General features: G+C 39.6%; 3 protein-coding genes across 9 annotated transcripts in view; all 3 read right to left on the bottom strand.

Annotated features, from left to right (window-relative positions):
- Nucleotides 1-4,662: 4,662 nt before the first annotated feature.
- Nucleotides 4,663-10,388, bottom strand: LOC146515050 (carboxypeptidase A2-like). The gene is made up of 11 exons (XM_085164707.1): nucleotides 10,254-10,388; nucleotides 9,417-9,498; nucleotides 8,820-8,954; nucleotides 8,614-8,712; nucleotides 8,421-8,522; nucleotides 8,066-8,167; nucleotides 7,611-7,721; nucleotides 7,336-7,426; nucleotides 6,768-6,967; nucleotides 5,248-5,332; nucleotides 4,663-4,967 (listed from the first exon to the last, which is right to left on the bottom strand). The coding sequence occupies exons 1-11, from the start codon at nucleotides 10,316-10,318 to the stop codon at nucleotides 4,780-4,782; spliced, it is 1,260 nt and encodes a 419-aa protein (XP_085020833.1). The 5' UTR covers nucleotides 10,319-10,388; the 3' UTR covers nucleotides 4,663-4,779.
- Nucleotides 10,389-35,875: 25,487 nt separating this feature from the next.
- LOC146515049 (copine-8-like) lies at nucleotides 35,876-109,420 on the bottom strand. The gene is made up of 20 exons (XM_085164706.1): nucleotides 109,094-109,420; nucleotides 95,601-95,641; nucleotides 90,138-90,184; nucleotides 89,358-89,461; nucleotides 77,701-77,740; nucleotides 67,509-67,585; nucleotides 62,745-62,808; nucleotides 61,372-61,475; nucleotides 60,614-60,718; nucleotides 58,716-58,757; nucleotides 57,805-57,880; nucleotides 54,863-54,919; nucleotides 53,262-53,323; nucleotides 52,929-52,975; nucleotides 49,520-49,701; nucleotides 43,863-43,990; nucleotides 39,997-40,099; nucleotides 38,806-38,863; nucleotides 37,996-38,069; nucleotides 35,876-37,484 (listed from the first exon to the last, which is right to left on the bottom strand). Exons 1-20 carry the CDS (start codon nucleotides 109,174-109,176, stop codon nucleotides 37,272-37,274), a joined length of 1,707 nt encoding a protein of 568 aa, XP_085020832.1. The 5' UTR covers nucleotides 109,177-109,420; the 3' UTR covers nucleotides 35,876-37,271.
- A 9,182-nt stretch (nucleotides 109,421-118,602) lies between these two features.
- The window catches only part of kif21a (kinesin family member 21A), a 72,270-nt gene continuing 71,958 nt past the window's right edge, over nucleotides 118,603-118,914 (bottom strand). For all 7 annotated transcript variants that reach the window (XM_085164698.1, XM_085164699.1, XM_085164700.1 and 4 more), the window contains one exon: nucleotides 118,603-118,914. This exon is cut by the window's right edge and continues 2,382 nt beyond it. The gene's annotated coding sequence lies outside the window, so the exon portion shown is untranslated.

Genomic DNA, 118,914 nt, shown 5'->3' with positions numbered 1-118,914 from the left:
CTCAGATGTTTTCAGACATTTCACTAGCTCTGCTAACAGTCAGCTGACAGAGTGCACCGAGCTCACAGCCCCGGTGTTCCAGCTTAACTGTTTATTTTGTGTGTATTTGTTTGGTTTGGAGGGGTGGGGGCTACGTTAACCGGTTTGTTTAGATATTCCACTCTCTGTGTTCCACATGTTGCATTTGCAGATTCTCATTTTCACCGAACGATCGTCTCTTTCCGCCTGGTCTTGTGTCTCTGTGCTTTTGTAACATAAAGAACGAGCTGACGTGTTTCTCACGACACCAGCGATCAGCTCAACAGGCCCTCAGTTTACCTGCATGCATCCTCCTCATCCTCACCTGTCAGCGGTTGTTTAACACCTGCTGCTAATTCAAGAAACACGTCCACGTTACCTGGTGACCACAGTTTAACTGGGCAGCCGATGCACAATATAACGCAATGTCAGCACATTTTTCTGCACAAGATAAGTATATATAGTTTTTCCCGAGCGCAGAGCTGCTCGAGCTTATTTCCCAACAGAGCACTTTATAGGCGAACCCACTTTATCAGCGGCTGATGTCCAATCACCGGCACAGCTTTGAAACCTCACCTGAGTTTTAGCTCTCAGTGTTAAATGCTGGACTTAATTCACTCAGTTTTTGTCTGTCGGGTCACGTTTACTTCGCTGTTTTATTTACAACTGAGCAAATCGGTTTGGCTGAGGTTAAAGTTACGTTTCAGAACTGCACAGTTTTTCAGACGTTTAATGGTTCACTGGCACATGTGTTCGACTAAACCATTCGCTTTTCTTTATCTGGTGTGTTTTGGATTTAACAGTGAATCTTGAGAGTAAACTGACTTATAAAATGTTTTAAAGAAAGAGAAGAGAAGGCGCATTTCCACCGAGAGGAGCAGAGTTTGCAACAGCGTGTTCATCATGAAGACTGCAACCTGGACAGAAATATTATATCATCTGTTTTTTAATAGTTACTTATAGCAACTGTATTCTAAGCACCAGCTGTCTGTTAGAATATTTAGAGTTTACTTAAATAAAAATAAATGAGGTTAACATATAATTTGATTTTTTTCTCTTTTTTTTCTTTTTCGGTCATGTTATGTTTAACTGTCAAAGGCTTGTTACAAACTATGAAACACATCGTGCAGACTTCTGGATGTTTTGTTCTTTATGCTGTAGATTTTCACGTCTCTGGAATAGTTGGCAGTAATAAGGATGATTTTCTGTAAAATCATATTGATATGACCCGTGACATATTCGTAGATGACCGTTAGATTAGTCAGCTGGGAAACTCTGGGTTAACTCAGAGAGCTGAAGATATCGTGGATATGCTGACCTCGCTCTGTGGTGTACAGGTCCGTTTACCCTCATGATTAATATTCACAATAAAAATATTAGCCGAACATCATGATGTCTGTATGTGTTTCATAGTGTCGAACAACCTTTGTACAGTTAAAGCCAGCAGTTACTACATGGCGGAAACACCAACGTTATTTCTTTTATGCGTTTATACGCAGGTCACACTGATGACTGAACAAAAACCCAAAGACCAGCTGTTAATCGAATTTATTTGCTCTCTCCTCCTTAAACATGTTTTTAATGTTAGTTATAATTCAGAATTGGCGACTGAAACACATAGGACACATAAGAACATCAGGAAATAAAACCCCGATAAATATAACCTCAGTAAAATAAGTCAGTGTCAGCGGGGATTATTACAGCTGTGTACCGGGGCCTGCGCTTTGTCGGTGGTAATAGCTCGATTGCTTGCAGGCGAACAGGTCTATCCCACGCTTTGCCGTGAGACTGGGCAGACATCTCCGAAATCATCGAAGCACTTTTGCAAAGAGGCTCTATCTTGACAAACCGACCAGACACATGAAGATTAAACCACTACATTCTCGGCTAAAAAAATATTAAAACGGTATTTGATGACACACAAACAGGGTTTTTCAAAGTTCAGTTCTGTTAGTTTCCACATGCTGGTTGTTGTGTGCTAAAAACAATGGCCACCAGGCCAAAGCAATGGTTTTGACTCGATCAGCGTTAGCCCCGCCCCCTGAGTTTGATGGGTGAGGTTGACAGATAAAATTATTTCATGGTGAGACCTGAAGGAGTAAACTGTGCAATAATTAATTAAAATGTGAAATAAAGAAATAATTAATTAAATGTGTCAATAATTAATTAAAATGTGAAATAAAGAAATAATTAATTAAATGTGTCAATAATTAATTAAATGTGTCAATAATTAATTAAATATGTCAATAATTAATTAAATGTGCCAATAATTAATTAATTACACGTGTCATAAATATTTATGTAATTAATTATTTCTGATTTTAATTAATTATTGCCACATTTAATTAATTATTTAATGGTGTATTTAATTAATTCATTATGGCAGTCCTGGCGTTCCATATTATACAGCTAATATATATATTGTTTAGTATTAAGCTTTGCTTGTTCCATATTCAGTTTTTCAGCAAAACTTGTTTGAGTCCATAAGAAAAAATTCATTCTTAAATCTGGAGGAAGATTTTTTTTTTAATAAATATTAACATTAGCCCGCGACCTTGTTCCAGTTTTGAAATTTTGGCCCACTGTGTATTTGAGTTTGACACCCCTGCCATAAGGCTTCAATTTATCATTTATTGTGGTCCATGTGCCAAACAGCTAAAGATTAATTTTATAATCTGTCAGTTGTTTCTTGCTGTACCAAAAATCCCATTTGAATAGCACAAAGGTGTAACCAGAGATGTCCTTGCATCTGTTCATACTGTAGTCGTTTTTGATACACAAAAGCCATCACCTCATTCAAATTAGTGGGTTATTTTCTTATGAATAGACTGTATGTTTATAACAGTGTGATGATTTTTAGCTAAAATCACAAGGGTTTCTTTGTTGCTAAATCCAGTTGAAAAGCATAATCTAGTTAAGTCATCTAATGTTGGTACAGTGTAGAGCAAACCCAGTGTGCAAAGAGATTAGGTTTTCCTGACCAGAAAAACGGTATTTTTGGAATTATTCCTGACAAATTTACAATTCTTATTATAAATTTGTCACTTTTTTCTCTGAATTCTATACCCTCACGCACTGTCCCTTGTTTTTAAGGCCTACCTTCAGTGGCCTTAATTTAACCACCACTTAATCTCCATGAATGTGTATTATGAAGAAACCAATTCACTTGCTCAGTAGTTTGCTAGTGAGTGATATAAAACTTTGTGGGAAAGGTTTGGCCTCAGCTTGGTATGGAGGCCATTTGTTCCATAAAGATATCGTAAATATATGCGTGCTATAAAGCTGCTGAAACAACAGCTAGGTGTAGTGTCTAAATCATATTTAACTTCATTTAAGCCCACAAGGCTCATTAATTTAAGAAAAACAGCTCAGTGTAACATCTGCAGCTTAATAAATCAAAGCAGTGAGCAGACCTGATTTGCATCCATTCTGGTTTTGTCATGATCCTGAGTCGTGACCCAGTGTTTTGAGTTTATTGTTATTATTTTCTGGTTTATTCTGATTTTGTATTAATTCTTTAGGTTTGGTTCTCGTGTCTTATTATCCCCACCTGTGTCTTCCCTCTGTGCTCTGTTCGTGACCCCGAGTTTTGTGTTGTAAAACAGTCTGTGAGTTTCCTGTTTTACTTTGTAGGTCTGTGTCTCGTCTTGTGCATTAGGTTCAGCTGTGCTCCCCTCCTGTGTGTCATTCCCTCATTACCTTGTGTGTATTTATAGTGTGTGTCTGCCTGTGTTCCTGGTCATGTCGTTTGTGTTTCTCCGTGTAAGTCAGTGTTACTCCGCATCTCTCTGCCCAGCCTTCTTCGTGTCATCTCTGTGTATTCCCCGCTAAATTGTAAAAATATCCTCAAAATTCAATCAGTCAGTTCAATAATTGCCAACAAACAAGAGTAAAAAGGAGGATAATCTGTCTGATTTATTCTGCAGGAGATGTTGTTAAAAGTCTGATCTATAGCTCCAGCTGATGACAGGACCTGAAGGATCTGCTGCTAATGTTTTAGTACCAGATACCTTTAGTCCATTGTAAGGAACCTATATAGGCTTGTATCTCATTTTATATGGGTTCTTTAAATAAATATACTAAACTTAATGAAATATTCATTAAATGTAACTTATATTTCGAGTCATGAACAAAGAGCATTCTTTAAATATATGTCCAAGAGTCTATACTGAACAGTGGTTCCTCTAAAGGCTTTTCAAGGATTCTTGATGGATATTCTGATTTCTGATTGTTTTAAGCCATCTTTTCCACAACTACCCTCAGATTTGCTATGGAAGCCTGTTCAAAAAAGGTCTTACGATGATCTGAGTTACTAAATCGTTTAGTTAAATAGGAGCAAATCACAGTAGTGGCATAATATCTAAAATAAAATAGCTCAAATTTTATTCTGTGAAACTGAAATGGATTAAAAAAAATACTATCTTAGCATTTTGTGTAAAAAATGTCAATGTTAAAGACTGAGTGAATGCTTAATTTCTCTACTTTTGCTAAACCCAGCCAGTAAATCAAAGTATGGTCAGATATAAATAACTGATCGTAACTGCCTCATTTCCCCTCACACAATTAATCTTTGCACTCCCAAATTATTCTTGTGTAAAACTATTTCACTCAAAAGAAGGACTACAAGGTCTGCTGAAAGACAGATAAAACGGGTATGTTGGGTTTTTATTGGTCTCACAATGATAAAGTCGAGGAAGCTTTAAATTCAAAGCTGAGTCAGCCAATTTTTAAGTTTCTCCTCTATCTGTGGTTATACAGTCCTCAATAAGGATGATCACGGACATACTCCATGATATGCTTCAAGGCCAGCCATGTCTCTGAGGCAGTGGGGATGATCTGATCAGCTGGCAGGATAAAACCGTAGCGGCCAGTGTCCCTCAGCTCGAAGGCAAAGGAGTATTTGATTCCCGAATTGTAGGACCAGTCAATGCTACCCCCGCTGGCTTGATCTGAGCACGAAAAAATATAAAAGATGTATTACTAGCAAGACTACAAGAACTCTTATTAATACAGCTAGTCATAGCAATAGCTATATCACTTTTAGTTTTGATTTGGGTTGTTTATTAAGCTATAAAACATAAAATGGAAATTAAAAAAACAGAGGCACAATAAATAAATAAATAAAAAAATAAAATGATTGCAGCTCCTCGTTTCATTTATCCATCTGTAACTTTAGTATTGAAGTCACTGTGTACTGGTCTGGTTAAATGAGAGGAAAGATTTACTTACAGATGATATTGCAGATGCTTCCAACCTTGTAGGCGGTGCCATAGAGAGACGTCAGTTTCTGTGCTGCTGCTCTGCCAACAGAATGCTGCAGAGAAGCAAAGCGAACAGCACTGTAGCGAAGAAGCCGTATCAACTCCTCTCCCTTTATTGGCATTGCCCTTAAAGCCAACTTTTCTCACTTGGTTGCTGCTTGCAAACAGAAGGACTGAAGAGCTGCTCACAGCCAGAGCTGTGTACCTAACACCATAGTGAACTAAACGTGGAGGTGAAAACGTCTCACTTGCCCATCAGCTAATTTTATTTTTTTGAGACTTTGGAAACTTTGACCATGCTCCATTGTAACAGTTTTTGAAACAATCAGAGAAACAGATGATGGGATTTGGAGGGAGAAAATCACCTAATGTCCAATTACAAGAACACAGGCCACAAATCACTACTGATGTAGGGGTGGCTGTGGCTCACAAGGTAAAGCAAGCCATCTACTATTTGGAAGGTTTTTGGTTTGATCCCCGACTACTCCACCCTGCATGCCGAATGTGGGCCGTGGGTAAGATACTAACCCAAGTTGCTATCTGATGCTTCCATTGGAGTGTCAAAGTTTGTATAGAAAATACTTGATTGATCAGGTAGAGTAGAAAAATGTTGTGTAACAAACAGTCCATTTACAGAGAATACACATGATAGTGTAAAATCAGGGGACTTTATCATCAGTCGTAAGTGACTCTCCTGTTTATGCTTCAAAGTCATGTTACAGTAACGAGCTAATCTCTCAATTTTTTTTCAGTGACACACACACACACTTTTCCACAAGTGTGTAGTCAGCAGGTCAGCATGGCTATAACACTATGACCTAAGTGCTTACAAAGACTGATCATAGTATGATTACATGTTTGAGCATGTGCTTGTCACGAGCGATCACGCATATGCTGAATATAGCAGGAAAGGAACACAATGACAGATCTCCTCCAAGCTTTTAAATAAAAAAAACATCAAGCTCAAAGCGAAACATTCTGGGGAATCAGGGTTTTACAGTTCATGGCAGCTTGATTAATATAGCCCCAAACCACAAATTTGTGTCACGGGGGTTTAGTCATGTATGAATAACTGCAGGATTATGGGTCCATTAGGCATTTTTCTCAGACTTCATTTGCAGTGCTGTATGAATATGAAGCAGAGTATTGCTGAAAAAGAGCGTACCTGGCTGAGTTAAGGCAGACAATTTGTCATGTTTAGTAGTGATGAGTTTATAATTCACCTACCCCAAAGCTAATTATTCACATTCACAGCTATAAAACTTTAATTAGGTGGAAAATTGCAATCCCCAGCTGAATGATATCAACAGTCAAAAAGCAGCCTACAGGAAGACCTCAGATCAGGTTATCAGACCAGAATCCTTTGTCTTTTTGACAATACGCATAATTCACAGATGACTTACCTCTTGCACGTATAAGATTACTCTTGAAAACATTGTTTAAGCAATGGCAAACATTTCGAGCTTGCTCTGTTTTCTGCTTTCTTACCAGCTTGGCCTGATGGTTTGCGCTGCTACAGACATAGCCATAGGGGTACATGAGCAGCTGGGAGTAGGAGTGGACAGAAATGAAGGCCTTGAAGTTGCCGTGGCTCCGGATCAGGTTCACCACGTTCTTCACCTCGATCTCAGAGTTAGCCGAGGGGCCGTGGTAGGAATCGGAGCAGGGGTAGCTACTGGCACCGGGGCCTGGACATATCGCAGAGAGATCATCATAGAGCAAACGCTCACAAATGACAGACATATGTCAGACGTTTTTTGTAACATCTCATTAAAATGTAAGAGGGCTTAAGGAATTTCACTGACATGTTACAAGCAAACATTTGTCAGTGAGTCATTAGGTATTCCAGAGCAATCCGGTTCATTCAACTACAACAATTCTAAAGTCTAAAGTGACTACAAATCTAAATCCTTAACACATGTACCAGCGGTTAACAGTAGTAGTAGTAAATGATGCTATTCAGATTCTTTTTGGTAACAAGTAAAAAGAATGTGATTATTTACCCGGCAGGTAATTGACAAAATCATGAGATGCATTCAGTTTTTATAATACTGACCACCAAAGCCTGCGTCCCAGTTCCTGTTTGGATCGGCTCCACGGCACGCATAGCCAGGGTTCACAGAGCGGGTCTTGCGCCACATCCGATCCTATGTTTCACAAAACGTCATTCGGTGTGAATCATCATTTCTTTTTTTCTCTCAGATGATATTGATGGAAAACAAATGCAGTTCTACTTGTTTCTGCATGACTAGCATCTTGCTCTTCTTTCGAGTACCTACTCTATATATGCGACACATAAATAACATTATCTGAGGACTGCCAGTGACGTACATTGGTGTGGGAGAAAACATAGCCATCAGGGTTGGCAACGATCAGCATGTAAATATCCATGGTGTTCAGGAGGGAAGTGAGGGAGGCGTCGGTACCGTAATCCGTAGCAATCTAAGCAAGGATGAAAGGTTTGGTAGAAACGTAGAAAAAAAAGACACGCTTTCACATATTACATATTTAAGATGAAGCTTTATAAACAAGGTAAACAAGGTCTGCGAGAACAGAGAAGAAGGAACTGATTAAAATAAGAAAATGATAGGAAGGAAAGTGGGGCCCTGTGCACTCAGACAATAACACGTGCTTTTTTAATATAAACATCCAGTAATATACAGTAAAGGAAAAAACTTAATAAGTACAGAAAATAAATTTGGTTCAAAAGCACAAAGTTCTAGCAAAAAATAAGTAAATTATGATCATTTAAATTCAGTTTACTCAGTTTAATTGACATCTTGTACCTTGTTGGCGGTCCACACTCCAGTAGCCTGAGTAACCCATTCTCTGGCGTGGATACCAGTGTCAATCCAGATAGCAGGACGATTGTAACCACCAGTGCTGAACTAAACACAACCACAGATTCAGACATGCTTTTACATTTTGCTTCTAAAGGTGCAGTCAATCATGATTAACACATGTAGATGTATGCACAAAATAAAGCGTGTCCTCTCTTTACCCCACTGTGTGAGTGACTTGATATTTGATACCTGATTATTTTAATTAGACAGTTAATCTTAGCTATATTTGTCCACATTTTTATAGAGCTCAAAAGTGCAGTGCTGCTGCATTCTGTGAGGCATAACCAGAGTATCTTACCTTGAGCACATACATGGGCCTGTTCTCATAGGACACCCCAATATGCTGCTTGGTGATCAGGTTAGGGTAATCGGCCACCAGAGTGTCCATCCAGCTGTAAATCTGCATAGAGGCAGTTCTGACATTAAAACACACATAGGTACACACAAAGTTGACTGGATCCAGTCATTTTTTTTTCTCTAGAGCAGCATACTGTATTGAGATCATGATAGGCTCCAAAGTTTAAGCTCCTGGTGCTGCGTTCCTTCATCTGGTTCTCCTCCATCTCATCTTTCTCTTTGTCAAGAAGTTCCTGCAGGTGACAGGCAGGAGATTAAAAATTTACTCTCTGTGCCATTTAGTCTCCCAGTGGAAATCAACTCTATGTTAATACACAACTGTGTTTTGAGGATGACAGACCTGGACATTTTCAATCATGACGGTGAAGGGAATGTTGTGGAAAGTAAGGTGCTCCTTCACAGGGATCAGACTGAAGCGGGGCACTCGGATGTCCACAGGGAGCTCAGTGGAGACTGGGTCAAGCCAGAAGTCCACCTGTAAACAGATGCGCAATGAGATATCACACATGGGAATGAAGAAACATGCTGCGGGGAAGTCCTGTAAATGTTGCATCTAGCATATTCCATAATAAACTAAATAATTTAGAAGAATTCAACTTAAATTTTTTCTCCAGACAGAGTGTGGTTCTGTAAGATCTATCATCTGTAGTTGCTTCAATCTTAAAGGAACAACAAAATATCTTATTTAATTAATAAATAAGGGCAAGGTTAATGTCTGGGAATTTAATGCATTAAAAAGTGAAGTCCAAAATGACTGCAGGGTCAGAGACAAGCACCTAACTTTCTGTGTTAACCTTCGACCCAGCTGAACTTGATTTGCCTTTTGCGCTGCTAGAAAATTGATGAGAAATCACTTGGCACAAGCTGCTGAGAAAACACGAACATCAATTTCTGTGTTGTTTACCAAAGCTGTGCGTGTGTGTTTGCGTGTGCATACCTCCCACTCCTGCACCGTCTCCAACGCCTGCAGGAGATGGATCTGTTCCTCTGACTTCACATTGACCCGGATAACCTGATCTCTGCACATCATTATGTTAAGTTTGTAGTTAAAACTTTTAAATGTTGAAATGTGAGCTCAGCAGAAGAGAAGAACTTTATTTATTGGTTACTGATATAACAAGCAATTACTCGTGCAGCACAGGTACAGACTGTCACTATATTCCTTAATGAGACTGTAGCAGAGACTTAAGCTTCCTCTTAGCATAAGCTGTGGATTGTGCTATCATTTGAATAACAGTTACAGATACAAGAACAGTGCAAGACTGCATAGCTGAAAATCTCCTCCACATAATCTACCAATTAATAACCTGGATTTAGAGGGATATCTGGTTTTAAAAAGGTTTGCAGTTTGTTTTTTGAGAGGATAAAAGACATGACACAAAAGTTTAATGTAAATAGGTATTGGTTTCTTTGTTAGCAATTCTGCTATAACCTGCAGAGTTAATGAACAGAAAAATACTTGACATTTGCAGCCAAACGGAGGATTCCTCTCTTGTACTGGTTCTTTTATTTAGAAGAAGGTACAGTTCAAAAAATGCTTTCACCTTAACCACAATTAATGGTTATTCAGATTCTTGTTGTCAAACTGTGCACTGTTGTTAACGCTGTGCAAAAGGTTAATAAGAAGTTCCTGCCAAAGCAAAAGGGGACCGAACCCTAAAATGTTATTCTGTGATTCTATTTTAGTCACTTTAAACTCATAGTAGGAGTACTAAAGAATGACCACATGAATTATTAATAAGTAAATCATGTTAAGTGTGCACTTTAAACTTACCCAGTGAAGCCCTTCTCAGCTTTGGCCGCAGCCACAAGCACCAGCAGCAACCAGAGGCCTTTCATCTCACCTGTATAGTTCTGGACTGTTCAGAGGAAGCAAGTGAAGCACCTGCTCCTCTGCTCTCCTAATATCCTGTGGATGCAGGTGGGCTGTTCTCATGCGTGTGAGTTAGGTCACTCTACTGATAATGACACAGCTCTACTGGAAAAACAACTATTTTGAGCAAAGAACATGCTGAGTAAGCACTGATCAGTCTTTTCAGTTCTCAGGAGCAGATAGTGGAAATTTCCACGGATACAGTATGTTAGTGGCTTTGGTGATTTAGTCTGTTCTCATTATACACTCTAGTCATCGTATGCAGAGTGTCACTTGGAAAGCAGCCCACAGATTAAGGCACATTAACTGTCATTATCTGAATATCACTGTTCTGTATCATAGAGGTTAGTCATGAATAATAAGCCTTTATACACACAGACTGACTGATTGAAAAATGGTTCAGATTGTGTGACAGACGATGTCTTTCTGTTTTTTTGGCCTAAAACGACGTATGCATGTTGCTAATTGCTGTTAGCAGGTTAGATGTTAAAGTTTCAGTCAAAAAGTAATCCTTCATTGTTACACTGTACTTTTATTTCTTGTAGGATTTTGAAAGGTAAATACACCAAAAACAGATCCAAACTAATTTTAGTGATTTGCCATATTTACCAGTTTATTGTAATGGATATTTCTTTATTTTATGTATTGATCAAAGTAATATTACTTTGTCACTTAGTTATATATACATATAGAATAGCATCACAACTGAAGTTATGCTTATCACACTTCCACAGCAAGGCCATTGTGAGTAGGCCAGAGACATGTGTGCAGAGGGGCTGGATTGACAGCGTGGGGCCCTCCTGCTCTTCTCTGGAAGCAGGGAGGCAAGGGCTAAGTTGCCTCCCAGTCGTATTTCTCTTTTGGAAGGGAAGGTTTCACAGACGTGAAGATGTAAACACCTGATCCATGTTTACTTTTGGTCCCAAAGGCAGGACCCATAGAGCTCAACACAGCCAAGCTTTCTTTGGCTTAACTGGCTTAAAAAACCCTGAAACTCCAGTTATCACAATTTTTATCAACTTTTCTGTTTCCTTTCTTCTTTAGGTTCTTTGTCGGCTCACAAGAAAATGGGTGTCTCGTGACTCTTCTTCCACATGAAGTGATCCCTGTGAGTGCCCACATGATCAGAAGATGGGAAGATTTTTTAGTGATAAAAAATAAAAAATGATAAAAAAAATATAACAGTAAAATCAAACACTGCAAATAAGACAAGATACCTTTTTACACCAGAAAACCGAAACCAGTCATACCTTTAAAGCCGGTCGGAGCAGGCATTTTTTAAAATCCCTGTAGAACCGCAACCACGTAAGCTAGCGCAATAATTTTTTTTGCATATGAAACCGTTGTACTTACATTTTATGCCATCAGCTTGTCCTAAGTCACGGTTTATATTCCAGAAACAGGCTTTGCCGATCTGATCAGAAGTGACGTAATTTTTGCGGAAACTGCAGGGTTTTTTGTTTTTGTTTTTTGTTGGGTTTTTTTTAACCTTCAGGGCCTTATGATCCTGTACTGGTGTTTGACTTTACGCTTTTCTATATCGTTTCTGGGATGCTTAGAACTCAAATTGCACTGCTGGAAATAGTTTATTTTGATGCACATGCTGGGTTTTTTGTTGCAAATTTGCATTATAATTATTTTCGGTTTTACTGCAGGATATAAAAATTGGTGTATCTCAAAAATAAAACTATGAAGACACTGAAAATAAATTTCCTGTAGTGGGAAACTATTTTGTGCAACTTTTTTGCACTTACAGTTTTGAGGGACAAACCTCTTAAATTTATCTAACTAGAAATATATGTAAAAAACAAAAACAAAAAAACCCCGAAAACTTTTCAATTCTTTTGTAGTTTATTGCACTTTTTTTATTTTTATTTTTTTTTTGGCAATTTACGTAGTTACTATGGACTTAATGCATACATATTATTAAAATTTGGGATATAACGGTTGTATGATGTATAGCAACTTGAAATGCTCCCAAAAATGTCACTTGTCACTACAGCATGTAAAAATATAAAGTAAGCTCTGAAAGAAGACACCAAAAAAAAAAAATCTAAAATTCAAAAGACACATACTAAACACAGAGACTAGAAACTTGCACTAAACACTATGCAGGGGGACGCTGGGAAAGGGACGAAGTTAATACACTTGTAAACTTTTTTTCACCAAAAAAACTGAAATGAGTCATATTAAACACAATTTATATTGTGTGGAAAGTTCTGTACAGACAGGCTTTTTTTGCATCAGCTGGTTTAACAAAACGACAGATTAAGTAATAAATACTTGCATATGCACAAACTAACCAGCAGATGGCAGTGTATTGCTAGAATAACACAACAAAGTAAACTACCATTTATGCCTAGGGTGAGTGATGTCAGATTACTGAGGATGGAATTACCTTCAGTCTTAAATTATTCATCTCCAGCTGAGGAACTTTTTGTTTTTGTTGTTTTCACCAGTCCTCGTTTGACTTATAGTATAGTTTATAATGTGCATTAAATGAAAGGGCAGAGTTGTAATACAGCATAAAAAAAACAGCAACAAAACTGGTATCCACCTTTTAAATGTGAATACTTTGCAAATATAATTGTATTCGATTTTGTTTGATTTTTAAAAAATCATTGTAGTAATTGGTAGATTGGTAAATAAACAAATTATGAAAAAATACATTAGTTGCAGACTTGAAACATCCACATCATTAAATGTAACCAGCTGAGGTTACTGAAATGTATCAAATTAAACATCTCCAAAGTACTCATGGTACACCTGAAATATAGGTCAGCTAATTAATTTTCAAACATTGTTTACGTGCCATCCACTGACCTATTTCAATGGCCATCTTACTCTGGTAATATTTAATAACCAACTCCTCTTTTAAGAAATCAGGCTGCGATATTGTTCCTGAGCATCTCTCCCAGCATTTCTCAAGTGGGATAAACACAATCATATTTTATTACTGTTCGCAGAGGATTTGGGGTTTGGCATTAACTTATTCATGCTGATATCCGCAGCATTGATATCAGGCTGTGCATCACACAGCCTCCCTACTCACTTCAGCTGCTGTGACATCCCGCCAAACCCTCCGTGACTCTCAGAATTAATAAAAAGAGGTTTTAACATGTCACTTCCCTTCCATTTCACTCCCAAACAATCCCACGAGACAACGTGAGAGGAGGGGATTTAATAGGTGTGGGAATTGAGCTGGGACTTTCCATCTTTCTTGCCGTGGAAATTATTTATTGCTATTCCTGCCATGTGTGTCTAAAACTTTAAGGGGCTCTACATGCAAATGTGGGTGTAGTTTGCTTCCCCATCTTTTTGTCCGCTGTCATTTGCTGCTAAAAGATATATGAACAAGGCAACTCCCAGCCAGCTTGCTCTACATGAGCTCTTTTGCTGGGCTATAAATAGATCCATTGACATTGCATCCCATGGGTAAGCAGCCTCTCAGCATTTCTGAGGTTCACCGGTAAATTGATCATTATTTATTTACTGTATTGCTCATTTGTACATCTCATTTATGAGCAGATGTCACAGAACATTTTCAAATGGTAATGAGTCTTTTTGATGTCTATTGTCGATGTTTACCATTTACAAAAAATACAGCATGAGAAACAATATCACAATACTAAGAAATTTATAATCAGACTAATCCAATGTCAGTGGGTTTTTTGTTTTTGTTTTAGATAGTCTTGAAAACTAGGGTGCAAAAGGACTACATACACTCACCAGCTGCATCATTAGGTAACCCTGTTCAACTACTTGTTAGCATAAATCTATCTCTAAACAGCCAATCAAATGGCAGCAACTCAATGTATGCTGGCATGTAGATACAGTCAAGCTGATAGGCTAACGCTGAAACCGAGCATCAGAATGGAAAAGAAAGGTGATTTAAGTAACATGTTTTTTATCCAGTCTGAGTATTTAAGAAACTGCTGATCTGGTGTGATCTGATTTCCCACACAACCATCTCTATGGTTTACAGTTTATTTTTTGTTAAAAATTCCTTTTTCATATCAGAGGTCACAGGACAAGAGCCAAATGGCTTCAAGTTGATAGGAATAGAAATTCAAGTAATCACTTGTTACAACCAAGTTATGGTCGGTCAACCAAGATGATTGTGAAAGGAGTCCGATACAATGAGTCAGTGAAACTCACTTCAGACGCTTTGTAATTTAAAGATGTGAGAATGTAACCAAACTGCTGATCAGAGGGAAAATGTGATTTATAGGATGCTCAAGCCTAACATTAGCTGGCATAATGTTAGCTTATAAATCAGCTGTTTTTGTGACTTAGCGGGTTGTCAGCTGTCTGATGACAAGAGGGTCACATGTCTAACCTGCTGATGTAACAGTGTTTATGTGGTATTATTCCACTTGCCACAAATGTCAGTGTAATGGGGAAACAGCGCCCCCCCTCTCGGTGTGGCTGGTTAGGTGAGGCTGGCTGCAATAATCGCTGCCAGTCCAGTGTTGCCAACTTAGCGACTTTGTCGCTATATTTAGCGAGTTTTCAGACCCCCTAGCGACTTTTTTTCTAAAAAAAGTCGCTAAAAAAGACGTGAAAGACATTACAAAAAACAATAATTACTAAAAGAAATTTAATTTGTAGTTCTAAATAAATTATAAATGCATTTAGGACGTTTTTTGCTCACTTTATGTCTCGTCCACGATGTTATTTCTCTCTCCAGCAGCATAGGTTACAATTATATTAGCATGACCAATTATGCAAATTAGGTGATGACGTCATTTAGCGACTTCTAGCGACTTTTAGGACAACCAATAGCGATTTTCCTTACTGAGGAGTTGGCAACACTGTGCCAGTCTGCCGTAGCCATACGAGAGGTGAGTTGTATTGTTCCGCACACGATATAGCTAAGTAGTACAGACACATAAAACATGTTTGATTAGTTGATGGGCACCGAGTGTAATAAGTGCTTAGTGGACACATGTCCAACACCAGTTTTATGTACTTTTCATTTGTTTATTACTGTGTAAAACTGTATGCTAAAGCGGAATGCTAATGGGATGTTCTGCCATAGTGTGCTGTGCGGATATTGTATATTAAAAATTGTAATATTGCTGCAATAATCGCGGCCAGTCTGCCGTAGCCATACGAGAGTGTGCTGTGCGGAGCGGTGTGTGGCGAGCCATTTGCACTGATACAACACAGTTGTTTCCATTCAGGAAATAAAGTGGCAGCGAGCGATCAGAGACTCCTTGTCTTTTTAAAAAACAACACAACGCAGAATCGAGGAGTCTGTTTGGGCCGAACTGTTGCAGCGGGATGAAGCAGAAACCGGTTACACTGGTGCCGTGACCCAAGCTCCTGCAATCCTGCGACCGCAACGGGGCCGCCTACTTCCTGGAAGGTGGAAAAGTCGCGGGAGACTGGCTTTTCTTAGTCCCGCCATTTTCTGCGTTCTTTAGAGACATCGGGGTGGGGCTCTGTTTTTTTTTTTTTTTGGAGATAAAAAAAAAAAAGAAAGAAAAAAAAAAAGGGAGAGACACATTGCTGAGCCATGGCAGATTTTCCCAGTTTTGGCAGGGGAAGGGGGGCAGTTGGTTTTACCCCTCTGCATTCATTTGGCAGAGGCAGATCAAGGTTGCTGACAGCCCCAGTTTCATCCACACCTAAGCCTGTCCTTGCTGAGTTAAATGAAAACCCTATTGATGTGAACTGTGATGATCTACAAAATACTAGATCAGAAACCAGTCCCACAAAAGAGAATCTTTATGCAGAGATTGCAACGCAAATTGGGTTTTCTATTGGGGAAAGCATTGCCTCTTGTCTTGAATCTCGGTTGGGCTCTGGAGTAGGAAACAGTGTTTTTGGGTCTGCCAATAATGTGTTATCAGAACCCTCACTATTGAATGTGATTGTAAAGTCTGATGTTAAAGAACCTGTGTGTTTTAGAGGGGATGGCTGTGATACATGCAGTGTTCAGGAATGGGAGGAAATGATGATGACTTTTTTTAAGAAAAGAGGGGTACCAGTTGCTGAACAAGCTGATGATGTGCTAAGTAAACTGCTGGGGAGGGCACGAGAAATAGTCAAGGTGGGCATACGTAGTAAGCCATCTGTGTGTCTTGAGAGGGGCCCAGAGCCCATTTTTGAGATCTTAAAGCAGCACTTCAGTGACACTGCATGTTCAAGCATGCCTTTAGCTGACTTTTATGCAACACTACCCAACTCAGGTGAAACACCGTTTGATTACTGGCTCAGGTTGAACAGAACCATGGAGGTGACAGAAGACTGTCTGAAGAGACAAAATAAGTCCTTTGCATATCTGACAAAAGAGCTGACTGCTATGTTTATCCGTCACTGCCCAGACTCAGAACTGTCTCTTATTTTCAAGTGCAAGCCCCTGCAGCAGTGGACGGTTGCTGATGTGCACGAGAAATTGCTGGAGCATGGCAAGGACCGGAAGTGCACCCCTCAGTTTAGTGCAGTCAGTGCCTTGAGTTTTCAGCAACAGGAGGTGAGTCCTAATGTGCAGCAGGCGACAGGCAACATTAAGTGTATTGCACCATCACCAACCTCTACCCCAGTATCACTTACTGACCTTCATGCAAAACCACCTACTGATCGTCTTGTTCATGTGATAGCCCTGTTAGAGAAAGTCCTGGAGGGGCAGCCTCGACAAGCAAAACTGCCTGCTAAGGATGATGTAAGGGTCCCCTGGAACCAAACACACAAAATTGTGCCTTGCATGATTTGTGGTGACACTGAACACTCTACGTATCACCACTGTAGAGCCCATCAGCTGTGTTTCATCTGCCATGCTGGCGACCACACACGGGCTCAATGCCCCAGGGCCGTGTCTGTCAGAGTCAGGGGGCCTGAATCAACCACCCAGCAGCTGGGAAACTAGATGGCCTACATGTGGAGGGGGCAAGTGTTAGGCCTGAAATCGCCCCCAAAGAGGATGATTTTGATGATTTAGAATCTGTATTACACACTGTTTGTGAGGAGCGCCAGCTAGGCCGGAGACCCATTCTTCAGAACACACACAGACTAAAACAGCATGATGAGCTGTTCTATGAAAATGTGACCCTGGGGGGCAAAGTGTCTGTTAAAGCCATGCTTGACAGTGGCTCTATGGCCTGCACCCTCAGCACCAATATGATGCCGAACTATTACATCATGCAGTGCTGCAGACCCCCACCTTGCAACCCACGGATGTCGTCCTGATTGGCTGTGGTGGTTCGAGGACCGTTCCATCAGGTGTGTGTGACATTACGGTGGAGATGTATGGCTGTAAAGTTGTTGTGCCAATGTTGGTGATTGCAGGGCAGAGTGAGGACCTCATTTTGGGCAGCAACCTAATGAGGTATCTGGGTAATCGCCTGAGGAAAGAGGGACATTTAGGAGAGGAATGCAGCAAGACCCTGAGTGCTGAAGAACAGCCTAATAAAAATCTGCTGAGTTCAATGTCAGGAGTGGTGGCCCCAGGGCATGTTGGTGATAAGATCGGAACTGTCAAGCTAAAAAGAGCAGTAACATTAGAGCCCTTGACAGAACACCTTGTTTGGGGCAGGCTGCAGCTAATGAATAATGGGAAAGTGGGCAGTGCTGTAGTTGTAGAGCCCACCGGGTCAAGGTCTGGACCGAGGTCAGTTATGGTTGGGAGAACTGTAGCGCATCTAAACAGTGATGGGTGGCTTCCTGTGAAAGTGCTGAACCCCTTTGACAAGCCGATAACACTGAAACGGAACATGAAGTTGGCTGACGTGTCCCCCTGTGCAGCAGTAGAGAACTTCAGCCCCACTGGCTCCTACTTGCAACAAAACATGCAACAGTCTACTGGCTCAGCTTGGTGCCATGATGAGCAGAGTCTAGTCACTGATGTTTCCACTCTGCCAGATGATCCACCCTCACAGGAGGTGACAAGTGGTTGTAGCCCCTTACATGCAGTGCTGCAAAATCTGGGGCTGTCTGATATCGACATTGACTCATGTGCAGTTTCGCTGGCTGGCAAAGAAAAACTGGTTGGCCTTATAGCCCAGTTTGAGTCTATCTTCTCGAGAGACAAGCTGGATTGTGGCAGGGCTAACGGCTGCCTACATCGAATTCGAGTTGTGGACGACAAGCCATTCCGGTTGCCATGCCAACGTGTGCCGCCAACTCATTATGAAAAACTAAGACAGGCTCTGAATGACATGGAGGAACGGGAGATAATTCGGAAGTCTTGCAGTGAGTTTGCATCACCCCTGGTCTTAGTTTGGAAGAAGTCCGGTGAGTTGAGAATCTGTAACGACTTTCGCTGGCTTAATGCTAGAACTGTCAAAGATGCTCACCCACTCCCGCATCCGGCTGACGCACTGGCTGCTTTGGGAGGGAACGGATTGTTCTCCACAATGGACTTGACTTCGGGTTATTATAATGTGGAGGTGCATGAGGAGGACCGTAAGTACACGGCATTTACGTCTCCATTTGGGTTGTACGAATATAATCATATGCCACAAGGACTGTGCAACAGTCCGGCCACCTTCATGAGGATGATGCTAGGCATTTTTGGGGATCAGAACTTCCTCAGTGTGCTGTGTTATCTTGACGATGTTCTGGTTTTTGCCCCCACAGAAGAATTGGCACTGGAGCGCTTGCATATGGTGTTCCAGAGACTCCAGGTTCACAACCTTAAGTTGGCTCCAAAGAAGTGCCATTTTCTGAGACAGTCTGCGAAATTCCTGGGGCACATTGTAAATGCTGATGGGATACAGTCAGACCCTGACAAAATAGCATCCATTACATCCCTTGCAGAGGCAGACCTTATGGAAGAGGGTTCGAGTGTCCCATCCCAACAGAAGGTCCGCTCATTTTTGGGGATGGTAATGTTCTACCAACAATTTATTGAGAACTGCTCATCCATCGCAAAACCTCTGTTTCGGCTGACATCTGGGGATAAAGGCCCTCGTGGTTCACGGCAAAAGCACCAGTTGGTGCGTACAAAGCTGTGTGAGGAGGACTGGACGGATAAATGCAGGGCAGCTTTCAATGAGCTGAAGCAGGCATTGTTGGATCGAGTGCTCCTGGCCCATCCTAATTTTGAGGAGCCCTTTTTGCTCTCTGTTGATGCCTCCAGCAGTGGCCTTGGTGCCGTGTTGTCGCAAGTTTCTGCTGGGGCTTCTACATCAAGACCAATCGCCTTTGCCAGTAAGACACTCAATCATGCACAGTCCAAGTACCCAGCGCATAGGCTGGAGTTCTTTGCATTGAAGTGGGCGGTGTGCGACAAGTTCCATCACTGGTTGAGGGGTCATCAGTTTACCGTATGGACGGATAATAACCCTCTCACTTACATACTTTCTAAGCCAAGACTGGATGCATGTGAGCAGAGGTGGATCGCAAAGCTAGCGCCTTTCCAGTTTGACATAAAGTACATTCCTGGTCCTAAAAATGTGGTTGCTGACGCGCTAAGCAGGGAGCCCTTCGTGCACCCCAGGGCCTCACACCGGTTGATAAGGGTTCCATATAAGGAACTGCTGGCAGAAGCAGAGGCAGTTGCCACTGGTGGGGTTCAGGAGTCCTTCAGATGGACTGTTCACTCAGCTGATAAGGCCTCAAGCAATGACCAGCCTGTTGTTTCGCAGTGCACGGCTGTTGCACAGACAGGAATGCTGACATCTTCTGAGGTGGGAGCTGTCTTCCAGGCCCATAGTGAACATGAGTCCAGGGTGTGGCCACATGCTCTCCTTCTGCCCCAATGCTCGCAGACTGTGCTTATGCCAAACCAGTCTGACTCTGAACCCTTCTCGCATGATGACCTATTGGGACACCAGCGGCGTGATGATGTGCTGTGCAGAGTGATCTCCTATGTGGAAAGGGGACAGAGACCCTCAAGGAGGGAGCGGGCAAGTGAACCGGTTGATACGAAGAGACTTCTAAGGGCTTGGGACAAGTTAACTGTGAGAGATGGTGTGCTGTATCGAGTCTGAAGCCGGTCACCAGGGACAACAAAGAACACTTTATCTGGCCAGGCATAGATTCTACTGGCCTGGTATGGCCAAACATGTGTCAGAGTATGTACGGTGCTGCAGAAGGTGTGTTGTTAGCAAGTCGCCTGAGCCAGAGGCGAGAGCACCTTTGGAGAACATCAGAACATCAGAGCCCCTTGAACTGGTCTGCATAGATTTTTGGTCTGCGGAGGATTCGGCGAACAAATCAGTGGATGTGCTTGTGGTCACAGACCACTTTACTAAGATGTCTCAGGCCTTTCTATGCCCCAATCAGTCTGCTAAGGCGGTAGCACACCAACTCTGGCATAACTACTTCTGCATCTACGGCTTCCCAAAACGCCTTCACTCGGATCAGGGAGCTAATTTTGAGAGTGTGCTTATTGCCGAGATGATGGAGATGAGCTTTCTGAGTCTGGCTCGCTGATGGTTGGATGCGACGGAGAAGCTGTCTGCAACTCATCGGTGGGCACGGCTGAATACAGAACGAGAGCTTGGGTGTCTGACTTGCCGTCTGCAGTGTCCAGCGACTCGCTGATGACAGAGGTTACTCAACCAGAAGGCAGCATTGTGGATCAAGAGCTTGCCTGTACCAATGTTCCCCCTGTTGACACTGAGGAGCAGGTAGATGCCACCTCTGGTGGTCAACATTCTGACCTGCTTATGTCTGTGGCCCCAGTTGCAGCCTCCTCTGTTTTGGAGTTGGCAGCCATTACTGACGGTGATGAGGACAATGAAGCTGCTATTGAGGGTCATGTCTCAGCCACAGTTGTTCCACCCAACGCAGACCCGACTGATGTTAGCGGGAAGGTGGGGACCCGTGCTAGATCGAGAGTGGGACAGTTACTTAAGCCTGTTTCCAGGTTGATTGAAATGATGCATCAGAGACCTGTTAAAGTTTAAATATTGTTGATAACTGCAAGTTGATTCTATTGTTGTTGAAATGGGACTTTGATCTTTAGAATTGGAACTGATTATTTGTCGTTGATTTTTCTGTGTCAGAGTGGTGTACAGTTATGATGTGATGAAATATGTAACTGGCATATTTTATTCTTTTTTTGGAAGGGGTCCGGCCAACTTCTTCCTCTACTTCCTTTGGGGATAGTCCTCTGACTGAATTTTCTTTGTGACTGTATGACCTGGTATTGCTGAACAGATTTATCACAAGTTGATAGCTGTGGATTAGCTATTGGATTTTTTTTTATCTTGTTCTTTTTTTTTTGAGGATTATTGGGTTTTTGTCCTCTGTTTATGTTATGGTGACTGTGGTGTACCTGTTTTTTTTTAAGGGTGTTTTTTGTTTGTGGTGTTTGTTTATTTGAGTGTGCAAGTGGAATTCAGCAGGGGGGAATGTAACAGTGTTTATGTGGTATTATTCCACTTGCCACAAATGTCAGTGTAATGGGGAAACAGCGCCCCCCCTCTCGGTGTGGCTGGTTAGGTGAGGCTGGCTGCAATAATCGCTGCCAGTCTGCCGTAGCCATACGAGAGGTGAGTTGTATTGTTCCGCACACGATATAGCTAAGTAGTACAGATGGGATGTTCTGCCATAGTGTGCTGTGCGGAGCGGTGTGTGGCGAGCCATTTGCACTGATACAACACCGTTGTTTCCATTCAGGTACATCATTTGTTGTTGCTGTTATTTTATTGTATATTAAAAATTGTAATATTGCTGCAATAATCGCGGCCAGTCTGCCGTAGCCATACGAGAGTGTGCTGTGCGGAGCGGTGTGTGGCGAGCCATTTGCACTGATACAACACTGTTGTTTCCATTCAGGAAATAAAGTGGCAACGAGCGATCAGAGACTCCTTGTCTTTTTAAAAAACAACACAACGCAGAGTCGAGGAGTCTGTTTGGGCCGAACTGTTGCAGTGGGATGAAGCAGAAACCGGTTACACTGACAGTAATTAATTAAGATAATATCAGGAATCAGCGAGCACATTTATGAATGTTTTTGCATGCATGAGCCATGACTTCAGCTCAGGAGATGGGGCTCGAGGTGAGGAGGAAGAGGATGACGTGTTATGCCATTTGTGTTTTCTCTTTCCTTTCCATTTTGGTTTCTTTGGTGAAGGGGAGCCTTTTCAGATGATAAAGCCGAGATAAATCCATCCAATCCAAATGTGATCCATCATATCTTCCCTCTGAAGGTGCAGACACAAATTAAAACTTGCCTAGAAGTTCTCTCCTCCTCCACCTTCGGCGTACTACATGTGTGGTCGGTTTCTAGCTGCATCTTGGCAGCTGTAGTCAAGACAACGGGACAACGTGGTGGCTTACGTAGACCAGCAAGTGTGTCTATGCATTATTATTATTATTAGATCATTCCAAGCTTATGAGAATGCAGCTGTTAATTGGAAGATGTAATTACACACTAAATCCATAATTATGAGTACAGTATTCTTTTTTCTATTAAATAACCTGAAAGTAAAACTGACCGTACCTTTAAATCTTGTGTTTGCAGTGCCAGTGTCGGTCTGTGTTTTCTAATCTTGGTCAGTTTTTGTAGTTCTTCTGAGTGCTCTTTGTTGTGACTTCCTCTTTTACATTAGCACATAGTTTTCTTTTGTGTCTCAGTAAATCGGACTTCTTGTTTTCTCAGTGTCTACAATATTTACACCTGTTCCCAACTATTGCAATGTATTTAGCCTTGTGTTTGCCACTCTATTCAACCTGTAGTGTATCCTGTTGCCTTTCCGGAGTTTCTCCTCATGTCTCTCTCCTCTTTGCTTTTGCATTGCCCTTCTGGTTATTATTGTCTTTCAGTTCTAGTAGATTTTTTGGACTTTTATTGGTGGATCTCTTTTCACACCACCTTCATTAGATCATTAAAGACACCTGTATTCTTTTTACTTTCCTCATCTTACCCTAAAGCAAAATTAGTTGGCAGTTGGCAGTGAAAAAGGTTAATAGCACAAGGAATATTAAGTGACACTTTAAAGTCCCATCTACTTCTCTACTTACTTTGATACTGAGGCAGAGCCAGTCAACATTTATTAAGCTGGAACCATTATTTATATTTATCTGGCACAGAAACTGATATTTATTTATTTTTTCTTTTTGTTTATTTTGTTCTTTCTCTGAATAGCAAACTGTTGTAGGGAAGTCATGTTTTGTGTATGAGTGTGTATGTGGGAACAACAACACTAGAGAAATGGATCCAAAAAGTTCTGGAAACATAATAATGGATGTAACTCCAGTTCAAATTAGCTTCACAGTGGTCTGTCCCCTGCTCGCAAAGATAATCACACAAAAAAAGGAAAAAAAAATCGATCATTTTTCCATCAAGAGTTCTTGTCCTAGATCTACACATTATTTTTCTGTTCAAGAATTAATGAAGGATGCATTAAGGTGCACTCAATCATCAAGGTGCTGCTGATGTGAAAACATCCATTAATGTACTAAATATAATCAAACCTCCAAAACAGAGACACAGCTTCTTTGTTGACAGGAATTTCCATTCACATCGACTTTGTTTTTAAAAAAATGCATTCAGGCGTTTACACTGATCTGCATAAAGATTTTATAAGCTCTGAAACCGAGCCATATCTCTAGAAAATCATCTATGGCACTGTCACATTTATATTCTGCATTTTTGCCAATTGAGTCTTGATGGAGCTGTACATCTGTGAGACATCACAGATGCAAAGTCTGGCTCTGCTAGCTTGTTCTCACTAAATGATGACGAACTGTGAAAGTTAACTGTCCCAAGGCACATATTTTAATGCTGAAAATCAGCATTCCCCCCCCCCCCCCCCCCCCTTAAATGTTGTTACTTCTGCATACTCAAGGCGACATATCTCCCCGAAGACAAACTCATTACCTATCCCTCCCTGTCAAGCGTCTGAGCTCATAGCGAGCTGACAAACTGTCCTTTGGGCTGCTTAACTCTGTCAAGATTCCAGCACATATTAGGCTTGTTTTTCTTTTTGTTGTTTTTTTCATTGCTTCACTGCTGCCCAGAAATCCCCGAGGTACATCCTGCATCAAAACCATTTAAAATCTATCTATTGGACTTAGATTCCTCAGTCTGGATTGGATGATGGGGGACTTCACTCTGTGTCAGACTCCGCATCATTGCATCATGCCTTGAGATTGGTTCATTACATAATAGACTAAGAAAAGACCACATTATCCCAGGAAGGCCTCAGCATGTGTAAAAATAGATTGGTAGGCACAAAACAATCTGGCAATTTTTAGCAACAAACCGCCTCCTCCCCGCCTTCCCCCCTCCCTCCCAACCTCCATCCAGGTCTAAGAATAGCAGCAGACATGTTTCATATCCATACTTGCCAGCACGCTTTTACCCTTGTACTTTCTGAGTCGAGTGGACAGACGCTGCATTCTGCAGGGTTGGTGTATGTTTGTGCGCTGGCTGCAGGGTTTTCTGGGTGTGTCATCAAAATTTTACACACACTTCCTTATTCCATTACTCATCACCACCTATTTCAGCACGCAGGCATCTCGCAGTTGATAAGCTTAAAAAGGGGGAACGAGGGAAATAAAAGTGGCGAAAACGGCAGCTCAGAGACACTTGTAGCTCCGCATATTGGATCAAGTCATATTAGGCTCATGCTGAGCTTGTTCAAGGCAGCTTTAGAGTCTCAGCACTCATCGCAATCAGTCCCCATAGTGAGAAAGGCCCGGAAATGTGATTCCCTTAGAGGTGCCTATAAAAAAGTTATTTTTAGTGGGACAGAGAGAAATGGGGATTCCAGTGAAACTGTGAAAACTATCTTTGGGGAAATGATTCCTTAATTTGGGTTATAATGTTGTGAGATATTGTACTATTTAATTAGATCAGTCAAATAAGTATCCTCTAAAACACTTTACAGCTTACTCAGACTATCAGTCTTGCCATTCTTATTGAAGGAGCGATCTGACGTTTGGGAAATATGCTTATTCCTGTTCCTGCTGAGGGGAAGATTGGGAAGATCAACATCCCTCTTATCCCACCCAGCAAAAACACAATGAAAGAGTGCTGAAGATGGCAGCGCCAGAGGTCTGAACAACATTTAGATTTAGTTAAAGAAGATAAAAAATCATCTTCTCAGGGGAGGCTAACTACTGCTCCATCATGCAGCCCTAGCATAATATGAGACCAACAAGTTCTGACTGTCACAACAGCTCTGCAGAGCAACTCAACATTTAGAACATGAGAGATAACCCCATAAGAAACAGAGTTTACATGCAGCACTGTGGCTGTGTAACCATAACCACTCCACAGCAAAGATTCTGTCAATTAAGTGTAAAAAAAACCCCGCAAACCAAACAAAAACAAAATAGAGACATGCTTGAATTTATTTGAAGCAAAGGATTTCCCATTTTGCTAGAAGAAAGATTGGAGAGAAGAGACTTTGCTGGGGGAGTTTTAATTAAGGATCCATAGGTGTATCCTTTGGCATTTTTCCATCCTGCAAGTACAAGAGGTGTGGCACACAGGTGCAATATACAAACCATATCCATGGTGAGCGTAGGACTCTTTTTATTCATGCTGTTTCAGTTATTTAAGATTTAAACTTTCAGTTTGTTGGTATGTGATTTTAAAAAAAATCTATCCAATTGTACCACATTGAGAAGTGAATTAAAAGTAAATATAATGTGTCATGTCACCATTACGCTGAAATTGTGGCAAACAGTGGTATTTTGGCTATTTAAAAAACAAAAAACCAACATATTTGTGCCAATTGTGTTACAGGCTGACATTGCTTTAAATCATGGCTGGAAGGCAAAGGTGTCTCATTTCATTTAACGTGCGTTCCCTCGAATTCTCTCTCTCCTTGTGTAACTTTCTTGCCACCTTGTCTGCTTGTGTCTCCAGTGGGTAAGGAGTCAAGGGAAGGATGTGCAATTTGGGAAATGTGAAAGGCGGGACGGGGTTATTTTAAGTCGAAGATGGGAAAAATATAAATGCATGGGGTAGCTGCTGGGCAAAGAAGAACAGAAAAACAGCTCGCACATGGCAGAACTCCAGTTCTACAGATTTACTTGTTGTAGTGTTGTTTTGTGATGGGCCACTTTCTTGTCTACCCATAGTAGGTTCGGTTTGGGCTTACTGTATGTAGGCATCTAATGAACTTTGCTTTTTTTAAAAACCAAATTTAACCAATTTTAGCCTTGATAAAATTGGCAAAATTTGTACCATTTACATATCTTTTAGGCCCTCGATAAAGAATAATCTTCAGTGGGTGAAGATGAATTAGTGAATGATTAGAATAATGCTGGATTCCAGTCTTTGTAAAAACTTAAAAAGACTTCATTTCAAGGGATGTCTTTTTATACAACAATAAATGTCTGCAGCCATCTGTAAAACATGGTGGAGGCTCTGTTGTGGTTTGGGGCTGCATTTCAGCCAGTGTTGTTGGGAATCTTGTTATAAAAGCTGAAACGTACTGTCAGAATTAGTCTACAGCAACACCAACTGGAAAGCATCTGATTGACAACAGCAGAGAATTGAACAAAAGCTAACAACATTCAGTGGAAGAATTTGGAATGTCCCTCAAAAGGCCTGGGGGACTATTCCTGAAGACTACTTAGACAAATGACGAGAAAGTTTGCCTAAGACAGTTCAGGCTGTACTGAAAAATAAAAGGTGATCACACCAAACACTGACTATTCAATTTACTGAGTTAAATCATCCCCATCATACCACAGAAACTGTAGTATCATGCCTGCAAGGGATGTCCAAATCAGCCTATTTTAAACTTACAAATCTTTAATCTTGAAAGTCAACTTGTATTCCTAACCTACATTCCTTTCTCCTTATATTTAATAATACGTATTATTATTACATTTTGGTTATTTACAACAAAGTGAGGTAACTGATTACAAACCAACTGAAAGTTGACCATGAGGAACAAATTAAATTCTCAACTCTAAAACAAGTTTTCATATATTTAAGCTGAACTACTATATGGCTCCAGCTGCTCACTGTGTTGATTTCTTATTTTCTCTGGTACTACCTACAGAGTCTGCAAACATTAAGTGAACTATGTTTGGGTCATACAATAAATATTGGTATGTTATACAACTCTTTGTGCTTTTTCTTGTTGTGAAGATAGCTGAGACTTATTTAAGGTTCTGCTGACCTTCCAGTTTCATTAATAACTGCTTTATAAGGTATAGATGAGGTGACACCAAACCCTGAACGAACAACTAGTAAACGCCCGAATTAACCACAAATGAAAAAAGTCAAACCTCTATTAACCTCTAATACTTAGACTTTCTAAAAGAGACCATTAACAGTCATTAACAGTTCCTAAATAACTTCACCTAAAGACTTCATATAAGACTTTAGAAACAGTTATTCCATTGTCCATTAATCCACTTATATCCATGTTTATAAATGACATACCAAGGAGGACTAATGCTTTATAAACAATACCTTACTAATCCTTAATATTGTTTAGTATAAGGCATTAGCTTACATTTTTTTTTATCATTCGCAGAAAATTCTAATGCCTATAATGATGATAAAACTGAATCCTTTATGGATATCAAAGGTGATATGTGCAAACATGACTAATATCAAGTCTTATCGAATGTACTGTGATTCTAACATTCCTACCAGTAAATTTTACAGAGTTCCAGCCACTGCATTTCATTTCCTCTGGTTGTTATGTTTCTTCTATTTTACATTATTAAGTTAAGTTAAGAAATGGATGGTTAGATATTAACCATTATTTTGTGTGAGAGCATCTGAAAACACCAATTAAAGCTTCTGATTATAGCCTCAAGTGGGAGGCGACCATAATAATATAATATCTCATCATGAAGTTAAAAGTAATATGCAGATAAACACAGAGAACAGATAGCGGCGGCGACTCATTAAAATCTTGGAAAGAACAGAAACAAGGAGGAGAGAAAAGTCTACTAGCTGTAATTAGCACAATGACACTTGTTACAAAGCAGCCCCCGCTCTGAGCATGTCCGATCACTTCCAAGCAGCATCAAGCGATTGTTTTGTTGCTGCTCTGAAAAGCAGCAGGAAAACAATTCCTATCCATCAAGGCTGGCGGTCTGCAACCACTGGACATTTTCAGTGGATCTGTCATGAGGCATTTGAGTGAGAGCATGTAAAAACTGGACTAGATAATAAAGCAGAAAGCCTCAGACTTAGAAGAGAAACACTGCACTGTATATTTAAGACAGGAACCTACTGCACTCTCACACAAAACACTGTCTCTGCATTTCTTGCTGGATGACCAACTCAGCAAACCACTGATTAAGTACTGTAGCACACAAAATAAAACAATATTCGCTGCACATTGTGCACATTGTGGAACATTAATTTAGAGGTCCGAATTCCTTCATTATGAACAGAAAGTTCCATAATGTGTTGGTATTTCAGCTATTTCTTTAAAAAAAAAAGCCATGTCATTTCTTTGGTCTCTTGACTTCCACGTGGTACAAAATAACAAATTAGAGAGTCCATAAAATGGAATAGCGAAACAAAGGTCATTGTCACAAAAATAAGAGGACATTGATGAATCGTTATGCTGTAAATTCCATATGGGCCACCAAGAGAAGAAAAATTCCTCAGTATCTGATGGCAGCAGTGTCTGACTGCTACCATGAGAAAACATCATTAATCCCTTTCAAAATCCTTCAGATCCAGGGTGAACAGGAAAATTCATGGGAGTCCAAATATAGTCACGTCTTATTGGTTTGCTCAGATTGTCTGGTATTACTTTAAAACTGAAATCAATTTCTCTTCTTTGTCCCTCCCCTAGATATAATTATATACACTATATTGTCAAAAGTGCTTCCTAGTCTGCCTTCACACACATATGAAATTGAGAGGCATCACATAGGGTTGAATATGATGTTGGCCCAACTTTGCTATAACAGTTGTAACTCTGGGAAGGCTTTCCACAAGGTTTAGGAGAGTATTAATGGGATTCCCCCCCCTCCCCCCTCCCCATAAATACACTGATTTTACTCATTTTTCCAGAAGCACATTTCTGAGTTCAGACACTGTTGGATGAGAAGGCCTGGCTCCAAGTCTCCACTCTAATTTCTATTGGGTTGCAGTTTGGACTCTGTGCAGGCCAGTCCAGTTCGTCCACACCAAACGTGCTTGATTTGTGCACTAGTGTGCCATTGTGTTAGAACAGGAAGGAGCCATCCCCAAACTGTTCCCACAAAGTTGGGATAATGAAGGTGTCCAAAATGTAGCATTAAAAGTCTTTCACTGGAACTAAGAGGCCAAGCTAAACCCCTGAAAGACACCCCCACATCCCCTTAACTCTCACTGCACCAAACACTTTACACTTGACATGATGCAGTCAGACAAGTACCATTCTCCTGGAAACCACCAAAACCAGTTTCATCCATTGGATTGTCAGATGAAGAAGCGTGATTCGTCACTCCAGAGAAGATATCTCCACTGTCCAGTGGCAGCATGCTTTATACCATTGCATCCAGCATTTTGCATTGTGCTCATTATGCAGAAGCTCTCTGCACACTGTTCTTGAGTTAATCTGAAGACCTCATGAAGTTTTGAAATCTGTAGCAACTGACGAAAGTTGAAGGAAATTGGCAACTTCTGCACACGATGTGCCTGACTACCCTGACTACACTCTGTCATATGTCTGCTATTCAAATGTTTTACATACTAACATACTTACATACTAACTAGTTGAGATTATTTAAAACACCCTGCTGCAAGCTGCTAATTATAACTTATTACAACCCCAGTTTGGTATTATTCTTGTGTGAGGTGACATCAGCTGTTTCGGTGAATGCTTTAAAAGGACATTTCATGAACTTAACTTCAGGTTTACTAACATAATTATTTGACTATGTCAACCATTTTCTATGCTTAACCAAACATTTTTCATTCAAGTCCAGGGCTCATTTAAATTACAAGTTTTAGTAAGGATTAGGCTGATACCACACATAGGGTACAAAGTAATCAACTACTGTATTTGTTGCACATTGTTTGTTTCCTGGTGCTTAAGGCTTAATATTATCTTATATTACAAAATAATACCACCCTTATCTTTCCGACAGCTGGCTTCCGTCATAGTTTTTACTGTAACAAGGATGCAACGGCTACACTCATTTCTTCTCGATATTCAGGCAAAACGTTGCATTTCTGAGCCACATTTTTTGGACTCCTTGGAAGCATTTCAGCCTGTTACCCTGCTTCTATTCCAGCGTGCTGGCTCTTTTGATTTTATTGGCAACACTGACAAGGACAGGTGTCCAATAACAGAGTGGGTTCAGTAGCTTCAGTTTTGTGTTTTACAGCAGTGTAAGTGGTGTAGGGCTTACTTTTTAGGTACATTATGTAGCATGTTTAGGAAATGTTTGTGAAACAGTTTGTGAAAACTTAGTTATGTAGGCATCCCAGGCTCAATCAACATTAATACGAATGCTAGCTTTTTGTTTTTCTGCAAAAATATTTTTTCTACACTTTATTTTGACAAAATGGCATTATTCAATTCATTGGAAAAATGAACCAGTTGGAGAAAGATGCTAATGCTATGCCAATTAACCTTATGGATCTTTAATTTGATCAACGCCGGCTTCCTGAGAACTTTTGAGGAATTCTAAATTGGATTTTCAATCCAATTTTATTTTATTTCATGCATATAGCCCCACTTCACAACTGTTTGATTGAGTGACTTTATATTGCAAGGTAAAGAGCTTACATTAAAGAGAAAATCTCAGTTAGCAGCACTTTGTGAAAGTGGTAAAGAACTCCCTAAGAAGACACTTCTCCCTGAACCAGCCTGAGCCTATAGCAGCATAAGCAAGCAATGGTTCAGGGTCACCTGATCCTGTACTAATTATTAATGATTAAACAATCAAAAAGGAACGTTTTAACATGGGTTACTGGTTTCCCAAACTGGGAAGTGGTTCCACAGGAGAGGCTCCCATAGACTCTAAAACATGTAATGGGGTCTGATTATCCAAAGCTCTGTACATGAGAAGATGGGTTCTGAGCACACAAACAACAAACAAACAAAGAACAAGCTTAGATAGGGATATTTATTTAAAGACGTCAGTTGTTACAGAAACAGTCATTTTAATCAGTAAGTTGTTTGTGGCCTCTATGTTTCCTGTTAGAACAGTAAAACCTGTGCTGTCTTGTAACATCACTAAGCTCGAGAACTGGTTTAAAATAATTATATATCAATGGACAAAGCATATTTGATTGGCCTTGTGTGCCACTACAAGCATCATGCAAAATTGTGAATCACCCTTCCGAGGGCTGATGAAATAAAATGGGGCAGATGAACAGTTTCAGTATTATCTCACAGTAAATAAACATGGCTGCATGATGCCACACAGCACTATCTCCAGCCCAATGATTCTGTCCTCTCAGCGAGACAAACCATTTTTTTGTTTTTCGTCTAGTGTTGTTTTTTTCTGTTTGGATCATACACCCTGTTATTCACATCACTTCAACCACTGACTCTGAGTGAACAATGCCGAGACGAGTCTGACAGAGAAGTGGCCATGCATCAATGTACTGACAGATAAAACTAAAAGAAAGAGAAGAAAAGAAAAGTAATCAGAGAAGAAGAAGGAAACATCTGAAGGCATTGCACATTTCCAAGACTAATCAATTGACATTTTTAAGGCAAAAATGTTCTCTTAAATATTCTGAAGTAACGCACAAAGATGTCACAGTACAATTTTTCCTTTAACCTCACAGGTGCATGTCCGATAGAAAAAAAAAAAGTTGATCACAAGCATTCAGTTAAACCACTTTATCAAGATAATTTACAGCAAACAGAGTTCGTGTTATTTGTGCAGATCACATGGGCGTTCATGTGGCCTGGCATGCTGACATGCTGCTGCTTTAGCAGAGTGACGTGGATGCGAAGATGAGCAGTGGGAGGCAGCGAGGTGTAAGCCTACTTCATTAAAGCTGGTTTGTTTACCAGCAGTGATTTTTTTTCTGTCCTACACAATAAATGCTTTTGATTGTTACTCCTACACTGACACAGCCTCACAGAATCAGTCTTCTTCTTGAGGGCAAACCTATGTATTCCAAAGAAACGATCTACATAATCTCACATGGAATAGTGTTAAAATCATTTAGTTGTAGAATGTGATATTTTAATCTTGAGGACTTATCGGGGTTAATGGAATTTCTTGAGTTTAAGACACTGTTGAATGCTCACCTACTTACAATGCATAAAACATTTTTGTCAACAAAAAACAAAAGGAAAATTCAACTAACCACACTCTGTAGTTGGCAGGTTTGACAACTTTAGAGTTTCTTCCCATATTGAAGCAAGGGTGAGAGCTGCACTGTAATCTGTAACTACTGCTATTTCAGATTTCTATACATCCTGTCACACCCATTGACTAAGTTTATTTTAAATGGTACCTATTATACTTTTACAAAGGTGGAAATAATACGTAGATGTGCAAATAACCCGTATGAGCTCAGCTCTTATCCATAACATAACCAACTATGCAGCTCTGGCTTTGAAAAGGTTCTGCCCGACTGTTGTTCAAAACTTGTTTTTGTGAGGTGCAGCCAGTTAGTAGAAAAATGTGTTAAAGGCATAGTTAAGTGTGCTAAAAAAAAAGTTTCTTTCTGACGGAGGATAAACAAGGTTTTTAGCTGTGACTTCGAAGCTGCTTTCACACAAAGAAAAATCCTACTTTAATAGAGTCCAAGATTAAAATATGGACTTAATAAAACAGGTTCCCCTCTAACTGAAACTATACAAACTATATAAACTTTATATATTTATGGCCCTTTTATAAGATTGTGTAATGAAAGAGAGGTCAAGTTACATTTACTTTTCACTAAAATCAGAGGCTGATTGTTAGGGACAAACAAACAAAAGCACTACACCTCCCATAGTTATCATTGTATATTGTGCTGTACGAGACCAGAAAGCTCAATGGGCGCACAGAGTACAAGGGTCAGAGCATAGCAAATGGTAATAACTATAAACAGATATCTACATATGAATATGCTGAATTAACAGGCAAGAGATGAGGCATTTGGTCATTTTTCTCCCATTTGTTTAATTAGTGAAAATGTCAACCATGCTTCCCATGCTAACACTTTTAGTAGGAACCTGAGCCATTTTTAAATGATCTCTAGCTCTGCCAGTTGGGCATTTCTGAGGATTTCTGCACTGATAGTAAAAGAAAATAAATTGGTAAAATTATTCTCTATCATGTGCAGATTTTTTAATAAGATCCAGATTTAGATTTTTTAAGAGTTGCCTGCAAATTCTTGAAAAATAAAACATAACACAAGCTGCATTTCAAAACAGAAACAAGAAGAAGAAGGAAGAGAAGAAAACCCTTAATCTTTATACAACCCTCACTGTTATGTAAGTGTCATGCATGTTTCATACACAAATACATGTACTGGATGTACAGTATATACGAGAGAGTGGGCGTGAGATGAAGCTCACATCTTGTCTTGATAAATAAATAAAAAGGCCATGCCTTGTGTTTCAGGAAGAGAGTCACAAAGTGCCAGCAGTTTGCTGCAAGTCAACTCTCCAGAAAACGTACGCACAATATATACAGATTATACTGTATATTTACATGTACTTATAAAAAGACTGTTCCTGCCTGATCTGGTCTTATCTGGTTCAGGCTGACGTTGCTCCAGTCTTGAAACTAGTGCTACATTTTGCAATTCAACATCCCGACTGTTGTCCGGGGTCCCCGCCATCCCGTCACCTCTCCCCTCCACGTGGAGGGACCCTATTCAGTCAAACCGAATAAGCGTTTTTATCCTGGGATGAGATGCTACACTTAACAGTATTTCAGATTTGGCAGAAAAACGTTGCTACGGAGTGGATTTGATCATTAGCTTTTAAATGTTTTGCACACATTAAACACGCATCACTATCTAACAGTTTGCTTATAAAAAATACAGGCCTGTCATTCATAATTTAAATATGAATAACCTACGTATAAACATTGATAAGGCCTGTTAGTCATGATTTAAATATGATTACAGGCCTCGGTATAAAATGTCATACTTAAATGAGCAGAAAGAAGCAGCATTACACATACATTATACTGACCAATACACAAAAAGGCAGAAATTTTGTACAGTGTATAAACGTCTAAGAAACTGAATTTACAAGCAGTTCATAACATATTATATAACAGACATATTCATTAAGCATCACCAGCCAAGAAGTATATCGTTATTTTGAGGTGTGAGTTTAGAAAAAAGTGTTGTAAACCTTCTTTTATATTTATTTCTTGACTAAATATGGACCTACCACACACACAAACTCTACACTACACATCTCAAAAGTATAAAGAAAAAAATGCTTTTCTTTGGACATTTACATGGATTAAAAGGGACCTCTGGACAAGGTGGTTGATGCTTGTCTAACAGGACATGGTTTGTGCTTTGCTTTCTTATACCCATTAACGGGAAGGCCGAAACGTATCTGAAAGTGACAGTGCAATAACCTGAAAACTAAGCTTGATTCATATAGGCTTTAGCAGTTCTGTAGCTTACTTCTTTAGAAAGGAGAGCAGCTGTGGTTAGCTTGGATTCACAGCAGTTGCAACAGATTGCAACAGTTACCTACTTGTTTGTCCCCCCGTGACCGTGACAACGACAAGTGGAAGAGAATTGCTGAACAGATGGATGGACCTACTATTAGGTAGAACATTTTTTAAAAGTCAGAATCAAACAATGCAAACAAGTGCAGTTACTATTGAGAGATATGGTAAATGGCCTCTATTTGTATAGCGCTTTACTTGGTCCTAAGGAACCCAAAGAGCTTTACACTATACACAATCATCCACCCATTCACACACACATTCACACACTGGTGATGGCAAGCAGCCACAGCCGCCCTGGGGCTGACGGACACTGGCGCCACCGGGCCCTCTGACCACCACCAGTAGGCAACGGGTGAAGTATCTTGCCCAAGGACACAACGACCGAGACTGTCCGAGCCGGGGCTCGAACCGGCAACCTTCCGATTACAAGATGAATTACAAGACGAACGCCCAACTCTTGAGCCACGATCGCCCCGACTTGCTGTATCTAAGCCAATGGTATAGTTGGATTTTTTACGTAAATCAGACATTATTATTAATATTATTATTATTGCAATATACAACAGCCAATTGCTTTTTGGGCATTTATTTACCAATAGAGACAAATTCTATATCCTTTTTTCTTTTTTTTCCGATGAAGGTAACCTAAGACTGATGAGAGGTGGAATATATTTTAGTGTGACGTATCAAAGACACTATTTCACAGCACAGAGGGGTACAAAATGTGTAAACCTGGTAAGGGGGTCACTTTCTTGTAGTGTCAATGTCTTTCTATGCAGCTAAGGTGGCTACAGCTAATATGGAGTCCAGCAAGCCAAAGAAGCAAATTAAATTCCTTCCAATTTTAAGCTAACTTTTATTAGATGCCATGCTGACTGTTCTTGCTAACAATAAGTATAACAAAGAAGCAAATTTATGTAACTTATTAGCAGCCATGTTGAAAAAGAGAGAGTGTTAATTTAAACCACTGCTGTGAATCTAAGCGAAGAGCAGCTGCTGTCACCTTTAAAGCCTTCAGGATGCGAGTATTTGATGATGAAACATGGGTTTTCTGTGGAGTCTGAATTTAAGGAGATATATGGTACAGAAACTTTAGGACTTTTAGTTACAATACTGATGCACAAACATGGACTCAAACACTATTGTTACAGTCATTACTTTGATCCATGCAGACAGTTGTTAAAAGAAAAGCAATCTGCACTTTTACCTGTTTTCAAATCCAATTTCATATTGAAAGTGTGTTGCTACCACAAAGGTGTGAGCCATCTAATCTGATAGCAACCAAAATGCTATACTTCTCAACTTACAGTTTGGCAAACATTATGTATACGTGGTGAGAAAGGTAAAACTGTGTAACGGACCACAGACTTGCCAAATATCACTTACAACACTTGCTGTTTTTTTAACAATATTTTTTGGCAATACTGAACAATGTGAGAGGTAGAGAAATGTAAACCAAAAACCAAAACCAGAAATGCTTCTGAAGTACAGTGTTGTTTCATGAAAATAACAAGACTCTGAAATGTAACAACACAGTCAGGTTCGGTAGTGAAATGTGTGTTTTTGACTTCTGGGCTTGGAGAAATCCACGTTTCCATAACCCATTGTGCCAGTAATGTTTTCTGACAAAAAAGTAAGGCTGGTTCAAGTCCCTGTTGCATTTGACTTGACCAGACTCCCAAGGAGCACAGCTTCCTTTCGAGTCAAGGCAGGTGGATGGAGCAGGTGGATGGAGCAGATGATAGGAGCGTGGAACGATTTCCGGTGGGTTTGTTCATGATGGAACATGGCAGTGGTGGTGGGGCAGTGTGTGGTAGGGACAAAGCCCTGAGTGCAGGACAACAGTGCATGCTTTATTTTTCATAAACTGGCACATGCTCTATTTCTATTTAAAAAAGAAATTAATTATATATATATATATATATATATATATATATATATATATATATATATATAGCACTGGGGCCTAAACATTTTTGTACAAAGTCAGAATCTCCTGTTTCTGTAGCTGAAAAATAGGACTCTGAAAGGTATTCACGTTTATTTGTATAAATTTCCTCCTGGAAAATAAAAGATCCACTCCACTCCTCAGTTTTGTAAACATTTATATATAAAGTGACATGACTTAGACAGAGGAAGTGGAAATGGGAACAGCTTGGATTCAGTCTGTCGAGTTTCTTTCCTGTTTACTCTTCCTGGTGCAGCTCGTTGATTTCAGACCACCACCACTGCCCTTCACAATCCACACCTTTTTGTCCAGTTTTCTAAACAGAAGAAGCACTCAGGGCTGTCTTCATCACATTTCACAGCCAAATATTCCCAAAAGTGCAACATGCGAGATGCGGGCAAAGTTTGCCATGTGCTTAGGAGCTTCCAGTGAAGAGTGAAGCGTAAAGAGAGGACAGTAGACCCGGCTGGCCAATACTGGTGTGGAAGCCATTAAATTCGGCTTACCCTTCTTGTGAGAAGGGGGTTGATAGCTGGTGGTGGACAGGGAGTGTAAGGAGGTGGCAAGGGACCAGGTTTGATCCCCCGGGTTCTCATGTAGGACAGGAACTGGTCGGGAATTTCAGCCAGCACTTCTTTAGCCAGACGGGCCATGCTGAGGATGTGATTTCCTCGTCGGTCAATGTAGTCTCTGAAAGGAACAAACTGAGAGGGGAAGCGAGAGGAAAGGACACAAGGAAAGGAGAGAACAGGAAATAAGGAAATCAGATATAAGTAATATAAAGAGAAATAAGAGGTGGGGAGTACAGAATAGGAAACATGGACATTGAGAATAAGAGAATAGTAAAGAAAATGACAAAGATGAAAAGTAAAGATAAGACAAATGAAGACAAAGAGGAGAGGAGAGGAAACAAAGAAAAGGTGAATATAGGAAATGAGATGTGGACAAAAAACAGAAAACGCTTATGCAAAATTATGAAAAAGAAAGCAAAAGAGAGGAAAACAGAGAGAAGAATATTGCACGTAGAGGAAGAAATAAGGGTCGAGACAGCGGAGAGAAGACAGAAAAACCAGCAGACTCAGAACAAGAGCACAGAAGAAGGTCAAGCACAATGACCCTTTCCCATTAATCATAAATCCCACATTTCTCTCAACACTTTCTGTTGAGTGAACAGCCTCCCAGCCAGTCAGCCGTGTCTTCGGGAGTATTCTGTACCTGAACAATGTCCCTCTCCGCGTATCGTCCTTGGGATGAGATCCTCTCTTCGTCCCCATCCAGCTCAATCATTTCTGCGGAGGGAAGCACATCAGTAACACCCCGTCAGGAGGCTTGAACAGCCACGTCAACATTGCGGTGAGCAAACATGACACACGGTTTTTGTGTTTCAACCTGCCAACGTCATTAGCATGCCACAGGCTTACACTTAGAGTGTTGATAGTCTCAAATGGGAAGGAGTACACAGAATTTGCACGGCTGAGCGTGAAGCCACGGGGCCGTGAGTTACACGTAGCTGCGCACATAAGAGGAACGTGCCCGAATACATGTAAGCACAGCCAGCAATGAGCACCACATGGACATAAAGCGAATGCGCACTCTGACTTCATGTGCGTGCTAATCCCGTTGACTTTGCAGGCTCATTGCTCCCTGTGAGTGAGCTTGTTTTTCCTTTTCTTTTTTTAAACAGAGGACTGCTCTGTGAATTGTAAACACCAGGGAGAAAACACAGCAGAGTGATGTGGCCCTTGCACATTTAAAATAAAGAAGAAGAAGAATAATGGAAAAAAAGGAGTGCTGCTGGACTGAAAAGTGAGAATTTATCAAATCCCCTTTACCTCGGCTTCTGTGAAGGAGGAGAGGAAGAATTAAGGGGAGGGTAAGCGGAGGAGTGAAGAAAAGAAAAGCTGCACGAGGAAGGGCTAAACCATGTGGGAGACAAGATAGGAAGCAGAACGAGGGGTGAGGGCAAAAGATTACTGCACGCAACACACACGTATTTGTACGCGGACACACATTCAGCCTGCTTACCATCGAATTCCGCTGGTCCAACCCCAACTATTATAATAGACATGGGCAGAGACGAGGCCTGTAAAGGGTGGAAAGTGACAGAATAACCACATCAAAGGCGGCGAAGAAGCAGCGTTCATTCTTTTCACCATTTGCTATCTTAAACCGTGCAGGCTGCCAGTGAAATAGGCCTGCAAATTACCAACTATACATTAACTGTTACACTCCAAGGAAAGGAAGCTCTATAGAAAAAATTAAATACCATTGTTAAGGCAGACGGGGCCTTACGTCCTTACTCTGCAGCCGGTTTTATAAAGCCCCTCGCCTGGCGAGATCTGCGGTTTCTAATTTCATGCATCTACAACCTAAATCTCTCGAAGCTTGACAGCTTAATAATGACTCCCATTTACATCTTCCTCTGCCCTGAGCTCCAGCTGAACTCCCGGCCTGCATAGCAATATTGTTTATTAAATCTTAGTTGAGTGGGACAGCAAAGTACAGTTGGATTGATGAAGGATGAATGAAGCTTTTTCAGTGTTTCATAACTTCCCGTGTTATTAGATGGATGCCCAAATTGCTTGAGATATGAAGGGCATGGATCCTCCACGGGCTAGTAAATAATTACTCTCAAATCTCACTTTACAATAACATTACATCACACGGGGGGCAAAGTGGAAAAAGAAGCAGGAGAGCGGATGCGCGTTGAGTCCGTGCAAAGCATTAAGCCCAAGCAGCTGAGGCTCCACATATATGAGCTCGCCCAAAATCGTTACACACATTAACTCTGATCACTCTAATTAGAAAGCAGAGTTATTAGAGCTGAACATAGCAGCGTTGGGGAGGGGGGGAGGGGGTGTAAGGGACGTGGTGGTGACCAGACTGACCCTCTCTTCCATTACTTCCCTCATTAGTAAAGATGAGAGACAAAGAGAGAGGGAAGAGGCAAAGATAGCAGCTGCACTGCTTTTCACCCTCTCGCTTTCATATTAGATGTTTGTTAGTTTATTAGGCCTCTATTGGAGTTTTAATCATACCTTCAGGGCTCCTTGCGAGTTCTACAGTAAATTAACTGAACGATTATAAGCACACATTTCACGGACTGCTACAGTAGATCACGTTTAGTAACCCACTGTGCGCTTACCAGTTTAAATAAGTTGAAAAACATTTTAAAATATACATAGACCAAAGGTTAAATGTGAAGTGCTACTGTACATTTACTATGGACTCCTTGGTCTGCGCCATGTCTGTGATCACGCCATCAGAGATGATGAGCAGGATGAAGTACTGTGAGCCGTCTGTCACTGCCGAGGCATACCTGGTGCGCAAAGAGATGATGTGTCAGAGGTCAGGCGATCAAAAAAATGACAAAAAACTGCCCCAAAAAGCAACTTCTGGGTGGAAAAATGAAGTGAAAGTCAAAGCGCCACAAACTGCAGTTCCTATAATTTCCACATGAGGTCGTCTCCAAAAGCGCCTCTGTTAAAGTCACCAAGTTGAAACCATGATGTTCGAATCGTGTCACCCTTTATAACAACTGCATGTAACTGCATTTACTTTTTAGTACCATATGAATCCTAGTAGGCCTGAAAGTTCGGGGCATGGCCATTTTAACAGGTATGCCAACACAGAGTCTAGTTAATACTATCCCAGCCTCACCTCTGTTAATTGTAGCCACTAAACTGGAGTCTCATAAATGGCTTGCTATGTTGTTGTAGTAGTTTACGGACACTGCTTCTTACATAACCAAGCTGACTAGCATAAGCTAATAACATAGCATTTCACCATGGTTAATGGTAAATGGCCTGTATTTGTATAGCGCTTTTCTAGTCCCTAAGGACCCCAAAGCGCTTTACACATCCAGTCATTCACCCATTCACACACACATTCACACACTGGTGATGGCAAGCTACATTGTAGCCACAGCCACCCTGGGGCGCACTGACAGAGGCGAGGCTGCCGGACACTGGCATCCTAACTGGAACTGCAAGATGAAAAAATGCACTTCCATCATTAACAAACTTTATTTCTTTATTTTTAATGCTGTTGGTATTTCATTAGCATTTTTTTCATCTGAAGCTGATTAAAGTTTTAATATGTACTGCACTTACCAGTTTATGTGTCAGAGGGAGCAAGTTTATGGAAGATCCAATTTTATGAGAGCACAATATTAACTTGTTGAAGCAGCCCTTTAAAATCCCCATGTCTCAAGCCCGACATATTGCCCTCAGCAATCACCTTATTAGATAAAATCTCATATTAGGTTATTACCCCTCAGAGATCAATAAAATTATAATCTTATTTTATGGAAGACAACTGGACCAATTACAGCTGCGTGTAGTTGCCAGGCCCAAAAAATTAAGTAAAACGTGAAATAGGCATATTTGAAGGGCATGGCTACACTAATTAGTTTGAGGTTTGGGGGTATTTAACACACAAAGCGCACAAAAACTGGTTTTCATTCAAGTATTTCACACCTATTCTCAATGAAAGCCAGATTTTTTTCCAACTTTTTTTGTAATCACAACATTTCTAAATATTACATTTCAATGAAAAGTATTTATTAAACTTTTATTAACACATTCACAAACAATGATAATATATATTAAAGAATACACATTTATATCTGTATTTAATTACATACTAAGAAGGAGTAATGCTTTATAAATGATTAAGTAAACACTAATGCCTTACTAATGCTTATTAGTATGTGATTATTATAGCGTATAACATGTTACTTAAAGCATTAAAAGTTAATATAGAAACCCAATTAATATACAAAGATAAATACTTTGAAATATAGTTTCATGCAGAACATGTTTATTACGTTGACTTCATAACAGTTAAAAAATACTGTTGAATATGATGGATTCAGCCAATGCCTGCAGAGGTTTTTGTTATATGAACCAAAACCTTTGAAGTGATGTGCCACGGCATTTTGAGACCATATATTAAACAACACTCTTAGGTGAAAACAGTCAAGCAAATAGTGATTTGACGTGACTTGATGCCACTGTTTCTAAGCGCCATCTTCCTGGATTTCAGTCAGATGCTCCACACAAGTGAGCAGCGAACAATGCATCTATTCTCAGGCTGAGTGGGCGGACGACGCTCGCAGAGATGGGATTTGAAAGCCGATGATGAAAGGGGGGGAGAGTGCTTGTTACAGTCAATCTTGAGGATCATGAGACAAGATCTGGCAATAGGGGATGTCAGGTGGGAGTTGGAAGACACAGAACTAGGAAACAGCACATAACTTTCTATCGGTGATTTTTTGTGTGAATTGAGTAAATGCAGCTGACAGCTTCTCTCAGTATCTGCTAAAGGTATTACTTGTTTTAAATATTTGAAACCTTTAGAAGAGCATATTTGCTGATCCAGTGAAAAGTCAACTTGGTATGTCTCACGCTGATCTGGTTTCAAACTCTTTAACACTGAAGCACTGGAGCATAGGGAATTTTCTATTTATGGCTCTTGGGATGGCCAGAAAGGGATTTATTCTTTTGTATATCTGTGAAGCGGTAGGAGGTGTGACATTTACTGTTATTCACAGCAGTGGCGCCAGCAATCATAATCCTGTATGCACTGAGCTTATAAATGTTATTTTAAAACTATGTTCAAAAGAACAGTTTAAGAACTTTAAGTCTAATCTTTGGATTCAGTAAATGATTCAATCGATGGCTTTTTGGAAAAAGAAAGGAAACTACTCTATACGATAATTATAGTTGTACATTAAAAGATTTATCGGGTGATTAAAATTTGAAAAAAAAATTAAATTCAAGCTTTTTCTGTAAATTTCAATCATTCTGAATACTAATCAAAAATTTATATGCTCAAATATTTGGCTTTATATGACTTTACAGTAAGAGCGTGAATGTTTTTCTTCATTTTTTGTATCTTTACCAAATTACAGATCCTGATTCATTTTGATGGTGGCAATGGCCAATAACATATTCAGGCTTTTATCTTTGATAGTCTGACGCAGATTTCAATGTACAAAAGAATAGCCGTAAAGAGGGTTGATGAACCATTTTTCAAAAAGATATATCCAGAAAAGTATTAGAACCTAAAATGTTTACAGCACTCATTATATATGTTTTAACAACTGAGTAGCAGTAGTAGTAGTGGTATGCCCGTGTTTATTTCCGAATGATGGAATGAGCTGACCATCATGAAATTAGAAGTGATGCTGAGCCTTGTATAGACTTTTGACAACATGGAGATGCAGAATGAACTTCGAACTTGATTTCAATTTGTGGCGGAGGTGTGGTCCCGGGCGCGGCTGCAGGGGAGGAGTGGTGCGGTAAGCTCAACGGGGCGGTGCTGGAGACGCAAGTGAGAACAGCTGATGGCGTTTTGGACTGATGATGGTTTCCTTCCCTTTTATAGTGAGACGGGAGAGGAGCGGAGGGGAGCTGGAAATCAGCTGAGACCGACAGCTGTCAGACTGTGGTCGGTCATAACACAGGAAACGATAAATAAACGTGGCATCTGGAGACAAAGACCTGTGCGTGCGTGTACCTGTGTGTAGTGCATTTCACACAATTATTTTTTATTTTCTCATCTGGCTTTTTGATTGTATAATGTAGCAGCTTGGTTTGGTGTTATTACTACATATAGCTGACACTTTCTGTATTGCTGCTAAATAAGGGAATCCTGCTTAATGCCAACTGTTTGTATACTATGAAAACACTGAGTCACACTGCCATTTCTTCAGAGGTGCATCTCAGCTGTTTTCTCTTTTTTCTTCAAATCTCATTAGCTCCTATTCTTGTTCCTCAAGCCAGTCTATCAGTCACTGTGCAGGCTAGAAGCAGACTTCTGCTGAAAGCACTGTCATGACCACTTTGCATGTCCAAACCACCACAGCAGGTATTGATTCCTCTCAGGTGATGGTGCTGTTAGCACATTTATCCCCATCTTTTCCCTCCACTTAAAGCTGTAACTTCACCAAGGCTGATTAATCTTTTAGGAATCTTTCCTGCTGAGCTGCACAATTCTTGGTGACATGGTGCTTAATGACATTTACATGTGTCAGACCACATGTTTCACATCCCTCGGTGTATTTATAATGGACATACCTGGCCACATGGTTAATAACAGGGGAGAAGTGGGTGGGTCCATAAAGACGTACACTCTTGAGACTCTGGTAATAGGCCTCCATCACACCTTCAATACCAGTGCAGTATGGGTTCTGTGGATTACCATTCTGCACAAAAACACAAACATGTGAATGAGTCAACAATAAGACATTCAGATATTTCATCTGCACAAAAGGCCCTAGGGAGATTTTAGAGTCACTAATAAAAATAAAATATGCAGTCTAAGTCATCTTGTCACAGCAAAAAAGAGCCTTCAATTTCTACTTAACATAATTTAAGACAGTTGGCAGTGCAGTGGATAGTGCTACTGTGTCACAGCAAGAAGATTTAGGTTTGAACCTGCCTGGGGACTGTCTGCAGGGTTTGCATGTTCTCTTTGTGGGTGCTCTCCAGATGCTCCCGTATCCTCCCACAGTCCAAAGACAGACACGTGAGGTTAATTTGTGATTCTAAATTGTGGATGAACAGGTTTCTCTCTCTCTCTGTGTATTAGCATTCTTGCCTGACAGCAACCTGAACAGTGTGTCTTGCCTCTATGTCAATGTCAATTTTGTGTTATTCCTGTAACGCAAAGTGTACTGTTTTTGATACAGGAGTCTGAGAGTTTTTGAGACCTCTAAACCATTCGATTTTTTCCCCCTGAAAACCTGAATAAATAAATTGCAAAAAATGCCAAATGTAGCAAAAATGATACCAATTAAAACTCTTAATTCTCTTTCAGACAGTTCTTTCTACACTTAGCTCTGGATGACGTCAAAAAGTAGATTTTCTTAACATGTTAATCAAAGTAACACAACTCTGGCTGTAAGCCCCATCCACCTGATGTTCAGACCTCCTTTGTAAGACAGGAAGCCATTCAGAATAAACATTAAAAAAGGAAGGGATCTTAAGGAACTGCACTAAGGATCAAGAGTAGGAGGATAAAAACAAAAAGAGATGCAATTTAACGGGTGATTTGTAAACCTGCGTTTACAGTAACATCAAATGTTAAATGCCCAAAATTAATTACAGATTATATTGACATATATTTCGTTGATATGTGTTGATATGTTCACAGCACCATAGGCTAAACGTTTACACATCCTGTCACCTTCACTGATTTGATCTCAATGTTTATTCAAAGGCACTCAGTGTCTCGATTGTAGCATGTATTTAACATCAGGCATCAAACTAAATGAAATTGTATTGCAAAGTGTTTTGATATTTGAAGACACTTCCTTATTGCTAAAAGGAATAATAAAAACATCACCATGCTGCAGGGAAACAAAATATAAAGCTGTATTAAATTTGATCTCCCTGGACTGGGACAGAGTTATAATTAATTATCATAACGAACATGGTCAAACAACAGGATTCCCTGTTAGCATATTGAGAGACGTGAAAAGTGGTCACCCCGGGGCCAAAACATCGATAATACTCCAATATTACCACCAAGTGTAAAAGATCTTTTAAGGATGCAGAATCTCAGCTAGACTTATAAATTACATAGTATAAGGAATGCTTTAATCCTTCTTTTGCATCAGTTCGGTAAATGGTATCCTCAGGCAAGTTGGCGCTGCAGTGTTGGTTATAAAAAGATCAAACATGATGATAATTTGTATTAGACTCTGACATAAGCCCATCCTCTGGCTTCTTCCTCTGTGTCTCCCACATCTGTAATATTAAAATATTAAATCTGTGCCTGGTTGACTGCTTTTTTGAGGCCCAAAAGAAAGTCGCAAAAAAGGAAACAATGCATTATTTAAACTACCCATATGTTTTAGGCTTTCAATTATCTGAGTAAGAAACCATCCTCACTAACTCTGCTTGGCTACCCATGAGTACGAACAGTGCACATGAGACTCCGTTGTTTTGTAAATGGAGCTTGCATAATTAACGTCAGATTCAGTGGTGGCCTTCTCCCACTGTGGCTACACAGCTGTAGCCTTCCTCTTTAAGAGCTGACTCAGTCAGATCCTCAATCGTTAAATTAATGCATATGTGCCTTTAGGGAGTAGCCAATGCTGAGCAGCTGTAATGGCTGTAAATGCCTCTGGAGCAACATCTGGAGGTGAGAGTCGACCAAGAAGAGATTATGTGCGGCCTGGGTAATGGTCAGGATGTCTACAGCCCTAGAGCACTTGACACTGGCAGAGTGGTACAGACAAATGGATGAGTGGAATAAGGAGAGATGAACAGTCAAAAGCACAACTATTTCTACTCAATATGAATAATGTGGGATCTCAACCCTAAGTTTAAAGCTACAGTAGGTAAAATCTTCACTGCTACATGTCAGTAGAATGCCCCTACCCACTTGAGTGCATTACCTTGTTGTCAGCCCACTGTATACCTCAGCTGACAATGCTGGGTGAGAAGTGTATTTACTCGGGAAAAGGCTGTAAAACTTTGTGGAAGGAGTCAGATACAGATCAATGAGTCTGAGAAGCTCAACTCTGTCCGATTACAGCAATGCTAAAATGAGTTGCTGAGAACATGCTGAAGTTTTCTGTCAGTAAGATGCTCATATGCTGTGAGAATGTAATCAAACTCTTTATCAGAGAGAAAGTATGATTTTTAGGACACTTGACTATAAAATTAGCGAGAGTAATGTTAGCTTACAACCAGCTGTTGTTGTTTAGTCAGCTCTTTTTTAGCTGTTCGGGTCACATGTGTAATCTGCTGACAATATCGTGGAATAAACTTATGCACGCTGTTAGAGCCCTGACTTCAGTTCAGGAGATGAGGCTTGATGTGAGGAGGAAGAGGATACTATATTTTTTAGATACCACTGGCATTTTCTTATTTTTTGCAATTTAATTTCTTTAGTGAGAGGGACTCCTTCTCCAAAGGTAAAACAGAGCTATGATACTTTATATCTTTAGTCTGAAGGTGTAGGCACAAATTGAAATGTCAGCACGCAAACTCCTACAGCCTCTCTTTTCCTCTGCCTTCTTTTGTTTATGGAGCCATTTTATAGCCACTTACATAAAACACAGTTAGTCAGAAAGTAGAAGTTCTTCCTGCCGACTGTATTTATACACGGTGGAGGGATATGGCAGCTTCCACAAAGTACAAACCTGCTCCAATCTATTTTTAATGAATTAATCATAGGTTTATGAGAAGGTACCAATTTCCTAGACACAATTACACACAAATTGATGTATATTTATCAGAATCCTTTAAAAAATAAGTCTCAAAAAATTACTGACTGCACCTTCAGCGACTACAATATAAGTCCAAAAGTTACATCCATCAATTCCAGACTTGAACCTTTCCCAGCTGACACTGACAGGTCATCAGTCCATCGCAGTGCTAACACAGAGGCAGACACCCGGACATGCACAACTGCAGTCAATAAGGAATCACCACTAAACCTAACTGGAGGAGATTCATGAGGTAATTCATGAACCAAGAACCAACCAAAATCTTCATGCTGTGAACTGACAGTGCCAGTCACTGCACCACAGTTACAGTTCAAAAAAGTCATAACCTTACCAAATTTCATAATGTTGATGGTATAAAAACTAAAAATGGTCCTTAGAAGCTAACTGTCACGGTTCTGGGTCATATTGACCCAGCTTTCTGTTTCTCATGTTTTGGTGTTTTTCTAGATTATGATTTATGTTCTGATTGATCAGTGATACTGTTTTGATTATAATTATTATTTAGTAGGTTTTGGTCAGTGTCAAGTCTGTCTCTGTCTAGTCCGTGTCTTAATAAAGTGTGTTTTGTTTCCTGTTTTACGTTGAAGGTTCTTGTTCCTGTCTGATGTCAGTGTTCCAGCTTTGCTCTCCCTGTCTCGTTAGGTCTTATTCCTCCCAGCTGTGTTCCCCTTCTGTCTCTAATTCCTTGATGACTCCCTCAGTGTATTTAAGCCCAGTGTGTCTTTGTGTCAGTGTTGCATCGTTAACGTCTACTCACCCTCACGTTAACGGTGTGTTCCGTCTGCTAGCCTGCCTGTCTGCTTAGTTTATTTCTGTATTCCCAGTTTATTTAAGTTTATGTTCCTTTTCTGCCCAGCAATAAAGCTGAGTGTTTTGAGTTTACATCTGCCTCCGAGTCCTGCATTTTGGGTCCTTTCTCCCTGCCTGCGTGCACACAGCCATGACACTAACTACACATAGTGCAAATGAACTGATTTACTGTCTTTAGTTTAGTGTGGCATATAGCTTCAGTCACTTGTTCTTTTGCATGAACATTTGTCAAAAATAAAATAAAAATGCAGCCTACAATCTGCCCATTTTCAACAGAAAAAAGATTGATACAAAGAAATTAAACTACAGCTAAAATACTTTGTCACTCTTGTATGACTAACAGTGGCCTTATACAAATAATAAAAAAATAAACTTGGCATGTTATCACACCTAAAGGGGCTTATTTACTGCCAAAAACAAACTCACTTGGCTCTTTCGGCTTCTATCTCCACAGTGCGCAGGCAGTTTGGATGCTGTGTACACGTTTTTGGACAGCAGCATTGACCACCCACCAATATATTTGTTCACTGTAACACCAAGTATGTAAGAAAGTGCCTGTTGAAAGTGTTTTTAGTTGAATTTTCGAAAAGTTTTCTTTTTTAACTTGCATGCAGTATTACGTTATGTTTTAGATGTCGCTTTAGTTTTCTTGTGGTCTCAGTGTGACTGACAGACTCCTCCAGCTGGCACCAAAAATATGAAAAGATTTGCTTTCGCAGCCGTATTCAACAGCAGTTTGAGGAAGGGCCAAATCTTTTATTCTGCCAGTTCTAATGATGTTCATCAAATCGGCACTAAATTTCACAAGCCCCGTCACAAAGCAAGGCTTTATTTCCTTTGGTCAAAAACATTGTTTGGTTGGAATCTCACATAACACAAGATTTAATTATCAGATGAATTGTGGCTTTGTGAAGGCCTGAAAACATCTCCAGCGTATGCCTCACTTCTTGCCCAGTGTCAGATCCAACAGACTACAAAAATGACATGATTTCCAGAGGATGAAACCACGCTCTTTGATGGTTCCTCAGGTCAAGATTCTTAGTAACTGATTATCATATAATTCACAGATAGACTGGCACTAATATTAAAGACACTGTTGCTTCCCATGCAATTTAATTTATCCCGTACTTTGATATATCACCAAATAGCAAACATAAAAGTATATTTGTGTTAAGTGCTAATTAAGAAGTGTTAGCATACTAGCACGTTACACTGTGAGGACCAAAGCAGATGCTAACATTTAGCATGACACATGTCATTTTGAACAAGCAGACATGTTAATTTTAGCTCAAACCGAGGCCATGTTTATGCACAGCTTTAAAGAGTTGGTAATAGAGGCTTAGATCCTTGCTTAACTTTATTATTTAAAGTTTCATTACTGCCTAAAGAAAGGCTTTGCAGTGTTAAGACTAAAACCTTAAAACATTACTCAAATGGAACTTGGAATCCAATAATTTCCCGTGTCAATTATTAAGTAAACAATAAGTAAACAATATACTGTCAGTCTTCATCATTTTTCAACATCTTACTTGGAAGAAACAACAAAGTTTGCATGTTTAATCCAGGTTTAGACTGTATGTGCCTAATCATAATACATAAGAAAAAATGGAGCAATGCTTTTTTTTCATGTATGTATCTGGACAAATGGATGGCTGGATATGAAGAAAAAAACGATGTCCTCACCAGGGCAAACTCATGTGAGACCCGTCCATCTGGGGGAAGCTTGGCACCAAAACCCAGCGCGGGAAACATCTTGTCGCTGTCGTAGTCCTGGATGATCTCACCGACAGCCCGCAGTGCCATGGCATAGTCATTTAGCTGGTAAGGGCTCATGTAATGGAGTGAGGTGGGCTGGGATGGGTTGCCTGGGACCCGAATGGTTCAACAAAATAAAACACACATCAGCATCACACTGTAATTATGCCTGCTCCCCCTGGGCTGTGAGTCATATTGAAATAAAAAGGAGGAGAGAGGGTGAAAGGGGTTAAATTGCAGACACACATTTCTGCAAGGCACAGCTGCACTGGAGGAAGAAACAATCTCAGTGGCTGCCTCACACCTCAGTGGGTCATACAATTTCCCCAAATATTACAGGATAGATAGGCAACATGAAACGTACTGTAGTCATTTTAAACTTACAAGATATTGAGCCGATCCTTCAGAGCTTTATTCCAATTTGCACAAACTAATGAAATAAGCAAAAACTGACAATATTCTTGTGTATAAATTTCAAAAGCCACTCCTGACAATTAAATAATCAAACCAAATAATGGCAAAACTGGTATTAAATAAAGCCCATTGTAAATTGTCTCCTATTTATTTAAGAATAGCTACATGAAAGAAAAGTTAATATAATGATGAGAGCAAAGACCAAAATCATGTGTTATTTGATTTTTGTTACAATGTGAACATCAAAACCAAAAATATTTACATTTTCTCAAATTAGCTCGTAACTTATGGACCCTGTCAGGCAGTTCGGATTCATTTATTTACCCCATAGATCTATTTTTAAATAGTTCAGTAATTAACTCTTAAACTATTGGCTCTTTCAACCTGAAGCAAACATTATTGAATTTAATCGTAAGCAGCTACAAAACTGTAAGGCTAAAATGAAAACCCTTGGGCTCTATGGACTGGGTAGAATTGAACAGCCTTGAGAACAGATCACAGATATTATAAAAGAAGCAACAGCACTCAGGACGAGGATAAAGACAGTGGCCTTTCCCACCTGCACATAAAGACCCAATTAGCAGGCAAAACAGGAAACATGAGAGCCAATCGTGTTTCTTAGTAACTGATTATCATATAATTCACAGATGGACTGACACTAATATTAAAGACACTGTTGCATCCCATGCAATTTAATTTATCCTGTACTTTGATATATTTCCAAACAAATGTAAACGTTTGTACAAATATACTTTTACGTTTGGAAATGTAAAAGTGTATTTGTATTAAGTGCTAATTAAGAAATGTTCGCATACTAGCATGTTACACTATGAGGACCAAAGCACTGCTAACATTTAGCATGTGTTACTGCACTAACGCATGCACATAACATACGTTCACAAGAGTTTATGCTGCTCACTATCATGGTGAAGGCTTTTGTCAAATCTTTTTTGTTTCATGGCATTTCTGGCCTTTGTACAAAATCTTTTTGTGGACATTACCAAAGTCCTGAAGCTAATCTTTATTTCAGTTATGTTCCAACTGTCACAACTACAGTCCTCCCTTATTCATTTTCTTGCGGGCTTTGAAATAACTGTCCAAATAACTGCTTGAATGTGTTACCAAGACAGCGTATGTGAGGCCCCTCTTCTGTGGAACCAGCTTCCAGTTTGGATTCGGTAGACAGACACTATCTCTACTTTTAATATTAGGCTTAAAACTTTCCTTTTTGCTAAAGCATATAGTTAGGGCTGGACCAGGTGACCCTGAATCCTCCCTTAGTTATGCTGCAATAGACGTAGGCTGCCGGGGGATTTCCATGATGCATTGAGTTTTTCCTTTCCAGTCACCTTTCTCACTCACTATGTATTAACAGACCTCTCTGCATTGAATCATATCTGTTATTAACCTCTGTCTCTCTTCCACAGCATGTCTTCTATCCTGTCTTCCTTCTCTCACCCCAACCGGTCGCAGCAGATGGCCGCCCCTCCCTGAGCCTGGTTCTGCCGGAGGTTTCTTCCTGTTAAAAGGGAGTTTTTCCTTCCCACTGTCGCCAAAGTGCTTGCTCATAGGGGGTCATATGATTGTTGGGTTTTTCTCTGTATCTATGAAGCGCCTTGAGGCGACTTTTGTTGTGATTTAGCGCTATATAAATAAAATTGAATTGAATTGAATTGATGCGAGGCTTGCTTTTTGAACGACTGTCACCATTACAGAGTGAAATTTGAAAAACTGAGAATACTGATAAATGCAAATTTAAGACTAAATAACAGCCTTACCACAGTGAGCCAGTTATATTAATTTTGTTGAAGCTGCGTTAAAAACTGGAGTGAAGACTGTACTAGAGGACCTATTCTAGGCCCCTTTCAGCTTCAGATTAATGCACATTGAGGTGGTTCTCCATCTAACATTTGCAACAGCAGGATGGTGTATGTGAGCATGAATCCAAATAACCGACAGTATTTGGAAGCTGTGGTGGCGAGGAGGTCACTCATACTATAAATCTTGCACCCCTTACAGGACTATACGGTGACACATCTGCCAGATAATAATAATAATAATAATAATAATGATAATAATAATAATTAGAAAACCAAGGGTGCTCTGTGGCCCAGACGAACATGGTGTATTAGATTTGGGTCACAATAATAATATTCATTTGAAATGAGTTCAGCGTTGGCTTTGGGTTTGAGAAAACTTGTAGCCTACGGCTTTGTTTGTGCAACATTATTAAAGAAATGAGACAGCTGTAACAGTCTGGAACAACCTGTTTTACAAATAGGATCAAAGAAAAACTAATGAAGATAATATGCATACATTATAAATAGATGCATCACACCGCTATTATTTTACAGTGTGGGAGCTGCTTTGATGGCTGCAAAGAAACTCATTAATATCTCTTGTGGCAGAAAGAAGTCTCTAAAATTGTATAACATATATTGACTCACTAAATCATCTTTTGCTGAAATGAGAACATTACTCATCCCTGACAAAGTCATCCATGCAGAATAGCTCATTTTGTTTGTCTGACGTTAAGTTGTTCTGATAAATGCATTGCGGTTTTCCTGTGGGTTTTATAAACCGCCACTACATGAAGACAACAATCTAAACTGAAAATAAATTTGGGCAAAATGTGGGAGTAATGGCTTTCGTTCTCCAGAGAGGCAGAAACTTTTGGCTAACAAGTAAAATCAAGCTGAGCTCAGAGATTTAGAGCAACAGATAGCGTTCTAATAATTATCCAGCTTTCAGATGTTCTATCTTCTTAGTCAAGTTAAGGGGTGAAGAGCCATCAAATGAGCGGATAAGCAGTCTCTTAAAGGTTCAAATCATATAAAGATCTGATCGTTAGCCTGCAATATTTTATCTGTTGATACACTAAAGAGATTTCAATAATATCTGGGCAGAGCTTTAAAACACTCACCGTTTGATGCTGTGAAATCAATTGCCACTGTGAAATTAATCTGAGTCCTACAAGAAATAAAAGAACAGAATAAATAAGTCACGTGAGGAGAAACAGAGAGCCATCAATCGAGCCAGATTATATGATAGCATGTTTCAAAGCACGCAGCATGAGCAATTAAGCAGCAGGTTATCGGCAGCTGTCTGTCTTCATTTTGGAAGTGGGAGATAAAAGGCAGCGGCAGTCCTCTCTGCTGCGTCTACACTGCTAACTCCAGGCCATTCAGAATTTAATGATGAGATTAATGTTGCTGCCTAATTGAGTACTGTATGCTATCAATTATTGTGACCTTACCCGCCTCTGATGTAGTCCAGGAAAGAGAGCTCAGTGTCCACCAGGCAGGACAGCAGAGTGACCTGCAGGCAGACATGTGCGCCAATTAGACAGGAAGTACTTGTGCAGTGTGAATCTGTAGCACCTGATTCTCTGATGAGACATTTTTACACCACTGATCAAATGTTTCTAACATTTCTTTTTTAGGGCTGTGATCTTTTCTTTGTTTTGCTCCACTGTGGTTTTTATGCTTTTTATAATTCTAATAGTATTTTATTAAGCTAAGACTAAATAAGAGTAAACACACCAACACATGCAGAGATGACACAGAGAAAATAAACCAGATTAGGATTTTTTTTTATCTGAGAGTGTGTGTGTGTGTGTGTGTGTGTGTGTGTGTGTGTGTGTGTGTGTGTGTGTGTGTGTGTGTGTGAGGTTTCTCTTTTGAACCCAGATGAGCATGTAACATCAGCACAAAAATTCTGCACTGGGAGCTTCATGTCAAGCAACTCCCATAGAAGCAAAGTGCAGGTGGCTCAGAACTTTTTCAGCTCATGGTACAGATGACAAGGTGTGTGTCGAGATGCCAGAATTAAGGTAAAACCATAAAGGAGAATCAAGAAGTGCTGAGAGCGAAAAACTCCACCAAGGCAGCACGTTCTCTAGGCAGTATTTACTTTTAAGGAAACTGTCTTGTATCTTCTATATATCGATTTTATTTTCTTTGTTCTTGTAGTTCAGTAAAAATAATGTAATTTTGGTCAACTTGAAACAAAGGCAGATGTGAAATGTTAGAGTGAGGTCAGAGGTCAAATATGATGTGATATTTTAATGTAAACTATAATGTGATATTTAGAGTCCACATAAACCAGTAGCATTTCCTACATGTTGGTAACACAAACAAAGTCAGCAGAATTTTAAATGTAGTTTTAAACATAAACACATTTTATGAGTTGAAGTCCAAGTAATGTGATATTTAGGATCAGTATATATCATTATATAATTCTCTATATGCCAATGTTTTGTCAAAACAAACAATGGCAGTAAGAAATAGTTTAACCATATATATAGTATCATTATATAGACTTAGACCTTGAAGGAGAGGTCAGAGGTCAAATGTGAAATATTTTAAATTGTTATCCAGTACGTTCTATATGAGGACAATATACAATACACTTGTAAAGATTATAGGTTTTAAGTTATAAGGCTTTTTTAACTAATAAAATATTAAGTTGACCTTGAAAACAGTGGTTGTAAGCCGATTCTTAATGGACTGTTAATATGACATTTGTACCACTGTAAGGAAAATATGAAAAAACAAACCAAACATTTCTGAACATTGAGGGGGATATTTGAGAAAATAACCTGAGATAAAATCCTTTATACATCTCACCAATAAAAAATCCATTTTTGATAAGGCACTTTAATCCTTAAGTTTAGCGATGATAACAGTAAACATCAGATGCTTCACGCACATAAAAATGAGGATGGCACTGTTATGATATTGCAGAAGAAAGGTTTTAGGGAACATTGGCATACCATCTGTTTTCACTTTGTATCGGTGAATGGCATGAAAGTTCAGACAACATATTAGGACAACTTGAGTAACAATAACAGCATACCGTTCCTGAGTTTTGGTACTTTTTCTTCTTCTTCCCTTTCTTCTTTGGATTTAGCACCTGTGTAGAAATCAGTTTGAATCATCAAAATAGATTATTCCATAAATTAAAACACATGCCTTCTTAAAACTAAACATGTCTGAATCTCCATCAGCACACTGCAGTGGGTGTTACTGATGGAAATAGCTCTGTTTACTCTCCCTCTTCAGATTCATGTATTCCAAATGCCACAGGACACTGCTTCCAACAGAGGTATCCAACAGAGTGTACAGACTCCCCAAACATTTTTCAGAACATGTTCACACACTTCATTTTGTATTCTATTACTTGTCCTCTGGTCAAGGAACAATTGATTTTCTCTGTTTTGGAGAAAATTAAAAACTGAGCTTAGGATTGATGAAGCTGAAGACAGCACTGGTCTAAATGATTTGATAACCCCCAGTTAAATCACACGAGTGGAGAGAGCACCCTGCTCTCCCTACATCTGTTCTCCAGATTATGCTTCATAGTTTTACTGACTCTTAACTTTCAGTGATTTATGTTTAGCTTGAACACAGCTGATAGACCAGTCAGCAAACTGCAACGAGGACAAGAGGGAAGCACAGCCTTTTAGGGAACTTGCTTAACAGCGTGCACTACACATATTAGTGAGTTCCATCTGGATGGCTGCATATCAGCCTGTTAATCACTGTAATTAAAGAATCCGTGTGTAATCCCTGCTATAATGCTCCATTTCAGTCTTTGGAATACAAATGAACACAACAATAAAGTGAGTCTTTTACATTTTAGATTATTATGTGAGCTACAAATAAATAACAAGAGCAATCAAAGACTGTATAGAAAAGACTATTTCTGCCATTGTTTTCTTTTTACAATTTGCTCGTTCAGATATGATGTGAAATTAGCAATTTTGTCCCATCAAGCAATGCTGAAGAACTCTTGCCAAAACTGTTGGATCCAGACTAGAAATTCCCTTCTAACTTGCCCTTAACCCCACCTCACGATCAAGCAGAAAGATATCCTTGAACCCTGAAACAAACCTCCTTGGGACAGGCAAAAACTGCTGAAAACTATAGGACAATAATATACACTCCCACTGGTGAGAAATGACACTCGAAGGTGGCTCTAGAAAATGTTGACTCGGGCAAAACTCAAACATAACGTAAAATATGCAACTCAGAACGTGTGCACCTGGTATTATAAACAACCGGATCAAGGTGATGCATCGTATAGTGACAATCCACGAGCGTAGTCAGATTCCAACCTCTGATGAATGTGTTTGTCCGGTTTTATTCATCTAGCTTTCTGGCCCCAGGGGGAAGAGAGACAAAACTTATGTTCACATTACACAGAAAAAATGACTTTTCCTGACTTTGAGCCTGTGCTCATGCTGCAGTGTGTGGGAAAAACTACTGTAAATGTTCTTCTGTATGGAAGCAATGCTGTCATTAAAGATAGAAGTGAGCCTCATCCGACCCACTTCAGTCCCCACAGACCTGCAGTTCTTTACTCTAGTATTCCAGTTTTTCATGATAATGTCAATTATTTTTATTTAATGACTTGATATCATTACTTGGCTCTTTCTTTTTATTTAGTGCTTTGTAAAAATAACAATTTGGTACCCACAATTGTAAGTTCAGCCTATAAAATTTTATTAGATCAAAGTATTTACTTTATTTGTCGTGGCACCAAATTTAAAATATTAAACCTTAATGAGACTGAGGTTGAAAAATACAGCTGTCCTGAGCATAGCATGAACTAAATCATTTGTTTAAACTGTGTGTTGGTTGGTAAACCACAGTTGGTTTCAACTTGAAAATATAGCATGAAAAATGTGTACTTTAAATCAGTGAAAAGTGAATGATGCCAGAATCCAACAATAATTTTCTAATCTTTTGTAGACTGACCACAACATAGAAGCTTTCCAGATCACATGTCCTCCTGGTATTGCTCTAATTATTGTGCAGCTTCTGTTGTATACTAACTGTTGTACACACGAGATTACGCTATAAATGCTTTGAAGTTGCACAATGTGTCCTATATTCAAGTGAAAAACTACATGCGTTTGAATTATTTCCACTTTTTTCAAAGCATTCTCTTTGTTGAAAATGCCTGATCTCCTGCATGGACTAGTTAAAATGTTTGTGAGGATATTTTTTAATAACAACTTGCCTCAGGTATGTTCAGTTTGAAAATGGGGCACAGCATTTTGCTGTTTCCAGGTTGAATGACATGTTTTATTTAAACATTGTGCAACGGCATGCAACAGTGGGTAACAGTCTCTGAAGCATGTTTTATTCGTGCAGTGGGTGTATCAGAGAGTATTACTCTTACAGTGTTGACACGTAAGCTGTGTAAACCCCTCACATTAATAATATGCTAACACCGCTCTACAAGCTCAAATAGCTGTTTGAAGGTTTATGTTTTGGTTAGATATCTGGATCAGGTGACCCTGAATCCTCCCTTAGTTATGCTGCAATAGGTGTAGGCTGCTGGAGGATTCCCATGATGCACTGAGTGTTTCTTCTTCAGACACCTTTCTCACTCACTATGTGTTAATAGACCGCTCTGCACTGAATCATGCTTGTTATTGATCTCTGTCTCTCTTCCACAGCATGTCTTCTATCCTGTCTTCCTTCTCTCACCCAAACCGGTCGCAGCAGATGGCCGCCCCTCCCTGAGCCTGGTTTTGCTGGAGGTTTCTTCCTGTTAAAAGGGAGTTTTTCCTTCCCATTGTCGCCAAAGTGCTTGCTCATTGTTGGGTTTTTCTCTCTATGTATGTATTGTAGGGTCTACCTTACAATATAAAGCGCCTTGAGGCGACTGTTGTTGTGATTTGGCGCTGTATAAATAAAACTGAATTGAATTGAATTAGATATCGTGATGAGAGAATAATGAATAATTAATATTATGAAAGGTGTGGGGAAAAGGAGTTGGATTATCACCTCATAGATGTGGAACTGTAACTGGCTTCTGGACATTTCCCTGTAGCTTGTACTGAACTCTCCGATGAAATCGTGGCTGCAAGAATACACACAGAGTCACATTAGGCCATTGCTAAAAACAGGAAACACTGTAATAAAGCTGTGTCAGGAAAAGTAAAAATAATAATAATGACAAGAGGAATGGTCCAAATGCCTGCTAGAGAATAACAAATTGGATCAATTTGTTTGTAGTGTGCATAATATTTGCAAAGTCTTCTTCAAGGAGCAGGACTATCACTGAGAAGCTCATTGGTTACTGTAGGCGTGGGTGTAGCAACCATTTATGTAATTTCACAGAGATAATCAGCAGAGTTGGAGTCAGGGTCAGATATTAATAGGAGCTCAGGGCAAAACGCCCTTGAAATGTCACAAACTGTGTATGAAATGAACAATGAAGGGGCAAACTGTGCCCCTGAGTACTGGGAATTCACTTGCTTCAAAAGATTAACACGATCTTTATTCCCTGCCTGACACCATGAAGGTAACCATTGAGAGACCGTTCAGAAAATATTAATAATTAATGTGTTGCATATTTGAAGTAGAAGGGTGTGTCGTCACGTGCAGAGCTCCGCTGAGATATTTTTCCCCAGTGTCTACTCTTTAACAGTGAAAAACAAGAGTGTGTATAAGGACATCCATTTTGGAGAGTGGTCTGTTAGCAAAATCCCAAAAGCACTTCACTACTTTGCACATATGCTCTGATGTTATCAGGGCAGCTTTCTTGGATTTTAAGAACACACAATAACAGTCTCGCTGGTATCTCTCTTTTTAGAATGTAGTTTTAATACATTAAATAATGATACTGCATAAATTCATGGACCGTTGCACCACCCACTGTAGCTTTAACATGCAGGAAAGCATTGCTCTCTCACCCTCCATCTCTGTCCCAGTCGTACACCTCCACCTTAATGCTCCTGTGCAGAGAAACAAGTGGATTGAGTGAAATCCCATTAAGAAAAATCAATCAGCACCAATGATTTACTATTTTTCTGTTTATAGAGCTGGCCACCGGTCTGTGGAATGCACAGGTCCTCAGCAAAGAGGGGGAAGCTCTAGACAAACTAAAGAAGTTTCTACATCTCCTTTCTAAGACTACGGTCTGGTAAGCTTTAATGTTTAAATGTATCCAGGTTTAGGTTTCAAATCTTTAATCTGTAGCTGTCACTTTAGAAATAGACACCTGTACAAAGAGTGCACTCTGCAACAAAATACAATTAAAATGTTAATTACAGCTCTGTGTTCTAAATGTTTTAATGTGTGTTCTAACGATTTCTGAAGCATTTTCTTTTACCTGATTTTTGTTTCTGAAATTCATTTTACATTTTGATAGAACAGTGGGAGTATAATGTCCTCGTACGAGGATATCAGGCACTTGTAGAGCAAAATTTAGTATTTTGGTCTAGACAACCCAAAATGTGATGTCCACATATGTGGATGCCAGGTCCTAGGAGGTTAAAAATAAATTATCCATGCAAAAACAAACTTTGACACTCATATCTGTTGACTGTAGTCTTTTAAAACAATTGAAAGAACGGCTTATAGCTGTATCAGTCAGGACTTTCTGAAGATCCAAGTTGTCTGGTTTTATTTCCGACTGGATCTTCACGTTAATGCTAACATGTCAGAACCTGGTCATTTCTGTAACTCTTCTATAGCATTTTTTTTTTAAGTTTAACTCCTGGCCTGTCGCACTACCTGAGTTACACTGTACTAAAATTTTAAAAACCTAGCTACAGTAAACTCTGTCATTAGCATGCATCATCTTTCTGCAAGCTAACAGTAAGGAAGCGCTTTACTTACTTACTACTTATTACTAAATAATTTTTAAAAGGATCTCAAAGGTATGGAAGCCCGTTTCCGCCACTAAATTTTAAAAAAGTATCCATAACTTGAAATTTTGAGTTATCTTTCTCAAAATTTTGAGTTATTTTCTTGAAATTTCGAGCTAATAACATATTAACTCAAAATGTCAAAAAGAAATAACTCAAAATTTCGAGTTAGGGCTGCCAATCGGTAATCTACGTGATTGATGTCATTTCCTTGTTACCCAGAGGCTGAAGCCCTCAGCTACAAATGCTACAGCTAAGCTACCAGTATTACAGCCAGTCATGAATGCACAAATTGCTGATTATTTTCATTGTGGCTTCACAAATTATGGGATCTTTGTGTTATTAGCTGAATCACATGGCCTCGCTATCAGCAAACGTACTCTCGAAAGCGCAAGTTTGTTGCAATCCAGTTTTGAGTGCGCGTTCCACATAGATTACTGATTGGCAGCGCTAACTCGAAATTTTGAGTTACTTTTCTCAAAATTTTGAGTTATTAAGTCAAAATTGCGAGAAAGATAACTTGAAATTTTGAGATATGGATACTTTTTTAAAAATTTAGTAGCAGAAACGGGCTTCCATACAAAGGAGCTCCTAAACATCGCCCAAACATCTAGTTTACCTAAGTCTTGTAAGTCTATGCCTATTAAGTATTCTAAGGATGATAAAGAGCTAAAAACTTTCAGACCAAAACAGAATTAGACACACAAAAAGGAATATTAGCATATACATGAGTTATCAGCCAAATTATTATTTTAAACAAAGTTATTAACCCAGAATTTCTCCATTTGTGCCGCAATAAGAACACAAACAAATCCAAACATGTCTCTGCTTAACTCTGCTTAAAAATATGCTCACCTATATTCCTGTTCCTGTTGTGTATATTAATATTCTCTCCATTTAACTGTAAACATTCATGCATCACCTTGTGTGTCCTACTATACCTGTCATAGTCACCATTACACAGCGCCCTGACGGGAATTTTAAAAGCCTGCCACACTGGATCCAGAGTATTCTTCACCACCTCTGTTTTGTGGCAGATGGTGTACCTGCAAGACATACAAAGTTAAAGAAAAAAACAAAACAAAAACAAAGCCCTCAGTGCTTCTTCTCCTTATCATTGAGGGAGAGCATAATTTAAAATGCGTTTCAGGAAGCTTGACCCTTAGCTGAAGAAACAGCTTCCAGTTTCTGTTTTATAAGGGATCAGGACTGGCTCTTTGTAACCACGGTTTGCTGCTGTTAAACCCTGCGGCGGAACATTTAGGCTGCATCAGTAAATACCCAGCTGCACTAAAAGAAAATGTGTTAAGTGCGAGACACTGAAGTCGACTTGAATAAAAGCATCTTCGGGGCAAAGAAACTGCAACCTCCACACGCAGTTTTCACTTAACTCTGTCTTATCCATCCATCCTCTCTTTATGTTTCTCATGTCAACTCTGTACTATTATTTCCACTCACCTCTGCATCTACGGCTTCTGAATGGAAGGCATAAGTCACTCATACAACAGGAAGCATTATGTAACATCACACAGGCGGCTTAGCTCCTACTGTACGTCCTCCGTGTATAAGCTTTTAGAGCATTAATCGTCATGCTCGGAGTCTATATGTACTTCAGAAATTTTTGCACGTGTGTTTTTATGTGTATAATAGCTGAGTATGTAATCGCTGGATATCAATAAGAAGTTACTTGTCAACTTACGATCCGTCCTCGTTGCTGCGGTAAAACACAAGAAATGGATCTGATTTTCCGAAGAAATCCTTCTTATCCAGCTTGTTCCCACAAAACTGTAACATCACTGACTCCTAAAGAGGAAGAAAGGGACCAAAACAAACATGACACACTGCCTCAGAAGTGCTCTAAAGACATAAAATATGACTTGCTATTAATACAAAAAGTATTCATATTGGTCAATAGGATGGTGAAGACTTGTGCATGTGTGTTATATATATTTGTTTTGTGTTATTCTCCTTTTGATCCCATGGCTTTTTGTTTGGTGAATTGATTTAATTAATTGAATTGGTTGATTTTATTACACAGTCAACTGGCATCTCTGTCACTTTTATAATTAAATTATCTTTGTAGCAGTTTGCTGCAAAATGGTTCTTTGGTTTTAAAGGATTGACGCTAACACATGGATCTGACTGTATGATGTTGTACAAAAATGTCAGCAAATAAAAGACTTGAGCCCAGAATATCAGAGAACTTCCCTTCAGAAATATCTGCTTTCTATATTAACTGAATGCTTGGGTGGACAGATTCACTACTGGGAGCGCAAGATGATGCCTGCAGCACATTCAGGTTGCACATTTGCACTGTTGCAAGAAGGTCTGCTGTATCTCCCAAAACAGCCTCAAGAGTTTGGAAGAGATACTAGGAGATAGGCACAGGGAGCGCTGGACATGGCTGTACCATGCAGCAGGACCAGTGTCTGCTCTTTTGTGGGAGGAGAAACAGGAGAAGCACTGCCAGAGCCCTACAAAACGCCCTCCAGCAGACTACTCATGTGCATGTTTCTGGCTATATTGTCAGAAACAGACTACATGAGCATGGGATCAGGTCCCAGCATCATTTATTGTGCACACAGCTCAGCACCATTCAGGAGAGAGCAAAGGTCTGTGGCCACCTGCAAAACCTGCAAAAGCATTCCAGTTTTAGGGGGGATTTCATTTCATTAGCATCAAAAGCAGGTGAATTAACCAACAATGGATTATGTGTGTCACAGAGGGAGAAGCACAGTTTCTCATTTATACAAGTTATTGTTAAATATATGAATATATTGATGACACAAGTAACTAGCCTTTCTAACTGAGATGGGGGTATTTGACATTAAATTAAATGCTTTTTTTTATCCTTCCAACTCCATAGTGCAAAGTCGTGTGTAAAGCTTGCGAATACGTGTATTCTATGTGTGAAAACAATATTAAAATGATGGACAATTTTAGTTCGATCTGTGTGATTTTTACTTGAAGAAGACAAAAGAACCAGAGAATACGGATAAATAAAGCACAGCATCTCAAAGTCTGAAAAGTCCACTTCAAAATGGCCAACAGGTGAACCAAACAGACTCTTACCCTGCAGTTGCTCACTTCTTCTGCTCTCACTATGACAGTGCCACATTTCTTTCCTGGGATTCCACTAGAAAAAAGAAAAACAAAACAGGAAATTGACGGCATTGATTCCAGTTTAAATGCTTTAAATGTAATCTATTTTACACTGTATATGTCTGTTCTATTACTGCATGCACACTATATTTAGTGCTTCACAGTATTATTTGTCATCTTAGTTTTTTATAGAGTATATCTATACTACTCCTGAGTAGTAAACTGCATTTTGTCATTCTAATCTGAATTTCTGAATTCTTGGTTGTTCATCTTCCTGTGACATTTCTTTTCACCACAGATTGGGGTTTTGGGCAAATATTTATGATAAGAATATTTAAGGTTGTTCAGCAGTTTCAGCAAAATGCTGAAAATGAGAGAATTTCAGGAGACGCTGCATCTAATTTCTCCTCTTCATGTTTTCTCTTGCAGTCACTGCCTGATTGCATTTATAAATATCAATTAATGCTGAATGAAAACCTTCAGAAAAGAACATCAAAGTAATGCAAACCACATCCAGTGACATTTCAGCTGAAATGTTTGTTTGCATCCTGAGCAGGCGAAGCGTAATATTCAGCCAATAAAGCCAAGGGAGGCTGACCACTAAAAATAGACAAAATGAATGCCACAGACCCTGGGCCTGTTCCAGAGTAAGGAAGGGTAGAGATCATTTATTTTGGCTAAGTAATGTCCAGTAATGCCAGAAAGCGCCTTAAATAAATAAGAAAATTGAGAAATTTATGGCTGATCTAAGCAAGTTTTTGACAATTTCTCCATTGCCTGAGATTCACAGGCATCTTTGGATGAACAGGGAAGCTTCAGTGAAATGAAGCCACTGTACATGGAGAGATTGCTCAGTAAGGGGCCAGATGGAAGAAATGGTGAGAAAAAAAAGAGATGGACAGAGCCACAGAGAGAAACAGAGGAAGAACACAGTGCGTAAATCATGGAGTACAAAACATTGTAGAGGAAGCCTGTCACCATCAGTGCGTGACATCACAAGTGTCACTGAATTGGAATTTTCGTCTGTGATCCCCTTCAGTGCTCACAGTCAGTATCTTACATGTGTGTAAATTAGCCTCAATCTTATGTTCTTGACTGATAAAGCTATATGCTATAAAGCAACTAAAGCTTAAACACCTTCACTCCTAAACAACTGATTCAATCTTGATGGAACTGGCACATAAATTACCCAGGGTATGTAGCATCTATATGGTGATTGACTCAACATTCACTTTGAATAAAAAGTGCAGGTTTTTTTCCTGTGTATTTCTATATAGAAGCTGCAAAATCAAGGCTGTTTAGTGAACATGTGCTGTTTTTACAAACTTAAGTACACAAAGATTCAAAATGAGATAATATTGTTCTTAAAATGGTACACGTTCTGGTTGTCACTAAGCAAATGACCCATATGCTATGAGGGTATTGTAGAGGCCTGTGTTTGTATCCGCCCCGGGCCATTTTCTCTCCATCTTCCACTTGCTCTCTCTCCCAGCTTTCCTTTTGCACTCTCAACTCTCCTATCATAATAAAGGCTAAGAATTCCCCAAAAATACTTGTTAAAAATTGTGCATTTTCTCACTTCTGTTCTGTTATTAATAAAATATGGATTTATGAAATTTGCTAATCATTGCATTAGGTTTTTAAGTACAGTTTACACAGTATTCCATTTTTGGAATTGGCTTTCCAAATCATCTGCGCTGAGCTTTTTCAATGATTACATTTATGTTAGCTTTAATTACCAAGTATCTGGATCTGTGCCATACACCAATACAGTTGCTGGATGTACCTTGTGTTACGTTACAAAATGTGTCCCTTTAATTACTGATGTGAGTCAGCTGTGTAAAAGAGAAAGGGTGGCACCTCAGGCAGAAGAGATTGAAGGACACGCCCACACAGGCACCTTCAGGAGGAGGCCCTGCTAGGGCCGTAACACCTTGCTAACAAAGTAAGCTAACTTCAGCCGATAACTTTACATTCTCATCCAAATATTGTCACTTTTGGCATCCAGAAGTCCAGATGACAACAAATAAAATGCCACATTCAAGGGTTCAAAGAGGTAGTCAACAAAATAGTCCATCATCCATATACAGTCTGTGGTTTACAGTTGTTCTTCTATTTTTGTTGTTGTTGCTGCTTTATTTTTATTTGTATGATCCAGAGCCACTCGACTGAGCAGGAGTGAAATGCTTTCAACTTAGGAAGGAGCACAAACAAAGTAACATACCCACACATACACACACACACACACACACAGTTGCCCAGACTTGCAAATATTAATTGCAGAATAATGACAAATATCTAAAAATATCTTCACAAATCCTAAAAAAGTTACAAATAAAACATGTAGGTGCTAGAAAGAAAGCACAAAGACACAAACACATACAATCACAAATCTAAAAGACAGTGAATGACTGCGGGCAGAGATGATTACATAACTTAGTGACAGCAACACATTCTTACATCATATTTCTTGTGTATCATTCTTTAGGAAACCCATTCAGTTCCAACCGCTCGTTGATTCTGACACACACAGACACACACTCACTGACAGAGAGAGACACACACTAATGGATGTAGATGCCAGTATGGCCACTTACTTTCAGCTCACTCAATTTCTCCCTTTCGCTCACTCTAACACACACATATGCACACACAAAAAGGACACCCACTGGAGGACATGGGGATCAGACCATGGTTGGACAGCTGATGGCTCACTGTCTTTGGTGGAAAATTAAAACAAGACGAACAGGTTCTTTAGTTCTGCTCTGTGGGTTGAAGCTGCAATAATATCAGCATGCAGCTAACAACCAAAAAGAAGTCTGAAGACCTCTTGGAGAATTTACAAGAAAGCTTTCCAAGAAAACTTTGGTCCATGATCTATGAGGAGCCTTCGTGCAGTAAACGAAACTCTCACTTCTGTGTAATTTTAAATTGGGCTGTATTCATGCAGTAGCCTTGTTTATATTTAAAGTATTATTAATGAAATATTTTTAAAGAACCTTGAACTGTTTTGGCTTTTCTAAATACCCATGAAGCATTCAAAACTCATGAGAATATATTAGCAAATGTCTGTACCTTTGACTTCCCTATTTAATTAAGACTTACATCTGGATACAAATCTGGATAGCCGATCAACTCTATCTAAAGCTCCGAAAATCCACTGCCATGTTTTTTTAAAGTGTGCACGTGGAGTTGAAATTGTCGCAGACTAAAACACATTCTGTGCATCACTGAAGTCAATTTGATTATTGTATTTTGTTCTTCGTGAAAAAAAATAAAATAAACTTCTTTCTGGATGTTAGCTGCCTTCTGTTCCATTTATTCTGTTAAGACGATCCTACGTTGATGTCCAAGATCTGGGGAGGCCCAATATGAATGATAGTGTTCCATTATACACTTTTCTACCCAGGTATGGTTTTTACTGGATTGGCAGAGTGTGATAGTAGATGAGATCCTCAACAGAGCTGGATAAATTGCAGCCTCAAACCATGACAGAGCCTCCACCGTGTTTTACAAATGGCTATGGATACTGACTGTTGTACCTCTCTCCTGACCTTTGCCCTACATACTGATAAATTATTTGTATTTGAACCAAGAAATTGCTGGACTTGCTCTTCTCGTCACTAAACCCATTAGTATTATGTGATTAATAATAATATAAATACCTCAAGTAGCTAAAACCTTTGCATAGTTCTGTATCTTGTTCTTGTTTTCACCTGTAATTTGAACCTATTCACAGGTTTGATCAGTTGTGTACCAATTTATGCCTATGAGATAAATAAACCTGAATCTGCTGATCTACTGCTGAATAATGAATCCTACTACAACTAGTACGATTAAAAAGCTGGGAACCTTGACAATTTGTCATTACTTCAAAATACAATGTTTTCAAACCAGACTTGTTAGTACTTTTTCAAATTGATGATTGAATTGTGATTGTGTAATCACTTGTGTGATGATAATTGTAATTCTGTTCAGTATGGAAGGCATGTTGGCAGTTAGGCTAACAGCTCGGTTCTTCCTCTGAATGTACTACTCCACTGTTTATGTTTATTTTTGTCAGTACTAGCTGATACTGGAGAGAAACTGTCAAAAATGCTAGCAGGGGACAGACTTCCTGTGCACTAGAGGATGCTTCCAAGCTAACATAAACACCCCATCAAGCGTAAATTTGACATGAACTGCTACAGGTCTAATCACTGCTTCTTTTCCTGCTATAATTAGCGACCGAGAGGATGAAATCACAGATTCATTGATTTTAAAATATTTCTGATGAGATTCTTTAAGTCTTAAGTTCAGTTAAGGCTTCTACAAAAAGGAGATGTGAGCTCATCACTGACACATTCACTTTGGGTGAACTGTCCTTTTTCAATATTTGATTTTTACCATCTCAGCATGTTTGCAGGCTGTCATTAGCTCTACTGCTGTTAAAGTGTTCATCTCATTTGGCTGTTGGAGGCAGCGTAGGCTTTCATCAACATCGTTACTCATTTTCATGCCGCTGCTTCACTTCGAAGACAAACAGTGGCAATCTTAAAATCACATGCTGATTTTCAGTTCACGCCTACATGATCTAAAATTTTAACAGCTTTTTTGAGTTACCCATTGACTCCCAGATTAGAGTAATGTAATACAAATATTTTTGCCCATCACTTTAAAATGGCAAAAATCATATTCCAAGAGTGTGCTGACTGTTGGTCATTGTGCGTGCATTGTGTGGTGTGTGCCACTTACGTCAAAGGTTTTTCTAAGCGGCTTCCCAGGGAGCCGACAATTTCACCCAGTGTGCAGAAGGCCTGGCCCAAGAAGTCCTGCATTAAACAAGGGAAACAAGGTTTATGAGTTAAAGAGGAACATTCATTACAATTTTCTTTATATATCTTTTGCATTTGTTCCTTTTTCTTAAATCTGTCCTTAAAGACGGTTTAATATTAATAATTAAGACATTTAATTATTAATTTGTGAGTTTATAAGCTAAAATACAACATATTCTCTTATATTTTTTAGCTTGCAAAATCCAGTGATTTCAGTCTTTATTATAGGATTTTGTACCATTTTACCCTGCCACTTATCATTGTAATATCTTTTTCAGCTGCAACAAACAAGGCTGAGCCGATTATGTGACTGGCTGTGGCTTCAGCATGACTGAACAAACAGCCATCATACAGAGATACCACACAGCAGTGCCACGTGGAAAACAGAAAAAAAAAAGCTATAGGTAAAACAAAATAATTAAGTAACAAAGTAAACAAAGTTGCATTTGCACCTGCATTGGAAATATCTCATTTGAAGCAGATTTAAAGTGAAGCGTAAAAAGAAACAAATTACTCAAATTAAATGTCACATTCCCTTCTCCATCCACGTTTATTTTGCACACTGACATCTAAGCCCAGCGTGCAAAGAGACTAGTGTCCTTGTTGATCACTGCAGGGTGACCACATGAGAGGAGTCAGTGTAGAGATGAGGAGCCCTTGGCCAGCAAGAACAGCAAAAGAGAGAGGCAGAGGAGGGTGCATAAAAAGTGGACTGTTCATGCACCAATACTAAGGCCTCCCCTACGAGACTGAGAATGCACACGTATAAAAGTGCTTGACAGATGAGCCGTGTTGAGTCCGCTGGGCAGAAAGCTGCTCCAAAGATCTTTGATGGTGCTCAGTATATTTCTCCCCCAGCCGAGGTCTCAAAACAAAAAGGGATGACAAAAACACTCTGGCCTTTCCTTAACATGTGTGCTACTAGCGAGGAGCCCTAGCCCACTGCCTGCTGCACCATTGAAAGTCTAAGGCTAGGAGTTGAGGTGCAATAGATTCACTGTACAGAGAGAAAAGGTTTGAGGGGTTTCCCTAATAAAAAAAAAAAAGTTATATATATATTTTTTTACTTTACTTCCAAACCCCTTATAGTCCCACGCGTGGGATACTTTGTCCTCTGCATTTAGCCCATTCACTCAGTGAAACAGTGGGCAGCTACCAATCCAGTGCCCGGGGAGCAGTGTGTAGTGACGTTCCTTCTTACTGATGTTGCTGTCATTCGGTCTCGCTACACATCACTACGGCGGTCTTCCTCTGCTTGTCCATCACTACTATGTCCGGTTGGTTAGCCACCACCATTTTGCATGTCTGTATCTGGAAGTCCCACATGGTCTTAGCTTGGTCATTCTTGACCACCCTACGGGGGGGGGATCTCCCATTTTGACCTCGGACTTCCAGGCCATACTCGGCACAGGGGCCTGTCCTTCGACGATGGGTTCCTCCTCTTTCTTGGGTTTCTGCTGCCAGACGTATTCACTGAACACGTGATTGGTTGTGGTCATCTTACAAGCAGTAGTAAGTAATCTTGAATGTTTGTTGTCTCATCCTGGACTGTGGTTCTGACACTCACCAGTCCCCAGCCTCCTTCCTTCCACTTAGAGTACAGCCTAAGGGTGCTGGACTTGGGGTGAAATCCTCCATTCATGGTGCATGTTTCGTGGTCTTGATGTCAGTGGCTTCTATCTCGTCCATTGGTCAGCTCATTATCCCAGCAAGGTACCTGATCATGGGCAGGGTGTACGTGTTGATAGCCCGGATCTTGTTCTTGCCATTCAGCTGACTTCTCAGGACTTGCCTGACCCTCTGTAGGTACTTGATGGTTGCAGCTTTCCTAGCGTCTTCTTCATGGTTCCCATTTGCCTGTGGGATGCCCAGGTACTTGTAGCTGTCCACTATGTCTGCAATGTTGCCTTCTGTTAGTTTGATACCCTCAGTTCTGACTAGCTTCCCTCTCTTTGTTACTATCCGACTACACTTCTCCAATCCGAATGACATTACAATGTCATTGCTGTATATCCTGGTGGCGTGGATCAGTGAATCAATGCCTTGTTCACTCTTGGCATACAGCTTGATGGCATCCATGTACAGGAGGTGGCTGACAACTGCTCTGTTCTGTAGTCAGTATCCGTAGCCAGTCTTGTCAATGTTCTCACTGAGGGGCTTCAGACCTACGCAGAACAGCAGTGGGGACAGAGCATCTCCTTGGTAGATCCTGCACTTGATGAGCTTGCTATGGGTTTGAAGTTGGCCTCTAGTGTTGTATGCCACATCATGTGGTACCGAGGCAGGTTATTGGCCAGTAGTTGGATGGGACCGCTCCCTTCCTGGGGTCCTTAGGAATCAGGACTGTCCAGCCTTCTATTCTGGGTGTCTCTCATCAACTAACAGCTGGTTCATTTGTATTGCCAGATGTTCATGGAGTGCAGTCAGTTTGTTCAGCCATTGGGCATGAATAATATCGGGGCCTGGTGCTGTCCGACTCTTCATACTGGAGACCATTTCTTATGTGTCTTATTGGTTGTACCCAGTGATATCATGAACCAATATAAACAAGAAGTGCTGGGCCGGCCCCTCCCATATCCCTGTTTTGAATAATTGCATATACATACAAGAAGGTCACACAAAGGGAGGCTCCTCTGTCAGGTAAAAATGACTGTTTTAGTCAAGATAGGCTGCATATAAAGTGCTCAAAAAATGTTTAAATCAGAGTAAAGCATCAAGTCAATTAAACTTGTGGGATATTGATCTGGTCAGTTAAGTACCAGAGGAGGTTTTTAATCAGTTTCAGCTGCTTTGGTGTTAATGAAATTAACAACAACATGTGCATGCATCAGTCACTATCAGTCAAGGACTGGCCTCCAGAGCCCAGACGTCAACATAACTGAAGCAGAATTGGATAATCTTGACAGAAAGCGAAACAAAACTCAATCAGCATCCAAAGAAGAGCTTTGGAATGTCCTTCAAGAAGGCTGGAGAACTGTTTCTGCACACTGCTTCAGGAAATTCAGAGACAGCTTGTGAGTGTTCAGGCTGTGTGGGTGGGTGATTAACTGATTGAACACAGGAGATTAACACAGGATAGGTAACAAGTGAATAAATAGATAAAATAGATTAAACTAATCATGTTGGAGGAGCAGAAGAAAAACATTGGAAACTTATCAAAGGAAGCAAAACTGACAGCAATAGACAAGAACCAATGATTACAAAAACCTATAACTCGAGGAAAAGAAAAAAAAACCAATCCAATAACTGTTACTTGTGATTCCTTGAGTTTTAAAAACCTAATGGAAAACAGAGCTTTTGGGTATCAGGCCCTCTCCTGTGCACCTAAATCCAATCCAGACAGACACGCACTCTGTAATTTACAGATTAGGCTAAAAAACGTTTTTGTTGTTGTTGCCTGCAGTCAGGAATGAATCATTCCCTAGTTACACTGCTATAGGCTCAGGCTGTTGGGGGGACTTCCCATGAACATTACTTGTCATCTTCCCATGTATATGTCGCTACTTCATGTCATTAATTTTGTCTTTTTCTTCCATAGTTTCTGTTTTGTCCTTGGTCACTGTACTCTTCTCTTGACTTCCCCCTCAGTTCCAATTGTTCGTAGTAGATGCCTGTCCTCCTTGTATCCTGGAGCTGCTGGAGGTGTCTTCCTGTTGAACAGAAGTTCTTACTTCTCAACATTACCAAGTACTTGTTCATAAAAAATCTGATCATTAAAGATTCCTCTCTCAGTACCTTTCTCAAAACAACTGTTGTTGTGAATTGGTACTATATAAATACAACTTCCTGTGCCTGCGTGGGTTTCCTCCAAGTACGCAATAGTCCTCCCACGTCCCTAAGAGATGCTTGTTAGGTTAAATGATGATTTGAGCCGTAGGTGTGATTATGATTACTTTCTATCTCTGTCTGGTCTGTGATGGACTGGCAGGCTATCCAGAGTGAACACAGATTCTGCTAGAGTAGACTTCATCCATCCATCTAAAGAAAGTGGATGGATATTACTGGTCCAACTAGAATTTTGGCAGAATTGTATATACAATATGTACATATCATGTGCACAATCTCACACATTACAAGAAACTGTTTTAATATGGACTAAAAATTTAGCTTGAATAATATGAAAAAATATGTTGAACAAAACAAAAATACAAATATAATATTAAAATCCTAAGTCTTCAGAAAACTATAAGAGGTGCGTCAATAGCACCAAACAACACAAAAGGTAGAACAGAACTTCGTTTGAAGGACCCTTGGGCTTTAAGTCTGTTGCACTCAGTAGGTATTTCTTGCATCACACTTGTGAACAGTCTAATAAAGGAAATGCCACTATTCTTTTAAAAGCTGTTAAACACATAACAAGATGTGATGTGCTTTTCTAACCACAAGACATTTAATAAAGGGAATAAAAGCTCCAGTAAAATCCAGCCGTCTCTCAAGCAGTCATGAGGGAACACCAGCCAGTTAACTTAATTACTGCCTGCAAACAAAAAAGCAATTTCTCCGCCTGGATTCATTTGCTTATCATCGAGTGCTGAATAAAGACTTTGTAATGAGACCGCTGTTTGTGAGAAGCACTGGTGTATTTTTCCACAAAAAAAACATGAGTTAAATAACTGTGCGTGGTGACAAGCAGCGCTTAGGAAGAACGTCATACCCTAGCCTTACATCCAACTTTACTGTGTGTCCTCTTTCTGAACTGTTTTTCCTGCAGCTATAAGTACTAAAGGTATGTGAACCATATGGCACGGGGGAAAACATCTGTTTTGATTAGAGAAGGGAGGCATCCTCTAAGGGTGCCACTGAAGCTGCCAAAAAAGATACTGTACTTGTGTGCGTTTGCATTTTTTCTTCATTTTTAGCCACACGACTAGAAACGAACTGGACAATGGAGCCATCACTGTGTGCCAGATCTCCTATCCCACACATCCACAATCACGACAGGATGCATCCAAGCGTCCTCAGCCTTCATGCTTAGAGTGAATTGCAGCGCTCACATTGCTCACTACTCACAGAGGAAGCCTCGGGGCACGCTGAGGTTGGGGCTGAGGAAAAGAGCTCCGCCAGCAGTTGGCAGTGAGGTCGAAGCTGGGTAATAGGAAGGGGGCTGGGTGTTGAGGTGAAGAGAGAGTTTTATACTGAACTAGTACTGCTCAAACCTCTGTTTGAACTGAAAGGGAATGTTGTAGCTTTAAGCCAGGGATATATCAAATTTCAGAAAAGTAGAATCCTTAATCAGCAGCAGCATGACAAAACAAAACCAGAAATAACAAAGCTGATCAGAAGCTGTCTGATATTTATGTGTTTTATTTGATCATTTCATTGAACTTTTTCTCTTTCCTTGAGTTGCTGTCAAATGCCCAGGACAAATTTAATCTCTTTGTTATATTAATAAACCACCTTTTGATAAAGATGACATATTCAACATATTAAATTAGAAACAAAACAATGGAACCTACATGAATGAGAACTTTAAGATATATAGCCTCTGTAGCATTGCTGCCTAAGTTTAGGGGTCAGCGCAAATTGATTGATAACTATCCATTTAAACTAGTCCTCAAAGAAAGTGTAAGTTCCATAGGTACTATCACAAGAAATACAAACAACTTGTATTTATTTGAAGTTAAGGCCACACTAACTCATATGAGGTGTGGAAATCAGTCCATAAAATAAAAAAAGCAATACCTCATTTCAATTTGTCCAATCTCCCCTTCAAGCTCCTCTTTGTTAAATGGCCGGTATTTGTATAGCGCTTTACTTAGTCCCTATAGACCCCAAAGCGTCATCCACCCATTCACACCATTGAATGTAGAAAAGATGGACGACGCGACCCCGCCTCCTACCATTGAGCCAAAATACCCCGCTTGTGGAGGCTGCCATCTTGCAAATTTGGAGCCAGAGTCTGCGCACTAGTGACTTGAGGTGGAGCGACTGTGTAACGCTCCCGCCCACACACCCGCTGGACGTGACCGCAAACACGCCCCCCTACACTTTTTTACGAAGCCCGGCTGCTCGAGTTTTTTTGCTGGTTTACCGCGACTGACGACTCGTTTATTTAAGGTAAATACAACCATGTCACTGTTATAAAAAAGACACACAGCTTATCATCTTATAGTTCTAAAATCACTCTGTTGTTAATTCGTTTTCTAGATTAGCCGCTAGCATATACACTGTGTTAGAGGCTTGTTGCTAGCTAGTTAGCGATGCTACACACCTGCTACTCTAATAGTCTGTGCTATTGAAGGATTCAGCACTTCTTGTGTTTTTTTTTAATCCATTTTTAGACAGCGACGAGATCAGCTGCACACTCTACAGAGGCCCAGAGTTACTGTTAATATCAAAAATATAATGCTGTCCTTTGAGATTTTAACATAAGACTGAGTGTAATGGATCTAAAACTGTTTAAATCTCTACAGCCTGGTAACATGGAGACTTTAAAAACATCAGCAGAACGTTTCAGTAGTGTAGTCTAATTTGTTCTTTTCATTTAATAATAGACTCCATATTATATCAACAGCTACATTCACCCTGGAGAGAAACTAGTGAGGGAGACCATCAGGACCAAGCTGGGTTTCCTGGGTCCAGCGGTTTGGAGAAACTTCTTCCCTTTCTTTCATCACAGCTGTCCTGTGCCATAAGTTCTGTTAACCCGCTGTAAGAGGCATCATTTAAGAAACAACAGGAAGACTGAAGCTCATCGCATTGATCAAGCAGGACTCATGATCTTCACCAGCAGCTCCCTCACAGGGAAATCTTCAGCACTCCTCCGTAGGCCCGCCCCAGGAGATGGATAAACCCAGCATTTCATCAACACTGTGATGAGACCTTTGGTTTGTGTAATGTAATAAATAATCAGATACTCCCCAGAGGCTCCGGACTTTTACATAAAGATATTATATTCAGTCCTGTAGAAAGTTATATATTTAAAAATATGTGATCCTCTCTGGTTACTCTGGTATGAATAACTCTGAATCACTTCATGGTAAATAACACACTATCTGCAAAAAACTGTGAAAGAATTCCAGATGACAAGTTTGTAGTTCAACATACAAGTGACGACCTTTGACCTTCATCAGGTTTTATTTAATTGTGTTAGAGAAAATCTCATATGTTCTTCGTGCAGCTGAGTACATCAAGTGTTTAAAACGGAAGCTGTGCAGGTCTGAGATCAGCAGCATTGTGAAACACCAAACTGAGGTCCTGTTAATGCTGATATATAGTGACACAGTTACATGAGTGATTAATCCTTTTGTTTTTTTGTCTTTAACTTTATCAATAAAACAGCTGCAGCTTTCACTACAGCACGTGTGGTACTTTAACCTTTGTACTGTTTCCATCAGTTCATTTTGCAGTTAACATGTGAACATGTTGGATGATTTGTCTGCTGTCACTAGGTGGTGCTGAGGACTGAATCGGAGGGCAGCTCCTGTAATCACAAAGACAACAGAACCATCAAACTCAAATATAAATTTTATCCCTCAATATTGAAATAAAGCTGATTCTTCTGTCCTCACACACTCAGGATCTGAAGTTCTTCTCTTACATTTTTTTCAGTATTACAGTACACTAATCCATAGTTCCTGATTAATGATGAGTTACTGAAGTACAAGCTTTAAAAAAAAAATGGTTACTGTCTTTACAGATGTGGCAAGAGACTGAAAACATGCTGTTGTTTGCACATATTTAATATTCAGCTCTGCACAGGAGCTGAAGCAGGGTGCAGCCTGTTGCTTTTACAGTATAATACTTGTAATAAAAGTACAGTAACAGTAATTAGTGACTGAGCAGCCCGGAGCGTTTCTCTTGATTTCTTTAGTAAATTCATTCACCTGCACAGCTAAACGAACCCTGACAGCCGAGTGCTCATTTTAGCTAGCTAGGTCTCAGGAGCTAGCTAAGGACGGTAGTTACGGATTAGCTTACAAACACGTTTAACTTACCGAAAAAGTGCAGCGGGGCCTCGGGTCCTTCTGTCGGGTAGTCCAGTTTACTGAAGAACACCTCAGCAGTGTTGCCAACTCCTCAGTAAGGGAAATCGCTATTGGTTGTCCTAAAAGTCGCTAGAAGTCGCTAAATGACGTCATCACCTAATTTGCATAATTGGTCATGCTAATGTAATTGTAACCTACGCTGCTGGAGAGAGAAATAACATCGTGGACGAGACATAAAGTGAGCAAAAAACGTCCTAAATGCATTTATAATTTATTTAGAACTACAAATTAAATTTCTTTTAGCAATTATTGTTTTTGTAATGTCACAATTCCAACCCTGCTCCTTTACCCGGGCTTGGACCGGCAAAAGTGACCCGAAATAGGCACTCTGGTGGAGTTACTTTGTGTGTGTGTGTGTGTGTGTGTGTGTGTGTGTGTGTGTGTTTATAAGTAGTTTTAAACCTGATCCACAAAACAGCATAAGAGTAAAAGAAGAACTTACTGCGTTACAGCACCCGCTGCTTGTTGAGAGTAAAAGCGATATGCGCTTTCACGTCTTTTTTTAGCGACTTTTTCTAGAAAAAAAGTCGCTAGGGGGTCTGAAAACTCGCTAAATATAGCGACAAAGTCGCTAAGTTGGCAACACTGCACCTCAGGCTGTCAGGTTAAAACACTCGGTCGTGTTTTCGTAGCGTAAACGCTGGTCCTCCTCTCAGAGCCTACGCTCTATCTGCTATTCGCGAACAGAGAGATACGCAAGTTTCTCCGTGACTGCAGCTGTCAGTCAAAGCTCTTATGATGATGTTTCACCAATTTAACATCACCGCGGTAGGAATTAGAATCAAACTTATGGGAAAGGAGACCCCTTGAACATCAATCAGCGTGATGAGAACTATTGAAAACAAAAGAAAGAATCTTTGGAAAAAAATTATCTAAGGAGAATAAATTAATTTTAGTCTGACCCCAGTCCCATCCGCTAACATGGAGGAGGCGGGGTTTATGACCTATACTGCAGCCAGACACCAGGGGGCGATAGAGACGTTTTGGCTTCATTTTCGGGGACCTGTCGCGTCGTCCATGTCAATGATTCACACACTGGTGATGGCAAGCTACATTGTAGCCACAGCTGTTCCGGGGCGTACTGACAGAGGCGAGGCTGCCGGACACTGGCGCCACCGGGCCCTCTGACCACCGCCCACCAGTAGGCAATGGGTGAAGGACACAACGACCGAGACTGTCAGAGCCGGGGTTCGAACCGGCAACCTTCCGATTACAAGACGAACTGCCAACTCTTGAGCCACGATCGCCTCACATGTTAGCATGTCTGGCATTTATATTTTGCTTCTCAATTCACAAAAAGGTCCTATTTTGTTTCCGTGCAATAGATCTCATTGCATGGATCATTCATTTTAACTCTGCTCTGATTCTCTTTACATTTGTGAAAACAAATGTGTGCTCACAATCAAACACCTGACTGATGTGCTGCCTTCAGGGACCGTCTGTTTCTATTAAGCACTGCGGTCAATTCTTAGATGTGTCAAAACACAGCTTCCAAAAAGCTATTTCAAATTATCAGCCGAACTGAACGTGGTCTGGAAAATGCACAAGATGACTTTAACGGCAAGACTGGTAAAATATAAATTCATTTTTAACTTTCAGGAACTTTTCGATCGCTTTGCATTTAACCTGTGCTAGAAAACCAAAAGTATCAAAAAAGTATTATTTTAAAAGAAAGAGTATATGCAAAGTAGAAGATGCACCCATAACTCAGTGCCCTTATTTATCTCTAATCAGCTGATATTTTTTGTTTTTCTTTGTTTTTTAAACATGAACAGCATCTATGAGGTGTGAGGTCTTGGTGACCTACAGACATAAGGAAACACTTTAAACCTCAGCCCTTGGTTGTTGTGTGGCTCTCAGCCTTCATTCTGGCCTTCAGTAAATGGAACAAAGTTCAATCAGACTGAGATCACTTACTTGACTTGGTCAGTCAAGAACCGTCCATCTTGTCACCCTGAAAAGCTCTTTGGTTGCTTTGCATGTGTGTTTATGATCACTACTTTTACCCCCAACATTCAGATTCAAATCAGGCTGCTATTGTTCTGGAAGGTTAACTGTGGAAATATAAAATTGAAATGAATGCATGACTGATTGTTGAACAGCTGAGGTGAAAGAGACACTCACATGTCTGGAGAGGTTGTCACTCTTGCAGTCTAAATCATACCTGCAGAGAAAAAGGAAAAAGATTAAATATCCAAACATGGACAGTGGCAGCACAAACTGACTGACAGATATGTGACTGAAAGGGGACCATAGTGTCATTTTTTGCCTTCATTATCTAGAGGCATTAATGCAAGGTACAGCAGTTCTCACTAATCACTGTAAAGAAGCTATTCATGCTTAACACAGGTCTGTGATGGCGGGACCAAAAGCTTCACTAAAACGATTTCATGCATGTGGGTACATAATTACCAGGCTCAGTACTTTTAGGTCAGGTGAAGGCTTCAGCAATTTTACCACCCAAATTTTCCAGCTTTCAATTATGACGGTTTAAAACTTTTGGTTTGTAGTAAGTATGTATCTACACTGCCAATTAGATTATTTTAACAACTGCATAAAATATATTTCAAAAAGAAAGAAATAACACAGAGAAATATTCAGGGAATCAACCAGAGTCAGCATGCTACGTATTGTATTCATTTCAATAAACACCACTTTTATAAAACTTCATATAACTATCATCTATAGTATTTATATTATATACGCATATGCACATACATACACAAACACACCCGTCACAGATTAATGGATCTCAGTGGTCCATTCTTACACTCATAATGAGTAATATAGTGATTAGGTGCTTAAATGCTTTTGGAGGATTTTTGCATCTGGGAATATTGTTAACTTTAAAGCACAACAAGGCCCCGCATTGCCTCAAGGTTTAGCTATTCTATTTCAGCTAAATCGCAAATCCACTGACTGAAGCAATAAGAAACTCCAATGAAATTTTACTCGATGCATGTACTCTCGAGTAGAGTCTGGGTAGGTCTGGAACCAGCCAGAAAGGCACCAGTCCTGCAGTTTTTGTTGCTGCATCAGCTTATTGTACATGTATTAACATGATGAGCGTGTCACTCTAGGTTTGTCATTTTTCATACAGATGTATTTCAACCCAAACTATAGTCTTAACCTATAAGCAAGTGCATCTAAGTGCCTAAACCCAACCACACAATTTATTTAGTGTCTAAATCTAAATAACAAGTAAAAATGAAATTAAAAATTAGGTCAAAATTAAACAACTTGGACCAGGTTAACATTTAATGAGATTTAATGACCTCTCAATATTCCTCTCAAAGTTTTTAACTACGGTACATATTACTACTAGTGATGAGGGTTTTTTACCTGCCTGTTTGCAAATGTGCTATTTGAAATTGTGTACCAATTAGAAGAGCAGTAATATAGTAGTTTTTATAGTAATTTTTAGTATTGATTTAGTATCTGAGCATCATTTTTGTTTGACAGCCCTTCACGGAAGTGACAGGAAACCCCACGGGGTAGGCCTGCAACCTACTTGCAGGTCGGGGGACACTCTACATAGCCTGCTGCTACCAACACCATACTTCAGATAAGCAGTATATGATGGATGGATGGATGGATGGATGGATGGAGTGCTCTTGGCAGCCAGTATTGTTGTAGCTAGTCTGTCAGTGCACCAACACCAAACAAGATCTCACGTATGGTAAGAGAATGCATTGGATGCACAAGTCCCCTGGACTTTGGTAATACCTGAGAGGATGCTAACACCAGATGACAAAAACATTAACAGAGCGATTGTGACACTGCCTGTAGCACTATAAGCATCAATTCATTTTTACAGTCTGTCCAAACTGAACATGATATAGGGTGATGTACAATCACTAAATATTCATTCTTCCCTTAATCTGTAATGAGTTTTGACAGTCTGGATAAATCAGTATCCCACCCGGGGCAATCTGATAACAAACTTTTTGACTCAATGGAAAAATTGGACCAATAATTTTTTGTTTTGGTTTGGGTTTTTTTTTTTTTTTTACATCCAGTCCAAACCTGATGGCTACATTACTCACAACACAAGACGACCATTTAGCTGGATATTTGGTTGTGTTACACTAGTGGTAGGAAATGTGGCCTTGAGCCATTAACCTGAAACAGAGCCCTGAAGCTTCGTTCTAACTCCCTCAGTTTTCACTTTTTATCCAGACCCAAAAGACACCAACTCAAATGTAATCACTTTAGGCAGCTTAACAAGCTTCACTTGGCTCCTTCTGATGCTGTTGAAGGTTTTACTAAAAACTTACAGGCTTTCTCTTGAGGCATGCAGTGTTAATTTTCTGGTGCCCACTGAGCTTACAGTTGTCAAATGAAAAAATAAATGTGGCAGATCTTGCAGATTTATGACTTCCATCTGTGATCGCCGCTTCCCAACAAATGCTCGTAAAGGATTCATTCCTGTATTTGTCCATCCTAACATTCGTCCAAAACCAAACGCAGCAGCTATGTTGTGCATGCCATCTAATCTACTTGGCTCCCCACAGAGCAATTTATCCAGCTTTATTTATTTCCTGCACCACGGAACCTCCTTCGGTGTGTCAGGTGTGTGTCAATATGCGAGTGTCGTGTATGTGCAGCAGTGTGCAGCCGAGTGTGTAAATGGAAGAGCCTGAGCGTTTCTTTCTACAGACAGCATGCCATGTACGATAAGGCGCCTGCTGACAAAACGAGGAGATGCCGTGTGTCACTACAGGATGTGGAAGAGAGCTCGAGTACAGTGCCATTACTAATATATTTCCATAAGCGCAAGGAAGACACGTTACTGTTACGCAACATGCTGCCAGCAAAATGCACAGGTGCGCTTCATGTTCTATTCGCCCCTTGCCTCTGTGACTCCCAAAGGTTCATAAATGATTCATTTCATTTTATTTAATTATAAGAGACCCAAAGAGAGCAAGAGATAAAAAAAAAAAAAGAGAGAGGGAGCGCGGGGGAAAAAATATGTATGTATGATGATTTGGCAGCACATGTTCACCCGCACATACACACAAACACACACAAGAGTGCTAGAGTAGATGTCCCATGGCGTCTTGTGAGTGCACATTTGCTGTGTATGACTGGACGTTTGTGCGTGAATGTTTATGTAGATGACGTCACTCTGCATCGGCACTGGGCCAGACAGGATTTCTCTCGGTCCTGCGCTGTCTGTCTTTGGGAGTGGGGGGTTGCTGCTCAGAGCTCTGTTTGAACTGAGCAACGATGACTAATGACAGCGCACAAATAAATGGGGCCGAAGAGGCAGGCAAACAACAGACAACGGCTCACTGACACTTCAGCGTTGTTTCCTAACAGCTTCATAAACCACTGAAAAGCTTTCAGGCTGACTGACACAAGATATCACACAAATATTTTATTAGCGGCCTCTACACTCACATGATCGAGATGATGTTTTACCAAAAATACTGCTATGAAAGGAAGTGAAAAACCATCCGACCTTCAGCTCATGTAGTCCAAGGCCATTTAAAAGGCTCTTATTAAGTTGTATCTTTCTCCCCTTTTGCTTTCAGAAAGCTTTCTTCTGATTGGCTGCCCCTCACAAACAAAAGCTCTGAAAAAACAGGTGGGTGGAGCTGCAGAGTTATGTGTCTGCCATGACGACATTAAGGATATAGCCGCTCACTGAGATCATACCAAACCAAGAGTAGAAAAACTCTCAGAAGCAGCCTGAGACCTGAGCTTTTGGCTTTCAGAGATTCAACACTGACCTCATTATTTGACACTGACCGTGTTGCCTTAGAGAAAAGTATGGTGGCTCTGAGAGGTCAAAAAAAACTTAAATATCTGCAAATGGAAAAGTGGGACACAATAATGTGATGGAACAACTGCAGAAGTAAAAGAGCAAAAAACTTGTAAAGGATTGCATTTAAAAGTATAATACTATAGACACATATTTGTTACTGTTAGCAAACGTCTATCTACTGTTAGCTTATCAGCTAGGTTTTTCTGTGTACTTTTGCAACATTTTTCTATTTGCTGTTGTTTCTACTGTTACTAGTGTTTTTAGTGTCAGCGCATGTGCACATTTTCACTAGTCACCGTTTTTTCTTCTAAAGTGCATATTATTATGCATTATAAATGTTTTTATGATTAAGAATATTGACAAGCATGTTATATTTACAAAAAATAATTAATTTTGGATAGAAAAGTTCGCATCCCAGTGCAGCACTGTGGCATGGTTAGCACTATTGCCTCACAGCATGAAGGACCTTTGTTCGACTCCACCACCTGGCCGGGGCTTTTCTGTGTGGAGTTGCATGTCCGTGTTCGTGTGGGTTCTCTCCGGGTACTCTGGCTTCCTCCCACAGTTCAACGACATGCAGTTAGTTGGGTTATGTTAATTGTTACTGTGTTCCTATGTTAATGTAATGAGTGAGTGTAAATGGTTGTCTGTCCCTCTATGTTAACCCTGTGACACACTGGCGATTTGTCCAGGGTGTACACTGCATCTTGCCCTATGGTAGCTGGGATAGGCTTCAGACCTTCTGCAACTAAAACAGAATAAAACGGACTATAATCAATTCTTCTCATATTCTTTTGTTCGATTCCTTGTGTACATACACAGGGAATATTTTGTTCTTTCATCTTGGATTGTGTGTATGTTAGTTTTCAGCCTGCTTCTTTGTCCCAATCACATCTTGTCTATATTCTATATTTTAAATCTCAATGTTTCCTGTTGTTTTCATCGTATTTTAATGTTAACATTCTGGATTACAGCAATAATGCAGTATTTATATTACCACAGTGAAAGAGAGGCTTACTCTAATGCACAAACTTTTACATTTATATATAAAGCTGTGTGTCTTTCACACCGTGCCATCATTTATTTTGTTTTTCAGTTCAAATTCAGTCAATATTTATTGTTTTTTTTTCTTCCCCCAAAATGGAAAAGAAACATGCATTCTTCATGGTGAATTTCTCCTTCTGCTCTGTAAAGGTCTTTGTTTTGCAGGAGATATTCAACATTAATATATTTAAGCAAATCTGAACTTGAAATTGGTTCCACTCTTTTATTCTTGAGTACCTTAAATATTTTTATATAGCTATATCTTTATTGTATTCCTTTTTTGGTGAGCATTTCTCTTCATTTTTTGAGGTCTGATCCAATTTGCAACACTTGATTAGACCACCATCCACCCAGGGGGAGCATCTCAAACCATCAAATAAATAAATAAAGTAGGGGAGCATTCGGCATGGCCAGCGTCTATAAGGGCAGTTTGTGGGGGCTTAGTGCTAGCTGGCTATATGGGTCTATTGAAGGGATTTGAAGCTTTATAAAGAAGATGGAGGTAAGGAAGGAGTGTAGGAGCAGCAATGAAATGAGTCTCAGACCTCAGGACAAAGCAGGAGGCAAGTGCAGTTACTGGTCCTGTAATGAGAAAGAACCTGTGTGTGTACATGCATGTTAAAGCTTAACATGAGTGCAAAAGACTGCTTGAGCAGTAAAGTGTATGCATGTGTGTGTGTGTGTGTGTGTGTGTGTGTGTGTGTGTGTGTGTGTGTGTGTGTATATATATATATATATATATGTGCGCGCATGTGTGTGTGTATCTGGACATTTGTCTTGGTTTGAGGGCAGGCAGTGTGTGTGGGCGTCACCATGTCCTAGCTGCGAGTGATCACAGGACCATCAGCCCAGAAGACAGTAACAAGGGCCTGATGCTCACCCACTCACAAGAAGCCCCACAGGGAGTCAGCTAGACGACGCACACACACACACACACACACACACTACACACACACATTCCATCACCCACTCTTCACTACTTGTCAGCTTTTAACATCTTGTATGATATTCTGGAAAAGTCTGCACTACATTCCTCTGGTCCACAGGGATATACACACAAACATTAAAGCACATGCACAGAAATGCTTGAGTTATTTATACTTTTACACACAGAGACATTCAAAAACACATTCTCAATGGCTGGATGATATAGATGAACATCAATTCTCCTTATTTTTATTGCGAGATGGTGCAGTACAGAATTTTTAGGTCAGTATTTTCTGTGAGAAATATTACAAGCAGTTCTTTTAAAACAGACTGGTGTGTCAAATGAGAACCATTTCTTTATGTCATTTGATTCATACAGTAAAGGTATGAAGTGAGGTTGAGAGGTTATCATCAACAGTCAGTATTTTACAACTCAAATACAATGCAATATATTGTTTAGTTTCATATCATAACTCAATGCATCTGGGCACGTCGATATGTGCTTTCATGTTAACTTTGAACACGAAACAGTTGTTGGTGCCAGATAGGCAAATGTGAGTACTTCAGATATATGCTGATCTACTCTGGGATTTTTTCCACAACCATCTTGAGGATTTATAGAGAAATAGACTGAAAAAGAGAAAATATCCAATGAGCAGCAGTTCTCTGGTGAAAATGCCCTTTTGATGCCAGAGGTCAGAGGAGAACATGTGACAGGATATGTAAGAGTGGATGCATCCTGTTTTGTATCAATGGTTGGGGGATATTTTCCAAGTGCCCCCTTAGTACCAACTGAGCATAATTTAAATCCCACAGGCTAACACAGTACTGTTGCTGACCATATCGCTTTATAACCACAGTATACCCATTTTCTAATGGTTGCTACTACCAGAATAAGCTTAGCTCATCTCAAAATCTCCTTCTGAACAAAACACTGTACAGTGTTCAGCATAGTTCACTGTACTCAAATGGCCTCCACCAGTGTTGGTCAAGTTACTTGAAAAAAGTAATCAGTAACTAATTCTGATTACTTTCCCAAAGAAGTAATCCCGTTACTTTACTGATTACTTATTTTCAAAAGTAATTAATTACTTAGTTACTTAGTTACTTTTTAAAAACACAACCTGAATCGGTGACAAAGCGATAGATCTTTCAGCCCAATTCTACTTTTTCTACATAATCCATCATACAAAATGTAATCAAATGGAAAAGTCTCTTTTTAAAACTTGTTTTATTAGTTTTAATCTTTTAACTTTATGCATCAAGCAAAAATTTAATTATATGCAATATTCTCTGACTGGAAGAAATTTGTTTAACATTTAAACTTATTTTCTGCACATTCCAGCACATAAAATAAATTTTTTTGTGTGTTTACACTCACTCTTTCAAATAGATGCAAGTAAAACACAGCAGAAAATAAATAAAGTCAAAGACTCAGTGGCCCTTTTACAGGGAGGTTTGCCCTGGTGCAGGTGTGTCGCAGCGGTCAGTGGAAGAATCCGCGAGTTTCTCTGTGAGTTTCCCATTACGTTGTAGCGCACTCGGTGCTTGCTTGGAAGTTTAGGGGGTTTTTTCGCTGTAAAAAGAAGTTTTCTTCCCACGCACAACGGACACTAATGTTTTTGTCACTTTTTATGGAATCAAACTCAAAGTAAGGTCAGTACTTCCACGCTTTAAACGCTGCATGCTCATACTCTCTCCCGCACTCGATATATTATCCATTGTTGCTCTGCACACAGCTGTTGTCACAAACATTGTCATGAGACACTCTCGCAAGAAAATCACAGTTTTAGTAACGCAGTAACGCAGCGTTCCTACGAGAAAGTAACGGTAATCTAATTACCGTTTTTGCAATAGTAATCCCTTACTTTACTCGTTACTTGAAAAAAGTAATCGGATTACAGTAACGCGTTACAAATAACGCGTTACTGCCCATCTCTGGCCTCCACAGTCACCAGATCTCAATCCAATACTTCTCAATCTGTTTTAGTCAAGACAGGCTGCATATAAACTGCTCAAAAAATGTTTAAATCAGAGTAAAGCATCAAGTCAGTTAAACCTGTGGGATATTGATCTGATCAGTTAGGAGGTTAAGAGTAACAACCAGAGGAGGTTGTTAATCAGTTTCAGCTGCTTTGGTGTTAATGAAATTAACAACAACACGTGCACTAGTGTGTCACTGCTGCTATAGCTATATTTCATATATATATATATATATATATATATATATATATATATATATATATATATATATATATATATATATGTATAGATAGATAGATAAGTGTGCATGTCTGTTTTCACGAGGGTGGCCTGAAGGCCCAAATGAGATTGGCCAGAGGGTAAATGCCAATCAGGCACTGTGGGGCCTGACTGGCATTTGCCATAGAATACCAGAACTGGCAGATCCATCACCAGTACTCTCACAGATAAGAGCAGGTTTACCCTGAACACATGTGACAGCCGTGAAAGGGTCTGGAGAAGCCACGGAGAGCATTATACTGCCTGTAACATCGTTCAGCATGATTGGTTTGGTGGTGGTTCAGTGATGGTCGGGGGAGGCATATCTCCGGAGGGATGCACAGACCTCTACAGGCAAGGCAGCGGCACCCTGACTGCCTGCCATGAGGTATCTGGATGAAATCCTACACTAGTACAGTGGGTCCTGGGTTCCTCCTGGTGCACAACAAGGCCTGGCCTCATGTGTCTATGCAGGCAGTTCCTGGAGGATGAAGGAACTGATACCATTGACTGTCCCCCACACTTGCCTGACTTAAATCCAATAGAACATATCTGAGACGTTATGCTTTAGTCCATTTTTCATTTTTATTTTTGGGTGTTTTTGAATTCAGCTGCCCGTAGGCTGATCATTTTCATTTCTACCAAACCGTTACCCACTCCATGTCAGTATAGATATCCAGCGTGATATCTGTTTCCTTTGTGATCTGATGTCTTTACAAAGTGTTACTTTAATTTTGTTTAGCAGTAAATATTTTTAACAAGAATAAAAGAGCTATACATCTCCCAGCTCCATCATATATTCTTAACATGTACCCTTTAAAAAAAAAAACACTAATGCACACATATAAATACTTACACCTCAAACAAAGTGGAACACACAGTGCATATCTACATGACTAAATGTATTCAAACAATCCAGAGTGTCTGACACAAACCATTAACCAACTTAAGATACAATACACCACCTGCACAAGCACTTTGCATCTACACACAAACACACACCCAGAATCCCTCCTTGACCTTAACTATAACCTCCCACAGCTTGTGAGCAGCATGCGGCCATGCTGACAGGCCAACAAGTGAACAAACAAAAGAGCCATTCCATATTTCATGAGCTACCACAGGAAAACACAATGACAATGTGTGAGGCTTGAACACAATAGGAAAAAAATGCACTGCAGTCTTGCTTTGATAGTTTGTCTGTTAATGCCATTTCTCTGTTCATTTTCATACACCACGACTGGAGATGCATACAGCATGTATGTGGATAACAGAGCATGTACATGTTATACCATTAGCTATAATAAGCAGCTTGATTTTGTCAGACTCCTAATTCATAAGAAAATCTGTCAGTGTCAATATGCCTCATGAACCAACTAGGACAACTTTCACATTGTTGCACAGGCTTCATAGCCAATAATGCAAATAAGCCTAACTGCCAATTGTCCACCAGCTATTTTACTAAGCTGAAATAACTTTATGTAAAACAAGTGTTCAATAAAACTCAGCCTTGTGAAAATTTTGGAAACTGTTCTTTTGTTCATTGAGCTACTGATTAAATTTGTTTGAGGGACATATGTACTAGCTATATTTTATATTTTCCTTGTGTTGTTTTGTGTATGTTCTACCAGATACTGTGGTACCACACCATTTTTAAAAAGCCATGTGCATTTAAAAATGCATAAATATAAAGAGAGCACAATTAAGTGAAAGAAAAAGGGACCAGAACCAGATCAAATCTGGCCCTCCTCGTATTCGGAGAGTGGTAGTCTGAGTCCGAACCATCAGTTTTACAGCCTCGTACTGACAAAGATAAAACCGCATTAAAGTAAAGTGGCTAAGCAGAGATGTGTAAATGTCTGTTTTTGACTTACAGCAATAGAAATGGAGAAGTGAAAAGACTGACTGAGAAAAAAAGGACTGAGCTCTCTTTTTTCTAGAAACATCTTAGGCTGTTCATCTGGGTACTTTTTTTAAACTTCATTAAATGCAAATGTTTCAACATGTACTTGTAATTCTTTGCACTAAAACAAAGTCAAAATTTCAGAGGTGTTTTCAATCGGTCATTCTGCAGCAGTTTTACTGGTCAGCCCACTAGAGAGCCAATCGAGCTGTGTGCGGTTGACAAAATGAAATGATTCGACACCCTGATTTAATGGCTTTGTCCTCTGCCTACACTCGACCTCTCCGTCAAGTTTTGTTAAATTTAGCTTGGTGGTTTTCTCTAATCTTGCTGACAGGAAGTCAGATGAAAGAGGGGCACTCTGAAAGTGCAGATCTCCACTAGAGCCAATACCCAGCCAGCACAACGTTAAAGAAAAATGATCCACAGCCACATCGTATCGGCTTCTTTCTTTGGCCGTAGTAGTTTGATGAAACTCAGCCTGGTACTTTTTCACAAAAGTTCTGTTGACAAAGAAACAAACCTGACACAAGGCTCTCAGTGAAAACACACAGCCTCAGCAGGGATAAATGCGTTGATTTAAATGTTTGGGTTTTTTTATATTTAGTTTCACAATTTTTAATCTTTAAAGAGATGATGTGCTTTAGCCATGTGATTCATGCATCGCAATCACAGTTATTCATCAGCTTCTTTTCTACCAGCAGACTAGCAATGCCTACTCATAGTCAGTCACATGCGCTCAAGCACAGCCTTTGGATTAAACGTATTCAACTTTAAATGGCTTATTGTGGTCCACCCGCACCAATGCAGTGTGCCAATGCAGATCAGTCCACCACAACTCACTCCTCTGAGGTCAGCTTTTTCCCACTGGTAATTTATTATTACATATTGTTGTATGTATTTATAAAAGGTTTATAGAAGGTTTAGTGTGATCTCTAAAGTCAGTGAGTCGAAACTACAGCATGGCCTCAAAGTGTTGCCATAAAGTGAGCCGATGTTTTTAGATCAAAACTCTGGATTAAAAAAATATTAATGTATTCGTCAAATTTGTGTGTTGCCTGTTGTGACACAAACTCACACACCAGGAAATATTCTGAATTTTAAAGAGCGTACAAATTATGTCTGCAAAGAGTGCAAAATTACATGCAGGAAAGGTGGGGAGGGGGAAAGAACAGGAGGGGGTCTTGAGGGAAGGTGTCGGTTGTTTTCTAATGTGGCAGATGAAAAAATCAGCTCCTTTAGCATAACAACTTCTATATGAGCGGCAAGAAACTCTGCACTGACCCAGAGATACCCGCCCAGTGCTTAAGGCAGTCAATTAAAATTGTATGATCAACTGTGTCAAACGATGCACTTAGGTCTAAAAGGATTAAGACCGAGCAATCTTCTGCATCTGCTGTTAAAAGGAGGTCATTTGTTACTCTCATAAGGGCTTTTATGCACACCGCACAGCACTTCACATTTAGAAAAATAAGGCTGGGGGTAAAAAAAAAAAAAAGAAGGCAGATGTGGTATGTTGACGCTCTTAAAATATCTCTATGACAAACTTGTCTTTTTAGTAGAACCCAAGATGAAATAACCAACAACAAGCGAATCACAGACATAAAAAAAATGTGTGATTCACCGCGGCCATCTGGCCCTATTTTGTCATAAAGCAACGAACAAATGGGATGAGTTCAAAATGAAAACGCTGGTGAAACAGTGGCACGAAAAACTTGTCTTTTATTTAGAAGAGAGAAGACGTACATCTCCCTCAGCGCAAGCCATGAATATTTCAGTCCTAACTCAACTTCGCCCCACGCAGAACAGCACCCGTGCTTGCGCAACACACGCTAGTACACAATAACAAACACACGCACGCACACATTTGCACGGATAAGTCAGCTGTTAACTTACAGGTCAAAGCGTAGATTCTGTCTCTCCTCGAAGAAATAGTCAAGGATGAACTTGCGGACAAAGTCGGGGTTGAGGGTGTTGTCGATGACTTCTGTCCTACCAAACTAGCGGGGAAATGACAGAGGTGATATTTTATTACTGGGAGCAATAAGGGGGTGGGACACACTGACATTGACAACTGACAATCTGAATCATACAGCATATAAGCACACCAGCTACATGTCAGACACTTTTTTATGAAACTAGGCTAATTATAGTAATATTTACATTTCACCTTCAGCACATGCACAACATGTGCCACTCCTTTAAAAACTGCTTTCTTGTTCAGTCATTTATTCACCAGGAACTCTAACTTGGTCACATGAGATATTGTGTGTGTTATTTGACAGAGGGCCTGTAAATATCTCTAGCCCACATAGCACTCGCTAAGCTAGTTTAATTACACAAATGGATAAATATGGATGCACACCAAATGACAGGAACATAATTAAACATTTTCATGCTTTCCAAAAAGAAATGTCTGCACATAACTGTTAAGATTCTATCATTAACACAAGAAAGCACAAGAACAGAGTGAGCTTGGTTAAATTTGGTCAATTCAAACTAACACAACTGTCCCAAAAACACCATTACTAGCAATTGTTTCATCATTCAACAAATGGCCCACAGGCAAACTTGAAAAAAAAAAAAAGGATTTAAACGGCTTTAGCGTGACTCACTGAAAAGCTGCACTGCTACCATTTATACACAATGCCTTCACAATCCCACCGCTGTACTCACCTCTCTCCATTCCTTGTTGGCTATTCCTTGAGTGTACAGGACACAAACTGTTGAATTAGAAGCAGGGAAGGGAAAAGAGACAAGAGACAGTCAGATTGACTGAAGGGTATTTAACAGTGAACAAAACAATGCTAAGATGTCAGCTGAGAGCTAGTCCGCCCCTCTGGACCCCACCATAAGAGGAAAACTCCCTAATTAAATGTCACTCGAACTTTTGCCTTGTAGCATGGTGATATTTCAGAGAGGAGAAGAGGAAGGAGGGAAGAGGAGGATGATGGTGCTGGGAGTGGTGAGTGTGTGAATGCAGGAAAGTCCTCCTTTTGACATTTGAGGATCTTCATCCAAAGGAGACTTGAGTGTGTTTTGATGAGTGACCACTTGTGGGAAGAGAGCGAGGCAATCGGGTAGCAATAACATGACATATCATTTGGATTCGAGCAGCCAATACTGTACTTACACCCACCTGTCATCTACCAGCGCATAAAAACTCTGAGCTCACACACTTGTAAATTTGTTTGAAGAGTGAATAGTTGAATGGTGGAAAACTAATGTTGACAGAGCACTTAAGTTATGGATACGTTTTCAATTCCAACAGCAAAGAAACAGAAAATGAGGTCATACCTCAGCAACTGCTTTGTGTACTGACATGATGATGAGGTTGACCAAGTAAAGGAGCATTACCACAGAATTTTAAAAATGCAGACTGTATATAAAAAGTTGGATGTTGTGTCCGGGTCTGAAAAATGAAGCCAATGTGAAAGTGCCGTTAACTGGCATTCTTGCTAACGGCCAGCAGGGGGAAACTTCTCTGTTTGGTTGGTTGCACAGAAGTCGTTGAACCACCCTCATTTGCTTTTTGATCTCAGTAAATGCTTTTCTAATGATGTGAGCTCAATCGCTACTTAAAACTCTTAAAAACATCACTTCGAAAATATAATGTATTTTCTCCATTAGATTCAAAGAGAACAACGAAACAGTTTATGCATTAAGCTAGGCCTAGCTCCTGACAAGTCTCCAATTGGTATGTCACAAAACCAACACCAACACAGAATATTTTATTTAATCTATTTTATTTGATTTGATATGCCTTCAGCTGACACACAACTCCACACAGTACTGCTGCAGACAGGCGGGGACACAGCCCCTCCCCTCACTAGCAGCTGAACACATAAACAGCAGCGCAACAAACTCGGCAAAGCATGTTAAAGACTGATGCCCCAGTTTTTATAAGAAATTTGTTAAGGGCCACTACAGCTCCCGTTTTACTGTTAGTGGTTTAACTATTAGCAATATTATATACTGGCTAATGACTAATAATTAAACAAAAACATTAATGCTAGCGAAAGCATGTCAGAGTCAAGTTTTTCTTGACTCTGACAAAAGTCAACCAACAACTAGATAGAAACAGTGGCACTCTACATTAACAACTCTATGTAATCAAGAATGAAAATGAGTCAAGTCACCGGAAGCTCAGGAAACAAACAGGATTCGCACAGACCAGTATTATTGTAATCCTCATTTTTAAAAAAATATGCCTCTTACTTTCATCATTTTTCCCACATGGAAAGTGATAGGGAGTATGCAGTCGGCCCTCTGATCACTGCTTACAGCTACATTTCCTCTTCTCATTTCATGTGCTGAGTCAGGTCTCTCTTGCAAATGAGGTCTCAGTGAGTTTACCTACCTAAGTAAAGCATATATCAGCTATATAAACTCTGTAAAAGGTTCACTTGCACCAACAGCTCTTAAATTCAAAGGTTCATAATACAGATAAGATAAAATACAGTAAAATAAACAGTTATTTGTATATAATGAAAGTATACATATTTATTAATTTGCAGTTTCTGATACTTTCTTGATGTCATCAAGCATTAAGGCTGAAGATGGAAATAAATACGTCTAAAGGACTGAGGCTTCTATTTATAAAAGATTAAAAACAGAAAGGTCCTCTCAGAAAAAAAAGAACAGAAAAAAACCCGCAATCAGACAGACCAGAGACTTATTTTTGTGACATCTGATTATTAAAGGAACACCTTCCACTGAGACGGCTTGCGTTATAATTAACTATAGCATTAATTAATTGTAAATTTATGCCTAAGTGAATGCATTAGCTGTCATCAACTGATGATATCACATGACTAGTGCAATCATAATGAATAATGTATTCATTAGCATTCGTGGCCGTTAGTGAAAATCTTGGTTTTGTTAGCTTCAAATGAAGATTTAGAAATCTTCCTGCGACATCAGGTTAGGTTGATTTGCTGATAAAGTCCCACCCACCACAAAACTGACATTTAATCATTTTGATCAAGATAAACTATTAATAATAATGTTTTGTACATTTTATGGGTTTTTTTTCCCCCACCTCACAAATTTCACACTGAATTTGAATGCAAACTTTAAAAAAAAAACATGTCCTAATTTATTCCCGCCTCCTGTGTGGCTGCAGAAGTGTTCAAACTTGCTGTGTTTTGGCAGTCTGTCAGTCTGGAGTCTGTATAAGTTGCATAGTGTACAGGGTGCAGTGAGCTAGGGCTCAGCTGGTTGAATATACAGTCATCCTTTAATCTTGCTATGAAGCACCAGATGACACATGGTCTCCATGTGAATGTGCAGAGAAAAAAAGCCATTGATCATACACCCGTACACAATACGTCCTCACCATCAGTACTTTTAACTCTTCCTTAATTAAGGGGGGGGGGGGGGGGGGGGGGTGTTGACAAAGGCACCACAAATGCTACTTTTTTTAATGTAAACAGTTTGATAATGTTCCCGTCTTCTTAATGGGCTTTTCCCAATTGTCGAAACAGTGTGATCAAAGCATATCCACGCACCACGGGAACAATTGCTAAAACACAAACACACATAAAAGCACACAAGCATGCACCAAAGAGAAATACTGGACTGTTGTTCAGTTTTATGAGCTAATATGAATATGGTACGTGAGCTTGCCCGAGGCCCTGGATGTGTGCATGTGAGTGTGAGCGTGGCTCTGCCGATGCGGTCTAATGCTGTGTGACTGGGGCCAGTGCTGTCAGCAGAGCAGAGACATGGACGCAGCACAAGTGCCTCCTTGCATAAACGCAGGGATGCTCATCCTCCTTTCTCACTATCTGACATTTAAAGGTCCAATCCGCAATTCTGGAAGCTCATCAATTATGGGTTCACACACCACCAACCAAGGAGAAACGCTAGTGCTTGCTGTGCAGCGCTCAGGTGCTAAAGTGCTAATATTTAGGAAATTCAGCTAAAGAAACGAAGGATAAACAAACCACGGATGATCAGAGGTTAAAAAACAATTTTAACTTTTAAGATTTCATGTAAATGTGGAGTATTTTTTTTTCAATCGTGGTTATTTTTAGCGGGCTGTTAACAGGCATGAGTGTCACAGTTTGCTAGTGAAAACAAAGTAGGAATGACAGATGAAAACAACAAGGAAATGCATTACAATCCCTAAGCCTGTCTGGGCACGTGTCTGTCTATGAGAGGATCTGTACACAGTGTTTAGGACAAACAAAGCTATTGAGTTTCTCAGATATTGTTTAGAATCACATATTGTCAATTATTTCCATTATGGGCCATCATAACAATCATCAACAAGTCATTGCCATCTGCATTTGTTGATTTGTAAATGTCATTAAATGCATATTTGTTAATCCAACTGTCAGTCAAAGCAGAAATGCCTTAAATCATACTCTGCTTTATTGTGTATTTGATTTTAAAATTAGACATAATTTAAAAAACGAACATAACGTTATATTTTAGGAGACTTGGAACTAGTGAATGAGACCATCAAGCTTCGACTGAGATCAAGGGAACCAAACTGGTCTGTTCCTTCTGTGCAATCTGACTTCTTTTTGAAACCAGAGGTGTCACCTCTAGCTAGCCGTTACAAAGAATCCAAATTTAAGGTGCTTCCTCTTTGGATTCACTCTTCACAGCAACAACCCCATTCGTCCCCTATCAAGGATGTCACAAAACAAGAATTTCAAACTTGATACCAGTGCCAGTTGATACAGAGGAAAATTGATACTTGAGGAGAAAAAATAAAAAAGTAAGAGAAATCTTCTTTTTTTTTTTTTTAGAGCAAGATTGGAACAATAGCCAAGCAGCCGTGACTAAGGAAAGTATGAAGTAGGTTCCAGGGTCCTTCTATGCCACAAACGATTATGCTTGTGGTTAATATTTACATTTTAACCACCTAGCTTAATGGTCTCTTAGGTTTTCCCGCCATTATTTTCATATTGACTTAACATAAAATATGCCCCGCTGCTGATACTGCAGCTTGCTGCAGCTTCTGCATGCCGGTGGGCCACGATACTGGGTTGTGCTGGGGGGTTGCCGACTGGTCTCTAACCCCGTGGTCTCTAACCCTATGTAGACAAGCTTATTGAAGGGTCAAACCAGCATTTGCTCACATCTTCCTTTTGTTTGTTTTCTCCAAATTTTACAGGAATTGCTTTGAATTTTTTGACATAACAATAGTACTAGCCCCCCACCAAACTTCAAAATAGGAAGATGCAATTGTACCAACATTGCTCGTCTTCTCTAAATAACAAAAATGCACTGCAGTACTTATTTAAGAAAACCAAGCCTGTTGTTCCCCCAATTAAAAATTCTATAGGTACATCTGAAGATGATGCCTGTATTCCTGCTATTCGTTAATATTATAAATGCAGCATAGAAGGACTCTGGGTTCAAATGTGACAGTGTATGAGATATGAAGAACAAATACCACCAACATTAATTTCCATTTTTGAAGCAGCGTGTCTGTTTGGTTATCTTGTTTTCACTGGTGTTGATGTGACAATTCATTTCAGTCAGTAACAGAAAAGAATGAAGTTCTGATAGAGAGCCTGTGTGTTAACAGTTTGCCTAAACATAAAGCCCTTCTTTGAAATGAGAAGTCCATTTATTAAAATATTTTTTTAATAAATGGACTTCTCATCCTGCTCTTAATGTCTGTCTACTGAGGCAAATTGCTGTTGGATTGCACACTGGGCCTTTAAAAACCACTGGACCAGTTGCCAAATTGAACCCCTGCTATCAAGTGAGTGAGGAGTGTGTATGTGTGCCGTTTAATCTGTAGGAGGGAAGCGGCTGGTTTGTGTGTGAAGATGATCTGGTTCCCCTCACTCACATTGGGAGCAGAGAACAGTGACGAATACGACCCCTGACATATGCAAATGTCTACTGATTCACACAGGCGAGGCAGAGTGTGTGTGTCCATGTGTAGTGCATGCAAGCTGTGTTTGCACAGTACCAAATCTGCCTGCATGTGGTGGATGTTTGTCTGCGGTTGTGTCTGTTTGCCTGTAGAATTTAAAATCCACCTGTACACGTGCATGAGAGAGTGCGTATATATGTGTCTGTGGATTTGTGTTAGGTCTGCTGGGAGCTGTTGCACTGATCTGTTTGTGTGCACATGTGTGTCACAGAGAGAGTGATAAGAGACAAGCTTACTTGGATCTGACTTGGAGAACGTGTCTCTATCCAGCAGGTTCCTAAAGAAAAGAGAAAGACAGAGAGAGAAAGAAAACAAAGACTTCCATTAACGTAAAAAATTAATTACTCAGCTGTCCTACTTCAACAAATAAAGAGCAACTACAAATTTATTACATCATTAAATTTTCCTTAATTAGCTCCCATTCTGACCCGACAACTTGTTTTCTCAGAATCCTCAGACGACTTGATTAACAAAAGCCATTTCACCCAGTCACACTGCAGCGGTACAAATCAAGCTTGAAGTGCAGCCCATTTATATTTTAAACATACAGGAAAAACAGCAGAAAAGAAGATGCATTTTTCACTTTTTTGCACTCTCCCGGAGTGCCAGAAGCAACTGTGGAAGCTGCCATCAAATTTACATGACATTCCCGGCACTGCACGGGCACGGATAAATGCACCGAAGAGCTCCATCACGGAGCAGATGCTTGGCGCTTCTGAGATATCCCACAGTAAGACAGCTCTGAAGGAATTAAATATTCAAATGAAGATGACAAGTTGCAGATGCCTAAGACCTGTGTATAAGGAAATCAAGAAGCAGCTCGAGCTCAGAATAAGGATAGGGAGACCTGGCGTGTTACGTCAGCAGAGGTGGAGCATTTGTGGTTTTAACTGTGTGTCAGTTGCTTCACAGTGTCCTGAGGTCTCAGGAGGAGGTAGTCAGAAGTCCAACAACAACCCAAGGGGCTAAAACAAACCCTTCGCTTATTCCCTCAGCTTGTACTCCTGCCAAATGTTACATTAGAACTTCATAAAGCTTTCATTGAGCAAACCAGAAAGGCTAAATAGTACGAGTAGCCTGGTCAACAGTATTTTACAGCACCACCCAGTTTCCAGTGTCTTGCACTAAATGTAACTCAGATTCTTGGTAATGCGTAAGTTTACTTGGCTTTTTATGAACAATATTTTCAGAATAAAGTCAAGTTATTATGCAAAAGTCTTTGTGTAGAGCTCTCTTACTGCGTGTTGCGATACAACATACTGCATCTTTACGGCATGAGGCTGTAATCGTCACATCATAGCATTTCTCACTTTGCACAAAAGAGAAATATTTCCTCATTACTAAAACCAAATTTGAAGTATTTTGTTGCTTTTCACAGAGAGTATAACAGCCGTGGGAACAACAATTTGATCCCCACATTTCGACTTTTTGGTATATTGAATTTATTTGCAGAAAAACCTTTTGAGTTTGATCTCAAAATTTCGACTCTATTCTCAAACTGGACAATTTTTTGCATAATGTGGGCTCAATACTCGCATTATCAGAAGAACCCCCCCCCCACAAATGTACAATCTAAAACCAAGAATCAGTGTAACAAAGAGACACAGACAGATTAACACTTTTGTCTATAGCAAACATCCGGGTTTGTTGGATGGGATTGTGTTATCTGCATTTTAAAAGAAAAACATAGTTTAAAAATCAATAATAGCTTGTAATTAGCAGAGAATTAGAGCAATGAAATACTACACATTTCTAAAGTGTGGGAACTGGCAAATATACAATAAGAGACAAAGGTAAATACAAAACACGTCACACCTGCACAGCAATCCCTGCATCATCTGACAGATTCAAAAGGATGACGAGCTCAAGCGTTTGTGCTGTCTCAGGCAGTGAAAAGAAAAATGAAATGAAGTTTTTAACAGGCTTCTGAGGTCATGATCCACTATGAAATGGTCATCACTGAAATCTATTATTACTGACAAGAACTAAAGCTGAACTGAGTCATAGCATGATTGCTGAGGTCAACTGTAACGTGTACGTAAGAAACAAAAATCAGATTTAGATTCTTTAAAAGAAGGCCGTTGTGTGGTGTATGAATTTAAACTGTGATAATCACAGCAGCACGACTCTGTCCATATTGTGCACAGCTCACAGGGAACAAAAGTTGAAGGGGAAGAACGGGGAGAGAGCCTGCTGCTATCAAGCTAGCTGCAGGGTGAGCACTCTGTCGCCCATCCTGTCCTGTGTGACAAGCAGCGAGTGACTTGAAGCCATTGATGGCTAGTGATGTATCTAGATCAGGCACTCGTGTTGTGCTGATCCCACTGCTACCCAGATGGTAAAACGCTACGCTCTGCTGCTTCTCTGTCAGGGCACGCCCACTGGCCCTTTGAGAGCTTTGAGATGTTAAATAAATGATAATAAGCGATGGAACTGAGCCTAGTCGTATCTGGGATGTATTTTATGACTGGCAGATAGTCTGGAAGATTGCGTAGGAGTGAGAAGTGGGCAACTTCACCTGCCAAATGAGATAAATGTCCAATAAAGAGGATAGTATACCCGATTGCCTCCCAGAGGAGTACGCGTGGAGGCAGGAAACAAGATGCAGTGAAGAAAAAAAAGCAGCAGAAAAAAACAGAGTGTCTCAAGAGTCTAAAGACAGCACCAAGTGGTGTGTGTGTGTGTGTGTGTGTGTGTGTGTGTGTGTGTGTGTGTGTGTGTGGAGGCAGACATACACACACACTTCTATGGATACGGTAACCTCCCTATGAGTCATACACACCCGAGGGCTTCCACCTGCCCCTCAGAGAGAGGGGAGACTCTTTAAAAAGCCCTTTCCTGCACAGGCAGCCTTGCAAACGTCTGGGTGGTCAAAACAGAGTGCCTCGTTGTTCATCAAACATTTACGCTAGCAGTCCCTCTTCAACACCAGAATTACATTTGAAATCCCGTCAGTTACGTAACAGGCACCTAAACATGGCAGCTGGAGCTTTAAATACCTGCATGTGCGGGTGGGATGGGGGACTTCCATCTTTTGAGAGCATCTGAGATGAAATTTTCCTTCAGCAGTGAGAGTACTAGCCTGGGGAAATCAGCCAGTATTCTTTTTCTAATGGCACACGTGCATTTCTAACCAGAAATTATGTTGGGTTTTTTTTTTTTAAAGCAAAGTAAACAATTTCTACCATATTTAAAGCGTATAAAATGGTGAAAGTGTTCACAGGGCAATGTGGAAAACCTTCCTCTCCTCAGGAAAAGCCCGTTCCCACAAAGTCTGATAGTTTATCTGCTTATTAATCACCTTCAAATGATGGTTCCTTAGTTTTGACAAGATTCTTGGGGTTAACAGATGATAAACAGATAGAGTAAAAAAAAAAAACTTGCTCAAATTCAGTAGAAAAGCACACGTAGAGTTTGAGAGACCACAGGGCTGTCACAACATGAGATTTTCACTATAAGACACGCTGTAGAATCTTTTATGATATGGATACAAAAAAATCAATATTTATTTTGGGGAAATTTTATAGTCAAAGTCTTTTTATTTCTGTCTGTATAATTAGCTATTAACTGCATAAACACTTCATTACCACTCTTTCAGACTTCATTGCATCTGCAGTTGCCCATATATTTTCGTATCACTTGACAGACGTGATCAAAAATGAGTTGCTGTAAATACATTCTGAAAAACAGCAAATAAGAATACATATTAAGGATCAGTTTTATGACCACTATTGCAATTCATCCAAAGATAATTAGAAATGATCAGTTTGGAGCGCGGGTTACTAGAATGAATGATAGTTATCAGTGGGCGACTTAAAAGCTTACTCTGTAAAAGCTCCACTTAGATAAGATAAGATAAAACTTTATTAATCCCTTGGGTGGGTTCCTCTGGGAAATTTGGTTTCCAAAGAAGCACAGCACCGACAGAAGTTACAGAGTTGCAGAATATTATATATATATACACATATATAAATACAAAGACATATATAGATAAAATATACAAAGGGGATAAATAGAATAAATAGGAATAAAAATAAAAATAAAAATACAAGTGAATTGCACATTTCAAGTATGGAGTCTATTGCACCGCTGATTATTAACAAAAAGTATTGCACAAAAGGTATTGCACAGTGAAGTGAAGAGGCACTACAGCTTAGTTGTTCCCCCCTCCTTTGTCCTCCTGTTTCCCCTCCCTCTCCCCTCCAGAGAGGAGTTAAACAGTCTGATGGCGTGTGGGACAAAGGAGTTTTTAAGTCTGTTGGTTCTTCACATTAAAAAGTAAATTATCACACAGTCATGACATGAAAAATATATACTATTTGGAAAATCTATTTGAATGGCAAGAATAAAGACTATTAACATGATATTGCAGATTCTATATTGTGCATAAGATTTAAAATACGTCCACGCTTCTTTAGCAGTATCCTACCAGGCTACTTCGTCTTAACTGTGGACCTGTTATGAGACGAATGTGAGTGCATACATTTTGAGGTTATGGTTCCCCAGTGTGACTGAAAGTATTACTCCTGGTGGAGTTAGCACCAACCTATGGAAGCCCGTTTCCGCCACAAAAAAAAAAAAAAAAGGATCCATAATTCAAAATTCCGAGTTATTTCCTCAAAATTTCGAGTTACTTTCTCGAAATTTCGATTTATTAACTCAAAATTTCGACTTATTAACTCGAAATTTCGAGTTAGCGCTGCCAATCAGTAATCTACGTGAATGACGTCATTTCCTTGTTACCCGCAAGCTGAAGCCCTCAGCTACAATTGCTACAGCTAAGCTACCAGAATTACATCCAGTCGTGAATGCACAGATTGCTGCGTGTTTTCAGCGAGGCTTCACAAATTATGAAATCCCTGTGTTATTAGCTGAATCACATACTATCAGCAAATGTACTCGCAAAAGCGCCAATTTGTTGGGATCCATTTTTGAGTGCGCGTTCCTCTGCGCCATATGCTTCCGGGTAACAAGAAAGCGACCTCATTCACGTAGATTTTTGATTGGCAGAGCTAACTCAAATTTTTGAGAAAAGTAACTCGAAATTTTGAGTTATATTTCTCGAGGAGGAGAGAAAGGAGATTTTTAATGGTTATTATAAAGCAAGCAAAGCATATTTTGCTTGCTACGAATGATAAATCCTCTATAATGACCATCCTTAAGGATCCCAGAGTTTGTTTGCACAACCTATGGGCCATAGCTACACTTGAGTGCGGTGGATCATAGAAGGAGCAAAATAAAAGGTGAGATTTTTATAGAGCTTCAGTGTAGGCAGGATGTCAGGCTAGACAGGTGGGTAAGACAAACATGGAGTTTAATATGGACCCAGACTTTTCAAACAAACTATTTTCTCTCTGTTCAAAAGTGGAACCAAAATTCAGATGACAAATTGATTCAGTATTAAACAAGAGTGTTATAGATGATAGATGGAAGATACAATTATCCTATGACTTATGAGTCTGAAGAACTTGGTCAATGCTCTTATTTATGTCTTTTAGTGAAAGTACAGTTTCTCTAATGGTGAGAAACTGATTTTTGGGGGGTCAAAGATAACAGTCTTTTTAATGCAATTAGAAGGTGGCATTTATATCTCCAATGAGGCGGCTTCAAACCAGCTTCAGTCCAGTAATAATGCAGGAATGTTGGTACCACAATCCAATATGCCTACATTCCTGCTGTGGACTTTTGTAAGCTGAACTATGCATTTCAACTGGTTCCCTTGTCATTTATGACAAGAGATAATAGAAAAGCTGCTGCCATGACAGCACCCTACTTAAAAAAGATGGTTACATTTTTGATCAAAGTCCTGGTAAATTTCCTTCAAGTGAAGGTCAGAACCTATGTGGCAGGTACTACAAAGATTTATGCCTTCAGTTTCTTGTGAATCTGCTGTGAAATGTCAAGTTTTATGTCCTCTCAGGTACGATTTGTACTTTTGTTTTTGTGTTTTTTAAAGCCCAAAGATTCCAGCAGTTTAATCAGGAGCTAAACATTAATCTGAGGTTATATGTTAATTGTACTGACATTTTTTATAGGCTGCACCAGAACCTCTAAATGTCATTTGCATAATTACATTACATACATGCTACATTATATTCTATTTTTAGCCCATATATTTTTGATAATAGCTTATGATGGATCTGCCAAAGAATCTGTATTCAAGAGGCTGAATGGGGTCATTCGGTGCACTTAGAAACACTTGTTTCTAAGACTGGTTGAGAAAGAGTATTCGTTTTTGTGAAGAGCTCCGCCGATTTGTTGAATAACCATTGAGACAATCAACGGAATATTAATGTGCAATCATTTTAAGGATTATAGTTAATTTTTAAGCAAAAATACCAAAACATTCAGACCCAGCTGAGGATGCCACTGTGAGGACTGATTTTCTGTTTTCCTGTTTCAAAGTAAACTGAAACCTTTTCAGGTTTTTGAATAGACTTTTTGACAAAAAATAAAACAAATACAATAATTGATAAATTATTGATATATGCAGCTACATTGATTGCAGTTTGTTTTTTTTATCCGATTCTTTATTTTTTTCCTAAGTGTGACCTGCCAACACCAATTTTCTTCCGAGAAACTATAATTGACAGAAAATACAAGCAAAAATAAATTTTTCTACAATGCAAAATTTCATTTTCATAATAAAAGAAATGAAACTTTACTGTTTTCTTTCAGGATCTTCTCTCACTGAAAATAAACTGCTCTGCTAGAAATAATTACAAATAGAAATAATTAAATGAAAATAAGTTGCTTATCACCTTTAATTGACATTTTTAACTAAAACAGGCTCGTGCTTATATAACAAAACAAATTTCAGTGTTACTAACATGATTTTCCATTGCTTTTATTGCTTCCCCAGATAACACGACATCGACCTTTTGCTCCACAATGTTTCCTCAAACAAGCTTTTTGATCTTTTTCATACCCAGACTCTCGTCTTGCGGCTGGCTCTGAGCTCTGGACAGCTTTAGCTTTAGTCTGTTTGCATTTATTAGCCCTGTTCAGCAGGGCGAGGGTGGCATAAGTGTCTGATCAGGTTTGGTATTATAAAGATTTTGTGATGGCTCTCCTGCAAACGCTGTGTTGTCATTTACAGTGAGGAACTCCCACGACATAACAACATGTTAGCTTGTGGCGATAAGCGTTTGTGCGACTGCATGTTGCACAAACATGAAAGGGTCCAAGTCATAATTAGACATATGTGAGGTTGGCCAATCAGTCATAGAGCCATCAGGGAATGCTGAAAACCCAACAGTTCCAGTCCCTGGCCAGTTAATGGCGACATCTCTAGTTTTTTGTCTTATTGGTCTGTGATCACCGATCTGGTCATCCTCTTCATCACTGCCATAATCGTTTTATCATCTAAGAACAAAGAGACAGTCATACACGCACTTTAACAACACAGCCCATGTGGATACAGGTGCATATCTGTATATTATCTGAAGAGGACTTTTAATGGATTTTAGCAAAAAATACCATATAATGTATTTAATATTTACAGCCTGGAAGTAATGCTTCTTAGAACTTAGAATACTGCATAAATCTGCATAAACATCCTCTATTGCGCTCAGTAGAAAGGCATCAAATACTGGACACTAATCAACATGATGTCTTCAAATCTGTCCACAGCAATCACGCAGATGCAGGAAAGTGGCTGTGGAAAAGATGAAAGCAGAGGAACAAAGGTGGGGGGAGGGGGGATGGTTAGTAATGTGATGGAGGCATGTCGGCTCTCAGAGGTAACCAGGTAAAGCTGGTTACCTCTGAGAGCCGACAGCTGTCTGGTGCCTTCATTAGACCAAATGACTGCTTCAGAAAACTCATTAATGTAGCCACCCAGCACGACCCTTCCCGCGGTTAGGACTCGCCACCTGAGACCAGCTTGATCTGTTGGCTTTGTGCTCTTTGCTCCCTAAATCCTTCACAATTTAGGTGGAACGGAGCAAAGAAACAAGGTAAAGCAGGATGAAGTGAAGCGGAGGGGAAACATGACATTAGCTTAGCCGGATTTCATTTCATTTAGCTTCATTAGAGTTTTAGTTGAACTAAAGATTTAATAGTAATTCTTTAGAGCTAACTGGCAATCAGTGGATCTAAGCAGCAATTAAGAGGAAACAACAGTAGTGGGAATGTATGCAATAACGGGTACTGAAACAAAAAGTACAAAACATGATCAATTACATAAACTGTAACAGAAGGAATTTTAGCACCTCATTATACAGTAAGAGTGTGCACAGCCACAAAGAGCTTTGCTGCTCTGAAAATACTCCCCCTCATGACAACACTTTCTTTGTTGTTTTTAATCATTTTAGCCCTGTGATTAGATTGTGAAACAATGTGCAAATAACCTGTGAGAGTTGGAGATCCTGCTACTGTGTGCAGTTCTTTTATAATGGAAAAAGCTTTATTGGTTATACAAAAAAGCTACAAAACCCATATTGATCTTTCTATTTCTTCATGTGATACTATTTGCTTATTGCTTGCTAAGTCCTGGGCTTTTAGTCTGTATTTGAATCAGGTTTTTTTTCAGACATATTTTGGACTTTGAAAATTGTAATTACTGTATAGTAAACACATTCCATTTGATCTAATGTTATTTGAAGTGGGCAAACTATAATTTTATGCAACTTTTCATTGTTAAGTAAACTAAATGGTGATTATACAAAGTAGAATACAGTGTAGTCACACCACTGACATTTAGATATCTATGATATTTCCTGGGTAAATGAACATTATAATGCATAACTAAACAAGGAAGACCAGCGCTTCTGTTTTCTCCGGTAGCTTTTCCCAGTTTGTGACATTCAACATTCATATCTTTGCAGGCAGCTGAAGCCCCTATTGATCTTCAGCAGCAATGTCGCTGCTATCTTGTACGTTGTGGCTACTGTGTACCTTTTTGGTCCTGTTTTATTTTACTATCAAAGTTGAAAGATGGTATATTGATACAAAATAAATTGTCCTTTTCCATTTTGTATATGTCAAGGTCAAATTATACATTTTTTATCTCATGTAATTGAAATGTTTTAATATTTTTGACTTGTTTCTTAGGTGCTTTGCTGCAATCTCAAAATGTCTAAATAATATTTCAACGACATGAAGCATTTTGTATGTTAGCACTAATCATTAGCCCCAACTAGTTAACAGGTAATTCACAGTCAAACCAGTCAGCTTTATTTCGACTGGACCAAACGATTTTAATTTATCCTCGTCTAATTCTTTAACCAGCCCCAATCAGCTGTGCTACACAAAGATCAAGCTCCACTGTTACCAGACAAATAAACGTGTCATCTTTTAGTTTGCTAAATGAGCCTCACCACAGCCATGCTTTCTTTCTTGTAATTACAGAGGAGTTTAAATTGTTGGCAGAACACAGCACCAGTTGGAGATGTCTGCAGACAGCGAGAGCACCAACCACAATTTATCTTCAGAGACTGTACCAATCTGACCCTTCCGGTGAAGGAGTCATTATCTAGCTTTAAAGCCTCAATGTGTAAAATGCTGGTGTGATTACATGTTTATGTATGTGGAAAATGAGACAGTCGTACTGAAGAAAAATAGCGCAGTGTGTTCTTTGCTTTCACATCGTTCTTCTCAGGCTCCTGGGGTGAGAGTGGTAGTGAAAGCTACTGTTATTTCAGTACCAGTACCAGAAATTGCTTCTTTTTAAAGCATACACAGAGGCTTTAAAGGGGACCTGCTGTACTTTTCTCTGTTTTCTGTCATACATCTACTGTTACTATGGTGGATGTTGATATTAAATACAACATTTAAAATAATGGATTCAGCATACAAGAAATCCCTGTCAGCCAAAAGTTTAAGTTTCAAACTGTTTTGCACATTTTGTTCTATTGTTGCCTCTTTATGACGTTGGTGACACTGGAAATTCCTAATATGGTCATTTCAGACACAGAGCTCCTGCTGTAAGCAGACAAGCTCCACCCTCCTGCTATTTCAAACCTGTTTGCGAGGGGCAGCCAATCAGATGATTGCACTTTTATCAGACTTTTATCAGGTGCTGAGTAATCTTGAACTGTGCTTCCCAATGACATTAAATTCACTGGAGAAAAAACAACAACGTTATTTCACTTCTCATAAAAGCCAGCGAAACCTAGTTATTTTTTGTTTTAAGCAATTTGTATTTAGAACTAAAACAAAAGAAATCTAAGAAACCTGCACGCTATAGTTTCCTTCCCTGCTCCACTAACTCTTTCTGTCTCTTTCTTCACCTTCCTCGTGGAAAGTGCAACATCAGCTGTGACACATCGACCAGCCTCTCAGCAGGTCGGCGTCCGGCTTCAATACAGCTACACAGAGCACGTCAATTCTTCAAAGGGATACACTTCGTAGCTTTTGTGCCCAAAGGTCATGACTATCTCTCCGCTGTGGACCACTCAGATCACAAGACAGCCGAGCTGACGCAAACACCAACATCATTCCCTGCAAACACTTCCCAAACGCCCAACTGTCTGCAAGGTTCATTTGCCTGTGCAGCTCTACAGACTCACCACGCTCACTGTCTACTGTCCACGCACAGAGTTAAACTCCACTGACTTGTGTTTGTGTCATCAAGGCCTCGTGATCATGAGTGAGGGAACTCAGGCAAATGGCTGTGCGGGGGTTTTCTTCTCACTAACACACCATATTTGTCTTGAGTTAATCAATCTGTCACTTCTGCTGCTTCACTGCACATGTGACGGGTCCGGAGACGGTTTGGATTTATTGAGTGAGGGAGCTTTCACTCAGCGAAGGACTATCTGGGCTGAATGCTTCAGTAGCTTCGTCAACACAAAAGTGGGAAAATCACACTCTCCACGAGCTGAGGACTGGTAAATTTTGTTTTGGTGTGGCTATTAATGGTTTCACCTCGGGCAGATCAAAAAGCTAAAGCATGTTTGTTCTGTCAAAAAAAATGAACTAGTACAGTGAATTATTGGACTAGATTTTCACACGAAAGATGCATTTAACAACCAATATCCACTTAACCAAAAAACAAACAAAAACAGTAAAACAATATTAAGCTGTAACCTGATTCAGATAGGTGTTCTGTTCTTGATTTCTGCCACAGTCCAATATAAGGCAGCTGCTCAAAGAACCAGACAAAATGCATGCGTTCATCCAAGGAATCTGTCTCTGTAGGTTTTTTTCCCCCTGTTTTAAAATCAACATACAGGAAAACCAAGCTGAAATGATGTCAAAATGATGTAGTATATCAAACTTTGGTTAAAGAAAATGCCAGTTTGGTGTACAACAATGAAGCAGTGCAGTAATCCTACAATGCAGGACTTGGCTCTTTTCTTTGACACACACGACACTAAAACTGAATCTATTTTTGATTTTGGTCGTCAGTCCTAAAAATTCATTTAACGCTCCAATGAGACAGTGGTGAAATTTTGCAATTAGGAAAAAACATAACAGCAAATGCCTACATCAAACTGCAAGTGTTGTTAGTGCCCCAAACCAAAGGTGGTGCAGTTTAATGCGTCACCATTGCACAGCTTTTTTATCAGGATAATTTTTTGTGCTGGTTGTGAACTGCAAAGCTTGTACATCCCAACACTATACACGACCGGCTCCCTGGAAGCTTTACTCAGCTTTGTCAAAGGTGACTTGTGTATTTTGTCTATCATTTGGCTCCACAAGCTTTCAAGTGAGAGCTGACAGAAACAATGCATTACCTAATGCCTCTGTCACTCAAAGTGCCTTTACAAGCATTAAAGAAATGTCACTGCAGTTTGTCCATTTTCCATCCATGCCATTTTCTATAACTGCTCGCTCCTTTTCACGGTCAGGAAAATGCATAAGTCAAAGCACATAAATTATGTTTGCATGAATAAAAAGAGCTTTTCATAAGAATGCGGAGATGAGTCATAATTTGCGGGAGCTTTTCTTTTATGACGCCATTTTTCCCCTTAAAAAAAACAAATAAACAAACACATACATAATCATTTTTTCCAGATGGTGGCTCTTCCTCATTTTGAACAAACACAAAATATCTTCACAAGTTCACATCTCAAAATCATGAAGTTCATTACCAATCGGACTTGCTGTGCCAAGCTTTCATCTTAGAACTAAAACAGCAACAGAAGCTCCATCTGCATAAACAGCTGGTAGATTTTAGGTCAGTGGGAATTTAAATGAGTCCAAAGTCTTTGTTCTTCTGTTCATTAAAAGTCTCAAATAAGGTTTACAAGACTTAAGTTTTTCAGTGAAATAAAGATTTAAAGACTACATGATCTCAGCCTGAACATAGACCTGAACGACCGACTAAATCAAATAAAATGTTTTATGACATGCCCTGAATTCCTTGTCACTTATCTTACTCTTATACAGCATTATGATATTGAAAAGTTGTTTGGGGTGTGACTGCCTCTTCAGTTTAGGGGCAAACAAACCAGGATAACTAAAAATCCCCAGATTGTGTCAAAACACGTTACTGAGTTTACACATTCAGACGACAAACTGAAGAAGAGAAAATGGATGCACCTTCCCCCCACACACACACACCTGAAACGTTACCAAATGAACCTTTGATCATAATAAAAAGAAATGAAAAATTCAGCTTCGATTCAGCACTGATCGTGTTGAGAAGGTGAAACCTTGATTCTTTTAAATTCATCCTTCAAAGGAAGCTTAAACGATTTAGCGCTTATGCAGATTGTGTTATTATGTAAATCATCAGTCACATTCTGCTCCATTTTAAAGATTCTGTGATGTGTGAATCATAAGCTTTGCTTTGATTGGACACTTTACACAGTGGGCTTTACCATCCACTGCAACAGCACACTGTACTGTAGATCTTTGTAGTTCACTAAACATTCAATTCTATCAACATAAAATTACTCGCTGATATATATTTCAATTAAAAAAAAAACTTTTGTCATTGAAGAGGACATGCTGCTTTTCATTGCGTCGTGGGATTTAAAATGTGTTTTCTTGGCTTTTAAAAAATCCCAAGAGTTCAAAACCCATGATGACACCTTACTTTCCCAACTTTAAAATTTCATTAAATCTAAATTTAATCCTAATCTTCTCAACAGTCCTGACAGGCCTGCTGAGAGACCCCAGATGATACATGGTGAGGAGAAATGATTGGATGGATAGCATGACAGATATAGAATATTTCATATCATTACAGCAGCCTGAAAATGGTCGGTGTGATTTTAAAAGCTGACTGGATGTGTCCACTGTAGTAAAACTGCCACAGCGCGAATCAAACAGCCTGCTCCAGCATCCTCCACCCGTCCTCCCTGCAGGAAATTCCCACATGAAATAAATATTTCTTAAGGATGATGACGTGGTGAAGTGGTCACTTTGCTTCGGCGCAAACATAAATTTCTGCAGCTCTGCGTGTGGCAGCTTCACCGAAGCTCGGAAACGTGACAGCAGTGTAAAGACATGTCAACTCTGACCTCCATCCGGCGCTCATCCACAGGAAAACTACTGGCAACAGAAAAATGTAGCCGTGCGCCCTTTGCCTTCCTGCACAAATCCAATATATAATCATTCACCTGCCACTGCTCTCGTATAAAGAGAAACGTGGCATGACTCCACACCGCACTGTACAAACAAATCAAATTGAAACAATGAGCGCAAAGCGAGTTTGTGCTGGGTTTACTCCCTACTATGCAGCCCGCACGGAACTCCCGGGCAGATGTCACAGTGAAAGGAATATTTATTGTTTTGTACATCTCAACGCAGTGAAGCAAAAGTGGTCTGCACTCACCTACACGAGACCGTCAGTTCAACTTTGGTGGCAGGTATCGAAGCGGTGAAGGGGTCCGCGTCCCCAATAAACGCCATATTCATCGCTGCTTGGTCGGTCACAGTGCGTCCCCTACCCCCGGCGGCATGTGAGAAAGCGGTGTAAAAGAAATTGAAGGGGGAACCTCGCAATGGATGCTCAGTGAGCCGTTTGCTTCCTGGAAGAGCCAAACACCAGAAAGCGAGAGAGAGAAAAGCACACGGACGCAGACCTGCAGCGTGCCACAGTCGGGTCTCTGTGCGGCTCTGTGCTCCGGAGGAGAGAGGACAGTGTGAAGGGGCGGGAAGACACACATATACAAACACACCACACACACACACACACACACACACACAGAGGCATACACACAAAGTGGGAGTCCACAGCTATTTGTGAGGACCATAGATAGAAGGATCGTTTCTATTTAGAGGTGAGTACAGGGTTATGTGTAAAGCTCTGTTTTGGTTTGAAATTGCAGTACGCGGGGAAACTATCATCTTTAAAGGTCTGGAATCGATAAAACATGTTAAATAAAATCAGTTACACCCAAGAGGACTTCAGCACAGCATAGCCTCAATGTGTGCATCTTGCTCAGAATAACAAAAAATGGGTCACAGAGAGGCAGCCATCAGATTCTATAAAAGATAACCAATCAGTGATGTCAAGTTAGTTCAGGCTGGCTGGTTATGGCAAATTCGGGTTATAGGTGGAGGCTTGTTTGTGTTTGTGTGTGGACAGCACAGGGAAAGAAACCAGCTCTCAGAGGACCAGACCTGTTCAGTTTTTGGTCCATGGTAAGCCTAATTTACTTTGAGGCATATAGGAGTTTAATGGAAGCTATGTTCAGCCTTGCAGAAGAGCATGGCCTTTGGGTTTGAAATACATATCGATTTATGAGAATGTGTCTGTACGAGTGGACGGTGAGCTTCACCAGTTAAACATCTCTTATCTCAGCAGTAGCCTGACAGTACTTTGTTTGGTAATGCCTATATGAGTGAGATTTAGATACTCAAGTAATCATTTGACCAATACAAAGTCTTGCAAAATCCAGTTTTCCACATTTAGGGAGTAATGAATTCTAAAAAAAAAAAATGGCAAAAAAGAAAAGAAAACATTTCAATTGGCAGCATTCCCATTGAATTATTAAGGATTATTCATAAGACTACAAAAGTGACTTATCCCCATGGGTGGGAGAAAATGTCAGGGTTTGAGTTGGATTAAAAAGTAATGGAAAGAAATGTGACTTAAATACTGCAATAACTTATTCAAACTTTTAAATGCTCACAGCAGGCATCAGCCAGACATAAAGAAACAAGTAATTATGGAATAATCAGGCCATGCCTGGGTTATTTTTCTTTTTACCTTTAAGTTGTACAACATCCTCTAATCTATGGCCACGTGGAGTGAGCTGCTACCTTCAACAACAGTCAAATTAAAGAAAAGCTTAGTAGATTGTGATTGGGCAGTGTTAAAAGGTGGCACACTGAAAGCCAGATGAAAACCACCTGAGCACAACAAACTCAATTAACCAGCCCAGCATGAACCTTGGAGCTAAAAATGGGCATATATGTCAGCTCCAATTAGTTTGAAGAAGCAGACAGAAAGTTCATGCAGCCGTTTAAACACCTTTTAATTTCCCAAATAAAGAGCCGGGAGTTTGGATTGGGTGGGAATCTCTCTAACATGGATGTTACAGCTCCCCTAAGTAGGTCTTATACAGTAAAATACTTATACTTATATTCCTTATACTAATATTCCAAGACCCTAGTGCAGTTAAGTGTACGTAAATGTGCCGCTATAGGCTAACAATGCAGGTCACTGATAATGAGGCCGAGACTCATAAGCCCTCATATTGTATATGGTCTCATTAGACATTTAGAAATTTTTTTGCAAACAATAAAATATGTTGTACTGTAACAAAATCCAAAAGGGAAATAATTAACACTGCAATATTCCTTAAACTACTGTTGATGGTTGGTGTTTCATTTGTCTAAGTGTAAGAGTATTATGATAATTGTGTGTTCACAAAAATTATGATATTTGAAAATTGTCAAGTGTCAGTATTCTGTCCATGATGCATTTATGATAATATCAAAAATAAGTGTGCACAGCTTTAGTTACTGCACATTCATTTAATTTGCCTGAAGTCAAAAATATTGTGATGTCCCTTTATAACGCATTTACACCAAATAGGGAACACAGCTTCATTGCTTTTAGGCTACAATGAGTGCTCACACTTACACAGCTGGTCGTCAACAATGGTGATGTCAGAGTGGCTACCTCTGTCTTGTATACATATTTATTATGTCCCTTGTAGCCCCATTTAGATTCTGTTTTTTCTTCTGGGTTTTGTAATATTTAGTTTTGCGATTCCTTTGTTTGCCACAGTCAGACCACGAATCTCTGACCTGTGTTTTGTCTCCGTCCCTATCTTTGATCCCTGTGTCAAGTCGGCATGTCCTAGTCACAGTCATATGTTGTGTTTCCTGTTTTATTGCCATAGTCCCTGGTCTAGTGTCCGTTGTGTCGAGTCTAAATTCCCTTGTCTCATTATTCATGATGTCGCCCCTTGAGTGTACTGCTCAGTTTCCCTGTCGTTGTTCTCAAGTGTTTGTCAAGGGTTTGTCTAGTTCAGTAAGTTTTGTACTTTGCCTATTGCTAGTTTGTTCATCAGCTCAATAAAGGGCTCGCTTTTTGCTTTTGTTTGTTTGTACAAAATATCCCGTACACCCCGAGCAATCATTTTAAACTTAATGACAAAAGCTTTTCTCTCCTTGCAGCTTTGATTCTGTGTAGGGTTATCATCTTTATTATAAGTTATCGCATTCTCCTTTAGTACTTTATTTATTGATTTATTTGCGTGGTAAACTTTGTTTATTCGTCTTTTTTTAAACTGTGCCAAGGAAAACAGTCCATAACGTGCAGGAGTCATTAAAGAACCAACAGCAACAAAATAAACAAACGCACACAGAGACAACAAACAGTATTTATCATAATAAACGAGCAAATTAATCCAGACAGTCAAAAATAGAATTGAAATACAATTCAATTCAATTTAACTTTATTTATTTAGCACCAAATCACAACGGTTGTCTCAAGGTGCTTTATATTGTGAGGTAAATTACCTACAACAATACAGAGAAAACCCAACATTCATACGACCCATATGAGCAAGTTTTTGGGCAACAGTGGGAAGAAAAAACTCCCTTTTAACAGGAAGAATCCTCCAGCACAACCAGACTGGAAGACACACTGTGGAAGAGAGCCAGAGATTAATTATAACTATACAAACAACCTCTGCAGCAAACCCAAATATGTTTGAACCAAAAAAGTTAGAGACAAGAAATAATAACAGATTAAAACTGTCAAGCAGAGATTAATAGGAAGTTTGTTCCCAAACATTCCAACATTTATCAGAAAAGTCCCAGGCAGAGAGTTATATCTTTAAGGATCATTAAGAATTTAATGTGTATTTTTAATGCAGTGCATTTGTGGTGTAGGTGCTGGAGAAAGTGAGAGCTTCATTTTTTGTGAGCAGAACATTGGGAGAGGGATAGAACCACCCCGGACATGGGTCGAACGACAATGGCAAATGATCCTAAGAGTTTCTTGGATTTTTAACATATTTTTCAAGGAAATCTGATGAAAAAAAGGAACCGTAAAAGTCCTGAAATTTAGTTTTGAGGACTAAACTTCTAAAATCAATACCTAATAATGAAAAAAACACAAGCTTTCAACATCAGATAAACTTAACAGAAGTTTTCACCTAATCATTTCCCGACGTCCATGATATGAACTGATAGGTCTATGTGAGACAGAATAAACTAAAGTCGCTGTAATTGCACAATGGGAATCATCCATTACCTCTCCTAGATCAGATATAACAGGCTTTATTCTGCCTTTAATGTTTTCAGTATCAGCTAAATCCCAATCTCTCTGCATGTTAGTTTTGAATGTGGCCTCCAAATTCTCTCTAATTATCTGGCCTGAGTTATCTCTAGTTGCTCTACAGCCTGCTCATCTCCATCTGCAGTCAGCACCTGACATTTGTAGAACATATGCATGACCAAAAGATGATCTTACAGCCATTGTCCATGACATTAAAAAATAACTGAGTGAGAAATTGCCTTTCTTTAATGGTGAGCTAGTCATACTTAGACTGTTGTCCTGTGGTTACATCACAGACTCCCTTATCCAGACTATCCAGGTAAAGCATTGAGAGTGTTGGAAGCACCTTGCCTCAAACAATTAATGCACCTGCTGATTCTGCTTCCAGCCAGGAATAGAATAAACATTCAAAATCCTAATCAAGTGCGAAGTCTCAGCTTCGCACATTTAATGACTGTTTTTGCAGATTGCACTTGCTGACAGGTACACTGAGTTCTGGATGAGGTCTTGCAATGATCAGTGTATACCTTTTATTTGTAATATTTCTAAACATTTAAGCACAGCTGCTTTAGCTCTGTACAAAGTGCCAGCCTAGAGAAAGAGCCAACACTGTTAACGGATGGATGAGCCCCTCTTGAAATCAGCTCTTTGCCATATTGGGGTTTTGAAATCAAATGTTATGACTCAGCGTTAAGTCTGACTATGAAACTGAGGACACTACAAATTAATGGTAGTTGTAGTGACCTGTCACACACACCCTGCCCTGTCATCCATTTTCCTCTAAACTGGAGCAACATAAAAACAAACATCATGCTGTATTAAATAAGACGTGTGATAAAGACCATCAATTCATTGCAAAAGTGTTAATTGAGGTCGTAAATCAAGTGAGCAGTAGATTCAGCTCATTGCAGTTCATTTTCTCCGGGATTTTTACACAGTCAAACATCCATGTGCAAACAGTCATCTCCCCCTAATCATCATTTATGATATTTTCTATTTTAAAATCAGGAAATTTCCCTTTCTAAGCCATGGGACTATGTCCGTATACCTCATAGAGTCCGACAGGTCGTGACAGATTGCCACCACTTCCTGAGCCTAGTTCTACTGAATGTTTCTTCCTGTTAAAAGAGTTTTTCCTTCCCACTGTCACAAAGTCCTTGCTTATAGGGCGTTATCTGATTGTTGAGGTTTTCTCTCTACTTTTGTACAGTCTTTACCTTACAATATAAAGTGATTTGGTGGCATATGAATAAAACTGAATTGAATACAGTTCCTACTTCTGCTGATTGTGATCTGGAGAATCTGCATACTTGGTCAACACCTCGTGCTCCGTCAAGTTCGAACAGCTGTTCTTATGCAGTTTTCCCAGTGTGGTGGAAAGCATTATCACGAGGTAGCTGCCACTGCAGTATGTTGTTGCTACTGTGGTGCACCCAGGTGTAGTTTGTGTTAAATAACACCCAGACAAGGGTCAGAGTTTTCTTGAATGTTGTACACTTCATGGGGGCTTTTAATGTTGTGGCCAATAGGCTGACAGTGCTTAGTTGTGAGCATGTGACAAAGCAGAATTTAGATTTTGAAGAACTGCAGAGGTGCTAACTTAGCTGATGACTCAAGTCTTGCTTTAGGCAGTTTCCAGGAGCCACGATGTAGGGTCATGCAGAATGAAGGGTCTAATCCATCATCAGCCTTTGTTCAGTTCGAGTGCAATATCAGCTTTATACAGTCGCCAAGGGTGTGATCCACGAAGTGGTGAAGTTTGTATTGAAAAAAGAGGATGGTGATTTAGAGAGTGCTATTTCAAACTCCTCGCCGTACCTGCATGACAAATGAGCTTTATTATCGGGGAACCTTTTTATTATCTCTTGAACCTCCTCTGAATTAATTTTAGATCTTATTCTCCATTTTTTTTTAATAATAAGTCTTTGGAAATTAAAATTGGTTGTAAAATCTGAACTGAATTTGAAGTCTAAATGCTTCAGAGAAGCTTCCGGGAATGCAAAAAGTTGTGTTCTGAGATTCCTTGTTAACCTTAATCAAAAATACTTCTATTACACAATTCTGCTTTTAATCCTTAAAGCTGCAAGTGTTTTTTTGTGATAAATTTTTTTTGCTTGAAGTTGTCAGTGGATCTGGTTCTACAGAATTGCATTATACTCGTGCCTTGTGCCACAAATAGAGCTGAAATTACCAGAGTGTGAAGAAGCCTTGGCTGCTCCCTAATTACTGTCTCCTCATTCTCCCTTTCTCTTAATTTGCCAGAGTCTCGCTGCAGTAGCTGCACGAGCCTCCTCACACCTCTGTTCAACCTGCAGAACTTTATTTTAAACTCAAGCACACAGCCCAAATTCTCAAACAGCCTAAAAATCAAACACTTATGCATAAAATGAAGTTATGAGTAGGTATAACTTTAGAATTCAGGGTTAATGGTTCAAATAAAAGGTTCTCATTTCCCCACTTTTTTGCCAGGGAAAAAATTTATTCATTATTATTTAGATAAAACACCATCCTTGAACATTTGATGTGATGTAACAGATACAAATCAGCCAATAGCATTGGTAAATGTCATCTTATGTGCTGATAAACTGATGGCTGTCCACACGGCAGATATCAAAATTACCCATCCCACTCTTTGTAATGCCACATGGCTGTTTGGATGCTTAGAAAACTCTTTCATTCTCAAACAGGATAAAGTCTTTGACACCTAACCCCAGCAACAGCCACACATACACAGCTCTGACATTCACATCAGGTGTTTGCTGATTGGTGCTGCCTGTCAAACAGTGCTGCAGATGTGTTATGATGTGTTATGTTAGGCGCTGGTTCAGATTGATGTCAGTCAAGTCACCTTTATTTAAACAGTCCAAATGTAGGGTTTTCCAGTTATGGCATACAGTGTCCTACAGCCTTATCTATGTAGTATCAGAGTGTATTTGTACTTCTATAGTGGTGGAAGCAGAAGCTATTATTTATTCATCATCATGTTACAGTTACAAGAGTAAAATGCTGTTGGGAGGTGAGTAATTCTTGTCCTTTTTATTCAGTGTTATTTCCCCGGGTATCTCAGTGCTTCCCACCGTCACAGGTGCAAACATTTGAGTGTTCATTAGACAATAGCAAAGCCTATAATTAAACATCTTCTAAACAAATTTTTTGTCATTTGCTTTAGATGATACGATTCCTACCAACCACCTATCTTACAAGAGGATACAACCAGTGTAACTGATGTAATCACACAGCTCACCATTGTAGCTGAAAGAAGCAGTCAGTGGTTGTAGTGGAAGGAGAACGTGTGGGCTTCCAAGTAACCTGTGCACCACGCGACACACTCAGGTCTGATCATTCTGCGGTGAGCTTACCTCAGCTCACAGAATCATTCTGTGATTGGCAGAGAGCGTCTTGTGACAAATGGATGAAACAACCTATGAACCCAGAATACACAATGATGTGTCACACTAATTGGATCATTGCGGTCAGCATCTAGAAGTCTTCTCCAGCTCACTCAAGTACTGTGCTATACTGACGGGGATTGTCCGCACATTTTTCTCCATACTTTTCTCTTCCCAGCATTTTGGTACAAGTTAATATTTCTTTCATCTGACCAGAGACTTTTTTCTGTTTCCCCCAAAACTGCACAGGCTCTTTTAGTTTTTTTAAATTTAACATCAACACTTATTAAAATAATCAATTTCAATTTTGAGTCTTTAGTTAAAAAAATAAGACTTATGTAATAAGTCTACCTTTATCACTTTGTCTAAAATTAGACTCATCTGTACGAACGGTCTTTTTTTTTTTTAAATTTATCATCAACAATGAGCAAAAACTAATTAGCAGCACTTGCTTGTTACTACAGGCTCAGGTTCTTTATTTTTATTCAACAACAACACAATCGTAAACACACCAAACAGCAGTTTGCTGTAAAACATTTGCAGGTAGAAACTGAAATCTGCCCGAGGAAGGAGCAGCTTACTTGCTACACAAAGATAATCTAATTAATAATGCTCCAAGTGATAATCAAGTAATTACTGTTGTAGTAGTAATAATAAAAATGCATATGCAGGAGAAAATTGTTAATTATTAGTACATAATCCTTTATTAGTACATAGTGCATAGTACTAATAATAGTGTAGGACTCAGCTCAGAGGAAACAGTATATTAAAAAATGTATTGTAAAGAAGTCTCCTATAAAAACGGCATCAGTTTTACAGAGGATGGTTTTAAACGAAATTTTCCATCCATTTGCTTAGATTTATGGTCGTCTGATCTGCTGTCTGATGTCCGTCTCTCCCCCCCCCCCCCGGTTGTTTTTCCTCATGATCTCAGCAGTCAAACTGGATTAAATGAAAACTCTAAAATATGAAGGATTTATAATGCTGAAATACAGTAAAACAAGATGAAGGTGTACTGAAACTAAAGAGGACAATTACATCTTACAGGGTGTAAAGGATCAGTTTTAACTGAAACCATACAGGGATTTCCAGAGACCTGGTTTGAACTGGCGTCTTCAAGTAGGACAATGTGGAATATTAGACAACTACCTTGGAGTTTTGTAGACTGCGTCTGTGGAGGCAGAGGATCATTGTAGTCCTTACATTCACTGTCACTGTTCAGTTTTGCATGTGTTACCCACTACTGCCATCTTGTGCCCAGTTTTCACCAGTTTAATTTCTGAAAGCAGTCAGACGGCCATCCGCTCTGTAGAGTGTAGCTTTACAGTGTGCAGAAAGGAAAAAAAAACATCTATAGAAAGTTTGGAAAGATCATCTTAGGAGGAACCTTAAATCTCTCTAACTTGAAGATTTGGGGAAAGATAAACATTTCTAAGAGCTCCAAATTAGCAATAAATGCACAAAAAAAGAAAATGATAGTATTGCACATAATATTGTTAAAGTTGGCTTGAAAGTCCACAACACGGGGTTAGTTTCTGTTTAAACCACTTAACTACTAAGTTCAAGTGTAAATAATAAGAGTGTTATATGAAGGAAAAGGAGAGAAGGAGGTCCAGTATGAGGGAGTTGAGGAAGAAATGACTATAAATAGTAAATAAAGGGACCCTTAAGGTGAAGTGCTGAGAAATCAATAAAATGAAGAACTCTGTTTCCTCCCGGAGGAGTCTCCAGGTAAGGAGGGTTGTTAGGCTACCGTGGGCACACCAGTGTACACCTCTGCAGAGATCTCAGATGGTCTTCCACCTCAGATCAATTCCTTCTGGTTTGCTACGTCATTTGTTACTCAGAGGATGAGAGGATAGCAACAATGGCATCCTAACCTTTATTCTTCTCCCCAGTTTATCACTGGCTATGAACTATTGCCCTCTTGTAGCCAAATGTCATATCGTAGCCTGGTTCCCACAGGCCAGCTGATAGCCTGAACACAGCAATGAAGCAGGTTAGAATTTCACTTTTTAAGAAGATGAAAAATTAAGGATGTCCAGGAGAAAAATAAAAAAATAAATATTGAGTTATCAAACTTATTTGTAAAAACCAAAAACACATTTAGAGGTAGTTTGTTTGCTTGAATAAATCAGCCTACAGATATATTAATAGTAAAAAATAATATATAGTATGTTAGTATACAGAATCAAGAAAATCACACACAGATGGTTGTTTTTGACAGATGGCATTTATTCTGACCAGGCATCTGACATTAGAATTGCTACAGAGTTGGCCATTGGGGAATGGCTCCTAAAACAGGAGGGGGTGTGCCATGGGTACAGGGAAGAAGAAGGGCATAACAAACAAAACAAAGAAAGTAACCAAAGGCCACTAAACGTGACCTGCCACCTGTATGAAGGATAAGCTCAGTCCAAAGCATTACTGACGTACTCATCAGTCTTTGTGCCATTCACGGTCCTCTGGGCTCTAGTGTGAGACTACGTTCAGATCGGTGGTCCCACAAAACTAACATTCAGTCAG

Source organism: Neolamprologus multifasciatus, chromosome 7 (assembly GCF_963576455.1).
Source record: "Neolamprologus multifasciatus chromosome 7, fNeoMul1.2, whole genome shotgun sequence".
Taxonomy (NCBI): Eukaryota; Metazoa; Chordata; class Actinopteri; order Cichliformes; family Cichlidae; genus Neolamprologus; species Neolamprologus multifasciatus.
The sequence above is the reverse complement of the archived record's forward strand: the minus strand, read 5'-3'. Positions and strand labels throughout refer to the sequence as shown.

Excerpts from the sequence above, each read along its gene's own strand:
- LOC146515049 (XM_085164706.1), bottom strand. The coding sequence starts at position 109,176 with ATGAATATGGCGTTTATTGGGGACGCGGACCCCTTCACCGCTTCGATA. Across the intron at positions 52,976-53,261 it reads CTGGACTACATCAGAGGCGG|GACTCAGATTAATTTCACAG; the intron begins GTAAGGTCACAA and ends TATTTCTTGTAG. Across the intron at positions 37,485-37,995 it reads CGGAGAGGGACATTGTTCAG|TTTGTTCCTTTCAGAGACTA; the intron begins GTACAGAATACT and ends TTCCCCTCTCAG.
- LOC146515050 (XM_085164707.1), bottom strand. The coding sequence starts at position 10,318 with ATGAAAGGCCTCTGGTTGCTGCTGGTGCTTGTGGCTGCGGCCAAAGCT. Across the intron at positions 9,499-10,253 it reads GCTGAGAAGGGCTTCACTGG|AGATCAGGTTATCCGGGTCA; the intron begins GTAAGTTTAAAG and ends AATGATGTGCAG. Across the intron at positions 8,955-9,416 it reads AGACGGTGCAGGAGTGGGAG|GTGGACTTCTGGCTTGACCC; the intron begins GTATGCACACGC and ends ATCTGTTTACAG.